Source organism: Ochotona princeps, chromosome 21, assembly GCF_030435755.1.
Source record: "Ochotona princeps isolate mOchPri1 chromosome 21, mOchPri1.hap1, whole genome shotgun sequence".
NCBI lineage: Eukaryota > Metazoa > Chordata > Mammalia > Lagomorpha > Ochotonidae > Ochotona > Ochotona princeps.
Genome location: NC_080852.1, coordinates 32,548,387 through 32,681,336, shown reverse-complemented (window position 1 = coordinate 32,681,336; position 132,950 = coordinate 32,548,387). Strand labels below are relative to the sequence as shown.

Sequence of the window (132,950 nt, the reverse complement as noted above, 5' to 3'; positions counted from 1 at the left end):
AGTTGCACTGCCTGATCTCAAGACTTTTTATAAAGCAAATGGTCCTGGTGGAAAGGGAGATATATAGATAAACAGAAGAGTCTTGAGAAGGGGCTCCATCAATAGCGAGGTCCACCCAAGTTTTAGTTTTTATGTATTTATTTGAGAAGCAGAGAGAGACTGTTCCCCTTTACTGGTTATTCCTCAAAGTCCTGCTGGGCTGGGTCAGGAGCTGAAGTTGTAAGCCAGGAACTCAGTCCAGGCCTTCTGCTGGATGCCAGGAATTCTGTCACCATCAGCCATCACTGCTGCCTGCCAGGGTTGGCACTACCAAGAAGCTGGAATCAGAGGGCAGAACTGGGTCCTGAGCCTGGCAGTCAGATGTGGGATGAGGGCATCTCAACACAAACCCAAAGGCCAACAGGTTTTTGACAAAGATGCCAAAGGAACTCAATGGGGTAAGGACAACCTTTCAGCAGATCCACAGGCAAAGGGAGGAGCCTCCATCCACACTTCACAGGAACTACAGAACTTGGATCACATCATATTATATTTAAACATAAGAGCTAAAGATTCAAAACATCCAAGAGAAAAAGAGAGAGAGAGAGAATCCTAAATGCTTTAACTTTGGCTAAGACACCAAAGGTATGTAATCTAAAGGACCAAAATCAAGACATCTGTCTTCATCAGGACAAATACCTTACTCTCCAAAAGATGTTGTCAAGGAAATAAACAATGAAGCCACTGACAGGAGGAAACACCTGCAAATGAGACACCTGACACAGGACTCACCTGGGAAACACAGAAAGAGCCCTCAGGGGCCGAGAGTAGCAGGACAAGCAACCCAGGCAAAAGCAGGCAGGAGGCTGGAACCGAAAGTTTCACAGATAGAGACACACAGATGGTAAAGATGCACACAAAAGTACGCCAGACACCGTCAACCACCAGGGACGTGTCAACTGAGACCACGGAGATCTCCATGTGCCACTAAAGGAAGGCAGGTAAACGGGGCTTGGTAAAAGGAGAATCGAAACTGACCTTGAGGGGAGCAGAAGCACTAATGACCACAGGATCTGACCAGAGTCGGGTTAGATCATGCAAAGGCCATTTGCAGCTCTGCAACCGAAGGGACTGATAACGCAACGTAAAAAAACGAGGAAATGGGGAGGTGGGCATTTCCCCTAGGCATTACGACATCTGCATCTTACATGGAAGTGCTATGGCTCCTGACTCCAGCTTCCTGCCAGGGCAGATTTCAGGCAACAGCAGCAGAAGCCCATGTCCTGCTACCGAGGTGAGTGGCCTGGGCTGAGTTACCAGCTTCCAGCTTCGGCCTTGCGCAGTCCTGGCCAAAGCAGACCACCGGGGGAGTGAACCAGCAGAGAGGGCGCTCATTTGCATTCCCCCTCTGCCCTATTTCTCTACCTCTCAAGTTACAAAAATAAAAAGGAAATTAAAAACATTATGATGGGGGAAAGGCTGGAAATCCACATTTTCTCCCAAGAGATTAAAAATAAGCTCATGGAAAGATGCTCTACATCACTAGCCAACAGGGAAATGCAAATGCAAACCACGAGATAACCGTGACACCCACTCGCTCAGCTAGGATCAAAATGGGGTGGACCAAAGGTGTCAGGGAAAGCTGGAGCCTCACACACTGCTGCGGACACTGGCCTGGCAGCCCCTCAATGTCAGGACGCTTAATCCACCTGATTCCACCTGCCCCTGGGTGTACCCAAGGAAAGCGAAAACTGGTTGAATCTTGTGAACATTATTCTCTACATAAGGAATTGCTCACAGAAAACCATACACCCTGTGAGTCTGTGTGTAGGAAATTTCCATAACATGCACGTGAATGAGCATAGCACCATGATGCCACAAAGGGAGTGGATGGAAGGAGAAGGCCCAGAGGATAGTGGGCAGCTTGGATGATACCTACCTGCTAAGACCTACCCTGGTCTGTGCCACTTCTCCCAAACACAGCCCTGGGACCCCTCCCTCAAAGCAAGGAGTGGGGTTTGGGGCAAGTCCTACAAATGAGAAGTTAAAGCACAGATGGGAGTGATTTGCCAGGGTCTCCTGGTGCTTTAAGGGCAGGATAGAGTCATGACCTTGGCTTCCAGGCCCTAAGAGTGTTAGTTTGCCTCCGACTGGCCCACACTATAGTGATGGCAAGTTTCCCAGGAGCTTTCTCTGCTGCTTTTCCAAGATGGCCTTCACCAGCTTGGTGGAGATGTGGAGCTGCGACAGGACAGCCAGCTCTGTCCTTGCTGTCATGACAGCTGGTGCAAGTTTCTTGTGGGTCGTCCGGGGCATCCTGACTTGGTTTCAGGTCCACCCACATTTTGCCCTGACAGTTCCAACTGGGGGAGTTTATGGCACGGAGAAGCCAGGGGATCCACCCAGTCTCTCGCGGAGACCTCCGCAGCCCTCTGTGACCTCTGTGGACTCGCGGGAGTGGTTCTCAGGATCAAGTGACAAGAACTAGACACAGGACAATGCAGGACACGGGATGTCTTCAGGCAGCAGAAACCGGAAGTAATCTTCAGAATCGCACACCAGAACGCCAAGAGAACAGAAGACAAACACTCCAGGCAATGCTGCCAGCAGGTGCCTCTGCTTTGTCTACGCCTTGTGTATACTGCACATGTTTACGGAATGACAACAGCCTGGTGGAGGGAGGGAGACCAACCCTAACCTTCTGCAAAGTTCAGATTTTGTTTTGCAGGCATGGGTGTCACCTTTTAAAATATAACTGCAATCATCAACAGGAAACTAGTGACCTCGGGGCATTGGGCTACACATGTTCCCTCCTCTCAGTTTATCCTGGAGTACAAGGGCAGAAACCAAGTGTGGTATATTCCTGTACCCCTTCTCTCCTCCTTCCTGTCACTGGGGAGGTTTCAGGACACTTTAGATGAATGGATGGATGAATGGATGGCTGGATGACTGAATGAGTAGGGGAATAGAATGACTGGTATTATCAGGCTATGCTGTCTGTGGGTTTCTCACTGAGTTCTGAGTTAGTAAAGGCTCCCCCAGAGTGTGCAGGTAGAACTGAGGTTCACCATGGCTCCCAGGACACACACTGACAGTCAGGACTGGCAGGCAACAGCTTAAGACTCCACCAGCCCCTAGCATACTCTTTTCTCTACCTCTGCCTTCCCTACCTCTGCTGTACTCTCGCCTTGTTTTCACCCTGTCTGGCTTACCTGACTGCTGAAAAAGTGCTAGACACTGTGGATTGGGGCTGGTGCAAAGAGTAGGGACTAGAACAGCCTGCTTGTGTACCAGTCTGCTGATCTGCCCCAGATACCGCTCCTCACTTTGAGCATCCCCACAACCACAGATGAACAGAAGTTTAATCCTCCATGCCATGATATTCTGGGCATAGAATAAGACCACTGTGAAACACCTGAGCACTATCTGGCACATGGCAGACACATGCCTGACCTCCGACCCAGGGACAAATCAGCACCCACAATGACCAGGTTTCAATGCAAGCACTTACCCTGTGAACATCAATAGGGAACAGAAGTGGCCACTAAAACAACAGATGGCATGATCCCTAAACCACTGGAAGGAAAGAAAAAAATAAAAGGAAAGATAAGTTGATCAATTTAAAACTGAAAATAGATCATGATTGATGGAAAAATATAAAGTCAGACAGCTGCCTTCACAAACTTGTGAGGCAGCCAGGGGAGTGAGAGCTGCCTACAGAGGGAGTGAGAGCTGCCTATGTCCAAACAAACCAACAGCTACAATAAAGGTTAATGTTTCCATCCCACCATGAAAAGGCAGAGACTCATCACGGCTATTCATGCAGTGTGTTGGTAAGAGGGGAAACATCTCAGGAACTTTGTCAGGATTGGCCTTTCCACCTCACCTTACACCTGTCCTGATCATCCTCTCTTTGTAGCAGCAGCTACAAAGTTGCTGCTTTCAGAGACTCTAGCTGCAGGGCATAAAGGGCTAGGGGAGGGGTCTGGGGATTAAGGGAGAGTATTGCAGCCCCTTTCAGCATCTCCTGGCCAGGACTGAGTGTTAATTAGTCCTGTCCTAAATACTGTTGGCCCATTTCCCATTGAACCTTCTATAGAAGACTCTGAACTACCCTTGCTAGAAGGCCAAGGGGACCAGAATAGTCATTAGCGCCAGTACACTAGTAGCCAAATAGGGAAATGAGGCCCAGAGGGGGCAAGTGTGAAGTCTAAGAGCACACCTCCCCAATGGAGGCCCCTGAAGGTCATCCTGACTGCAGACCCCCTAAATAGTCATTTTGTGCTTTCTTTGATGTCTTTTTTAAATGTAAGCTATTTATCTCCTGAAATTTTCTTACCATAAGGTTCCATAATGCAACTTTGTATCATTGGCTCCAAATTCAAGGTAAATAAACCCACTGAAAGAAACAGAGGGAAAGAAAGGTTCCATTTGGAAACGGTGGGTTCCAGGCCTGTACTTTATTTGTTAAAAAGAGAAAGAGCGTGTGCAAGTGAGTTGGGAGCCTGATGGGCCCCTGGCTGAGAGCTTTCCAGGAGCAGAGGATTGCCAGGCCAACGGGGGAAGGCACCTGTTCTCACTGTGGTTCCCAAGCATTCCATATATTTCTGACCACAGCTCCTCATTTAACCCAGGCACTTGCTCTCCACGGTCCAAGGGAGCTCAGGGCTTCATCCTAACTGTGCCACCTCAGATTCCTCAACTGTGAAGTAGGGACCAATGACACGTGGCTGAGGACTGACTGCCTATAACAGGGTGAGATTGGTGACCCAGGTGGGACATACATTCCCCCCTCCAAACTGTGGTCCCTCCCTCTGCAGAACCCCTAAAGGCATTCTGTCCACTCTTGCTGCTGTGATAAAAGGCCTCAGGCCACTGGCCAACTTAGAAATAACAGGGATGTGTTGCTTACAGTTCTAGGGGGCTGGAAAGGCCAAGGTGAAAGTGCCCATAAGGTTGGTGCCTGGCAGACTCCAGCCTTTGGTGTCAAGAGAGATAAAAAGACCGGGGGCTCCTCCAGAGCCCCATGTGTCAGACACTGGTCCCACTCTTGAGGGCAGGCTCAAGTTACTCCCAAAGATAATCCTCCCCCATCCAGCCTCCAATGGCCTTGGGTTTTTGTGAGCTATAGGTGGGGTATAGGGGATGGGTGGTATGGACACAGCACTGAGTGCAGACAGCCTCCAAACCTGCCTGCCCCGCTCCCTCACTAGACTCTGCTCCCGCAGCATGCTCTACCCTTGTCATTCACAGAGACAGAGCTGTGGGACCCCCTCACACCACCTTCTCCTTGAACAGATGGGAAGATGAAGGCCAAAGACAAGGCCCTGGGAGGGTCTTGCAGTGGGGAACTCCCCAGGCAGTGGGTGGCAGCAGGGAGGTCTATGAAGATAGTTGAGATGGGGAAAGGGGGAAGGAGGGAAGGAATTACAGTGACAGGCTAGAATGAATAACTGTGTAATTAAATATCCATGGAATACAGCGATCTTCAGCTAGTCAATTGCCATCTCAGCTCAATTCCTGCGCAGTTGCACATAAATTTCACTTAATGAGGCATGTGGGTGCCTTTGAATGCGTGTTGGTGATGCAGAATGGAAATGCCAAACCAGGACCTTGCACAGCCCTCACAACAGCCCTGCCCATGAAAAGGAAGGGGGTTTGCCCAAGAACCCACACTGTCTCACTCACTCATTCATTCATCCAGCACAGAAAAGGGGCCTCCGGTTCTGCCAGGGACAGCCTGGGTTGCCCCCTCCCTCTTTCCCTCCCTCCCACGTTCCTCTCTTCTTCCCTTCCTCCCATGTCCTGTGTCGGATTTGATCTCTTTGTCCACATCTTGGCAGGGGGGGTTCCTTCTCTGGGTGGAAATGAAGGCAGAGAGGGAGGGGGAAGCCTGGGGTCCCACTGAGATGTGTCCAGTTGCAGAGATGAGCGCCTAGACTGCTCCCTGGAAACAGATGGCTGGGATCTCCTCCAGGGATCCTCCCCAGCTCCTTGGGAAGATGTACAGGGCTGGCCCTGGCCTCCCCCTACCATGGAGGAGGCCCATGACAGTGGGCTGGGCCCTGAATGCATTGCTAATTAGGAGAACAAAGCTCTAATTTTAGCAACGTCTCCTACCTTGCCGCCCCCAGCCCTTCCCTGCCTTGTAGAAGGATGTTTTCCTAAGAACTCCCCTGCCTGTTGCCTGCAATGACTCATCCTTCAGAGGCAGCCGCAACTGGTGTGACTCAAACTGCCAGTCTTAGGGTCCCTGACAGGCACTTTCCCCATTAAGCTAGAGACGCCCACTGGGAGTTCACAGGCCAGGTTCAGAGCTTTGAGTTTCAGGCCCTTCCAACATCATCCAGCCACTTCCCTGGCCCAAACTGACTCATCTCCCTGCCTGCACCCTGTCCACTCAGCTCCAGTCAAATGAAATTCAGCCCCCTGGTAGCTTTGGACTTCAGACCCACAGAAGCAGTTATTCTTTGTACCAGTTTGCTCCCCAGAAAGCACAGGACACACATTTAAGGAATGCTCAGTGGAAGGAAGATCTGTTTTCCCCTTTCTGTCCCTCTGTTTCAAATAAATAGGAAGTCTTCAAAATATTGAGCTGAAATTCCAACATAACTGGGCATCGTATATTTTTCATTGAGAATCTTGGAAAAATTAGAGACTGGCATTGTGGCATAATGGGTTAAACAGTCACCTGCAGTGCTGGCATCCCATATGGATGCTGGCTGATGATTTACCAGCTCGCTGTGAATGTACCTGGGAAATCAATGGAAGATGGCCTGAGACCTTGAGCCCCTGCACTCATGTGGCAGACCTGAAACTCCTGGCTTCAGCCTGGCCCAGCCCACCTATTGTGGCTATTTGGAAAGTAAACATGTATATACAAGATTGAGCTCTCTCTGCCTTTGAAATAAATATTTTTTAAAAACAGGGAATATTAGATATTGAGCAGACTGTCCATGAATACGGTATTGGGGATGGTGGTAGCCATGGCAACAGTACCAGCAGCATCCACTGGAGTGATGTTGGGGCTTCTTGGCTAAGTGCCTGCCACCTGCTACAAGGCATTCTTGCAGGTGCTTCCCATGCATGATTGCACTGAATCCTCATACAATGATGGCCTCCATCCCCTGGGAGAAGAAACAGCAGCATAGAGACTTCATGGGGAAATGGAACTAGGATCATCACCCAAGTGTCCAACTCCAGAAAGCCAGATACAGAAATGAGGAGAAACAGAGAGATCTGTTCGTTGATTCACTCCCCAAGTGACTGCAAAGACTGGAGCTGCGCTGATCTGTAGCCAGGAGCCTGGAGCCTCTTCCAGGTCTCCCACGCGGGTGCAGGGTCCCAAGGCTTTGGGCCATCCTCAACTGCTTTCCCAGGGCACAAGCAGGGAGCTGGATGGGAAGCAGGGCCACTGGGCTACTACACTGGGCCCAGGGTGTATTTCTACTAACAGGAAATACAAACTATTTAATATCTACAGGAAGAAACACAATGAAGATTAAGCTATGACTAGAATATTTAATAACATGATTTGATAAAACAGATTTTAATGATCAAATTAAGTAACCCACTCAAGAGTCTGAAATTACATGAGATTGTATTGAGTGGCATTGTTTGTTTTATATCTCATAACATGAGAAACATGCCAACTTCACTGACTCCCACCCTACGTGGTCCTGGATTCAGAACATCAGGTCCTACCCAGCTCTCCCACGGGTACAGTGCCAAGACCAGGAGACACAGGAGGGCTGGTGCTTGAGTGCTGACATCAGCCACCTCTAGCAACCTGTGTCAGGACTTCGTGCCATCAAGTTTGGGAGCCCAGCACAAGGGGCAAGGGATTTGCCTCTCCACATCTCTGACCAGTCCCTCCAACTTCTAGGAAGCTAGGAAGCAAGGCATTCCTGACCCTGGCTTCCACCTGCCCCTACACAGATGCCCATGGTTCAGCTTCTCTCCCAGAATGCCCTCCCACTAAGCAGGTACGGTCTCTTCTGTGAGGCTCTAGAAACTTCTCTCCCACAGAAGTTTTTGTGATCTTGTTTGCCTCCCTCTCTGCTCTGGCCCCCGGCCTGCCAATCCCTTGGGAAGCTACCAGAACATGACTTGCACGAATTGATGCTCCAAGACCAGTAGCTGGGCGTGCAGAGGGCACCAACATGGTTTAGAGGGAGGCACGGCAGTTTTCTCTTGCACTCAGGCACAGAACTGGCAACTTAGTAGCCACCAGGAACAGCTCTTGCTCTGATGCTCTCAACACAGCTGCTCATCATTTCCCTTGGATGTAGATCATGGCCTCCACGTCCCCGTGCCTGGCCCCCAACTTGGGCTATTCCAGTGGTTGCTGAATCATTAACGCAATCATTGCACTTACTTGGTTAATGTCTTTCTGCGTCCACACTGGGCAAACTGCCAAAGAACTGACAACTTCAAATTCTTGTTCCAAGGAGCTACAGCCGCACCTTCCCCATGTGTAAAGTGAGGCCTCAGAGTAGACTAGGAGTCACCAAGGGGGCTCCTGACTCCTGCCTGTGCAAGCTGGCAGCAGCTGCTGGAAGGCTGGGCTGTGGAGGATTCTTCCTGCCTGGGCAGGAAAGAGTACTGGGAGCAATTAGTGATGTCTTCCCAGGCGGCAGGGGGTAGGTAGGCATAGAGATATGCATCCTGGGATTTACCACTTAAGTTGTCCAGAGACAGAAAAAAAGGTCATCTGAGGACCCACCCAGGTTGCTTATGTTGGTTTTCTAAATCTTGGGTTTGATGATCATTACTTATGCAGTTGAAAGCTGGCACATTCCCAAAGCTGGACTGTGGTGTCCTTAGGACCCTGGGCCTGTTCACACCTGGCCTGGCAGCTGCAGGTGACTGAGAGGCCACATCCCCCAGGTCACTGGCACTGGGCCAGCCCCATGTTTTAATGTGGTTGGTTTTAGCAGCCGAATGAGTGGCAGACCAGGATGAAGTTCCTGGTTCCAGCCTCCAGCCTGACTTGGCCCAGTCCCAGCTGCTGCAGTCATTTGGGGAGTGAACCAGCAGATTGAAGTTCTCTCTTTCTCCCTGTTACTTTGGAAAGGAAGAAAGGGAGGGAGGAAAGGGTGGATAGATGGATAAAGAAAGTTCACACTTACTGAGCACCAAGTGCTTGTTCACCACTTTGGAATCCTCAACACAGGAGATCCTGGATCTGCCCTGAGTGCCAGGTTGGCAGGTGGCTGCTCTGGCCCTGACCCATCAGGTGACAGAGCCTCTCCATCCTTAGGCCTCTGTATCCCACAGCAGGGAAGCCACAGGGCCCAGATTCCATCTCTTTGGGTCTTCTACATTGTCTTGATTTGTTGTTGGTCAGCACAGAACCAATCATCTCAGTCAATGAAGGCAGTCACCTGATGAGGCTGCTAATGAAATCCTCTGCAGAATCCCACTTGCTAATTACACACAACATAAAACTTAACGAAGTTGTACACAACCACCCAGCAGCCCGACTGGCTCCCTGGGAAGTAATCACGGGTAAAATATAGGCACAGAGGCTGCTTCAAGTGCCCAGTAGTACCAGGGCACAGGGATGTAATGGGCTCAGGGTCTCAGCTCCCTTGCCTGTGTAAAACTCAGTGTGTTCCAGAAAACTGTGAACCCACAGTTTGGGCAACCTCACAACCATGGATCCTTCATGGGCACTTGTCCATGTATTCACTCAACAAACCCTCCTGCAAACATCTTTCTCTGTGTGGTGTGCCCAAGATGGATGCAACTGAGGGTGAGGCTGCAGTGGGATGTAGGACCCACACTGATGGGACAGTGTCCCCAGGGAGCCACATCTCATCGGCTCCTGCCCGAGGACACCCAGGCCTCTGTGTCTCAGCCCAGAGGACGAGGGACAGAAGATTCACCTTTAGTGGATTCAGTCAGAAGGGAATACACACCCTGCTTTGTGCAAGTCCCTCAGCTGAGGCCAGGCTGCCCAGGAGCAAACCTTAGCCACTGTCAGAGGTCTAAGGCACATCTTATTTCTTTTTCTAGTCACGGGCATGTGGTGAGTACATCTAGGATGGGCACATTTGTCCAGGTCCCTTTAGCTGTCTTTTCTCCTCCTGTGACCACTGTGCAAGGCTGGCAGCAGAGGGACACTGAAAAAAGGAGATCCTTCTGCTTTCTGAGGTGACTGATGTCATGACATCCAGTGGATCCCCAAAGATTTCTGTGGCCTGAGTGTGACCTCTCTACTACTCCCACCAGGCATGGCACCCGTCACAGGATGGGACGGAGCTGTCTACACAGGAACCTCCTAGAAAGCTATCTTTGGTCCATAAAAGGAGACAGGAAGAGTTTGTCTCGCTGCTCCTCTGCAGGCACTGCCACACCTGACATGATATGATGCCTGGATTCTGGCAGCCACCTTGTGTTCCTGAGAGGGTCTTGCAAATGACAATCCAGTCACTGGGACAGTAGGCCGTACGTTGAGCATGTGACTTCTATTGGAAATGTTCTAGATCTTTCTGGATGTGTGTGTGTTACAGGAGGAGCCTAAGCAGAGTGGAGCCTGTGGGGAAGGTGGCACTCTGGTTAGGGAAGACAGGTCTGTGAGCAGAAAAAGCCAAGGGCAGGGAGATCATCAGGGGATAGTAGGTAAGGCTGCCTGGGCCAACAAGGGGGTCCCAGGGAGACGATTAGATGGATTATAGGGACATGGAAGCTGGATGTGAGGGTAGGGGAAGGGGACCTGCATGAGCTGGGCAGTACCCGGCCACTTCTGTGCTCACACTGCAGACACCAGCTGGCCTCCAGCAGCAGGAGCCTGGGGAACACCTATGAAAGCTGGCTGCTCCATGCCCAGGCCGAGCCAGGCTTCAGACGCCTCCAGGCAGAAGGGGGAATTGACATGAGACAACTTGGGACAGACGCATGGCTACCCTCCCTCCAGGTTGGCCAGGCTGGCACAGTTACCCATGCCCTCAGTACCCACTCCACCCAACACTCCCAAGACGAAAGGCAGAGAACAAAAAGGGGGCCTCAGGGTCCTGGGGGAGCTGCTGGGGGTGGGAAGGGAGGAGCCAGCTCAACAGTCATGGACTTAGGAGAGAGTGGGGAGGTCACAGTCAGAGGGCACAGAAGGAAGGAGGTGGCCGGGGTGACGCATGGGCAGGGTCTCTTCTCATCCTTGGGCATCTCCCAGGCTGGCTGGACCGGCTGTGGTGGGAGGGGAGCCGTGGAAGGCTTGGGTGCTCAGCAAGGCAGAAGCCATGCCCCTAAGGACACAGGAAATCCCAGCAATGACCACGCCCCTCTTAAGAAAAGACACGGAGCTTTATTAAACAACCAGGTAGAAAAGCTCCTCCTACATCCAGGGTGTCAGTGTGAGCTCAAGTAACAGGCAAGGCACAAGTCTTCCCCCTCCAGCTTCACCAGGAGCCACGGCCCAACCCAAGAACAGAAGCGAACTCGCACTGAACCCTGACCATGGTCTCTCTGAGAGCGTGGTGTGCAGACATGGTGGGCTTGAGTCATGGGACCCTGAGAGGTTCCCGAGGGCAATCCAACCTGGCTCAGATGAGCAGACTGCGCAGTCCAAGGGGCTCAGATCCTGGACAGGGCACTGGGGAGAGGAATTAACCTGCTGGGAGGGCAGGCCCCTGCTGTCCTCCCTGCTTAGCTGCCTAGGTCCCTGCGGGCTGGGGAGTGGCTCAGATCTGCGGATGCACAGAAATGAGGGAGGAACACTGGTTCTGAGAGCAGATGGGCACAGGGCGGGGTCGGGGAGGGCTTGAGGCAGAAAGAAGACCCCTACTGCCACACCAGGACATTGCCTATGGATGAGAAACTCTGGTGACGGAGGCCAGGCCAGGCACAGTGCAGGGCCCCCACTCAGGACACCAGACGTTTGTGAGACAAACATGGAAGATGGTCTTCTTGGCTGTAGCCCAAAGCCAGGGCAGCCCGTAGGACTTGACGGGTGCCCTGGGGCTAAGTGTGGAGGGACTTCATGGTGCAGAGTTCCTGAGGCTTCTTCCCATGCAGTGGGGGCAGTGGGGATACTCCAGGAGTCTGCCCTCCCTACCCTGCCCCAAGAGCCATAGCAGCCTAAAGAGAGAGGTTTTGTGAGGGAAAGCAATATAAAAAGCTCCTAAACTAACTAGAAAATCCTTTCCCTGAGAGCACAACAGAAGCGTCACCCAGAGGTGACATAAGATACAAACATGCGGCTTTTGATTAGCGCTTCACTGCCGCTAGGAAAGCAACACTAGGACTGCACGGCATCCAGAAATCCTGCTCCGCCATGCACAGTGCAGCTGGCCGGGGCGGGGGCGCGGCGTGGAAATCAATCATGTTCAGGCCCCTACATCTAAGCTCATCAGCACAACCTAACTACCAGCTCCACCAAGACATGGGCAGCTACGAAGCTGGCCTGGAGACCAGGACTAGGGTTTCCAGGGGCTCAACCTGTGGCAGTGGTGTCCCTGGCCTTGGGGCTGTCGGCGTGCAGCCCCTGGGCATTGGCTAGTGAGAGGCATAGGCTGGGCTCCAGAGCCCCGAGGGAGGGCTGGCTTTGCGACCAGGAGGCAGCGAGGTGACAGAGGTCATCGACGATGGTGTAGCAAGATCTAGGGAGGGAATTTCCAGAAAAGAAATGAGTGACAGGCAGGCACTTCTCAGACACATGGTGGGGTCCCAACCAAGGCGAGTGTGGGTGAACTACCAGCAGTCCACCCCAGCACTTGTTAGCACTGGCCCAAAGCTTAGTGGCCAGCAGAGGAAGGAAGATGCATTCACAGGGGGCTTCCCAAGCGTGCCCAACACATGAGAGACAATGGCTGGCCATGAGATAGACCGAGGGGATGACCCCTGAGCTTCCGGGTATGAGGTCTGGTTGTGGAGAACAAGCTGTCAGTTGTAAGACCCAGGAGGGAGGGAGGGTGGAGTCTGCACAAACAGACTCTAGCTGTCAGTGCTAAGTCCCTGGTGTGGCTCCACACAGGGCACAGCTGTCAGAGCCAGCAGAGAAGTGAGCCCAGGAACCTTCTACAGCATTCCCAGGCTCTGTTTCATGGGTGCAGGGAGGCGGGCGGGTGCCACAGAAGGGGCAGGTCTGGGATCCAGCTGGCCAGGAAAATATTCACATCAGTAAAATGGTGCCATGGACCCCTTGAGGACCCTGGCACAGAGGAGGGAGAGGGTGCATGCATGCGACCAGGGAAGGGGCTCAGTGACATCCAGGACTGCCCAATACAGTCATCTCAGCTGGGCACTGAGCAGTTTGAGGAACACAATTCCTGGAGAGAGGTGTCCCCTGGACTTGGGCAGGGTTACCAGGCCTGGGACCCCCCTGAGAAACAGCTGGGCTGCAGAGGGCAGCCCTGGGGACCAGGATTGCCTGGTCTCCCACTTCTGAGGCAGCTGGCCCTACTTGGTATGGAGCTCTCTTGCAGGGTCCCACAGTAGGCATCCAGTACCCAAGGGCAGTCTGCGTGGTGCTGCCTGCTGCCAGCCTGCCCACAACACAAAGCGTGGCATGGCTCTGCCCCTGGTGTCCCTCTGCCCAAGTCCAGGGACGTGCCCACTGGGGCTCAGGTGAGCAGCTGCTCTGCTTGGGGGCCTCTGCAGGGGGTGAGGGGCTACTTACAGTGAGGGCTGTGCTGTGGGCTGGTGCGGGGTGTGAGGGCTGATGACATGGCGAGTTCCCGGGGTGAGAAGACAGAGTGGTAGGCTGCAAGAGCACGCAGCTGTCAGTGCAGGGGGGCCAGGCACCCTGATTTAACTCCACCCTGAGACCTTGGTGCCCGCCTCACCTATGATCATGACAGCTGTCCCAGCCAGCAGAGCGAACAGTGTGAAGAACATGACTTGGTAGGAATCCAGAAAGTGTTGAAAGAGGCTGGCCCCATCTGCCATCAAAGGGAAAGATGTGTCCCCATAAGCCCAGGTCAGGGCAGGATCCCTGACTCATCAACTGGGCGCCCCAAGTCCCACATGCCTATGTGCATGCCTGTAAGTACCTGTCACTTTGAGGGACATTCTGCACTTCTTCCTGATCCCTCCAACACACCCAGGATGCTCCAGCTCAACCCCTCCCCACCAGAATTGTGCTAGCAGATGTCCCGCCTCCTGACTCACAAGGACCAGAGCCACGACGATCCAGCACATAAGCCACGGTGACTGGGATGGTGACAGCCTGGCTGGTGGCTGGGCTAGAGAAGGTCAAGGCAGTTGACAGAGGGCCCTGGCTGCCCGCCGTGGGGTCTGAGACGCCAACTGTGTATGTGATGAAGCTGGGCAGCCCGAAAGACTTCTCCTTGGCAAAGGCCAGCACAGCTGGGGACCCGGATTTCACCTGGAAGAGGGGTCAGGTTTGGAGGGACCATGTACCAGAGTTACGGACCCCAGTGGGGCTCGGGACTGACAGGCAGGACAGCAGCTGTGTCCAGCCCATCTGTGGATGCACCCTCATCAGCTGCACACACTGGGCTTCCCTCCTAGGACCTACAAGCACGGTGTGGGGGTCTGTCCAGGCGCATCTGCTCAGCAGGTGATGACCCGGGGGTCACATTTTAAGGACAATGTGCAGTCTGCACGTCAGAAGGCAATACTTACGGTCAGGGTATTTCTCAAGGAAAGGGTAACTTGGGATCACTGGACTCTAATCAAAGGTTATTCACCCAAAAATGTAAAGCAACGCCAGGCATCAGACACTGGTGTCCCTCTGTCATAGGCTCATCTCCAGCAGCTCTCTCCTGGCCCAGGAGAGCCCTGTCAGCAGCACTATACTGCTCTCTCTCTCTCGGGATGGTGAGCAAAACAAGGTAAGGTGCGGGCACAAAAGCCTTTATCCTTTCACACCAGCTCTCGCCCCAGCCTGGCCTGACACCAGCAGACGGCGTGGATGGGGCCTGGGGCAGGGGCAGGAGGGGGTGGCACTTGCTTCCAGTAGAGGTGAGGTCTTTGTTCCTCCCCCTTGTCACTGTGTGGTCACTGCCCAGCAGCAGACAGAGTGAGCACAAACTGCCCCACGTGCTGCCCTCATAGGCTGAACGACGCTCACCTCCAGGCTCTCCAGGACCTCCACAGCACCGAAGACCTTGACTTCAGAGCTAGTGTAGTGGTTGCTCAAGAAGATTTCAGCCTGGTCAGCATACAACCCCGGGCTGAAGGGTACCTCGGCCCCGACCTGCTCTGTGGAGGAGTGGCTGCCAGGGAGGGAGGCAGTGACCACCAAGGCTGTCTTCTTCAAGCTCAGGTGTCTCTGCTGCTTGTCCGTCAGCCTGTGCATGCTGACGGTGCACAGGTACTGGCCTGTGAAAATAAGAAGTCCCACCTTGTCCCCTTTACCGCCCATTCCACCCCCCTGTCTTGCTGACTGGGGAACTCCTATGCATCTCCAGAGGCCAAGTAAGATGTCACTTCCTCCAGGAGACCTGGGAATTCCTGTTCAGGATCCCAGACGAGCAACAATACCTTCCATGTACCCTCTGGCAGCTCCCTTCCACTCTCTCAGAATCTCCTAAACTCCAGATCCACCACTAGGAGGCACTTCTGAGGCAGGAAGCATAGCATGATAACTGGGCTGGTCTGGTCTGGCCAGAGTGATTATGAATTAATGGCAGATGGATACTGGGTCACAAGTCCAGCCACAGCTGACTCTAAGATAGCCGCAGTCCCAGATCCCACAGTGGTCCATGTGGCATGGACTGTCCCACTCAAGTTTCCCTAGAGCTCTGCAAACCTGGATGTGGGATGCCCGGCTGTAGTTCCTACCATGACCGCACCTGCAAGGCTCCCCTAGGTGAGTTAGCCACGGTGCTGGCCTTTAGCTCTGCTGTTTTGGCTTCTAGGCTAGGGAGCAGCCATGTTCAAACACACTGCACAGCAAAGAACCCCTCCAACTGCCTCTCTCGCCTGCACCATCTCCATTTCACAGAGGGCAAGGCAGAGGAGGGGCAGCAGCAGAGGACGCCAATCTGGGGTTCTCCAATCTGAATTCTGCACCTTCTCTGCTGGGTACGGTGGTGAGGAGGGGACAACTGGGACTCAGCCTGGTACACCAGCCTGGAGAGCCACACTAGCACAGAGCCACAAAACCCAAGGCCCTAGCTTTCATCCCCAGGCAGGGCTCCCAATGACCTCTGCCCTCTGGACAGATGCACAGCCAGCATGAAAGAAACGAACAGAAGACCCAAGGCCTGTCCGAATGCAAAGACTCTGTTGGGCTGCTTTGGCTTCCAGACCCTTGCAGCTTTACCCAGAGTAGTGTCAAAACCCGGCTCTGCAGTGAAAATGTCACGGGCTGGGAAATCGAAGACATCCTGCTTGAAGTGCAGCTGACAGCTGATGAGCGACTCGGGGTGCAAGGTCTCAATGACATCCAGCTGTGCAGGGGAGCAAGTACCTGGAGACAGAGAGTGGGGGAGAAGGGTGTGACGAGGTGCCCCGAGGCCCCAGGGAGGCTAGCTAGCTAGGAACACATCTGCACCCCACAGCACCTGCCCACAGCTGGGTGACAGTGCTGTCACTCAGAGAAGACAAGAATAAATGATATGGGGTGAGGAAAGGTCACTGAATCATGGATAATTTCTGCATTTGCTCTAGAGCTTGCATCCAGAGACATGGCTCATATGCCAGGCCCACTAATGTGAATCTTTCGCTCCTATCAGCAGGGGAAATGGGCAATTTATTTCCGGGTATTGGGATGGTCACCTCTGTCCTCTGACACCCTGAGCGCAGTCTGGACAGTAACAGGGCCCAGGTGGGAAAAGCATGTGACCCTGCTGTAATGAGTTTGTTCTGGTCGTCAGAATGAAACAGAGTTTCATTCCCCCTAGTAAGTGGTTCTGAAAAAGAACCAGCCCCATATTGATGTATTTATTTTTGCAGCTGCTGTTTGGGGTTGTGACAGGCAAGGAAGGAGGCTGAATGTTCTGTGCATGACTTGAGAGAGGTAATTATACAAGGCAAAACAGGCAGTTGGCCCTGCTTGGTTGTTGGCTTTTACCATTAATGGTGGCACACAGTACACAGTGGCCGGCAACTGAAATTCCACTTCCAACTCCAGAAGTTGCCTCTGGGCCCTCACAAGGTTCCTTCTACCAGCCTGGCTCAGGGAGGAACAGCCTATCTAAAACTGCAAGGAGCAGGTGGGTGTAGGTTCTATACTCCCCCCACGGTTAGTACGAGTGCGAATGACAAAACCAACCCAGGCCGGCAGAGACCACACACATGTGCTCACTGTACCTCTTAGGTTAGAGCTTCTGTCTCCCACGGTAATGGTCACTCTGGAGGCCGTGACCTCCTGGAAGTCAGTCTGGATGGGGTGCACACGATGGGCCACGATCTTTTGAGGGACCCCAATGACAATCTAGGTTGGAGGAGAAGGGGTATCATTAAGCATTTATTGTGTGTGCCATGCTGGGTGATTTTGTGACTTCATCTTGTAGCCTACGATACAGGCAGTATCCATTTCATAGGTGACAAAACTGAGGCACCAAACCCAAATGTCTCACTCTTCACCTTCAAAACAGCAACCACATTCCATAGGCAAGAGAATCAAGGCACAGAAGTGAAACAGCTTGCCCCAGGTCACACAGCCTCCCTGTGGTCAAGAAGGGACTAGAACCCAGACAGCCTGGCTCTAAAACCATACTCATAACCACTCAAGTAAGCCCATTATATCTCAGGATCTAATCAGAAAGCCAGACTCCTGTGCCCCCTAAGACTGAGTCCTCCCTGCAGGGCTCTGCTCTTGAACCCCACGTGCCATGGCCCAAGGCTCCTTCTCCAGGCCACTCTGGCTGTTTTTTGTTACTGGGGGCCTTGATCTGCATCAGATTTCCAGAGCCACCACAGTTCCCCACACAGCTACAGCACTCAATAAACAAACTGCTGGGTTATCCCAACTCATACTGCAGAGCTCAAGCTGCCTCTGGGGAAGGGGCCTATTTGGAACCCCAGTCTTGGCTGGAGACAGAGAGAAGGGAGACAGGTGTCGCTCACTTTCAGAAAGACTCAGAAAGTGATTTGTGGAGAAGTTTGGCTTTGCACAGGGAGCCCATCACTGGGTTGCTCCAGCTATGCCAGCAACTACAGCCAGGCTTAGCTGCTTGGCCTGAGGGCAGGGGAGCTGAATAGGCCACCTGACACTGTCACATAGAATTTTTTTTTTTAATTATTTATTATTTAACTTCAGTAATTACATTGTATTATGTCACATAGAATTTTAACCCGGGAGGCACAGGTCTGCAAGCAGAGGGAACCAGTCCCCATCCCAGAGCCAGGTTGCGGCTGTCCGGGTGTTCTATCCTTATGGAAAAGGGAGTCATAAGTTACAGGTTCAATCAACTCTGTCAAAATGCTATAAAAAAACCACAGTTGTGTTTGCCGTAAGTTTGTGCAGACACTGCCCCTTATTGTTGTTCCCTGAAGAACACAGCTAACAGCTCCCTCCCTCGCGGTTGCATCATTTCCGGTGATATACAGCATATGGCATATGGACAGCCAGGGCACACAGATCAAAGGTAAGTAACATCCTGAAGGTCTGCAATACCCACTCCCCCACCCCCAGGTCACCAAGGGCCACCGGGAGTACAGGAAGTAGAGCAGAAAGTCAAGGATCTCCCTAACAGTGCAGCCACTCCTGCCAGAAGCCCCACCTCCTTGTAGGTCCTCAGGTAGCCGGTAACCTCGTAGTAAACTGTCACAGTGCCCACATCCCGGGCCACAGCCACACCGGTCCTGGAGTCAACATCAAGGTTGCTGCTGGCTGAAGAGCTCCAGGTTCCTGAAAGACCTGGGAAAGGGGGCCAGGTGTCACCATCCCACCCACGTCGGGACACTCAGCCACAGACCATTTCGTCCACCTCCCACTGCCCAGGCTCGATGCCCGCTCTGCAGCTGGGCTCTGCTCACACTCCCACCACTGTGGCCACCTGCTGCTTCCCTACTGCACCTGCTCTCAGCCTGCCTGTGGTCGAGCACTGGCTCTCAACTCCCACCCCTTTCCCCTGTGTCCACACCTCCCTGTCTTTCTCCATTATCCTTCAGTGAAGTTCTACCAACCTCTGACCACAGGCCCAACCCCCTGCAGGCCCACCCGCCTCCACCCATCCCCCACCCTCTGCATGTCAGTAATCCATTTTTAGCAAGCAGAAAACGTTTCAAGCTTGGAGCTGTCGCTAGACCACATTTCCAAGTTCAAAGTCAATCTCATTATACCAAAAATACCATAAAAGAACTTAACAATAACCACCTTCTATTTATGGCAGATTACATTCATTTCTCTGTAAAGGTAGTGTTTAATTTTCTTTTAAAATGAATTTAATGAGTTTTTTTAAAAGAAAGGAACTAATTTTTTAAAACTCTAACAAAATAATTGTACATGGAGTAGACAGTCAGGTGGTTTGCCAGCAGCTGACGTTCGGGGAGCAATGGATGGCTTGGTATCTAGCTCCGGCTTAAGTTTCCCGCAGTGATGTTGTCCTTTATGGTGGCTCTGGCCACTGAACTCATTAAAATAATCAATTTGGTTCTCAAATCACATTAGCCACACACTGGAGGCCACTGCTTGACCATGGTGACAATGCAGGGCAGCTCCATAGAGTGGGCATTTTCTGAGCTGGTGCTGAAGTACAGCAGAGGAGATGAGAGCTGCTCTGTAGGCAGTCATGGGGTCATGGCATGGGAACCACATAGTCCAAGTGATCTCTGTGGCCACATCTCAACCTGGTCTCTGCAGGGCAAAGCAGCCAATAACAAGACACTGAGGAGTGGTGTGCCTGGGCCTTAGTAAGAGCTGCAAATGCCAGGCAGAAGGAGCCTCAGATTAGGGTGGGGGTGATGCAACCTTGCTGGCAAGGGGCAGTCCCCAGGCACTTGTCCCCATCCTCCCAGCCGAGTTCCCATACCCTACCTCAGGTCCCACTTACCTTCGAGGCTGGTGAGAATGGTGGAGAGGCAGAGGACATCCCCAACCACCACGCCTCCAGGCAGCTCGGGAGAGATGGCTTGCAGAACAGGCAGTGGCACGAAGTCAGAGAGGCCGGGCTGCTCAGAGTCCCACACACTGAGCAGCGTCAGGCCCACACTGACCGTGCGGATGACGCAGGTGTTGTTGGCGGCCCCCTTTCCAATTTGCACAAAGTCATCCCTGGCACAGGAGACAAACCAGGGCCCTCAGTCTCAGGGCAGCAGATACACAGCCAGAGTCCTCTGTGGGGCCGCGCTTCAGACTCCAGGCTCAGACACAGCCCACTTGGACTCCTACCTATGTGCAGGAGGCCAAGGGCAGGAGGGCCAGCTCCATTTCCTCCAGGGTGACCCTGTCCTAGGAGACTAAGGCTTATGCTGGGCAGACATTGTAGTAGTGGAGCCCTGTGGGCTACCAAAGGTCACCGTGCCACGTACCACATGTGACAGGTGTGATGCAAAGGCTCAGGAAGCTTACCTGCCTTAACTATGACCACAGACTCCTCTAAGGGCACAGCCTGGGCTAGAATGAGGCCTGATGCTAGTTTCCACCATGTGATATCCCTCACATCCTGCCCTTGGCCATGTGCAGCAGCAGAACATATCCGTGGCAGGGCCCTGCGAAGCCCAGGCTGGAACAGTCTGCAACACCTGCTCACCATAAGGTATTCAAGAGCAGTCCCTATAGCCTATGTTATGCTCAACTCCTCCCTCTGGGGCTGTCACTTGGGGGTCCTCCTTGGAGTTGGGGTGTATTGTGCCCTAGGAATGGGCCCTCTCTATGGGCTGTATGAAATGTGCATTTCTAAGACCCCTGCCCAGGGGATATCATCACTCCAGCAGCTCCGGTTGCTGCTCCCTGGACTCAGACGTTGGCAGGCCAGGCTGAGGACATGGATCTCTTCACCACTTTCTCTTCACAGCAGACCTGAGGCTGTCCTTGGTTCACCCAAGAGCCAGCCTGCAAGAGCTGCCCTCAGAGCTGGGATGCGATCAGGTATGCAAACCTCACATCTTGCTGTGCGGCCTTTGGCACATGGCTTGCCCTCTCTGGCCCTGTACAGTTGGGTGGCAATGAGAAGCCAGTGTGTTTTAACACGTGTGGAGTTGTACCCCCTCCAGGTTGAAGCCTGAGCAAAGCAGAGGCTCTACTCAGCCCACTTTTACAGCTTTCAGAAGTGCTTGAAGGTTGAAATCCATTGATGACAGGGCAGGATCCACAGACACGAATATCCCTCCCTAACTCCCCCACAGTCCACCCATCACGGGTGTATGAAAATCTTGTGAGTAACCCAGGCCTCCATGCTACTGCCCTATGAGGCATACTGTCCCCATTCAACGCACCCTTAACCCTGGTGCTTCTCCATGTGGCCCCATGGGGCATGGCACATCCCTCTCCTGGAAACGACACAGAACCAACAACCTTAAGCCATGGCATTTGCCTCTGTGTCAAGACGTGGCACCTGCGCCAGGTCTTGTCACTGAAACAGGAGCAGCACCCACAGCCTACCTGTTGGTGGCAAAGTTGAGGATGGAATTATGAGCGTGGAAGACGTCACCAGTGTTGTCATGAAAGTGGACAGTGAAGGTCACAGTCATTCCCAAAGGCAGGGCTGCTAGGGCCTCCTTGTTCTGGGTGTGCAGAGCAGGGCTCATGGAAATGCGCAGGTAAGACACAGGAGACACCTGGGGAACCAAGGGCAGATAAGGTGACAACTTGAGCTGGGGAAAGAGCTTTCCACAAACCTGCCTCCTGGAGAGAAGATATCTGTTCCAAAAGTTCCAGGAGGGACACTTCCTGAGATGTCCTGACACAGGGACAAGGGCCCCACCTCCCACACAGAGGGCCAATATCACTCAAAGTTGACAACTTTGGAAAAATGAGATGGTTTTTCCCATTGAAGTAGTACCACCCCCCCTCGGGCTACAAATGCTTTGGTTCTGCCTGGTCCTGGCTCCCCAGATGCCTGCACTGCCTGGGGTTGGAGCCAGCAGCTCGACCTTAGACGCCCATGTAAGTGGCAGGAACCCATCACCTGTGCCATCCCCCTGCCTCCCAGGGTCCATATGAACAGGAAGCTAGAGGCAGAAGCCAAAGGCAGGTATGGAACCCAGGCACTCTGTTCTGAGTTTGGCCCTTCCCTAACCCACTGCCTGATTCTTAAATAAATTCCCAACTCTAGTTTCACAGTTAGAGGTGAATATGGTCACACTGGCACCTGACAAGGGACCCACTGGATCCCACCTTTACAGCAATAACGACGGTCTGGTTGGTCCCAAAAGGCTCCTGGGCAACCACCTCCAGTGTGGACGTCCCAATGGCAGAGCCCGCTGCCAGGAAGCCCTTCTGGTCCACACGCACCACGGAAGCCTTCTCAGGGTCATCGAGAAGTCGGTAGCTCAGAAAGGCTGCGCCATCCCTTTGGGAGACACACATGTGTATTGACCATTGACAGCAGAAGAGGTGGGCACAGGCCCAAAGACAAGAAAAATGCCCCATCTAGGGGGTGCAGTGCATTGGAGTCCCCCGCTGCCAGCGCCTGCCGCCTTGGCTGTCACTGGCAAACCTGAGTCAGGATGGTGCGGCAGGCAGCTTGCAGTTCCTCCCTCTTCTCGGAGCAGCAAGCAGGGAGAGAGTCAGCAAGGCCTGTGCCTCCTCCATCAGCACCCACGGCTACTGATTCTGCCAGAAGGGTTCTGCAGGCCAACCCTTGTTATTTTGCAGAAATCAGGCAGCTGGGCCTGAGTGGGCTGGGACCTCGTGCCAGCCCTAACAGCCCCTGTTGGCAGCCATGTGCCCTTAATGTCCCCTCAGCTTTGACTTTCTCAATTGTGAACAGGACATACACCCCTGTCCCTTCTGATGTCCCAAGGGCTCCTAACAGGAAGAAAATGGGCTGCAGCTAGGAGAGGCTTGTGTAAACCACTGGTTTTGCCCTTGGGCAAACTACACTCTGACAGTCACAAATACAAAAGAAATGGAAGGTAACAGCCTCTGGATCCCAGGCTGGCTGCCTCTCACCTCTGCCTCAGCCCGGCAGCCTCCTACAGAAGACCCCAAGCAGGGCAAAGCCTCTGCCCTCGTGGCCATCTCCTTCCTCACGACCCGCGGAAACCCTGTTCCTACTGTGCCAAGCTCTACTTTGGACACTGGCTCTAACACTGCCCATGGCTGTCACACAGCCTTTCTTGGGCTCTTGTCCTCCAAGGCACTGTGCGTCTCAGTGTCCCCAGAGCTGGCATTTTGTTCCTTCTGACTGAACAAACCCCTGCATGGATGACTGTGTAGTCTATAATGGCTGTGTGGCTCACACAGTGTCCCATTTTGTAACTGTCACTCAAATGCGACTCACAGTGGGAAAGACGCCTGCCCTCTGGGAATCAGAAGTTTGAGCTAACCTTCGCCCCTGCTTTAAAGCAGTACTGCACAGAAGTTCCTGGGTGCTACACCCCTGCCTAGGCATCCCCTCAGAGCTCCAATTCTGCTTTGGTGGGGCTGGGCCATTTCCAAGGTTTGCATTTTGCTGTGGCCCCCAAAGCCACTATAGTTGCAGCCTCAGAGGCTGCTCTTTAAGTGGCAAGTCTTAGATACCTGATGTGGGGGTTCAGGGATTTGAAAAATTAAGCATTCTGTGTTGGCATACTGTCCCCGTTTTAAAGGACAGATTTCAGCAGCTACCAGGCAGGATGAGGTTTCTGGGTGGCAAGCAGAGGAAATGGGGAAGGCAGCAAGGGAAGCCAGCAGGCAGGCCAAGCAGGGACACAGAGGATTCATCTGGGCACAAAGCAAGGAAGGATCCACTGAGAGCACCCACAGCTCCTGACGACTGACAAACGAGTCGCGGGAAAACAAGGGGTGAATCACGCACCTGTTTGTCTGCAGCTTTAGAAGGGAATTGGGTGACATCAGTATTTGCTCTGCTTCTATTGCAGGGCTCAGCAGTCGCAGCTTTTCAAACACCTGGAGAAGGCAGACAGCGTCATTTCCTGTGGCTCTGGTGAGACATGCCTGGCACAGGGATCTGCTTATCTCCTAGCGGCAGGAGCCAAGGGGAGAGCAGAGATGAGGAAATCGGTGAGCAGCACCTGCCAGGTAGCTAGGGGTGAGTTGGGGAGGGCTGACCTGTAAGAGAGGCCCCAGCGAGAAGAGAAAACAGCAGGCAGGTGCAGTTTGTATTCCCTGATGGCAAAAGCCACACAGAGCCAGGAAACAGGGAACCCTGCCAGGGTGCACGCATGCGGGGCTCAGGGTCCTGCTTGGCTGTAGCTCTGCCTGAACTGAGCCTCTATGTCTCCCTGAGGTACATGCCCCTTGCTGCTGCCATCTCAGAACCTCCTCTCAGGGGGCTGATGTGGTGGTATAGTGGGTAGAACAACCATCTGACACAGCAGCAACCTACATGGGCACCAATCCAAGTCCCAGCTGCTCCACTCCTGATCCAGCTCCCTAATAATGGTCTGGGAAAGCGGTAGAAGATGGTGCTGGTCCTTAGGTCCCTGTATTCACATGGGAGACCTGGAAGAAGCTCCTGGCTGCTGACTTGCAGCTGGCCCAGTTATAGCTATAGCCATTGTGGTCTTATGGGGAGTGAATCAGCAGATGGAGGAGCTCTTTGTCTCTGTCTCTGACTCTCTGTAACCTAACCACCTGCTCCAATGAGCCATATTAGGTTATGCAGACTCCAGGCCCCACTGACCCTGGAATGTCACTGGGCCCCACAGCACCAGGCCCAACTCGCCACAGGAGATAGACTTCTTGGGGGTGGGAGATAGACTTCTTGGGGGCAGGACAGTCCTGCCTGACACCAGTGTCCCCCTTTCTGATCCCTGGTCCAGTTGAAGTGTGGCACTAGCGGAAAAAGGAGCCAGTCCCTCCCACACACAGCTCTGCCCCTTGTCTCTTACCTGGATCTGGATCTCATCAGAGAGTTCTTGGGCGAAGCCATGTAGCTGTCCAGCGGTGGGGTCCATGGCCTTGGCCACCACCCTTAGCCCTGTGCGGCCTTTCACCCGCCCGAGCACATTCATGGCAAAGTTGTACTGTGAGGGGAGCCGGATGGAGGCCTGGCAAAGACATGATCTATGGTTCCAGGGAAAAGCCTGGGGTACAGTGTCCTTAAGGCAGAGCTGAACGAGTGGGCCTGGACTCTTGGGTCCCACCTGAGAGTATCTTGCCCATCCTCAAAGGCAGCTGCCTTCCTGCCTAGCCCCAGGGTTGTGCTTCCTCTTGGTATGGAAGTGCCTGGGAAAGGCTGTCAGCTTTATGAGTGGCACCTCAACCTTGAGGTTCTCTGAGTGATGACCCACCCAGCTGGCTTTGACCTTGTAGCCTGGCCCACAGAGCCTGTCCTATTCATAGGCCATTGCTCAGAGATCATGGGAGCCCTGCAGAAGCCCAGGTACAAGGGGTAGGGAGCCAGCCCCAGCAGGCAAGGGAGCAGAAAGCATTCATGTCACACTAGAAGGTGACTTTGGGGGGGCCTTTAGAAAAACCCTAGACTGCTTAGTTCTCAGCCCAGGCCCCTAGACCAAGCACAGACAAGGCAGAAAATAATCTTTCAAGCCACCCCTTTAGGTGGGCATTTGGGAGAGTGTTGACCCATGGCAGGAAGTAGTAGAGGGCTCTGGAGTGGGGTGGATTACCTCCTGGTGCCGCCCTCGGAGGTCCAGAATATCCCGCTTGGTGACGGACCAGTGAAAGGTCAGTCCTGGCACGGCATTGCCGAAGGAGAAAGGGTTCTGGTTGTTGGTGATTCCGGTGATGTACACAGGCATCTGTGAGAAGAAGCGAGGCCCTATGACCCATGTCCCCTGAGTTAGGAATGTCCTCATGGTTTCTTTGCATCCCACATGCACTGGGAGCTGAGCCCAAGTCTTCCAAAACCACAGAAGGACATGGTACAGTACTGGAAAAGTCTGAGCAAACAGCAGAGCTAATGAGAGGTCAAACTAGCCCCTATCCAACTCCGTGCCTCCTGCTTAGGCTGTGCTCCTCACAGCCTAGACACCATCTTTGGAATGTTCCCCTGCACCTCTGCGATGCCTGGGCCCTCCAGCTACCCAAGGCCTGGAGGTCTCTGTGTGGGTCCATCCTAATCTAACAGGGGTCCCTGCTCACAGCAGGTGGGTCAGGTGGGACCCACCAAATTATCCAGCCTGTAACTGCCAAGTGTCTGACATGGGGCAGCAAATGCAGGTGCTGAGGAAGCTGGCCCATGGAGTCAGCCACACGAGCTCTGAGGGCACCGTCCAAGCCTTCTGTGAACTCACTGGCTCATCGGCAACACAGAGATGATTCTGACACCAAGCTCTGTGGAGCTCTGATGTTGCCCACCAGTCCCAGAAGGTGCTAGGGAAGTGTTCTGGTGGTCCTTGGCTGATGAGGGGCTTTCCCACCAGTGGGGTTACTACACACAGAGCTAAGCACAGGGTAAGTGCACTTTGGTTGTGTCTCGGGTGCCGGTGCTATGTGGGACATGGAGACAGCATCCTAGAAGAGCAGGGTAAAGATGTGCATGCAGAAGCTAATGGGACAAATGCTACCACAAAGGAACTGTGTGCTAAAGAGAGTAATGGATGTCCATCCCCCAGGATCAGGGCAGGCACTGAAGCTTGAGCAGGGCTCTATGGCACAGTGGGGGCAATAAGGGGCAAGTGCAGGGTTGTGCCAGCACAGGGGCTCATTTGGAGTCGGCATTGGAAGATCAAGGCCTACCAGCAGGTTTCCCACTCACCAGGGTCCCGGTCCTCATCCGTGTGATGGGGGCACGGATCCTCACGGCCCGAAGCTGCAGCACCTCCACCTCCACAAGGTCCTAGAGAGAGGGTTTGGGGACTCAGGCAGACTGGTAGTAGTTGGTTCAGTGAGGGTGGTTTCAGGAGGCTTTGCTAAGTCTCATGGCTAAAAAGCACCCAGAGGATGTCAGGGAGTCCATGCTCCTCTGCCCACAGCTCCCTTCCCAGGCATCAGGAGTTCCAGCCACTTCTTCTGGTCCCGGTGCTCCAGGTAAGCACTGAACATGGCAGCAGGACCCAGATTCCACTCTTGTCCAGGCTGGGCAGCATTCCCAGAACAGGTCTCCAGGCCTTCCCCATGACAAATCCAGTCCACTGTCTTTGACCAAGCAGCTATAGGGACAAATAGAGAAGCCTGGCAGAGACTTCTTAGAACCAATTCTGAATTCCATGCCCTATTTTCCCAGCCCAAGACCAACCTTCTTGGCTATTTCATGGTTCTGATGCCACGTTCAAATCAGACCTCTGAAACCCTCACGCGCTCAGGCTGAACCTATTTAAGGTGCTTGGAAAGAACCCCTCCTCCTTTCCTTTGTCCATCTTACCACTCAGTCTCTTCCTGCTAGGCCTGGGCCAGCTCTTGACCTTAGAACGCAGGTTCTGTGTGATCTGGACTGGAGCATCACCAGAGTCACACAGGCCCCAGCCAGGCCAGGCCTCTGCCTGTCTAGACTCCAGAAGGAACTTTCCAAGGGGGTGGGGTGAAGACTGTGAGTCAGTTCCTGAGGCTGCACTGCTTTCTTTAGAAGCAAGAGGAAGACTTTCCCTGCTTGTGCATCTTACTTTCTAGGCACTGCCCCTCCTGTGCTGTTGCTGTCTTCCTGCTGTTTTTACACAATTGAAGCACAGAACCAGGCCATCTACCTGTGAGTCAGACAGGCTCTGTGATTTAACCGGCACACTCGCAGAGGTGGCCTCGGAAACAGCTAGCAAAGGGAGTCAGTCAATGAACTCAATGTTGGATCAAACACAGCCTGGGGAGACAAGCACTGGATGGCTCCTGCTCAACCATAAGTGGTCTATGGTGTTCTGAGATTAGAGGTTCTGACAGACTTTTGCCAGGGGACCTGATGGGGTGAAGACTCAGGCAGTTAGTTCTGAGAAACTGTGTCCTTGTTCTAATTCTCGTAACATGATTAAACAAATGCTTCTCCTACAGCCCAGATGGCTGGGCAGCTGAGTGAGACCCCAGTAGATGAAGTGGGACAGGACAGAAACAAATACCTGTAGCTTTGGGCCCTGGGATTTTTCCAGGAGAAAATGATTTCCCTCCTCTGTTGCAAAGGACCAGAGTCCTTTGCACCCCTGGGAAAGGAAGGAAACTGTCAGGCTCCCCAGATGCTGACTTTCCCCTGCTTGGACTCAATGCCACTGACAGCAACAAAGCTGTTCCTAGGACAAGAGACCCCTGACTTGGCTTCCAGCTTCGTTGATCTGAAAAAGCAGCTGGGTATTCTTCCCACTCCACTAAGACAGATGCAAGCTAACTTAACCTCTGGCTGAATGAAAGATGCTAGTGGTAGCTCAGGTTTTCTTTTTCTCCCAGAATACAAATCCAGGTTTGAAATGCCATTGATTTTCAATTATCCACGCTCTAGCACAGCCATCTGAGGACACAGGCTGCACCTCTGAGCCACAGCACCCTCCCCTCCCACAGGCACCCCCTGGGGCCACTTCTCAGAACTGTCTCACAGCAGCCCTAAGCCACAAGGGTGTCCTTTGGGCTCCTTGTCTACAAACAGAGACAGCCACATACAAGGGCATAATGGCCTGACAAAGGCAAGTATCTGCCATCACAACAATCATCACTGCTCATTGGGATGTCCCTGGGTGTTCGAAACCTGTGTCCTGTAAGCAGGGGTTGGAAAGATGGGGAGATTCGGTCAGAGAGGAGTAGCCTCATGATGCATGATGCCCCCTGGTTGGCAGGGGCTGCTGAATCAGAGTCCTTACAGACAGCCAGTCCTTGGAGGCAGAGACCAAACCCAGGAAAGGACACTAGGCATCACCTATCTCAGCCACCAGGAAATGAGCCCAGTCCCAGAGTGTACTGTCCCAGGGCAAGGGAAGGTTCTAACAGTGCCATCTCTTACCTGAGAGACAACAATGACCTTGCCAGTCTCTGCATCCACAGCCTGGACGACCCCAGATACTGTGGCATTGCCAATGGCAAGGCCACGCACCAGCCCAGCATTGCTCACATTTGCGACACTTGCATTGCTGATGGAGAAGAGGATGTTGGACTGAGGCTGGGGGCCGCCCTCAGAGGTGATCTGAAGGACAAGAAACACAGGTTCCCATCAGCGCCTACGGGAGCTGCTGGGCTCGGCCCATCTGCACTCGGCTAAGGATGGAGCCCCTTGTGGGGGCACCGGGTTCCTACCTGCATGGTGGCTCCAATGATCAGTGTCACCTTTCTGGGTATCAGCATGAACGGAGGAAAGACCTGTGTATGGAGACACAAGACAGAGTCCAAGATGTTCCCAGCTTTCATGGCCACGCACGGTCTCACGGGACACTGTCATGAGATGACAATGTAAAGTCCGATGCACTCCCATGGGCCAGTTTGTGTCTCTCCTTGCAGCGAAAACTCAGGCTTGCTGGGATGTGCTCTGTTCGTGAGCATATGCCACCTCACCAGGCATCTAACCACAAGAGACAAGGACACCCCTCGCCACATGCCCCAGGGCACAGGGTTCTCAAGGCCAGACAACAGAGCCAGGGCCACAGACATGAGGTAGAGCAGTCCCGCAGGCTGGGACCTGATAACTCTGCACAGACCACTGGCTTCCAGAGCCTGACTCCTCTTTGGAAAGCTGTCTTTTCCCCTCAATTTCTCCAAATTTCTACTGTAAAACAAAAAAGCCTTAGGATAGTTCTCTCTCAATGCCCTCAGCATCTTCCAAAGAATAAATGGGACCCAGGGATAAGCCTGGATTGAGCAGGAGTGCAGGGGTGCCCACCTCTGTGGCAGAGCCCTGCCCCACCTCCTGCTTCGTCCCAAGCCCCTGCAGGGCAGGAGCATAACAAGGGATTGGAGGTGAGTGTGCATGCCAGCCGGCCAAGGCCTGCTTTGTGTGCAAGGATTAATCTCCGTAGGGCTATGCTATTTATAGACAGAGATGACTTCCTCCTCACCAGGAGCGCAGAGGTGTGCTTCCTTCTGCAGGCACATGCCGCCTCCCCCAGCCTTGGAGCAGGGATTAATGAAGGCCAGAGGCCCCTTCATGGCCAAGCCCCATGGAGGATGCAGGCAGGTGCCTTCAGTGTGGCAGGACACACTCAGGCAGTAGTCCTGGCCGTAGCTGCAGTGGCTCCTGACTACTGCAGGGCTGCCATCAAGCCTGACACCAGTCCCACACAGAGGCCAGGCAGGGACCACCTGCTCCAGGGATTGGTTCTACAGCTGTCACTGCATGCACAGCACACTGGCTCTGGGATGACTGTCTGACATATTAGTCTCGAACTGCTGCCAGACCATGCTTTCTGGGAGCAGGCCCTGCTTGTCCCCTTGCCCTGTGACAAGGCACACTCCCTTGAGCCTCTTGACTCCTAATGTGGAGTAAATTCCATCCTTCCCACTAGTTCTTTCAGCCTAATTGCTGCCTCCCAGATCGCCGGGCCTGCTGACAGCTGCCTTCTGAGAAAACATTTAAGGACACAGAATGCAACGTGGCCTCTCTGTGGTGTCCTCCTGAACTGTCCCTAGCACATCTGGCCTACTGCAGGAGACACCCCTCCTCCCCAGGTGGGCTGGCCATGCAGTGTGAGAAGTAGCTGCTTTACTTCTATCTGTTGAGGTGCAGAGTTGATTCTTTGTCCAGCTTTATCGATGACGCTGGCGGTCAGGCTGGTCTGTCCGATGGCTGTCCCATGGATGAGGAACGTAGCAGTGTACTGGTCCAGAGCTTCATCCAGGGCCCTGAAAACACAGGGAAGGGCTGGGACTTGTTTCTCAAGATGGGGGTGGTGGTTGGGGTCAGCACTGCCCTCTTTCCCCTGCTGAGTCCTCTGTTCCCTGGGAGGACTCACACCAGGGTGACAATCTGCGAGGCCGCTCGCAGCTTCAGGTCCATGAAGGTGAAGTATGTGGCCAGAAAAGGCTTCTTGTAGGAGTCCAGCACACGGACGTAGGCCTTAACTGCCTTCCCGATCTCCACCTGCAGTGTGGAGACTCATGTTTGAGGCTGACCTATGGATGACTGACTACCCCATCTGATACCCCATGCCTTTGAGATGGTCCACCCACCTCAAACCCACAGACCTGGGGATCCACAACCAAGTGAGAACTGCACACCAGGGGACTTGGGAATGCACAGAGACATGAACACTGCACTCCCTACTTTTATAAAGCTAACTAACCAGGGAGAAAAAGGAAAAACAGCCACACCTCAGAATAGCAGTAAGCATATATAATTGGGGCTTAATAAATGCTCACTAAGAGTGTCTAATACGTACAGTAAGAACATTAGGACACGGACCACCAGAAATGTTCAGTGAAGCAGCAGGAATCTGGCTATCAAATCAGCAATGGAAACAAGATTATCAGAAGATTTGGGGTAGGCAGGGAGACCTGAGCTTGTTAAATAGTCTAAGTTACCTGAAATTCCTCTTTTCAATTGCCAGCCATGCTGTATTCGAGGGGCAAGGCCTTGACAGCTGCTTCTGGAAGCCCAGTTTCAGGCCCCTCAGCTGTCTGCTCTCAGGCAGCTCCTCTGTGTCGGTTAAGGAGCCTCTAGCTAGTCATTATTCATTGTGTAGAAGTGTTTGGTATAAGCGGGTTTTGTTCATTTGCCACTAAAATCTCAGGAACTCTGAAACTACATTCTGCGGAGAAAAGTTCTGGTGTGGTGAGGCATGTGCCTGGCTGGGTAGCAGCCCACAAATGCCAGATGACACCAGGTGGATTTGGAGACAACCTATGACAGGATTTATAGCCAAGTTTTGCCCATGTCAACCTGGGAGGTGGCTCCACACCAGCTGCACGAGATGAGGCAAGCCAGTATTGTAAGCTCATGGCGACTCAGAATGGGTGGGAGGGATGCAGAAATCAGGAGCAGAAGCAAAAGGTACAGGGAGAAACACCTCCCACATCATTCTCCCGCTTTCTGGCATCTAAAGATGGGGTAGAGGGACCTGCATCAGGAAGCTCCCACTGACCTTGTCAACCACACGGACATACAGCTCATGAATGTCTGAGACATGAACGATGGCCTTGGCTGGGGCTGGGAAGGCAAGACACAAGTCGTGGATCATGATAGTCGATGAGCCTGGGAGCAGGGGGTGTACCTGCAAGACAGGGCAAGGGTTGAGCCACCCCGTTTTCTCACAGGGCCTGAAGCTGTACATTACCTCCGCATCCAAGAACCCAAAAGCCCATCTGGGGAAGTACTGAGCACAGAAAATTCTAAGTCAACCAGTGCTCTGCTCACTCTCTTAGCGATCCCATGGGCTATAGAGACACAGGCTGGAACTAAGAGGTTAGTGTCAGGATGGCTCTCAGAACATGCTGTTGTCAGCTTTGTGCACTGTACCCATATCAGCACCGGTCATTCCCATGATGGTGCTGGCAGAGGGTTTGGGGAGCCATACCCAGTCCTGACTCTGCACTGTGTGTGGCTCACCTCACCTTGTCTCTTTGGGTGTCTGTGACCCACATGATTCTTCGCAAGTGGGAGAACATGGGCATGATGAATTCCTTTTTTTATTACTATTTGAGAGGTAGATATGTAGGTAGACTGGTAGAACTCTCAGCTGCCATTTTCCCTTCCCAAATGTCTCCAACAGCTGAGGCCAGGCCAGAGCCAGAGCCAGGAGCCCGGAGCCCAACCCAAGCCTTCCACATGTGAGGCAAGAATTCTATGATCTGAGTCTCCTCCTAGGGTAGGCCACAGCAGGAACCTAGAGCCAGAGGCCAGAGCTGGGGGGTCTGGTGTGGGATGCAGATGTCTGGGCTGCTCTGCTGCACACCCACTCCCCGTGCATCCCAATTCCTGGGTGTGAAGGGGCCAGCTGAGGACATCAGCACAGCAAGCTGCAGGGAACATCCTGTCAGCAACGTGGAGGGGATGAACGCATTGCGGCTCATTAAGAAGCTGTGACACCTAGCACGGCTCGCCTGGGGCACTAGGGTTCTGTCCACATCACGTGAGCCCCACTCCCTAATCACACTTCAGACTTGTTCTCTGACAGCTGCTGTCTGAGTCCAGGATCCCTACCGATATCCCTGAACTCATGGGAACTATCAGCTTGTTAGCATCGGCTTCCCATGGCGCCCCCTTGCTTGTTGTCCTTGGGAAAAATCATAGGCCCCCCCAAAAGATACTGGGTTGGGCACCAAATAAGACCTCACAAGGGAACCCTTGACAGAGCAAGGGCTGGGGAGGTATCTCGCTGTCCACAGGTCAGGGTCATTCAAACCCTGCAGCTGCTGCCCCTGCCATGCCTCCACGTGTGCCCTGGCTGCTCTGTGAGCAGCCTCCGTCATGGAGGCTCCCAAAGGCACGGCATGGCTGCCCAGCTGCCTTTCTGTCCCCATCCAGCCCTGGGTGTCTAGCACCAGGCCCACCCCTTCCTCCATCAAGCTCCACTGAATGGATTAGTGGTATCAAGTGCTTCAAGCCCTTCCCTGCTCTGCTGGGAGGACTTATTTTGAAACTCAGAGTGCAGCTGGGAAGAAAAGAACCTTAAGTTTAAACTAGGTAAATGTTCCCACATGCAAACCAGCCAAAGACAAAACAAAAGCCCAGTCTTAGGGGGTGGGTGGGCAGAAGTAATCACAGCCTCACAGGGCAGGGCCCCCTGTGTATTGTGTGGGCCTTGGCGCCTCTCCCCAGAGCCTGCTGGGGGAGCTCCAGACTCTGCACCTCCCAGGATGCCCGGAAACCACACACAGCCAGGAGCCATTCTTGCAGCCAAGACACGCATCAGTAGGCAAGAACTCAACACTTCCTACCCGCTAATTGAAGAGCGGCTGCAGGCTTTCACATCTCTGTGATTAAGGCAAATGAGAATGTCGCTCATTAGCAGCTGGAAAATTCACAGAAATGTGTAAATGTCCTTGAGAAACTGCCACCAAAGGGGCGGCCAAGCTCCATAACCAATCCCCCCTTCAGGTACTGAGTGCGCCCAGGAGCTGGGATCCAATCTCCACTTGGGGTGGCAGTGGTGCCTGGCACTAACCTTGGAGAAGAAGCACAGGGTCTAATGGACAGGGTACCCCCTAGACCCTCCAGAGCATAAGTTTTCAAGGTCCCTGCCATATGGATGCCGCCTCCCCACGTGCCACACTGTGCTCGGGTCATGTCCCACACTGAGCCAAGAGCCCAGGGAGGGATGAGGTGTGGACAGGGCAGCAGGCAGCACACAACCCAGAGAACTGCTATGGCCCTGGTGTAGCTGCTGAGAACTGAGGACAGATACTTGTCTCAACCACAACTGCAGCATTCTCCTCAGGAAAACTCAGATCTAAGGCTGGAATCCCATCTTAAGTCATTCAGAGAAGTGACCCCGCTTGTGTTAAAGTTTTGAGTAATTCAGGTTTGCTGTTTGTGTGTGTGTTGCTTGAGCTGTGTTTTATGCATTCTGCAGGCCTTGATCTTGGCCTTCCCAGTGGAGAGGACATTTTCTCCTGGGGCAGCCCTCAGGGATGGGTGCTCCTACTTTTCTCAGAGGTGGAGTCTGAAGAAGGTTCCATTTCTCCCTGGCCTCCGGTTGTCTCTGGGTGTAAGAGCTGCAGGACCTACAGAGGCCGCCCAACCCAGGCCAGCTCTTAAATGCTCAGGTTCCTGAAGGGTAGGCCTTGCTCTGGTCACAGATCAGCCTCAGGACAGCCCTACAGATCTTTCCCTGACTTGAATGCCCCCCTGAGACTGAAGATGGAGAAGTTTTGAATTTCTGCAAGTAAAGCATAACAAGGCACATCTCAAGCAATCAGAACTACATACGGTTTAAGGTCTTTTAATTCAGAGAGTCTGACAAGGAATGCCTCCCTCCCATCTCCCGCGGCAGGAGGGTTGGCTGGGGAATTGTGCATTCTACACTTGATCTTAGCCAAAAAGCAGAGAAGCGATGGGGAATTATGCATTCTTTGATGAGCGCCTGCAGTCCCACACTTCCAGCTTCTTCCAACAGCACCCACGGGCTCTCAGGTGCCGGGGTTGGGTTCTCTAGCTCTGACACCAGAGACAACATGGGGCAAGGGGGTCTTGCCACCTCAGACTCCACCTCTGAAGAGGAACAAATGTCGTGAAGTCATCTCTTCCCTGAGGGCTGCCCCAGGAGAAAGGAATTCATGCACTTGGGCTATCTTTCACTGCTTCCTCAGGCACAGTAACCAGGTCTTGAACTGGCACCCATACTGGATGCCCATGTCACAGAAGTTTAAACTGACTGCCACAACACTGGCCCTGGAGTTGAAACTTTAAAACTCACAAATAAAAACATAAGGTAGATCACCACTTCAGATTCCCAACAGATGCTTAGATGTGACATAAGAAACATGAGCCAGGGAATAGGTGTTTAGAGATTATGAAGCCTAGGTTAAGAATGCCTGGGTTTGGGCTCGGCAGCGTGGCCTAGTGGCTAAGGTCCTCGCCTTGATCCCATATGGCCGCTGGTTCTAATCCCGGCAGCTCCACTTCCTCTCTTTCTCTCCTCCTCTCAGTATATCTGACTTTGTAATAAAAATAAAATAAATCTTTAAAAAAAAAAAAAAAAATAATGCCTGGGTTTGATTACCGTTTCAGCCTGACTCCAGCTTCCTGCTAATGCAGAGCCTGGAGCCAGTATAGACAGCCCACGTGATTGGGTTCCTGATACCCCAACAGGAGGAACTGGACTGTGTTCTGGATTCTTGATTCTGGCTTCAGCCCAGCCTTGGCTATTGCATGTATTTGGGGATAGCAACTGTCCTTCTGGCTGGCGAGCTCTCTCCTTATAACTAAAAAAAAAAAAAAAAAAAAAAAAAAACCCACAAGAAATAACAGAAAAGAGCAAAGCACTTCAGGGAAACTCAAAACTTGCGTGCTTCAAAGTATTCTATTGGGGCCCGGCATGATAGCGTAGCTTGTGGCTAAAGTCCTCGCCTTGCACGCACTGGGATCCCATATTGGTGCCAGTTCTAATCCTGGTGGCCCTGCTTCCCATCCAGCTCTCTGCTTGTGGCCTGGGAAAGCAGTCGAGGATGGTCCAAAGCCTTGGGACCCAGCACTTGCATGGGAGACCTGGAAGAAGCTCCTAGCTCCTGGCTTCGGATTGGCTCAGCTCCAGCCGTTGTGGTCATCTGGGGGAGTGAACCATCAGAGGGAAGATCTTCCTGTCTCTCCTCCTCTCTGTATATTTGACTTTGTAATAAAAATTGGCAAATCTTTTTTTTTTTTAAAAGAAAGCATTCTATTAAGAAAGTGAAAAAGAAAATCTGCAAAGAAAATATCTACAAACAACATAATAAAATGTTTATATCTAGAAAACAGAATAAACTGCTATAGTTTTATGAAACCACAAAAGTAACAGGCAAGGGATTTGAACAGGCATTTGTTCTAAGAAGACATACAAATGGCCAACAGGCACATGACAAGAGGCTTGACACCATTAGCTACTTGGGAAATACAAATGAGAACAAATGGCTGGAATTTAAGTCTGACAAGTGTTGGAATCCCCTACACTGCTGGCAGGAATGAGCAAAGCTACGGCCAGTTTAGAATACTCAGGACTAGACATTCAAAAAGTTAAGCACAGTGTCATAACAAGGACCCCAGTAATCCATGCCTGGGCACACATCCAACAGAAATGAGAACTTTCGTCTGCACAAATACTCAAAAGGCAGAAATAACCCAAATACCCCAATGAGCAAATGAATAAATCCATCTGGTGGATTATTTCTGGTCATAAAAAGAAATGAAGTGTCAATAGGTACCACAACATGATGGACCTTGGAAACCCCACGCTCAGTGACAGGCCAGTCACTAGACCTTCTGCTACCTGATTCCATTTATGTCCACAAAACCCAAACCTACCAAGATATTAGTGACTGCCTAATGCTGGGATGTAAGGTGGGTGGGTGAGTCTGAGTGTATGTGCATGTTTGTATACATACAGAAAGGACATGGTTAAACTGCCTGAATTCTTTCTGAGATAATAAAAACATTCTAAAATGGAATGTGGCACTGCTAAACAGATTTGTATCTGTGAATGCACAAAAACCCACTAAAGTGCAATGCTTTGATGACATGGTGTATGAATCACATCCCAGGACAGGTGCTTTTAAAGTCATACCAGAAACCTGCCAGAGGTGTGCAGTGGCTGCGCTGCACAGGAATTTCCTAGCAATCTCTCCCTAGTTTGCACAACCCCCACTTCTCCCTGCTACTCACCATGGAAACCAAACATTCTTGGTCATGTCATTATTTGGGATAATAGAGAAAGGGTCAAGAAAGAAACAGAAAAGAAGTGGCCAGAGCTGACACATTTCTCACTAGCAGTCTTCTTCCTGATTGGTACATGCTGCTCGTGAATTCATATTTTCCTCTTCATTAGGAGGTTGACAGCAAGGAACCCCTTAGGTAACTAACAGGGTGCAGAAGGTTGGCAGGTATCCATGACAGATCACAGAGCAGCACCTGGAATCAGGGAATGCAAAACCCTGGCCACTTATAGTTGTGATTAAGTGCCAGCTTAGAAGTAATTAACCTGTGAACCACACAGAGGCCCAGATGAGAGAGCAAAACCAACACAGGCTCACCGTGGCAAGGCCCCCTGCCTCCTGGTAGGCCACATCCATGACATCGGGGGTGCTTGTGTTGAGGAAGAAGTAGCCAGAGCCTTCTCGGACATGGAGTTCTGCCTGGAGAATGGAGATGGCGATAGGGGCTGGGTTGGGTATGGCAGAGTCAGTGAGCCCAGGTGAGTGGGGCCGGGGCAAGTGAGCACTGTACCTGGACTTGAGGATGGTTGTAGACAGTGATCTCTTCAGGGCTCACTCTCACATCCTCCACCAGAATAAGCTCAAGAGAAGCTGACACAGGCACAGGAGACTCATGCTGAGGGGACAAGGCCATCAGGTCTAGGAGGCGGACCATCTCCAAGGGGACACTGCTCCCGAGCCCAGCTGCAGAGCCACAACCCTGAGGCCTCCTCACCCCAAGCCAGGCATGGTGAACTGCAGCTTTTTGCAGTCCCAACACAGGGGGCGGTCATCATGTCCCCAAGTCACTTTCCATCTCTACCCCAGAAAGCCAGCTGTCGTGCCCACACCAGGTGCTACCAATGGGGACTTGGGAAGTGACATCAGGGAGCAAGGAGGGCCCCTGGGGAGAGTCTTCACCGCTGGCGCACAGAGGACAGGGCCGCTCTCATTCCCCTGGGTGACGCACATGGCAACCTGTCCCTGGTGAGAGACTCCTGGGCTCACCATATGTTCATGCTTTTCAGAACCTACTCTGCAGCAGGTACCATGTTGGGCACGAGCTTCTGGGGGGTGGAGTGGGATGGACACAAGGTTGCAAAGATGGAGCCAGTGAGGGAATGGTGGAGAGGGTGGGTCACCCAGGTGACAGGAACAGGACAGCATCTGAAGAGGAAAGCAGCTCTCTGATGAGTAGAGAACTCAGGGAAAGAATCCCTGAGTGGGCCTGGCACTGTAGCCTAGTAGCTAAAGTCCTTGCATTGCATACCCGGGATCCCATATGGCCACCAGTTCATATTCTGGCTGCTCTACTCCACGTCCCTTCTAGCTCCCTGCCTGTGGCATGGGAAAGTAGTAGAAGACGGTCCAAGTCCTTGTGACCCTGCACCCACATAGGAAACCCAGAAGAAGCTCCTGGCTTCAGATCAGCTCAGTTCTGGCCATTGCGGCTACTTGGGAAGTCAATCAGTGGATGGAAGATTTTTCTGTTTCTCCTTCTCTCTGTAAATCTGACTTTTCAATAAAATAAATAAATATTTAAAAAAAAGAATCCCTGAGCAATATCAAAATAGGAGAAGTCAGGGCACAGAAAGCCCCACAAGGCAAAGACCTTACATTCCTAGATCCTGTGGCCTGCAGGTACTTTAAGGCCCCATACCAAGGAGGCCAACAAAGCTACTTGTAAGCCAATAGGAACAGAGAGAGAGACAAAGCCACCAGGGCCAAGGGCAGGTGTACCCTCCTATGGCCATGTCCACCCTGTACTGCACTCACTGGCCATATGATCTAGAGAAGCTCCTGCCTAGGAGACAACTTAGGCCCTGACAGCTGGATGGACCACCCCACCATCCCCATACTCAGAACCTGCACTTGCTGGAGCCCTCAACTGCCATAGGGTGGTTGTCACCCAGCAAGGATTATACTGGAAAATTTTCCTTTTCCACATTGAATACACTTGCTTCCCCCTCACTCTGTTGGAGGGCCCTGTGGGACACTGCAGTGAAGTGGTCCAATGGGCAGTGATCTGTGTGCATAGTGGTAAGCACCTGTGTGTGTGCCAGTATCTTGAACACCACAAGCATGGAAGACAGAGGGGCTCTGAGATGGGGCAGGAGCAAAGTTGCTCCATGCCCAGGGCTCAAGGGTTTCTCCTGTAGAGGCTGGCACTGCAGCCTGAAAGTACAGCTGGAGACTAGATGGAGGATAGGAAAGGCTGGCATTCCAGGCAGTGGGCACTGTGTGTTGCCAGGTATGATGATGGGTGGAATGTGGGGAGAAGGGGGTGCACAGGAGTCCTGAGTGACAACGAGGTGACCTCTCCTGAGGGTCTGATGGCCACAAAGGTGTGAGCTGGAACCTGGAGGTGGCAGGGTCAGTAACACTTTCCAATGGCTCATCCTAGGAGGGTGTATGGGCAGAGGACATGGCAACCCAGAGGCCCACCCCCAGTGTATGGGGAAGTAGAGAGGTCTCAAAGGAAGCAGAAGATCTTCCCACCTGGCCAGCAGCCCTGCCACCCACTGGGGTCTGGGGAAGTACCGGCTGCTTTGCTCTGGCTGCACTGAGGTGGGACTGCTGGTAGCCAGCTGCAGTGGCTGTGATGGTAGTGGCCCCTGAAGCTTCATGAACCACAACAGTCTGCAAACCTGCTCAGAAGAAGAGGAAAAGAGAGGCTGAGAGTCGAATCAGGGCTGTCACTGGAGCCTTATCTCCTGGCGATCGGCAGTTTCCAGTCAGGAAATTGAGAACTGAGTTTGAGCAAATCAGGTACACCACAGGTATTCCCAGGCCCTGAGCAAACAGCCATGAGGTCAAGGAGAGGCATCCAGGCCCGGCTGTTGAGGGTCTGTGACCTGGTCTGGCAGCCGGCAGCCAGCAGCCACGTCTTAGAATCCCTGGGGCTGCACCTAGAGCCTCCATGCAGAAGGAAGCCAGAAAGTAAACTGGCTGTGCACTGGCAGAGTTACGTACACTTGTCTTGGAGAACTGAGTTCCCTCCAAGCATCCACCTACCTTGGCACACTCACCCACCAGGGGAGTCACTGATACCCACTCCTGCTCCAGACCCTCAGGCCCCCTTGCCTGGCTCACCTTGAAGCTTCTTCTGGCCACTCCCATCATCCTGGGACACCAGCTGCATGGGCAGGTCAAGCTCGATGCTGGCCAGCCATGGCCGCGTGGACTCCCATTGGATGCTCAGAGAACTGAAGTTGTCAAACTGGCGGCCCTGCTCATCATAGGCAGCCAGGTGCAGCAGGGGGTTGCGGTGGCTAGAGACAGGCACCTGTGAGAGGCAAAGGTCAGGCAGTAGGACTATGATCTGCACTGGGCATGCCCACTGTCAACCACACAGTGCATCCTAAGCAAGCCAGCTGACTTGTAGGCTCTCAGGGGTCCTGGTGAGGAAATGTTGACCATAGCCCTGTCCTTTCTGGCCTCTGGCTCTAGCCTGTGGTTCTCCATACATATGAGGACCCCAGCTACTTCCCAGTAGTGGTAGCAGGTATTTCTGTATATCACAGCAGAGGGGGTACAGCCGGCTCCTAGAAAGAGGTTTGGATGCTGCAACCCCCCTGCAACCAGGATAGTATCACCCACCTCCAGTGGCTGCCCACCCTCTTATCTTCGTCACCCTCTAACTTCAGTACACTCAAGGTCCCCAGAACACCAAATCACACGTAAGACCAGAGTGCAAACTGCACACAAGATCTCAGCTGTCCTGAGCCACAGGGTTCTCAAGAGTTCCAAGTTCTCACCTGACACTGAACCTGCAGTGAGATGGGAAAGGTCATTCTCATGCTAAGGAAAAGCCAGGAGAGGAATCAAGGGGCAGCTGGGAAGGGACACTCAAGACTTCGGATTCAACAAACCCTGATTCCACAAGCACAGCACTGGTTTCCAGTTCCCCGGAACAGAGTTCCCTTAGGCTCTGGCTTGAATGTGAGCTTCTTTACTCTTGTGTCCTTCCCTCTTCTCCCCAAGCAAGGGGCACAGAAGACAGGCGAGAGGACAGGATTCCACAGCTTGGAGTAGATCCCAGATCGATCTGATCTGTCCACCTGAGTTACCAAGTTCCCGGAGCCTAAGTCTCCAGCTGTGATCCAGAAGTGTAAGGGAATGCATCTCCTAGAATTTATTTAAGCATGTGTGTTGGCAGGGGTGGAGAAGTGTTATGTGAGGTCACTCAGAGAGGTTTGTCACAGCCAGTAGTAGAGGAGGGCAGGGGGCCAGATGCACAGCTCCCAGATGGGTCTGATCTTCAGACCAGCACACATTCAGCTGGGAGGATTGCCCTCCCATGACCACTGGGGTCAGGAGCAACTACATCTGATGCTCTGGCCAGGGAAATGTGACAAGCAGCCTGTAACCATTCCAGGCCTAGCCTAAAGGCAGGAACACGGTCTGCATACCCTTTCTCTTCATAGCTCCTGGAATTGGCTGCAATTTAAGCTGTGGAATGGAGGTGACAGTGACAGGGAGTAGGGTCCCTGGACCACATGTGGCCTACGCAGGAAAGGAACTTAAGTTATGTGGAGGTGCCTGGTATGGGGACAGTTTTGTCACTGCAGTGGGACCTGGCCTTGCCTCATTGACATGGCCACGAGACTTCCTGGGTGTGCAAGGGGTTTTATAATGATCATGGCTTGGCTAGGAGTTGGGAGTGGCGGCAGTGGCTGCAAGGGTTTGGATGGGCCATGGTGGTCCCTGGACACAACTCTGGGTTGGAAAACCAATGCTTTTCTGGGGAAGTACATTAGCAGGGGCCCAAGTCCACCTAAAGGCTAACCAGACCCTTCCACTGAGCAACATTATTCCAATCTCACAGACAGGGCTGCAGCTCACACATATTCAACAACTTGCCCAGGATCACACAGACTTATGGCCAAGACACACTGCTTTGATTTTAAAGCCCAGGGACCTCCCTCTGACGCTTGCTGCCCCACCTCCAGGCTTGAACCAGGGAATAGCTCCATCCTATCCCAGGTTGTTCAGGGTCCTGGTAAACACCCAGCCCAGCTGCAGCAAGCCAGATCCTGGATGATCTGCCCCGACTCCTAGGGTCAGACTGCAGTCTGGCTCTATTCTGTCCAGCTGGCTCAGTTCTGGCGTTGCACCTTCTCAATAAATTTACTGGGCAGACACGGCTCAGTTGGCCTCTGGATCTAGAGAGGTGCAAAATTAAATTGATGCTGCATCCAGCAAGCATCACTGTTTCCAAGATTCCCCGTGAGACTCTGAATCACAGGGATCTCTCCTGAACAGCTAGGCCAATAGTTTATGAATCCCACCTCCCCCAGTTGATGGAGTGATTGCACAACAATTCAGGATTTGAGATCCACGGTTTCCTGGTGACACCTAGAGCACAGTCAAGCCAATTCAAAGCACAGCTTTGCAAACCCTCATCTTTCAGAAAAAATCAACAACCCTGAACTCAACCAGAAGCACTGGCCAGGAGGCCAGCAGAGAGAATAGACACGGCCTGGCTCTAAACATGGCTTACTCGATCCACAGCCAAGTTTAAAGGCAGATCAGATGCATGAAGATCTGGATTACTTTGAAAAAGAGCTAGTTGAGCAGCAAGAGACATGTGCTTTACAGGTTAGCCCCATCTAATCCAGCCCCTGTTCTGCAGCAGCAGCCCTGCGTGGCCTCCCCAGATACGTGCACATGCAAGGATCAGGCCCGGCTCCTCATTCATGTACTGTGGCTTGATTCTGAAGACAAGCCTCACATGGAAGAAGCTAACCATGCAACCCTGCAGTGAGAAAGCACAGAGAGCTGGGACAGGAGACAGCAGCAAGCAAAGCATGCTCAGAAAGGGTGTAACTCCAGACAGGAAGTCAGGGCAGGGGAAGGCCCCACTGAGAAGGGAGTACTGCAATCAAGCATTGATGCCAGAGGGAAGTGTGGGCCAGTTAGGGGAGGATGCTCAAGCTATAGGGAGAAGCAGGTCCCACACCCATGGAGAGCAGCAGGCCACAAGCAACATGACATTCAGGCAGACAGGACAGGCAGGAACAAACGCAGGATGGGGCTGGGAACACAGCTCTGCAGGTAGAGAAGAAACTTGAATCTTTAACAGGGGGTGAGTGGAAGCCCCTAGGTTAAAAGCAGAAAACATGAAGAGTATCATGTGCTGCTCTCAACTCCTGCTGACCAGTCACATTTGTCCCCAGCTCCAACTAAGAGCCACCCGCCACCATCACCAATGCCCAAGGCAAGAATCTGCACCCCGAGGCGAGCCTTGGTCCCAGGTTGCCAGTCCCTATTGCCGGTCTGCAGCGCAAGATGCTCTCACAACCACCAGTTCCTGGCTTCGCACAGGTTGGACCTCCATAGCCCAATTTCCAGAAGGGACCAGATTTCCCAAAATGAATGATTTGCTAAGTAGGTCAACAGCATTAAGATGTAAAACGTGAGAATTTCATCTCAACAACCTCTCAGGCAGGAAGGAGAGAGGTTTCTTGAACATGCATTGACTTGTACCCTGGAAAAGATGACAGCTGCCCCTTTCCTACCCATACCCTGGCTTGAGCTGGGGTGAATGCCAGCCCCCTGCCCCAGGACACCAGACTCTGAGCTGGGTTCCCCTCACCTGCAGAGGAGGCATGTGTGGGGGTGTTCTGTACACAGTCCCACAAGGCTCAGAGGAAGAGTGCCTGGGGTTGTATGCCAGGCCATGGCAATTTCCTGTCTCAGGCCCAATGGACCACAAAAATCCGAGGAACGGCAGCGCTCAATCCATTAGTCCCTGGAAAAGCATTTCCCCTACCCCCGGAAACAGGAATCCCCCTCCACCACCCAAAGCCAGAGCCTGCCATTGTGCAGCTCCCTGCAGAGCCACAGGAGTGCTCAGATTAAACCCAATACAACTGAGGAGAAACCTCACTCTCAAAGCTCAGCATCTCAGCTGCAAAGGCCCACAGGGACAGCTTTGGAGAGGCTATCCAGTGCATACAAAACAAACCACAGCAATTACAACCCCAGAGGTGGCTCCAGAAAAACACAAGGCCCTTGGGAGCTACAGGAAGGCACTGCACTGGGGGTTGGGCAGGGCTAGTCCTATTTTTGACACTCTGCTCACTTCTAAGTGTTATGTGACAGCCCTGGTCTCACACACAGTCACGGTACAAGACAAATAAGGCACAGAGGGGTGCACACAACTGTGCTTGCCACTGTGTGACCAGCAAGGATGCTGCACTGGCCCCAGGGCCTTTGCATGTGCTGTGCTACAGTTCTTCTAGGCTGGTCTTGGACCTGAGCTTGCACAAGCTCTCATTCCCAGCTCCATCCCCAGCTGCTTCCCCCACTCAGTGCCTTGTACTCTCCCAGCATGTGCTTTTTCTGTTCTATCCTTTGGAACCTCTGTGGTCTTCCAGTTAGCTCTGGAACACAAGTCCCTCATGTATCCTGCTGACCTCACCTTCCAGGACTGAGATGGAGCCTGGAACAGCACATGTGCTCCATGGCTACCCTGCCCTCCTCTAAGACAGGACTGAGGGCTGGTGTAGGCTCAAAGGTATCCACATTCTTGAGCTTGAATGTGCCCTGAAGGCCCTAGGAACTAAAGATCGGATGGAGCTGAACTCCAACAGGGCCAGGCCCGGTGGTGCTGTGTCCTCCTTTCTAGGCGTTCAGATGACTGCCCTCCCCTTCCTAATACTTACTACAGAAACACAATCCTCACCCCAGCAACCCTCTGGAGAGACTACAGCTAATCGCTGCCCCTGGCAGTCCCATGTGCATACCCTCAAGCCCCGAAAAACAACCCCAAGATTTTTACAAATGCCCCAGTGCCCAGTGGAGCCATGTGACCAAGTCTGGAATCAGAAAAGATTCTAGGGACTAGGGGCTTGGCATGGTGGGTTAAGGCAGTGTTGGATCCCATATGGGCACTGGATCATGCCCAAGCTGCTCTACTTCATATTCAGCACCCTGCTAACAGTCTAGCATAAGCAGTGGAAGATGGCCTGTGTTTGGACCCTTGCCACCCACATGGGAGGTCCAGACGAAGCTCTTGCTTCCTAGCCTCAGTGTGGACCAGTCCTGGTCATTGTGGCCATTTGGAGAATTAGCAAGAAGATGAAGATGGTTCTCTCCTAAATAAATACATAAATATTTACCAAAAAGCTATACTCACTGGACACCTCCACTTGTGACTTGGGGAAAGTCACTGGGCTCCCAAGCCCTAAGTGCCCTCTCAATGCACAGCAGAAATCAAAGCAGTCCAGGTAAGGCTGGCTGCCGAGACCCAGAGGTATAGCCCAGAGCCGACATGGCTCTGGCTCAGTGGCCAGCAGCGATGCCTCTCTCCCCACCGGTTCCTGCACTTACCACCTGCTTATTCTGCTGTAAGAGTGGGCAGGACAGGTCCAGCTGTGGGCTGGCATACACGGGCATGAGGGTAAGCCTGGATGGAGGGGCGCACACAAACTTCACCACAGCTGGCTCCACGGCAGGGAAGGGGTTGGTGAGGCTGGGCTTGTTCCCCACAGACAGGGCGATGACCTGGTGGGCAAAAAGGTCCATCAGATTCCTCAAGTGTGGGCCCTGCTCCCTTTGGAGCTGAGCCTATTTTGTCTTCTGCAGGATGGTTGTAAGGATGACCCCTACCCCTGACCTCCAGGGGGTAGACAAAGACCACGTCAGGTGTGTGTAGGAGAGCATTTCCTCAGGGGGGAGCCCCAGGAGCTCATACCCTCACATGCCAGCCAGAACCTCCTGCTGCTGGTACTGCTGCTGCTACTGACATGGGAGAAGCAGATGGGACATTTCCCAGATCTGGAGGACAGCCCATGGCCGCATCAGCCAATTTTAGGCTCCTGGATGTTTAAATGAGATTTTCAGGCTGACTCAGCAGTTTGCATTAGAACCGGGTGCAAGTGGGAGAAGAGATGGGCAGAAAATGAGGCCGAACAGGGACCGAAGCCTGGGAGATACAGGTCAGAGGAACAGAGGCTGGGAGATCTGAAATCAAAGGGTATTGGCCAAGTTTTCAAGTGCCCTTGGCCTCCTCTAGGCCACGCACTTCTGGTGGAAATGAAGTCTGGCCCACAAATCCCTCAGGCTCCCCAGCCACGAGGCAGGGCAAACAGCAGTGTCCTCTTCAGGCAAATGTGCTCAGAGCAACTGAGTTGGGGAGGTCCCACAGGTGATCCTGCTTGGGTCAAACTTCCAGAGTCCAAGGGAAAGAGGAGCCAGGCCCTGGAGCCTGCGTAGCAGCTGCCACATCCATCCATCCTGTCCCATGAAGAGTCAGGTCACAGACACACATGTGCCCACTACTTGGCCTCCAAAATTTTTGTTTTTTAGCATTTAAAAAATATATAATACTTTCATATATATAAAATCCTGAGGTTTCAAGCTTCTCCTGAGACCCCCCTCAAAGATGATATGACAAAGGCTGGTTCTGTGGCACAGACACCACCTGGGAAGCCACATCTCATGTGGGAGGGTCAATTCCCAGCTGCTCCTCTTCTGAATCAACTGCCTGCTAATGTGCCTGGGAAGGCAAGGGAAGATGGCTCGAGTATTTGAGCCCCTGTATCCATACGGGAGACCCAGGTGGAGTTCTTGACTCCTGGTTTTAGACTAGTTCAATCCTGACTGTTGCAGCCATTTTGGGGAGTAAACCAGCAGATAGGATATTCTCCCTTTCTCTTCCTCCTTCCCAATCTCCCTCCCTCTCCTTATAACTCTTTCAAATAAATAAAATAAATCCTAAAAGAAAGTGTTAACCTTTCAGTCTACGATCTTACTCACACATGAAGGCCACCTGACACTGAAGGCTTTCAACTCTGTGATCCCTGAGCCTGAGCCCTGATTCCATATCATGCTGGGCGCTAGGACTATGAAAGCTGAAGAAGAGAAAAGGCTAGCCTGAGGCCAGCTCAAAGCTGCTGTGGATCCAGCTGCTGCACCTGCTCTGCCTGCCTGACTCAGTCACTCCTCCCTGAGCTTTGGTTTGCCTGCCTGTCACATGAGTACAGCTGGAGCAGCAAATGGCTCAGAATGAGACAAAATGGTACTTGGGAGCATGATGTTTCAGCCCTCTCTGGACAGGGTGGTCTATGGGCAGCTGCTCACTTACCTGTTCACCTAAAACCCGACAAGTTACAAGGATCCGATGATGTTGGTAATTGCGAGAAGCGGGGGGGCCAAAGAGAGCCAGGCTGATGCTGTTGGGGTCCTCAGACGTGATGTTCCTGAAGAACTTGGAAGGTTCCAGGACCCAGGGTCTGGGGCCTCCTTGGAACACCATCTCCTTTGAGGAACCCAGGGTCACCAAGGCAACAGAGGAGGGGTCCACAGCCTGTGGAGAGCAAAGGGAGGTGACTCAATCCTGACTCAGCATGGGCAGGGCTACGTTGGGCAGCCCGGTCTTCCTACCTGCAACACTAGGCACCAATGGCTGTCAGGGCACAACACCAGACCACACAGATACCACACCCATGCCACATAGACATATCTGTGACTGGGAGCAGACATTAAGCGACTCCAACAGCTCAACGCCCAGATTATGGAGAGGACTGACAGGTTCTAATGCCTGCACACCTGGGAGCACATGCCCAGGGCAGTCTGCCATCTCAGCCCCTCTGTGAGACCAGAAATGTCGTGCTAGTTTGTCTCACACGCAAATGGAGTTTGAAGCATCCTATACCCATCCAGTGGCAGCCTCCTTCTGTCCCTTCTGCTGGGGCACAATCTGTGGCTCCCACATGACTATAGCTACCCCATAGAGCTGGTGTCTATGCTGACACACTCCTCTGAGTCCCTGTGCCCTCGGTTCTACTCCTTCATCCTCAGATGGCCTGTGTCCCAATCCACCCAAATGCCAAGAACCTGAAATACCATGGGACCTTTGTCCCAATTCTATGGTCCCACAGGGACCCTGGAGGGCAACAAGGAAGGGGACCAGAAGCACCTCAGTACTGATCTCTGTTGAAAACCTCCCTTAAGCCTGCAAACTTGAAGTTCCTGCCTCTGACAGAATGAGGCCCTGCCAGCTGCCAGGTGTTGTTGCAAGTGACCACCTGGCATCAGCACCCACTGCCCTGCTTGGGAGGCTCTGCCCTCCCACAGGGATGGGGAGCTGTTCCCAAAGCTCTCCTTTCTCCCAAACACTTCTGGAGAGATGAACATATCAGTGCAGGCCTGGCTCACCTTGAGGGGCAGGTGGGCAGCGACTGTGATCTTGGCTCGCAGGTGCACATGGCCGTGTGTGTAGCTCACAAAGATCGTGCTGTGCCCCTGGGTCTCGGCTCGCACCCGGATGCCACTGCAGTGTTCTGGCCCTGGCGGCAGCCGCCCTGCAATGAGAATAGAGTGGTCCCTGGGAATTGGCCTTGCACAGTAGCTCTGACTCACACTGATTCTACCCTCATAGCGTTAAGTATAATTCACATACCACAGAGCACAAGCAGCACACAAGCACACAATCCATAGGGCTTTTTTTCCCCTCCACATACTGATGATACTTTGAACAAGAACCACAACAGGGGCCAGTGCTGTAGTGAGGTGAGGTAAGCCGCCACCTGTGATACCAGCCTTCCATATTGGAGTGCAGATTCGAGTTCTAGTTGCTCCACTTTTAATGCAGCTCCTAGCTAATGTTCCTGGCAAAGGTATTACAGTTCAGGGGCAGTGTAAGACATGCCCAAGGATCACTCTGCAGCCTCTTCCCGATATGTGACCCACCAGCAGGTCTTCTCCCTGCGGTGCTTCTAAGGTGGCAGCTGTAAGATCTAGGTGAGACCAGACACGCCAAGCGCTTATCCCAGGCCTACCCCAGTTGACAGCTGATAAAAGCACATGAAGGGGAAGCTTCAGAGCGGATGAAGGACAGGGCTCAAACGCCTTCCTCCAGGCTGTTGCACCTCTCCTGCCCTAAGCCCACTGCCTAGGAATCTGGCCTGGACCCCACTTCCCAGCATCCACTCAGCAGTACAGGTTTACCTGGCAGTGGCTGGAACACACCCTGGTTCTCCACCTCCACTGTCAAGTCCGAATGGGAGCAGTCGCTCAGGGTGACCATCTCGCTGGCCCCGCCAGGCACCAGGCCATTGATCCTCAGGGGCAGCTCCAGGGTCTGGCCTACTCGTGCCTCCACCTGGCATGGGACGAACTCCATGCTGCTGGGCTCAATCACGTACACCTGGAAAATGGGGGATGGCCTGGGCTCAGCAGCCACCCTAGCAAAGTTCTGGCCCATTGCTGAGATCCACTACAAAGTGGAGTGAGCACAGGAGGGGGAGAAGGCTGAGTCAGGAGGAGGTGATGTCAGGAATCTCCAGGTGAAGCTGACCTAGGAGCTCCGACCTGAGAGCTGCATCAGGGGGTACACACTGCCAGTCACAGACGATCTGTGCAAGTGACATGGGGCCCACACCTGCTCAGCACATGGCAGGACTATCAGGAAGCCCAGCATGGATGCAGTGTGGTGCTCATGATGGGGTGGAAGGGCATGGGACCTGGCAGGCAGTGGTCTGGGTCAGGCAGGGCCTGAGCTATGAGAGGAACTTGAGTTCTCACTGTGGCTGAGCTGGAGACTTTAGGGGTTTTCATCACTTTGCCCTCTACGTATAGATTAGCGGCCAGGGAACCAGTGGGGAGGCTGCAGGAAAATCACTGGGACCAGATGATGACAGCTTGGCATGTGAAAATATTTTGAATGGACAGCTGTCACGTGGACTGATAAAGTGGCAAGGGAGTATGAGAGAATTAGCAACATCTGCTAATGTTCGTGTAGACCAGATACCCCCAACAGTACCTGGTGATGCTTCAATATCAACCTTACACAGTGGGGCCTCTTCAGTATCAGAGCTCACTCCCTGTCCTTCCCTCTGACCTCCTTCTGGGCAGCACTACTGCACTTCAAGAATCTGGCCTTGGAAGGATAGAGATGCCAGGACTACAGTCAGAGGAGTCTGAGTGGGAACCAAGCAGTCAGGCCCAGAACTTGGATTCCAAGCACGACCCACATGCCACTTGAGAAACTGTCCTCAGACACAGGCTGAGCAATGGGTGACAGATGGCACTTTCACCAATAGGAGGAAGATGGGGACAGAGGACCAGCTGATCTCAATGTATCCAAATACTGGACAATTAAGTTTCACATAAATGACATCCATTGATACTTCTCTATATGAGAATTTTAAAAGATTGAACTAACAGCAATCCATGTCCCAAATTCTGGAAAAGAAGACTGAGACACTGTGGGATTCAATTTCTGCCCAAAATGAATGAGGGGGTGATGACAGAGCAGTGGATCAGATCTGGGGAGGGGAGAGGCTGGTAGAGGCTCGCCTGCAAGCTACCACCCCAACCAGCTGTCTGTCTTCCTCAGTGTCAACAGCCAGGAACAGTGTGTAGTGTATTAAACATCTGACTTGCACCTAAATAGGAGAGAAGGGAGAGGACTCGGGCTTGTCCATGAAAGCTGAGGGTCTCCTCTCCACGTGAACCCACCACTGTGCCACTTTCCTGTCTGTAGTTCATTTCTTCCTGGTCTGGGGAACTTTTTAGAATGACTGTTGATCGTGTGCTTTACTGTGGATGCTGACCCTCTGATTCCATTGCGGCCTAGATTGGGATGCTGTGTTCATTACGCTGACAAGGCGTGAATTCCTTAGGGATAGGTACTGACCTCCTCTTTCACCCCAACAACACCAACACCAAGGACAAAGGATTATTTCTGAATGATGCCTGAGAGCTGGTTAGGAGGGGGAGCTGGGGATCGCAATCCAAAGAACCCCCAAGGGTGGTCCTGGGCCTGGGCACTCACCTTCATCTCACCAAAATGTAGTGGGTTCTGGACATCATGTGCTTGGATTACACTAAGTCCGGTGTCACCACCTGTGGTCACCACACCCTTGACAGTGACCATGGCAACCTCAGAGGTAGATGAAGACCAGCTGAAGTTCCCACTGCCACCTTGAGCCTAGGGAGGCAAAGCATCATAGGATCAGCCACCTGCTCTACCCCTGCATAGGAAGCCAGAGGGAACCACTCCCCCAACACACTCACGACCCACTCATTCAAACTCACATGCACACCCAGTCACACAATCACTCATTCACCTGTTCACATTCACCTACTCATCCTCACATACATATATCCCTTCACACATGCTTATCTGCACACATTTACACTTACACTCATCTATCACCTACACACCCACTCATATGTTCACCTCACTCAACCATCCATACCTACATACTCACACGTGCTCACCCAGTCACAACCAAATGTTTACATCTCCACACATCTACTCATAGTCCCCCAGCCACATGCCCCCACACTCACATACACTGCAACATCCCCACTCATATTATTTATGCACACACTCACCCTCACTTATTCTCATATGCATACATGTACCCACTCCCACTTTCTCACATACAATCAACAAGGTCAGTGACCCCAAGTACAATGATGACAGCCAATATGTGGCTGAGGCTCCTTCCGCCTTGCTTTCTCTCTCTGTCTCATCTCTGGTCCTCACCCACAGGGGAACTTAATGGCTGACAAACACAAACACACATCCCATGGCAGTGGTCCCAGAACCCGATGGAAACGCCCAGAGCTGGGGCTGCAGTGGGAAGAAGTCCCTGGCAATGAGCCTCCTGTAGGGTGCTGCTGCCCTGCCAAGACGCAACTCGCATCACATGCCCTGCCCACCTCTAGTCATCTGTGAGGAGAGCAGTGCAACCCCTCCCTTCCCCTAGCCCTTGAGCCCTACAGTCAGAAAGGAGACACCCTGAGCAGGCAAGGCAGGGGTCTTAGTGCACAGGCAGGACATTCCTCACTAGTCCAGGAGAACTGTGGGCCTGATAGCGACTGTGCTGACCACAGGGCTTGACCCATCTGAAGTCAATCTCTGCCAGCTGACGCCAGATGCAAACACAAACTTGCATGACAGGGTAGGCCACATCTCCCCTTGTATTTAAATTTTTTCTGAGTACATTTATATTACTTTCTGAAAGCAATATTCTTTAGAAAAGTGAAGCTAAGTGGAACTCAAATCTGTAAACCAGTATTTACTGAGTTTTTTTCTTGTTCTATTCTACATCTGGGTTTTGTTGTTTTCCTAATTAACATATACTGTTGTGATAAAAACTTCAAGGAAAGATGGAAATCTCAATGCCTCTAATTCAAAACCCTCTCTAACCACTGGAGAATACTTAACAAGTGACAAAATGGGCAGAAAGTCACAGCCCATGGAGACATCCCAAACACTGCACCCAGGGTGGGGTCTCACGTACCTTGATTGTGTACTGATAGGCGCCTGCCTTTGGTTGCCAGGGAAACGTCAAGATGCTGGGGTAGAGGGTGATGGGGGTGTGAATGTCCACCTCCTGCTGGTTCCACACGGGCGCTCGTAGTGTGTGGACCCCTCCGTCCTACAAGGGGTGAGGGTGTAGCTTGTCACGACAACAACCAGCTCATTGGCATGGTGTGTTCTTCCATTAGGATAGGCCACAAAGGGTGTTAACTCTGCGTGTGTAGAAGCCAAACAGCTCACAGCCACTTGGGTCCCCAGGGGAGTTGGGCGGGGTTGGAGGCAGCCTTCCACAGCACTACAGTGGCCAACCACGTCAATGCTGTGTGACACAGTGCTCAAGGTAGGTGTGGTTCTCCCCACTTTCCAGAAGGGGAAACTGGGGCTTGGGGTACCAGTTACATACCCAATGTCCCCCTCACCTCAAGCTCTCTTCTGTAAAGTCTGCTGCTACAGCTGGAAAAATGGGGTGCTCCCACCCAGTATCACTCAAATGCTGCTCTACTGAACTGACCAGCCCTCAAAATACATTCAGAACACCCAAACAGACCAGGGCAATGGGGGCGGGGCGGATCTGGGGTGGGGAAGGCAGCTCTGGTCAGAGCACTGTCAGACACACAGGAACCACACTCCTCTTCCAAACAGCGGCTTCCACTCCAAGGAGGCACAGGGAGGAGGGCAAGAAGAGGGTGGCCTGGCCTCTGGGAACAAAACAGCCCCAAGGGCAGAGCAGCACAGCCAGGTGAGCTGGGGACTCTGGGGGCCTGCCCTTGGAGGAATACTCTGCAGGGCAAGGGCCAAGGGCATGGATGAGGGGAGACGCTCACTCACCTGGTCCACCACCGAAGTGAGAGCTGCGTTGATGGCTGTCTGGCCCCTGCTAATGGCCCTGATGTGATGGTGAGAGCCATTCTGGGATGACAAGAGCACCTCGAAGAACTCAGGAGGCAACACAGCTTCAATCCGGATGTTCTGGAAGGTGAGGCAGGAAGGGAGACAGGAGCTTCTGGGCAACTGAGGACGAAGAAACTTTGCAAGAAGCCAGGGGACCCAGAAACAGTGGCCCTCCTTGATTCCCAAAGGCAGACAGATAGCTGGGCGCTCTGGCCAGGCCCCAGTCCACCCTCTACAGGCACCCCTATTGAAGCTTCATGTGTGACTCTTGGGGTAGCTCCAAGCCTCCCTGTTGCCTTCCTAGGCCCAGAGGTCTCAACAAGGACTGGGGTCCAGTACATGGGAGGTCAGGAAAGGTGCCCTGGTTCTCTGTGGACTAGGAGGAGGACAATCTCAGCCTCAGAGACCCCCAGGCTTGGTGAGATAGGGACAGCAGGGAAAACCTCCATCTGTGGCCCCCTCTTCCCTGCAGAGACATCTGCCACAGGTTGAGGCAGGGTGCAGGCTTAGGCTCTGAAGACAAACAGGGCCCCATAGGAACCATCTGAGCAGACCTAGGGGCATCAGTAGCAGGCAGAGGTCTGGGGGTGGTGGGGGAGGGTAGAACTCTCAGGTGCTCTGGGGACTGCTATTCCATCCAGTAGCTGCTCCAGGAGACAGCCCCACCTCACCACCATCAGGGCCCAAGCCAGAACTCACATCCGACAAGTAGACCTTGTTGCTGGACTTATCAAACACTTCGATGGTGATTTCATACAAGCGGCCAGTCTCCAACACCCACCTGTCACCTGGATGCACTGTGAATCCTAAAGACGGGCAAATGGGGAGCCTGAGCATGCAGTCCTCGGGGGCCAAGGGGAAGAGGTAGAGGGTAAGATCAAGTGTCACAGGTACAGAGTCCCCATAAGCCCCACTGGTAGACTCCACAACCGCCCATCTGGAGATCTCTCAATTGCTCACCTGGAGACCTCACACTCGCCCTCCTGGAGGGCTCCATCATCTGGCCTCATTTCTGGAGAAGCAGTAGATGCTGTAAGGGCGACCTGATACTCACCACCTATCTAAGGCAGTCAGAACCTGAGCCCATGTCTGCCCATCTAACAGCCCCTGCTCTGCCTGTTCATTCACATCCTCGGCAGGTGTAGACTCCGACACCTGAAGCAAGTGCCCACCCCTCACACACTCCCACCCCTTTCTTCTGCACCCACACGTAGGAATGTGTCCCTTTCCCTGTTGCTGCCTGTTCACCACCCCACCCAAAAAAGACCCTGTCTTACTGTCACCCCACCCCCAGCTCAGTCCCCAGCATAAGCTATGTAGACAGAAGGTACTGAGCAAATCTTTCTGAACCAATAAAGCTCCTAAGACACCAGGGGCCAACACCTTGTCACCTTTGGTTTACACCAAACTATCCCCTAGGTGCTTAACAAGAGCAAATATAACACAGGGGTACATTCAACAGGAGAGTCCCCTCAGATAGAAGGAGGGTCACACACACACCCTGACCATCTTCCAAGCTGTCTTCCACTACAAGCTCCTCTGCTCCTCTTAAGTGTTTCTTCTACCACTCGGCCAAGGCACCTGCTGTCACATGACGCCAGGATTCTCTGAGGCTGAGCTACCCATGATGTTCCATCCTCCAAATATCTGTAGCAACAGTTAAGCCCAGGTGAAGCACTGACACATCCCTCTTCCTATCCCATTCCTCTTCTTGCTGTCTTCCTCCTGCCGGACTACTCTGGCCTTTGCTTGTTTCTGCACATCCAGGAGAGGACTGGAAAAAGTCCAGGCCAGGGGCATGTGGGCCTTGCAGGTGGATCACCATTGCTTTCCTCTTATGCTGTTAAACTCCCACGAGTACAAACGAAGGCCTAGGGGGCTTATACTCACCAAGGTATCCAGGTTCCACCACGTAGATAGTGCTGTTGGGTAACCGGGAAGCCCCCTGCATGCGGATACCTGAACGCTTAATTAAGGGACAAGACACAGACAGTGAAGGGACCAATGGGTAGACTGGAGCATGGCTCACATGACCCCAGTGTCATTAAGACATCACACATATATACACAAGGACATGCCAAGGCACTGCTCAGAATCATGGGCCACATGGCACTTCCCGTAGCAGAAGGGATGCTCTGTGAGAACAGTGAATGACCAATGACCATGAGACACATGCAGCCTGGAGGCTGGTGTGGGAATAGCCTCTGCTAGGGCCATGGAAGCTTCTGGAGGTAAGGGATGTCTCAATCCCTGGGGACCTTGCTAATGAGTCACCCTCAGGGAGAGTGATGCTGCTCCAAGATGCTCTCTCAGTGCTCCCCGGTTTTCAGACCGTGGAGGGGAAACAGGGCTATTTTTAGCCTTGCCTAGGTTGCAGGGAGAAAAACAACTTGAGTTGCAAAAGGCAGAGATAACAGGCTGTGGCACACACATGCGCACAAGGCCCCCCAAAAAGGATACTCCTGTGGCCAAGGACGAGGCTGCTCTGTCCCAGCTGCACCGCAGTGACCAGTGACGTGTCCTGAGACAACACAGCCACGGGCCGGGCAGGGTCTCCTTCGGGGCTGGGGATGCTGTTCTGAAGCTGCAGCTCATACTGATCAGAAGGCATGGCAAGTTCTAGAAGCCCGGAAACCCAAGAGAATAAGGACATGTTAGAAGCCCTAGACCTGGCTGTGGCACAACTGCTGGCCTTTTGTAGTTCATTTTTTTTTAATCTTTAACATGATTCTCTACACCTGTGGACAAAACTGACCTTCCATGAATTTTAAGAGGCAACTAAGTTTTGGTTACCCTCCCCTTAATAAGCTTCCTTAAAAAAAAAAAAGAAATAAATTATTTGTAACTTCTGGCCAAGGAATATATCACCTCCTTGAGAAGCACTGGGTCATTAACTGTGACTGCAGCAGTAAGTGGACCTGCTTCTGCATCTGGGGACCTGGGGCTGGGTCCCACTGGTCCCATCCACCCTCCTGGCATTCCCAAACAGGCTCTGGGTGGACATCTGCTGGGTCTATGCATTGGACCTATTGTCACCAAGAAGCAACCTAGACACCATCCTGACCATGCCCAGATTCTCCCAGCTCTGCACCACATTCAGAGCCTCGTGTGGGAAGAGGTTTTGCCCAACCTGGGCCAAGAGGCAGCAGCACTGCCCAAGACACAACAAGCTCCCCAAAAGCCACTCTCCTCTCCGCCTGTGAGCTGTGGCCCAGAGCACTGTGGATGGAAACGGTGGCTTCTGGCAAGGGCCTTGGGATGCCTCATGACCATGCTGGTGTCTCATGAGCATGTTTCTCACCTTGACCACTGACTCCCACCTTCAGCATGGCAGACAGAGGAAATCCAAGGGCAGGAAACTGCTAAGAGCTGGAATTTCACTGCCAGAAATTGGTCCTCTCCCCAACCCCCTCCTAGGTTCCCACATCCGAGCCCCCTCCACCTAAAGGGAAAGAGGACACAGGGAACTACAGGCAATGTCCCTGCCTGCCACTCTGCTCTGGGGCCCAGCTCAGGGCCTTGCCAGGCAGGGGGCCCAAACCAAGGCTGCTGGAGAAGGTTTCAGGTAAAACAAGTAAGTGGCCTGTCTCCCAGCCTCGGCTACCTTCCTGTGCTCCTATCAGGCCTGCAGCAAAGCCTGGCAACTGAAGCAAACCTGGGGCAGAACCCGTTAACATGTGTTACCCAATACAGGCTGGAACCAAGAGGCCATGGAGCATTAAAGCTGGTTTCCTCATCCCTAATTAGGGAAGCCCCACCTCACAGGGTGGTGATCCCTCCTGATAACACAACAGGTGTTCAGAAGGCAGTGGCCTGGTGGCATGTCCAGAACAAACATCATAAAACCACTAGGCTGCCCCATAAAACCACACAGCCTGGTGCAGCCCTAGGCTGTCTCTGTTTAAAATTCTTCAAATGAGTAGAAGACTTGTGGAGCCAACGCCAGGTGTCTCTTTCCAGGCTCTGGGACCCCATACCCCACCTTGTAGAGATCCTGGAGGGCAGGGACCACTGCACATCCCCCAGCCAAGTGTCACACAGGCAGGTGCATTAAATGTGTTTACAAGAAAGAAAGTGGCCTGAGCAAAGGAAAGAAAAGCAGACATGACCAGAATCAAAACACAGAAAGGAAAGCGGAGACCATCTTTATAAGGAAGGAAAATCAACAGAGAAGAAACCAGAAAGGACTGATTTGGGCGTAGTTATGGGGCACATTAAGTGTCACCCCACCTCCCCAAGCCTCCCACAAGATGCACTGAGATGCAGGTCCCTGGGCCGACATCAGCCCCCAATCCTCTGTCTGGAAAATGTCCTCAGCATGGCAGTGATGTGAATCTCATCTCAATTTCAGACAGTTGAGGGCAGGGAGCCTCCGTATGTGTGACTCTCGTCCATAACGAACCCCCTTGGGCTCATACCTTTGCTTCCCCAAAGTCTCCATCTGGGATCAGCTTAAGGACACAGCGACCAGGGCCATTAGTCACACAGGGAGTGTATATCATGCTACTGACTTGGACATTCCACATAATGATGGCCAGTTCTGCATTAACAATTATTATCATGAATGGCAAAGGGCACTTTGTCTAGTAAAAATGCCCGCATCCTACAGTAGGAGGCTTCCATTCCCAACTCCAGCTTCCTGTTAATGTAATCCTGAGAAGCAGCAGGGATTATTCAAGTGACCAAGTTCTTGCCATCTACACAGGAGTCCAGGATTTAGTTTCCAGCTAATGCCTCTGGCCCAGCTGCTACAAGCATTTGAGAGTAAACCAGTGGATGAGGCAGCCCTTTCTCTCTCTCAAATGTATAAATGTGTTGTTGTCTTTTCTATCTTAAAGGCGGGGGGTGGGGGTGGAACACCTGTCATGATTTCCAAGCCATGGACGCACCTGTAATCTTTCCTTGCCTGATCTTCTGCACTCTATAGCGTATGGAGGTCCCCACCATCAGGTAGACGTCGTAAGCTGGGTTCAGAAGGATGTTCTCCAGAATCAGCAGCCTGACTTCTGCCGGGTGCACATTCTTGATACAAAAGAGGGCAGAAATGGTGAGGAGGGATCAGAGTAGGAAGGGGTGCGGCAAGGGAATTTTAAACTTTCAGTGTGTTCACACAGGCACAGGGAAGCTAAAGGTGAAGAAAGAAGATGTGACTAACACCCCTACCCTTTCAGGCCCCAGTCTGCATGTATGGCAGATGTAATGGTCATTACTCAAAGCACATAAGTACCCCATGACATCCTGTGTGCAATATCTCCAGTTCAGACCATCACAACCAAGCCAAGAGGAGGGTGGAACCAGGCATGATTGCATTGGATGCTAGGGCCACTGGAAACTCAAGTTCTCTCCCTACAAAAACAAAAACAACAACAACAACAAAAAACAAAAAAACAAAAACAACCAAACCCAAGTCCATGTGGGGCTCCAGCCCTCCTGAACTGGAAAAGTACGGATAGGCAATGACCCTTGGCCCCTTTCCCATCCATTCTCTCCTGCATCAGGAAAAAGACCACTGGGCGTTCCATTTAGCAAGCCCCTCTAAGTTACTATCGGGGCCTATATCTTTCATTGTCCTTGGGCCACTTGGAAGCTCCATGAACTGCTGAAAACCAAGGCCGAGACAATGGTTTCTGTTCACACAAATACAAACACTGTCACTGTGGAGGCAATGGGTTATTGGGCAGCTCTGTATCCCTCTGCAAAATCATTCCAGCCTCTTCCATAGGCTCTGCAGGCATCTGTACTTTGGTTCTTTTGTAGAGCTGGTGGTAATATCTTAAAGGTTTCTGCACTTAAGTGCTACCTTTGACATGAAAAGTAGGGGGGCGGATGGGGGATGGCGGACCACCCCAATCACCTCTTGTGAACCAGGCCCTAAGGCAGGTACATTCCAGCACAGCTGCAGGAAGGACACCTGAAAGCTACCAGGTGTTCTGAGGGTTTCAGGTGCTTGGGTGCAGCTTCTTTTCATGACAAGGGAGACTTGGCAGACACAGCCAGTCCCCAAGAATCCTGCAGTCCCCTCAAAACTGGGACCGAGCAAATGTTCAATGACTCCAGAAACAATGCTCTCCAAAGTCACAATCTCCTCTCCCTAAGTCATGGCACAAACAGAGCAAACCCATGAAGATGCCCAAAAGCCTCCCAGGACTCACCACATCACAGGCGAAAGCAGCAAGCCCACCAGATTCCACCCGGGGCCCACCTTGTACACAGCCTCCTGGATACGAGCCTTAAGCTTGGAGCTCCCCGTCTTCATCCCAGCCACCAGGATGGTGTCGCCCTGCTTGGCTGCCTTCTCCATTTCCGAGATGTAGGAAGGGGGAATGTATGTGGACTCCAAGAATGTTAGGATTCTGGGAATGGAATGAATGGTCTAAGGTGCTTGTCAGACCTGAACCCACAACACAACATTTGTCAGCCACCCAACTGGGAACTGGTGCCTGCAACATCCTACACCAGAATCACCAGTACCTTTGTGAATGCAAATTCCACCCCATTGCACTCTTTGTCTACAAAAAGCCTTGGAATCTGTACTTACTCAACATGATGCTATATGATGGACTAGGAGGCCACTATCTTAGTCCAAATGGAAAAGCAGGCCTGCAGAAGTTAGGCAGCAGGTCCAGATCCCAGACCAGGCAAAACAGCATCAGCTTCCCATCAGTGCCCTGAGGGATGCAGTGGGCCCTGGCCTGTGTACACTATAATGAGAAGAACCCTTCCTAGTCTCTCCCCTTGGAATTCACAAACAAGCCCACATGAAAGCAATCTGTCGGACACACTTCTCTTCTCTCCAGGATCACTGGACACTGTGCTATTCTGTGATTTATTTCCTTGCCCAGTCGTAGCAGGCATCATATGCTGTCTTTAATAAAGATCCAGGACAATCCAGTTTATAACATGCCGTGGCATCTAGGACTGCAGCCAGCATTCAGCTCACGTAGCGAGCTGACAGCAAGCTGGAGGGGGTTGCTCGTCACAACCAGGAGCTAGCAACCCTGGAACATGCAGTGTGCACCAGGCTCAGAGAGGGGTCCTGAGTGTATCACCTGAAAGCTTGCCCAAGACCCCTAAGAAGGGAGCACAACCCTTACTTCTCTTCCTGCTTCATGGGTGGGCCGGGGGTGGGGAAGGAAGCCTGGATGCATCAGGTTACTTAAGCAAGTCCCCAGACAGGAAGCATCAAGGCTAGGACTAGAATCTGGGTCTATTCCTGGTTTTACAAAAACAGCAACTCCAGAGCTAGTCCAGGAGTTAGGTAGAAGATGACAATCCTAGCCCTCAGAGAGCTCTGAGCCAGCAGGGCAGTTCAGCTCACACAGCATCAGGCCATGGGGGATGACTGTCCTGGACCCAGCTATGAGTGTAAGCAGCAGTGCACGAGGCCCAGCTGTGCCCCCAGGGTCTCCTCCAGCCACACCAAGACTTGGGAAGGTGCAAATGAAAAAACTAGACTCCCAGCTCAAGCACTCCTAACTATAACAAGGTGAAAAAACAGCTTCAGTAGTAAAGCCCAAGTACATATCATCCCATCTAAATGATCAGAGACCAGCCTCAGCAGCAGGCCAAGTGGAACTGCGGTATGAGGCAGGAGGATAAACACTGTCATTTCAGTGACTCTTCCTGCCAGACACAACGATGAGTCCAGTCACCAGGGGACAGCAGATAAACCAAAGGGAGGAACGCTACCCAGAGACCACACATCACTTCCCCAAGTGACCAGGTCCTTGATGTCAATCAAAGACCTCTAGACTGATCCAGGGCAAGACCAGGCTAAGACTCCAAGCTGAGTCCCCAACACAGCCTCAGTGTCAGGCATCTGTCACAAACAGGAACCAGTGGCAAACCTTGGCTGAGGTCAGCCTACTGAATGCTCCTTGTGCTGTGGCCAGGCAGGACCTAGAACTCTTCTGGGCAGCTCAAAATGTTATAGAATTAAAAAAAACACTTTCTGTCATGCCCTGAAAGGAACCACACTCCTTAAAAAACTATTTAATGGGGGTGGATGTGTGGTGCACCTGTGAAGATGCAGCTGGGGACAGGCACATCCATTTTGCAGGGCCTGGACTCCAGTCTCAGCTCTGCTTTGAGCCCTGCTCCCTACCGATGAACATCCTAGGAAGCAGTGCTCACAGCTTAAGCACTGCCACCCACGTGTGTATGTGGATTACACTCTGGGCCAGCCCCAGCTGATGCAAGCACCCATCGTTTCTATCTTTTCATCTGACGCTGTCTTTCAAAGAAGTGAAAGTAAGTAAAATATTTTTTTAAAAGCTATTTAACAAGGCATGATAAGTTACAGGACAGCGGGATTAACACTTCTTCAGGTGCACCAGCCAAAGGAGCATACCATGGTGTCAACAAACCTCCACTCTGCCCAGACAGCCTATAGCAGCCACCACCTGCCCAGCTCCTAAGCACAGGGATGCCCACAACTAAACTTTCCACACAGCCTGGGCAACAGCTGTTCCTGCAGCCCTCCTGTGACTTGCTGCTGGAAGTGCTGCCTTTAGGGGCCACACACATGACCCTTATGCTCCAATACCACTCATGACTTGTGGCCATCTGCAGAGATGACATCTCTGCCTACTGCCCATGAGACAAATTACAGGTGCCCATGCAACCCAAGGAGATGAAACCTGCCCCAAAGTCACTAGAACCCTGGCAGACATCCTTGCTCTCAGGGACAAAAGCCCCCAGCCCTGTGAATGCACCCACAGACTGCCCTCTCCCGGTTTCCCCTCTTACCGCAGTGCATTGTGAGAGTCCGAGAACCCATTTGCCTCTGTGTCCTTCACGATCGTCCAGTCAAAGACCAGCCCTGCCAGGGTGCTGAAGGTGTTTCCTGGAGGAGCAGATTCAGCAGGGGGTGGGGGGAATGTGACAGAGTTAAGTCCCCAGGGTCATTGGCAGGGTAGTCGGGAGCGTCTGTCACTTGGCAGAATCTACCCTCAGTGCCAGACCCTGCAAACAGGTGCCCAGGCCTCCATCTCAGAAAGGACAGGCTATGTGCTTACCTGACTCAGAAATGACCCCAATCTAGGAACCAAAGTTCTAACTCCCACCCCCACCCCCGCAAAAAAAAAAAAAAAAAAAAAAAAAAAAACCAGATGGGCAGTAACATGTGTTGGAGAACACTCAGAGTAATCCACTGGAACATGTATTCATGACTGGTGGGATTTTAAAATGACAAACTGCTGTGACCAGCATGACAGCCCAGTGGCTAAATCCCCATCCTGCATTTGCCAGGATCCCATATGGGCGCCAGTTTTTGTCCCAGCTACACTACATTCAGCTGCATGCTTGTGGCCTGGCAAAGCAGTAGAGGACAGCCCAAAGCCTTGGGATTCTGCACTCACGTGGGAGACCTGGAAGAATCTCCTGGTTCCTAGCTTTGGATCAACTTATCTCCAGCTGCTGCAGCCACTTGGGGAGACAGAAGATCCTTCTCTGTATTTCCTTCTCTCTGTATATCTGCCTTTCCAATATAAATAAATAATTTCTTTAAAGATTCATTTTATTTTTATTGCAAAGTCAGATATACAAAAAGGATGAGAGACAGAGAAGATCTTCCATCCAATGATTCACTCCCCAAGCAGTTGCAATGGCTGGAGCTGCGCCAATCTGAAGCCAGGAGCTGGAGCCTCTCCCCAGTCTCCCATGCGAGTGCAGGGTCCCCAAGCTTTGGGCCGTGCTTGACTGCTTTCCCAGCCACAAGCAGGAAGCTGGACGGGAAGCAGGGTCACTGGAATACGAACCAGCCCCCACATGGGATCCCGGCGTGTGCAAGGTGAGGACTTTAGCCACTAGGCTACTGCGCTGGGTCCAAAAAATATTTTTTTAAAAAACGGTAAATTGCTTTGGAGACTGGTTGGGCTGGTGCTCATATGGGATGCTGGTGTTACAGGCAGCAGATTAACTGGTTGCACCACAGCACCATCTCTCCCTCTGAGCTCCTAACCAAGGTCAGACTACAACCATAACAATCTGCCCAATGCCAGAAAGAACTCTGGTGCAGTGAAGGGGACAGTGCACTCTTGTGTCATGGTCTACACATGTGCTCAGAAAGCCAAAACTAGCCTTGCAAGCTAAGCATGGCCCCCAGCCAGCCTCTCCCACTTCTTAAGGCCTGTCGTACATAGGGTCGGGTCAGCATGAGCTGGAGCTGGGCACACAGGCACCTGAGTAGCAGCAGAAGCAGTGGACCAGGTCTGCAACCACCAGGGGCCCAAGGCCCATCATAGGAACAGTTCTGCCTCTTCAGCTCCTCCCTGACAGAGAAACTACAGTTACTGGGAAGACCCCGACAGGCACTCACCTTCTGAATCCAGGGCCTGAATCTTCAGCTCCAGAGGGGAGTCTTCGAGGTAGAGCTCACGGGTGGTAGAGACGATCTGAATGCTGTGAATGAGATCCACGATGGCGTCGCAGCGCAGCACCTGCCCCGTGGCTGCAGGGACGGTAAGGGATGGTCAGTACTGTGGACAGCGCCTGCCCCACACCCACCTCTAGGACCCTGCAGCCAAGCAGCTGGTCTTACCCTGTGGTAAGGACCACAACAATCAAAAACACCAGCTTAAAGAATTCAATTCCCCCTGGACAAGCCAAGCCACTGCCTGGAAAAGCCCTTCTGGGAGTCAGCAGGGACAGGTCTGGGAAGGGAGGGCCTTAGGGACATTTTCCTGGTCCACCTGTTACTTTTGCAACTTGAGCTCCGGCAATGAAAGGAATGCGGGAAAGTAAAACAAAACAAAACAAAACCAATAAAACTACCCCCAGGAAAATTCTGGTTTGTTAATGGTGCAACCCTTAAGCCCAGCGACAAGGGGGACAGTCAATTAGTTAAGCCTTGTCCCTAAGCTGAGAGCACAAATGACGTTGTTGTGACATCACAGAAGACGCTCAGCTGTCTACAGACTGGGGTGTGTGGGCACACAGACTTTTTAGGCCTACTGCAGAAATAAAGGGCAAAGATGACATTTCCTGCAGAACTCGCAAGTGTAAGGATGGCAGCAAGTGATACAAAAACTACTCTAATCCTTCTACAGCCATTACATGAAAATGCTGGGCCCTGTTAATCCTGCACAGCCCCCGTGGATCAAAAGCCTGAAAAATACTCATCTGCTGGGATCCAGAAGAACCTCAAATTGTTCTCTGTATAAAAATATGCACTATATTTTTAAATTTTAATGTTCATCATATCTGAAAGGTAGAGAGACACACAGATCTTCTGGAATCTGCTGGCGCACTCCCCAACACAGTTAGGTAGGGCTGGATGCAGCCAAGCCAAGGGACCAGAACTCCATGCGAGTCTTCCACATGGGTATCAGAAATCCAAGCACTTGGGCTACCACTTGCCATCTCCAGGGTGCACATAAGCAAAAAACTGGACTGGGGGCAGAGCCAGGACTCAAACTCAGGCACTCCGATACAGAATGCCAGCGTCCCAAGCAACACCTTAACTTAACCCCCATTCACAAGCTATTTGAGATACAACCCAGATATAAGCAAGCAAAGATGGACTAACTCCCTAAGATACAGGAATGCTTATAGGACAATCTCCTGTGAGGAATGTTGTCAAACATTAAAAATAACTCCACAGTAGATTGGAAAACATCGTGCATGGCAGGTGAGGAAGCCACATGATAGGAAATCACATGGTTTTCAAATTATTTTATAACCAAGATACAACAAACTGAATATGGAGAAGGGAAAGGGTGACTGCCTTGACTGGGAAAGCTTTCCTCTTTTTGACCTTGTATGTATTAAGAGTTTTAGGGGAACAAATAACAATTTGAAAATGCAGAAAACCAGGCTGCCCAAAGGCAAACACCACACGAACAACTGACACCAAGCCCTTACTGACGTCCTCTGCGAAGATGATGCTGGTCAGGCGGGCAGGCTGGGTCAGGCGGGCCTGCACCACTGCCTTCCGGGAGCACCGGTGCTCGTCGGAGCCCAGCGGCTCTATGCTAGCCACCTCCGGCCGAGTGGATGACCTGCAGCAAGAAGACCAGAGCTCAATCTCTCGTAAGACATAGCTGGGTTCATGCCCGGCTCCCCACCCAGGGCTCTGTCCCAGACCCATGTGTGAAAGCCAGGTAAGAAAGCAGCCTCACTCCAGCTTTACGCCTGAGAAGAATCATGAGGCAGGGGTGGGCCCTCCGACATGAGCTCCACAGAGCAGGGGTCTGAGCATGTGGTCCCCACACGGCAAATTCCACAGTGGGCTGACATCAGCAAACGGCCCAGCTGCTCTGTACACAGGCATAGCCTGATGCCACTCTAAAATGCAGAAATAATGCATCCCCAGGGAATCCATTCCAAGATCCACAGTGGCTGCCTGAAACCGTGGATCACACCAAACCCTATATCTACCCTGTCTTTTCCTGGATGTATATACACCCCTCATGAAGTTTAGCTTATAAGCAGGCATACCAACAACTGATATTAAGATGAAACAGTGTAGCTATGTACTAGAATAGTTATTTAAACTCATCAGCTGACTATCCTTAGGTTTTCCATTGTCTGTTTCAGAGAGTGGTGACTACATGTCCCTAAAGCTGCAGAAAGTTAAGAGGCAGACAAGTGGACAATACTGTGATCCTCTGTCCTGGGAAAACTGCTTGTAGCAGCCAGCAGGGCAAGGCCTGTATAAGAAAGGATGTAGGCATCTTTGCTGACCTCCAGGCCAGGGCAGGCACAAGGATGTCTACTGGACAGGACTTCTCACCTCCAAGAGCTCCCACAATTCCTGGCTGTGACGATGACAGCAGACAAAGTCCCACAGAGCAGACACTGGGGCCCAGGAGGAGAGCAGGTGGGCAAAGGACTCAGCCAGACAACATAGCCATGTACCAAGAACGGGACTGAGGGGCAGGATGGTGACTGGAAGGGAGCTCCCTGTTGCCACTGCCTCAGTTTCTCTCTGTGACACCAGGCAACAATAGTGCTGGGTCCAGATGAGGCAAGGACAGGGCAAGGAGTCCAGGAGACATGGCACACAGGGTGCTGAGTAGGCATTGCTGTCCCTGCTCACTGGCATGGTTCAAAATCCTTACTAAGAAGCCAGTTCCACAAAGGAGTGGGTTGCTACAGTAATGCTGCTGTTGAACCTCACATGTCCCAAACACAGCACTGGACACACACACTCATAGTCACAGGGAGTCTTAGTGGCAAAGCACCACAAACATGTGCTCACAAACCACAGGTCCTCTCTCACAGCTGGAGACACTGGGAAATCCAAGTATAAGACACTGACAGCTTTGGGGACCACATGACATCTTTGGCTCCGTCCTTGCTGTGTCGGAAGAGCCAGGGAGCTCCCTGCATTCTCCCATCAGCACACTAAGGCCATGGGGAAGCTCTGCTCTGTCACAAGGCACCTCCTCACACCATCACCAGGGGGCACTAGGAAGACAGACACTTCAGTTCAGTCCGGGGACACCTGCTGCAAGGTCTGACTCCTGAGGCTACCTCCGAGCCCTAGCCAGGCTTTCCACTAGGGAGGAGCAGGGGCTGTATCCTCTAATCAACTTCTTAAGCACTCAGGGCTGATAACAGCAATAAACCGAGCCTGAAAACAAGATAAAGCTGCAGCCAGCTGCCACCCGCAAAAACACCAGGCACCAACCACGTGGGGGGAAAGAGGCAGGACTGGCATCCTGCATCTCAATTACTTCCCTCTCACCTCTGATAATGCAGTCACAGGACAGCAGCTCTGTCCCCCTGTCCTGCTACCCGCTGTGAGTCAGGACTCTGCATCTCCAGCAGGGGGCGCTCATGGCAGCTGTGTACATGAGCCTATGGTCCTGGTGGGCTCTTCCCAAACTTGGCCAAAGCATTCTCTTGGGTCACCTGACTTCCTTCTCAGACATGCACAGGGGAACCTCTAAGAGGCACAAAAGACAGTCTGGCACTGATCTGTCCTTAGGATAGAGCCATCATTGAGCCTGCCTTTCTCACAAGAGTGTGGAATATCAGATTTAAGAGTGCATGCAGAGGGCCCGGTACAGTGGCCTAGCAGCTAAAGTCCTCGCCTTGAATGTGCCAGGATCCCATATGCACGTCGGTTCTAATCCTGGCAGCCCCATTTCCCATCCAACTCCCTGTTTGTGGCCTGGGAAGGCAGTCAAGGACGGCTCAAAGCCTTGGGATCTTGCACCTGTGTGGGAAACCTGGAGGAAGTTATTGGCTCCTGGCTTATTGCTTCAACACTGGTCTTTGCGGTCACTTGGGGAGTGAATCTTCGGATGGAAGATCTTCCTCTCTGTATATCTGACTTTGCAATAAAAATAAAATAATTTTTTTTAAGAATGCATGAGGAAGTGCTTTTATAAAAGTAGAGGCATGCACCAAACTCAAATGGAGGCAGCCTGGGCCGTAGGGGTAGATGGAACCGGGGAGCGGGCAGCAAAGGGGAGTTCATCCTTTATCTATAAGCTTTTATTTAAGCACAGCCCAGAAGCACACAATTGTCACACAATGATTAATTCTGAGCTGGGAATCCAGCCATTCCTGCTACTAGCCGTTGTTTTTCTACCAACCTGGCTTCTTTATTTAGAAGACATCCCTGGCCCCTACCACTGGGCGCAAGCTCCCACTGCATGGAGAAGTCGAATGAGGCTCAAAAGAAGAGGATTTGATTTAGGGTCACATCGAGGGCCAGGCAGGAAAACAGGAGTACCAAACCCAGGAGCAGGACACCGCCTGCTCTCGGAGTCACCAGCTGGTCAGAGAACAGCCGTGGTTTGTGGTTTCCGCCAGCTACACCTGCAACTCACCATGCCCCAGGAGATCCCCCCAGGGGTGCGAGTTGGTTCCTCCAATTGGGCTGCAAACATGATTGTGAGCTTGAGCTCAGAACCATCTCTGCCTCCAGGATCCTGGAGAGAAGAGTCACCTCCCAGGCAGACCAGAAGGCCAAGTCATCTGCAGGAACGGTGGCTAATCAGCCAGCCAGGCAGGAGAGACAGCAAGTGCAGGCAGAGATAAGAGGCGATTGCTTCTAATGCTGCAGAGCACAGCAACATCCAGCAACAATAGCATTTCTTAAAAATAGAAGAGGGGGCAGGAGGTGTCGGTGAGGTGGCTCGATCGGCTAATCCTTCACCTGCAAGCACCAGCATCCCATATGGGTGCCAGTTCACGTCCTGGCTGTTCCACTTTCCATCCAGCTTCCTGCTTGTGGCCTGGGAAATCAGTCAAAGATGGCACTAAGCCTTGGGGTCCTGTACCCACATGGGAGACCCAGAGGGGACTCCTGGCTCTTGGCTTTGGAAATTGACTCAGTTCCAGTATTTGTAGCTATTTGGGAAGTAAACCAGCAGGCAGAAGATCTTTCTTTCCTTTCTCTGTAAATATGCCTTTCCAGTAAAAATAAAATAAATCTTTAAGAAAAGTCTAAAAAAAAAAAAAAAAAACAGAATTGGAGCCTGGCTCAGGGCTTAGTGAGTAAGACCGCTCCCTGCAACTCTGGCATCCCCTACGGGTGCTGGCTTCTGTCTGGCTGCTCCACTTCCAATACAGCTCCCTGGTAATGACCTAGGAAAGGCAGCAAAACATGGTCGAGGTATGTGGATTCCTGCACCCACACGGGAGACTCAAAGAAGCTCCTGTCTCCTGGCTTCTGCTGGGGTCAGCTCTGGCCAGTGCGGCAGGGAGCCAGTGGATGGAAGATATCTTTCTCCCTCTCTCTCATTCTCCATAACTCATATTATAAATAAATAAATAAATAACTTATAAATACTTTAATTAATGATAAATTTGATTATAAATTTCCCATAACTCACATTATAAATAAATGGCTTGATCCATAATAATTAATTTATAATTTAATCACTAATAATTGATAATAAATAATTTAATTATAAATAAATAAGTCTTTAAGACAATCAAATACAGAAGTGCGCCAGGTTACCTGCCTGTGTCTCCCTGGCTGGGCCCTGGGGTCCGCAAGTATCCTCTCTAGTGTTTCCCTGCGTTGTGACGTGAAGGAGCTCACGGAAGGACTCTGCACTGCGTATAGCCACTGCCCTCCCCTGCAACATGCGGGTCAGCCACAGAGGACAAGGCTGAGAAAGAAAGGCAGGAGTCACTCTCCCGACAGGGACGTTACCGCGCCCTGCCCCCACGCCCTTCGCTGTCAGTGGAAGCAACAACTCAGTTCGTCCACATCTCAGTGTCGCCTCCACAACCACGTGCACCAATCCCTTGGACTCACTCACTCAGCCGAGCTCTCCAACACATGTGGGAGAGACACAGGCTACCTACCAGGGGTCTTCAAAAAGTTCACGGAAAATGCGTATTACAAAAAAAAAAAAAAACCTTATACATGGATCTTTAAAAATATATATGTATATCCTGCCTGATTCAGCATGGGTTTACGTACCAAGACACCCCTCAAAAGTTGGAAATATCCTAGGGTGAAAATGCACTTTGTCCTGCCAAACCACACAGATGAGCCTAACTTCCCTTAAACGTCCTCAGACCCCAATACCAGCTCACAGTAGGGCCACGTCACCCACCACAAAGCCGTGAGCTCGGGAGCCTCCTGGGTACGCACTGAGCGCCGCCTTGCCAGTCAAGCCCGTAGTGGCAGCAGAGATGTGCTCTGGTGCCCCAGGAACGCAAAAAGCCTGAGTTAAGGCAGCCCAAGGCCAGCGGCACCCAGGAAGTCAAGTGGGACGGACGCGTCCTGCTCTCCTGTTGCTCTGACTCAGGGAGGGGCAGAAAGTGAGGAAAAGAGCAGAAAAGAGCACTCATGACGTAACGGGCCCAGAGTCAAGGCCTCCTTATTTTTACATTTATATTCATATTTGGATGACAGAGAAACAGGACTAGAGACAGAGAGATCTTCCATCCAGTAACTTACTCCCCAGTAAGTTGTTACTGAAACAGCCAGAGCTAGGTCAGGTTCAAGTCAAGACTCAGGAACCCCACCCAGGTCTCCCACATGGTGAAAGGGACCCACATACTCGAACCATCACCTGCCACCTCCCAGGGTGTGCATTAGCAGGAGTGCTGGAGCCAGAAGCAGCACCAGAACTGAAGCCGGAGCCTTCTGACATGGGATGCATGCTGGTGTCCTGAATGGCGTCTTCACTGCCACACCAAACGCCAGCCCCCAGAGACTTATTCCCATCAAATCACTTTATCCTCCAAGCAGCCCTGCATGAGAAAGCCAGGCGGAGGCTCAGAAAGGTTAACTGACTTGCCCAAAGCTAACTTCCCAGAGGGAGTGGGACAGTGGAAACCAGAAGTGTGGAGGTTAAGGGGGCAGGAGGGAGGGGCTGGTGTCTGAGTGGATCTACAATCACAGTAACATGGAGGGAGTGAGTTTCGTTCTTTTTTTTTTTTTTTTTAGATTTATTTTTTATTGGAAAGGCTGATTTACAGAGAGGAGAGATGGAGAAACCTCTCCCATCCACTGGTTCACTCCCCAAGCAGCTTCAATGGCCAGAGCCGAGCTGATCCGAGGAGCCAGGAACCAGGAGCTTCTTCCGTGTCTCCCACATCCTTGACTGCTTTCCCAGGCCACAAGCAGGGAGCTGGATGGGAAGTGGAGCAGCCGGGATATAAACCAGCACCCATATGAGATACTGGCACATGCAAGGCAAGGACTTTAGCCACCAGGCTACCACGCCGGGCCCAGGGAAGAGTATTTTTAAAAAGAGATTCTGAGTAGGCAAATACATCAACAGGAAGCAGAAAAGCAATGTGGGCATGGGGGTAGAGGCAGGCTGGGAGTGCAGAGGAAAAAGACAGCATGGCCACTAATGGCTAAGGCATTCCCCCTGCATGCGACAAAAATGTTCTGGGTTTTAGCGGGGTGCCATTGGTGCATACCTTGATAAAGTGAAACACACACATCGTGGATTCTAATGCGATGCAGTTGGGCTTATTTAAGCAAATGAAGGAAGTGTACATCCTTTACTAGTGTGGTATTTTGCACTCAAACCTGTCCCCCTCCTGCCGGAAGGAAGTCTCTACATGGGCCTCCACACTGCCGGACCACACACATCCTCTTTGGAGCCTCGAGCAAAGGTCAGATCCCAGGGCACAGCTTACCACTGGCCAGAGCCTGACCCCTCCCCTTTCTGCACAACCATCACAGTTCAGGGCAAACAACCCGCTCCTCCTTGACGTCCCCCACCTCGGGTCTCTGCTCCATGATCCTGTTCACTGAATCCACACTCACTTGGTGGCTGGTGACTTCCCAGAACCTGCTGTAAGTGCCAAGGACGAAACAAAGCACAAGGTTCCCATTCACGCCCACCCTTATGAAGCTGGCATGTCAGTATGGGCATAGCAAGAGTAACTTCAACAGCTGAGTGCCAGACACTCTTTGAGCAAGCATAGAGCAAGGAAAGCAAGGGTTGCAACTCTGAGCAGCACTGGCAGAGGACGATGGGTGAGGGGTGTTATGCCCCGGGACATGAGGGAAGCAGGTGGGAGCTGTTTTCCAAGGATGGGTGGTGGATGCTCTTTCCCTACAAAGACCAACGCATGGCTGCTGCTCTCCCCTGGCATGATGGTGAGCTACCCTGACTTAACCACACTTTGCTTTCGTAAGATACAACCCACTAGCCTCGCAAATATGTTTTCTGTATTTGATGTGCCAGTATTTCATTACAGAAATCTGTGCTTGGGGTCTACAGATTTCTTTTCCTAAAAATGTGTGCGTCTGGTTTGCACTCAGCCCTAACAGAGACCTTCCTAAAGGTGGGTTTGGAAGGGGTGGTTCCTTCCCCGGCTCCAGGCCTGGAGTTCTCTAGTTGAGGAGGGTTTTTTTAGGACAAGCTGGATTGTTCCAAACACACCGAGAGGGACAGAAGGCGCCGAGGACTACGTCTTTAGCAGTGTTCTCAGAGCCGTCCCAGCATGCTACCCGCGAACAGCCCAGGAGTGCCCACCTGACAGCCAGGAGGCTGAGCTCAGAGCCTTCACACAGCCTCGCTGCCTCCCTTCCTCTCAGCATGTCTCCTGACCGCACCAGTTCCCTGCAGCCAGGGCTCCTGCAGCCTCAATGGCCCAATGGCCCGCTGGTGACATGGGAGTGTGCTTCCCACAGAAAATTTGTATTAAGTCTGAGCTGCCCAGTGTTCTGCCACTTCTTTTAAGGACCACCCCAACTTCCCTATGAGCACTTGCCCCAGGAATAGTGCCATACCCTAAACTCCAATGCTGAAAAGGTGGGGAGAGGGCCCACAGGTACCCACTCTGGGCTTGTCCCTTTCCACCACGCACGGACACGGCCTGAATGTGCCAAGGTTACCTCCTCCCCACTGTCAGCCCGTGGGGCTCTAGAGGGCCTAGCATCTACTCTGAACACTGGAAGGCCCAGGATAGGGGCCTGGCCACAGAGAGCAATTCTAATTCAAGGATGTGCCCAACATGAATCAGCCACAACGGGTGCTGTGGCTGAGGCCCCGCTGAACTTGAACCTGGTAGGCAGTAGGGCAGCAACAATCCTGCTACCTAAAGAAGCACCTAGCCAAAGCCAAGATGCGAAGAGGGAGGAACTTGGAGGCGATGCAGCACAGCTGGCTTCAGGGGCTCCTCTGTTGAGCGGGAAGTCATTATCCACAACGGGGACTTCGTGTGCATTTTGTTTTCTGGATTAAGTGGGAAATGAGATGCAAAGGGGCAGCCGGAAACTGGCTCTGTGATTTGGGTTCCTCCGCTCCCCACTACCACACACACACTCTCTCTCTCTCTCTCTCTCTCTCTCCTTCTCTCTCTCATGAAACACGGGTGACACAGAAGCCTGTGCCTCTGCCATGGCCCTGACTTCCTTCAGTCCTTCCCTACTGTGGGCTCCTCTCTGCTACCTGCCCAGGGCCAGTCACCTCCAGGTACCACTTGTTTCCTTATCTTACCCTTGTAAATAAATTCTTTACTCAAACACTGCTTCCAAGGGAGAACTTACACAGCAATGCAAACAGAAAATTCCTGGGGGTAGCCACTGCTGCACGCCTGTCCGTCCTTGGAAGGACAAGCAGATCCTAAAATGTACAACTGTAAGTAGGGCTATGGTGCCAGGGCTCAGGGTGGGAGGAAATGGGGAGGGTTTGTCAAAAGGAGCCAGAGTTTTGGTTTCACAAGACAAACAGTCCTGCGTGGAGGACATGGAGGGCGGTAAGGGCCGCGCCATGCTGCAGATGTGCCTGTCACTGCTGAACCCTACGCCTAGCAACAGCAAGCAGGGTAAATTTTATGCTAAAAGCTATTGTCTGCAAACTTAAAAGAAAAACATGTAGACAGCATGTAGACATTGGCACCGGAAGAAAATCTATAGGTTGAGATAACTTAAAAGGACTGAGAGCAAACCTCGGGAGAGGGACAGAAAACCCGGGGGGAGCCTTTGAAGAGGAGCTGCTCCCCTCTCTCCGCAGCCTGGCAGCAGGAAGAGGGTCAAGGACAGGAAAAGCTGGGTCACTGCAGGGTCAGCCCAGAAAGGAAGAAAAGCAGAAGTGGGCACTATGCAAAGAACTGGGAGGTGGGGTAGGAGTGGGGATAAGGCAGTATCCCCTCCACATACCTGCAGGGCCCAGCCCCTCACACAGCACAGATATGGCCCGTATTACAAAAAGCACCCCAAGGGGCTGCAGAAACCCAGGCAGAGCAGGATACCCACAAAAGAATAGCAAATAAACACCCCAGGTCCCGGGCAGCAGCTCCCTCCCAAGGCAGCAGTGGAACAAGGTCCCATGCTGCCTTACGGGAGGCATGGCTACAGCAGCCTAGGGGTGGGGTGCATGAATGAACAGGGCCTATCCCACCCCCACTCCGCCCCACACTGCCTTGACTGAGATGGCCCCTGGCCATCCAAGAGCAGGCACCCACTTTCACAGAGCAGCAAGGATGTGCTGCAGCTCTTAGTTTATTACAACAGGGGCACTTCACCCATAGGCCAGAAGCTTGCACAATACCCAGTGCCTCCAAGGTCAGCCAATGGCTGGCTGGCCAGCAGTCGGGGAAAACCTTGAAAGCTGGGTTAGGAGACAGGATCCTGTTCCAGGCTCTACTTCTTGGCAACCAGCCTGCTGCAGAAGCCACAACAACCTGGGACTCCAACTGCAGGGCAAACAGGAAATGAAAGATGCCACCTCCCTCCAGCAGGATGGTGAAGACACCAAAGGTTTTGAAGTGGCACAGAGAAGTACGTGGGCTTTGACCTCTGACATCATCTGGAGGTTGGCAGAGGGCAGTGACCAAGAGGCCCAAATACCAGGTCTGAAGCAATGAGAGGACGCAACTACAAAGGGAAAAAATAAGGCAAAGGACCCCAAATGGGGACTGCTACAAAGGACCCCGGGAGGATCTTTTCCTATTCTCCAAGCTTTCTATTTAAACAGTATGTTGTAGAGAAAGAGAGACATTTCAAAGGAACCAATGAAATACACTTTAGGAAGCACTTTCAATGTCACAGAATCACCTGAAGGACCAGGAACTTGCGACACAACCTGCTGTGCCAGCTGGACAGATTCAACCAGTCTGCAGGCCAGGACCCAGAAGGGTCTAAGCCAGGCCTTATCCCTACCCCACACCACTGCAAGGCACTCACGTCCCCCTTTGCGGGTCAGACTACATGACCTTCAGGGCCTCCCTGGCCCTAAAGCTGTCCAATGAGTCCATGTTGTAAAAATCAAGAAATGGGGGACTGGCACCATGACACAGCATGTTATGCCTCTGCCTACGGAGCCAGCATCTGGTGGACACAAGTTTGAATCCCAGTTGCTGCACATCCAATCCAATTTCCTGCTAATGTTCCTGCTAATGGCTCCTGCACCCATGTGGAAGACCCAGGAGAAGCTTTGGCTTCAGATGAGCCCAGCTGTGACTGTACTGACCATTGCGGAGGGAACCAGCAGACAGAAAATACCCCTGTGCTTCTCTCTCTCTTGCTAGCTCTACCTTTCAAATAAACAATAAAATAAGCATTAACAGCAAGATCAAGAAACAGGAAGAATGTCCTTGAAGCTCAAGCCTGTCGTGATCTCAATGCACTTGGAGCTTGGCAACCAATTCAGAGGACAGGCGAAAAATGCCACCTCGGAGGCTGGACGTTGAGCTCCTTAGATGAAAAAGCTGTTTCCTCCCAGCTTTAGGCAGTGGATCTGTGGCTTGAGAACAGATGCCGACTCTAAGGCCTCCGGAGGAGAGCCCTTGAAACTAAAGCAATAAATGACTACGCCAGAAACAGAATGTCTAAAAATAAAGAAGGCATTTCAGTGCTTGACTGACAGAATGTTTTTCTCCTGGAGCGAGGGGAAAATCAGGACCAGCCGATACCTCCCAGAAGACGTTGAACAGTCATACGTTTGCAGTAAAGGTTCCAGATCAGACATTAAACAAGTTAGAAGGTACTTAGCACTTCCCTGGTGCATCAGAGATTAGGGTTGTTTTTTATTCCCTTCCTCCTACCAAGCAAATTCAAATCCACTAACATCCATCATCAACTCCTCTTAAGAAAAAAAAAATGCACTTAGAGGGGAAAAAAAGTGTTGTTAGTTTAGAAAAACAGAACAGCTACAGGATCTCAGAGGAAACAGCACACAATTCCGTCCAAAGGGATTCACTGGGGAGGCAGCTGTCTTTAACAAGCAGCTTCCTTTTTTGTGTTCATATATCAAGGCAACAGACAACTTCAACAAGAGAAATCAGCAATGTGCAGCCCCCAGGGTATTAACTAGCAGCTGATCCTCCTGCCTCACACAGGCCTGAGCGGGGAATGCAGATTGCCCAAGTTCAACCTGGGAAGTGAAAGCCCCAAATGCACGGGGCTTGGCCTGGCTCTGTTTCGGAACGTTGACTTTGACACACAAGGAACGCAAGTCAGAGAAAGCAGGTCTGGGCCAGGGGAACCTTTTTATGCGCATGCAGACTGATACTCCAGAAGACCGGGACTCTGGAATACATTCATATTTCCTTAGGACAGGAAGATACAGGAGGTAGCAAACAGATACGCTGAGGGTGGGGCTCAAACTGTGAAGTCTGGGCGCGGCCTAGTCACACCCACCACAGCCTCCACCCTGCTCTGAGCTCCACTCTACAGCAAAGGGCTGCACCGCATCTCCCCGCCCCCTCCAGGGGTCCAGCAGGGTCCCCAGGTAGTTGAAAGAGGAGGGGGGAAGAGAGGGTTCAAACTTGATTGGTCGCTGCCGTTCCACATGCTAAATTCACTGGGCTCCCAGCTCCCCTATGAGGCCTGGATGGAGCAGGGAGCTGACAAACGACTGAGCTGCATCAAGACAGGCCTCTCCCCTCTCTATTGTGCAATGGATCCCCGGAATTTCCAACCAAAACACCGTTCAGCAAAAGTGCATGTTCCTTTCAAGGCAGCTGAGCAGGTAGGATTCGTCCCCTTCCACACTCCACAGTCCCCTGCTGACAACAGACCCATGCCGGGTGAAAGAGTCCCGGGTCTCGGGACACTGCCGAAACAAAACCGGAGTCTCCGGTGTAAGGGATCGGCAAGGCCGTCACCACCTATTGCCTGCGTTCTGTACATAAGGGGAAGTAAGACCCCAGTGCGTTCCTCTTGCGCCAAGGCCATAAGTCTCCCTGCTCAAGATAGCCACAAACACGCGGGCCACGGCCGCCAGGCCTCCTCCCGCTGCAGGCCAGGCCCGGCAGCGCCATGCGCAGTGCTGGCGACCGGCGCGCACACTGCCAGGTCACGCGTGACCAGCGGGTCCTTCTCTAGCAGCGCCAGCCGCCGCCACCACTGCTGCCACCATCAGGCCCGCCCAGGCGCACGCTTTTCGCCGCGTACCTGCCGGCCCCGCTGCCTCCCCTCACAGCGCCAACACAGGCCTGAAGGCCGAGCGCCCAAAGACCACGCAGGATCTGCCCCTTGGCCGCCGTCGGCCTCCTCGCGCCGGCGCACCTGCCGCGAGCGCCTGCCAGGCCTCCCCGGTTTGAGGGCCGAGCCGGTCCGCGAGCGCCTCCCTCCCCCGCCTGCCGCCAGAGCGTCTCACCAGCGGTAGCAGCCTTCAGAGGCCTCCAGGGTGAAGTTCACGCGCGTGGCCCGCGTGAAGGGTAACAGCACTTTGGGTATGTTGAGCTTGGCCGCTGCCGCGATGGGGCCCAGCGCCAGCAGCAACGTGAGCGTGAGCAGTCGCGGCGGAAGCCCCTGTCCCGGCGCCGCCATCCTCCCAGCGCTTCACCTCCGGCGACCCGGCCGACCGCGCGCTCCCCCGTGCGCCCTCAGTCCCCGCCCGCGCCGGGCTGGCAGGTGCCGAGCGCTGGAGCGAGGGGGCGGGGCGTGGGCCCCCGCGAGGGCCACTTCCTGGACCCTGGCGAGCCGAGCGCGGGAACTGAGGGGGCCGAGCCTGCTGCGACCCCACCCCCGGACTCAAGGCCGCACGCCCCAGTACGTTCTCCCGGGGTTGGGGGTGGGGGTAGGGCGCCCGCCTGTGGTGGTGGGGAGGGCTGAGGGTGCGCGCCCAGGAGGCGCCCTCGGCCACGCGAGATGCCTGCTCAGATTTCCAGCCCCACGCCTATGCTGCGTGGTCATAGGCACATGGCCGGGACTGGACGCCACCATGGATGGGAGTTTTCCCATCCATGCAGCCCTCACTCATTGGCCCTGCTAGGAGCCTCTCGCGGTAGAAGGCATCTCCCACAGTGGAAGGGCCACCAGCTCCCAGACTGCATGCTGAAGGATGCCTGGCCCAGGACTGGAGAGCTGCTTGCTGCCTCCTCCGTGTCCACACTGCCAGGAGAGAAACCCCAGTTGTGCCCATGGAGCAGCTGGAGGACGCACTGAGGGGCAGGACCCTGCTATAGGCCTTGTTATGTTTGTGTTCCTGTCAGGTGAAGACTAGCAGAACAACCCTCAAAGTATACAGCCGGTCTAGCAACGCTGGGGGCTCCCGGAACTACCAACCCTGGTTCTTGGACACCCTCTGTCTTCCAGAAGGTGTGCCATAAGCATGTCACACAAGGGCCCCCTTGTGGGGCGCCACCACCACCACAGCCTGCCCTGTGTCTCCCTTGTCTCCCCACCAACTCCTGTGCACGCAGATGGGCACGCGGGCGTTGGTTTATTGTGCCTTGTGGCCGCTGATTTGTGGTTGTGGCCAGCAGGCACCGTGTGCCTGGAAGTGCCCCTGAAATGTGTGGTGTGGTGGAGGGCCCGCAAAGGTGCCATGTGCCCAAGCCTAGATTGAATAAGGAGCAAAGGAGTATGTAGGGCACGTGTGTGGCCAAAAGGCCCACTGAATGAACAAAAGTTCTTTAAAAAGAAAAAAAAAGTTATGTCAGTGAAAGAAAGAGGGAGAGACAGAGACCCTCAGTCTTCTGGTTCTCTCTCCAGATGGGCTCAAGGGCCAGGTTGAAGCCAGAAGTTTCATCGAGGTCTGCCACATGGGTTCAGGCGCAGGAACACTTGGGCCATCTGCTGCTGCTTTCCCAGACCATCTGCAGGGAGTTGGATGGGAAGAGGAGCGGCGTCCAGGAACCAGCACCCATATGGGACAACAAGGCTTTACTGGCCAACAGTGAGAAATTTTAATCAGGTTCAGGAAAGCTTTTCGGAGGAGGCATTCTCTGGGCTGAAGATGCTCCTGGGATGGGTCTGAGTGCCCCCATCGCTTCGGGGACCGTGGGCACCCACCCTGGGGTTGCCTTTAAAGCCTGGAGGCCCCAGAGGATGGAGGGATGTCTTCCCCAAGTGGAAGCAGGCATCCTAGGAGGGGAAATTTGGACAGGTTCTTTCTGAAGCAGCACAAGAGAGAGTTGTAAGAAGAAACGGAGCTCTAGAGGGCTTGTCTGTGAGGAGCCTTCCTATGGGTCCTTGTTTACAATGGTTTCCCAATTCATTTTGGAGTAGGCAAATACAGTCAGCAGGCATACATTTAAAAAGCTCAAAAGGGGCCCCAATGCAATAGCCTGATGGCTAAATCCTCACCTTGCAACTGCAGGGATCCCATATGGGTGCTGGTTTGTGTCCTGGCTGTTCCACTTCCCATCCAGCTCCCTGCTTGTGGCCTGGGAAAGCAGTCGAGGACGGCCCAAAGCCTTGGGACCAGAAACCCACGTGGGAGACCCAGAAGAAGCTCCTGGCTCCTGGCTACTGTTCGGCTTAGCTCCAGCTGTTGCAGCCACTTAAGGATTGGATAGGCGAATGGAGGCTCTTTCTCTATCCTTCTTTCTGTAAATCTGCTTTTCCAATAAAAATAAATAAATCTTTTTAAAAAAAAGGCTCAAAAGTATTCCTGGTCAGAGTGCTCCTGCTACATCACTCACAGGCACCAGCATTTTCTGCCAACTGTGTACTTGAATTCATTAGAGAGAAGGGTTTTTTTTTTTTTAAGATTTCTTGATTTTTATTAGAAAAGCAGATTTACACAGAGAAGGAAAAGCAGAGAGAAAGATCCTCCATCCACTGATTGACTCCCAAGTGGCTACAACAGCTACAGCTGAGCTGATCCGAAGCCAGGAGCTTCTTCCGGGTCCCCACGCCGGTGCAGGGTCCCAAAGCTTTGGGCCATCCTCGACTGCTTTCCCAGGCCACAAGCAGGGAGCTAGATGGGAAGCAGGGCTGCTAAGACATGAACCAGCGCCCATATGGGATCCCAGTGCGTGCAAGGTGAGGATTTTAGCCACTGGGCTACTGCACCAAGCCCAAATACAATATATATATATATTTTTAAGATTTATTTTATTACAAAGTCAGATATACAGAGAGGAGGAGAGACAGAGAGGAATATCTTCCGTCCGATGATTCACTCCCCAAGTGAGCCGCAACGGCCGGTGCTGCGCCGATCCGAAGCCAGGAACCAGGAACCTCTTCCAGGTCTTCCACGCAGGTGCAGGGTCCCAAAGCTTTGGGCCATCCTCAACTGCTTTCCCAGGCCACAAGCAGGGAGCTGGACGGGAAGTGGAACAGACGGGATTAGAACCGGCGCCAATATGGGATCCCGGCACGTTCAAGGCGAGGACTTTAGCCACTAGGCCACGCTGCCGGGCCCCACAATATATATTTTTAATGGTAATGCAGGGGAAGGCACTTAGCCCAATTGTTAAGATGACCACAGCCTAGACAGTATCTGGGCTACAGTCCCAGCTCTAGCTCCTAATTCCAGCTTCTTACTAATGCAAGCCCTGGGTGGCAGGGGTAGATCAAGTCCTTGTGGGCTCCTGCCACCCACATGGGAGACCTTCACTCCATTCCCTGCTCCTGACCCTGACCCCAATGCAGCCCCAACAGCAAATGAGACAGCTTGCTCTCTCTGCCTCTCAAATAAATAGAAATATTTGAAGAAAAAAAAAAACCTCAAAGGGCACAGCACAATAGCATAGTGGTTAAAGTCCTCTCCTTAAATGCACCGGAATCCCATACAGACACTGGTTCTAATCCCGGTGGCCCCACTTCCCACCCAGCTCCCTTGCTTATGGCCTGGGAAAAGCAACTGAGGACGGCCCAAAGCCTTGGGATCCTGTACCCGCGTGTGGGAGACCCGGAAGAGGCTCCTGGCTTTGGACTGGCTCAGATCCAGCCGTTATGGCCACTTGGGGAGTGAAACATAGGATGGAAGATTTTCCTCTCTGTCTCTCCTTCTCTCTGTAAATCTGCCTTTCCAATAAAAATAAATTAAAATGAATTAAAAGATAAGTTTATTTTGGTACATACACTTGAAAGCTATACATAGCTTTTTCATATTTTCCATGAACTTTTTTAAACTCTCTGTGAGTGTCCTTTCTGTCTGCCCCACCCCACCATCAGACAGGTAAATGAAATAAGTTAACAGAGCCAAGTGGCAGATTAGGGGACTGAACTGGAGGTTTCGACCTGGAACAGTATCGTGCATCCTTGTGGCCTCATCTTTCTGCATCGCCTGGTTAATAAGGAGAAACCATAATATGGATTTTCAAATGAAACATCTTGATTGTAAATGATGCCAACTAATTAAAAACAAACATGCATTCTTTGACATTCATCCAAGAGAAATAAAAACTAACATTCCCACAAGCCCAAGTACACGAAGTATTCACCACAGCTTCATTCATGGTAAGCCCAAACTGGCAGCAGCCCACAGGGCCCTCCGTGGATAGCTGATGAAGCTGCACCATGGGATGTCACTCAGCCACAGACAGGAGCTGGCTGTGGCTTTGTACAACACTTCTGATAAACCCCCAAAGCATTCTGTTGAGTGTAGAAAACAGAAACGGTAGACCCTCTCCTACACAAACCCCATGTAATTGCATTTATGCCACTTTCTTGAAATGCCAATATTACAGACATGGAAAACGATGAATAACTGGCAGGGGTGAAAGACAGAGTGGGAATGAGGGGATGTGGCCACAAAACCCAGCATGGGGAGCTCCTGGAGGAGTCTCTGTGGTGGTAAAAACATAGTGCATCTTGACTGTTACCAGTAGCAAGTCTGGCAATGCTATTTATTGGTTTCTGGACACCTGCCTGGACACCTGTTGTTATCTCAGCAAAGAGTCTTAGTACACACATAACAAGCGAGCATATCGACAGACCCCACAAACTCATGGCTGGACACAGCCTGCTGACCACCTGTGCCTGTCTGCTTAATTCAACAGCACTAGGATGTTTCCCGGAGAAAACCAACCCACGGAAAATGACACCGTGATGGGCACAGTCTTCACCCTTGAAACTTTCTCCCTTCAGCATGTCTCCTGCCCTACAGTTTAGCTGTTTACCAGCTGAGGCAAAGGTGGTGTCGAGCCCCGCCAGAGATCATTTTCTTTGCATGGTATTTCCACGCTATGTCATGAAGCCCCCTGCTCTGGGTGTCAGCCATACCTCAAATGGCCTAAACAGACCATTCCACCCTGAACACAGAGACCCTAGATCGATGTGACCCAATATTCTGTCTTACCAGTAAAAACAAGACAGGACAATGCTTTCTGGGGCTTGTTCCAATGCCTCCCAAACTGCGGCCATTTCCTAGCATCCTGAGGGGAGGGGAAAAAAAACCTCTGAAGTATGCCAGTACCACCCATACTGTTATCTCCTGATTATGTTTAAATCAAAGTGCTTATATACATTTATTTAAGGAGCAAACCTTGTTGCTTCTGTAAATAGAAGCAGGCATGAAATAAATACAAGGAAACAAAGGGATGCCATGAGGCACCGGGAGCTAGTGTTTCCTGCGGAAGGCTCCAGCCCAGGGCTCCCAGGGCTGTAAGGAAGAAAAAGCCAGAAGGGGAGCATATGCACACAACCACGCCAAGCCTGGCCCTTCTCCAGCATGGAGTGATCAAGAGTGACTCTTAGAGGCAATTAACTTTCCCTGTGGCCTGTTGTCATTTAACAGTTCATCCACCACTGTTTTTAACAGCTTAGTAATTAGAAAAAAAAGTCATTTCACAGTGGAAAGCCTCAAATAGTCACTGCAGGACACGAGTATGAGGGCCTTTAAAAATTCATGGAAAATGCATGTTATGAAAAAAAAAAACTATACATCGATTTTAAGATGCTTTTGCACCAAAACAAACAGCATTTTCATTCTCCATGAATGTTTGGAAGCATCTTTGAACAATGAACTCTAATGAGCATCCAGTCGGGTGGGTACCATCTATGGTCAGTTCTGCTTCTGCTGTGGCCAGCCCCTTCCCGTACTGCTCTAAAACAAATCCAAGATACCCTTCCTTCCACCTGTATTTCCACCTGTATTTCAGTGTATAGCACTAAGAAATAAGGACCTTGGGGCCCAGTGCAATGGCCTAGTAGCTAAAGTCCTCACCTTTAACACGCCAGGGTCTCATATGGGTGCCGGTTCTAATGCCTTTCCAATAAAAATAAATACATCTTTTAAAAAAAAAAGAAATAAGGACCTTTTACATTTACAATATACAGCAAATCTAGTGTCATGCTTTTTTTTTTAAAAAAAGATTTATTTATTTTTATTGGAAAGGCAGATATGCAGAGAGAAGGGGAGACAGAGATTTTCCATCCGATGATTCACGCCCCAATTGACCACAACGGCTGGTGCTGCGCCGATCCGAAGCCAGGAGCCAGGAACTTTTGGGTCTCCCACACAGGCGCAGGATCTCAAGGCTTTGGGCCGTCCTCGACTGCTTTCCCAGGTCACAAGCAGGGGACTGGATGGGAAGTGGAGCTGCCAGGATTAGAACCAGCGACCATATGGGATCCTGGCCTCCAAGGCGAGGACTTTAGCCACTAGGCCATTGCACCGGGCCCTAGTGTCATACTTTAAAGATTAGTGGCAATTCCTTCACCGTAGAGTATCCAGTTAGAGTTCAAATTTCCAACTGTCTTATAAATGCTGTTTTATTTAAGTTTGTGTTTTAAAAATTTAGATGCAAGTAAGGTTTGCACATAGTAATTGGTGAAAATGTCTTGTTTTATTATTTTTTATTGGAAAGTTAGATATACAGAGAGAGAAGGAGAGAGGACTATCTTCCGTCTGTTGATTCACTCCCCAAGTGGCCACAACAAATGGAGCTGAGCCGATCTGAAGCACCACGTGGGTGCAAAGCCCCAAGGCTTGGAGCCATCCTCAATTGCTTTCCCAGGCCACAAACAGGGAGCTGGATGGGAAGTGAGGCAGCTGGGATTAGAATTGGTGCCCATATGGGATCCCAGCGTGTTCAAGGAGAGGACTTTAGCTGCTAAGCTACTGCACCATGTCCCTGGAAATGTCTTTTAAGTTTCTTCAAACCCATAAATTCTCTTCTAGCTCTCCCCCATCTTGCAATTCATGTGCTTCGCCTATACCTATTTGATTTTTTTTTCAAAAAAAAAAAAAAAAGCCTTATTTATTTGAAAAGCAGTCTTATAGTGACAGAGTGAAAGAGAGAAATGAAAGTGTGCTGGTTCACTTCTCAATGGCTGCAATAGGCCAAAGCCAGACAGGGAACTTCTTCTGAGTCTCTCATGGGTGGCAGAGGGGCCCAAACATTTGAGTATCTTCCACTGTTTTCCCAGGTGCATTAGCAAGGAACTGGATCAGAAGTGGAACAGCCTGTACTTGAACTGGTACCCATACAGGTTGCCAGCATTACAGGCAGCAGTTAACTGGCTATGCCACAATGCCGGCCTCATCCCCTTTATCATAGAAAAGACATTTACACTATGCCTCCTAGCTGGGTCCTAGAAGGTAGCACGGGGGCTTAGAGCTGCAGCAGCATCAGAAATTTTCTCATCACAGGAGTCTACCTTTGAATTTATGGTGGTGGTTCATGGAAACAGGACAGGCAGCCCACTCCCACCCAGACTGTCAGTGTCCCCTCTTAGCTAGAGACCTCAGCTCTGTGGGGAAGCAGGAAGAAGACAATCGGGAGCTTTGGAATGGCTTCCACCTCAGCAAAATGCTTCCCCAAACCTCATGGTGCATAAGATAATGGCACCATTTAATTACAGAAATCGCTGCTTTTTGTGAGTGCCCAGACATGCCGTCTGCTCGTGTGGTGTGTTTACTAAGTGTATATTTCTCTTACTCAAGATGAAGTGTGCTGCTTGCCGCATCATCTTCGGCCAGGACCACAGGCCATTCCCTGCAGCCGGTGAGCTTCCCGGGAGCCACTGGACACACTCTCCTCACCTGCTCTCTCCTTTCTTTCCCACAGGTATCAGAAATACCCCAGCTTACATAGTCCCTTTCTGTGACTACTATTGTCTTGTGTCACCTGGATTAGTTTAAGGGGTGCCCAGAGGCGGTCAAACGTTGTTCCAGGGTGTGTCTGGGCATCAGTGGAGATTAGCACCAGAACGTGTGGACTTAGTCCTGAAGGCGGAATGAATAAGAGGTGGGGGAAGAGCAAACATGCTCCTTGCTGTACCTCAACTCCTACTCCTCCTCACCAGAGCGCCTGGTTCTGGAGCCTTCACACTCCAAGACATATGTGAGGCTCCCACTTCCAGCCACTGTTTCCAGGCCCTTGTCCTTGCCTGGGCGCTGTGCCATGGGCTGACTTGGCTCTCGGCCTTCTGACTCCAACTGAGTCTACACTGCCAGCTTCCCTGGTGCCCTCCGCTGACAATGGCAGACTCCACAATCATGGGTAAATTCCCATATAAGATAAAACAGAATCCGGGAGCTTCAATGTGTTCATGGAAAAAACAATCAAAAGGTAATATGGATGTGGGTGTTGGGTGTAATACCCACATAGCGTACTGGAGTGCTTGTGACTGAGCCTCACTTCCACTTGGATCCAGCTTCCTGCTAATGCGCCTCAAGGGCCACAGATGCCCACGAGCTTAGGGCCTCTGCCACTTATGTGGGGACACAGGGTTCCTGGTTCCCGGCTTTGGCCTGGTCCAGCTCCACTTGTTGCAGGTATCTGGGGAGTGAACAAACATATGGAAGCTCTCTCTCTCTCTTTCTCTCTCCCCACTTCTCTACTCCTGTTTTTCTGCTTTTCAACTCAAATACTTAAGTAAATAGATAAAATCAAGTAAAATAAAAAACTTACAGAAAGGCCCAAGGGCATCTGCTTCTGTATTAGTTGAGGGAGCTTTGCACAAGGCCTCTCCCTGCACTTGACAGGAGTGGAGTTATTTTACAGCCCTTTAATCTCCCTCAGCCCAAATTGCCTGGCAGGCCTCAGCATGCTGCATTTGGGAGTATGATTCTCTGGGCCCCAACAGTGGACAGCCAAGGACTGAAAAGATGGGTAACCGCCACATGAACAGACAGTTCGCACAAAAGGGAACCCAGATGGCCCAAACACACAGGAAAATCTGCTCTCCTTGTTAACCAGGAAAATGCAAATGAAAACAGCAGCAAGCTGTCTTCTGTCACTGATCACACTGGCAAAACTCCTCAAGTCTGACAATATCAAGTCTGGGCAGAGACTGTGGAGAAAAGAACTCTCTCCTACTGCTGGGGAAGTGTAAACTGGCTCAGCCAATTTATATGTCTGCAAGTGTTATTGAGAATCTTTGAAACCAGATGTATTTCGGAATGTATTTTTAGTTGGAAAGGTAAAAGGTACAGATACGTTAAAAAAAAAAAACTCCCAGTGGGTTTAGAATCATCAACATATTGATTTTTTTCTTGGTGAAACATGAATATTCACACCAACTAGGACACATGCAGACTTTACATAAACTGAGTTCACTCTAGGTCAGATTTCACCACCAAAGAACTTCATTGTAAACTTATAGGTAAAGTGGAATTAGAGTTTTTTTTTTTTTTTAATTTCAGAATTGAAGAGTGGGGTCTTGGATCTATATGCAGGGAAGTTGAACCAGAGATCCTTATAACCCAGGAATTCATTGCCTAGGTACAGCCCTTAACATGGTAGGATTTGGACTTCTTTCGTGTTTAATTTTTCATTTAACTTTTTCAAAGGCTATTGTTTTACAACTCAACAATTACAAGAAAAATAACAAAATTGGGAAAAAGATCTGCACAGACATTTTTCTAAGCATGCTACACAAATTGCTAATGAGTACGGGAACTTTATCCAACCTCCTTAATCACCAGGGGAATACAAATTAAAACCACAAGATACCACCTCAGTAGCATCACTAATAGACAACCACAAGGTTGGCAAGGAAATGGAGCGATTGGAACCCTCAGAAACTGCTGGTGAGCAAGCAAATGACAAGACCATTTTGGAAAGTTGATCAATACCTCTTCAAAAATTAAATTCACCATAGGTTCCATCAGTTCTATTCTTAGGTCTACACTGAAGGGAAAAGTGCCCATACAAAAGCTTGAACGTGACTGTTTATAATAGCCCAAGACAGAATAACTCAGTCATCCATCAGTGGACAGACACAGGGATAAACAGTTTTGCCGTAGCTCTGCTGTGGAATGTCAAAGGAAGTTCTGATGTTTGCTATAGCATGGGTCAACCCTGGAAACATTATATTCACTGAAAGAAAGCAGCCAAAAAGAGGCAAATCCTGGAGGATTCCATGTATCTGAGATTTACAGGAGTGGCAAATCCACTGGACAGAAGAACAGGAGTTGCCGCAGCTGGGGCCTGGGATGGGGAGCGGGAAGGGAGGGCAGCCAAGATGACGAGGGTTCACGAAGTAATGAGAATGCGCTGAAATTACACTACCAATGGCTGTACAACTCTGCAAATACACCCAGAGCCTGCTGACCTGGACACTGGAAATGATATTTTCTGATGTGTGAAATACCCCTTGGTGGAGCCCCAGTGGAGCCAAGCTTTGGCCTATGTCAGCCCTGGCCCTGGTGGGCATTTGAGGAATGAATCAGCAGTGGAAGACACTCCATGCCCCAAACCTCCTCTTTCCCTCCCGCCCTATTTCATCACTCTGCCTTTCAAATAAATTAGCAAATATTCCCTTTTTAGAAATATTTTAGGGGACCAGCATGATGGCTCAACTGACTAATCTTCTACTTGCCAGTGCTGGGATCCCATGTGGGTGCCAGTTCATGTCCCAGCTGCTCCACTTCCAATCTAACTCTCTACTAATGTGCCTGGGAAAAAGGCTGAGGATGGCCCACGGCCTTGGGACCCTATACCCATGTGGGAGACCCAGAAGAAGCTCCTAGCTTCTGGCTTTAGAACAGCTCAGATTCAGCTACTGTGGCCATCTGGAGAGTGAACCAGCAGATGGCAGATCTTTTCTCTGTCCTTCTCTCTATAGATCCGCCTTTCAAATAAAAACAAATCAAATAGTTGAGGTATAGTCATTAAAAAAAAATTAAACCCAACTCTGTCAACACACAAGCTAAGGAGATTTTTCTTTAGGAGATTTTTCAAAAGAATTGGGATTCCTTTCCTGTTTTCATTCTCACTCGAGTTAGGGATGTCACTTTCCATGAGTACAGGAACCTGACCCATCTGTCTTCTCTCTTCTCCACTATTTAGTTTCCATTTTACTCAATGAGGGTGAGTCGGGGACACAGCAGCACAGAATCTTGGTAGTTAAGGGGCCAGCGTTGTAGCACATTGAGTAAAGCCTCTGCCTGCATGTCAGCATCCTATCTAAGGGCCGGTTCAAATCCTGGCTGCTTCTCTCTGCTCTACTTCCAATCTATCTCCCTGCTAATGTTCCTGGGCAGGCAACAGAAGATGGCCCAAATGCCTGAAACCTGCCACCAATCTCGGAGACCCAGAAGAAGTTCCTGGCTTCAGCTGACTCAGCCCCAGTCACTGCAACCATTGTTTTGAGTGAACCAGTGGATGAAAGATTGGTCTCTTTCTATCTGTGTTTGTGTGTGTGTGTGTGTGTGTGTGTGTGTGTATTATTTTGCCTTCCAAAAAAGAATCTATTAAAAAAAAAGGGGACATGCATTTCCCAGGATGGGATTTGTGGTTCCCTGGCACCATTCTGATTCCCAAAGTGGGGGATGAGATGTGGGCCCATTACAGAACTGACTTCAGCAACCAAGAGCTATGTTTGGAAACTGAAGAGCTGACAGGCTCAAGAGTGTCACCTTTAAACATCAGCTTCTTTCCTCCCAGACAGAAGCGAGTCACACCCTCTGAGTGTGCATTCAGCTTTTGACTTCTCAGATGTTGCCAGCCTCTGTGATCTTTGTTGCTCATTAAAAACCAAAGCACCAAACATGGCTACTGAGAAAGGCTTTGAAGAGACAGCACATACACACTTTCGTAATTATTCCCGGAGTCCGGGCCAGCACATGGAGGCCTGTGCCCTGGCTCCCATCAGAGCCTGAGCCAGAACCTGAGCCCACTGTATTTTCCTGTCTGGGGGCTGGGACCGGGTTGAGCTTAGAGCTCCTTCTCCAGACTCCTGAAGACAAACAAGGGTTTTGCTTGTTAATTATTTCTTTTTCAGACAGGAAAATGGATCATGTTCTATTAAAGATACCTGCATGGTATTTTAGACAAACAACCAGAAAAGAATGGCATTTAAAAAGATGCAAAAGATGCATGATATATTGGGATAAACATTATAGCTTCTGCTCTGTTAAATGTCTGATTTGAACATAAGATGGATTGTAGGTTTTTTAAATGTTCTTGCTTATTTACCTGAAAAAGGGCTAGCGATAGATAGACACCAATCTTCTATCCACTGGTCCACTCCCTAAAGGTCTACAATAGCCAGGCCAGAGCCAAAAATGGAACTCAGAAATTCAGTCAGTGAGGGGCCCAACTAAAATCCTCGCCTTGCATATGCGGGGATCCCATATGGACACTGGTTCATATCCCGGTGGCCCCGCTTCCCATCCAGCTCCCTGCTTGCAGCCTGGAAAAGCAATTTAGGACAGCCTAAAACCTTAGGGCCCTGCACCCACGTGGGAGACCCAGAAGAAACTCCTAGCTCTTGGCTTCGGATTGGCTCGGCTCCAGCCATTGCAGCCACTTGGCGGGAGTGAGTCAGCAGACAGAAGATCTTTCTCTCTTTCTTCCTCCCTGTAAATCTGACTTTCCAATAAAAATAAATAAATCTTTTTAAAAAGTCAATTCATATTTCCCACATAGGTGACAGGAACGTAAGCAGCTGAACCATCACCTGCAGCCTTCCAAGGTAGGAACGTTAGCTGGAAGCTGGAATTGGGAACAGACAGGACTTGAATGGGACACTCCAATGTAGACTGCACGGGTCCCAAGTAGATCTTAACATCCTTCACAAGCCTGACAGAAGCACACAACCAAGAGCAGCTGCTACAACCTGGCACAGCCCGATCCACAGTGCAGCTGTCTGCACCCTCAACCTGCTGCTTACGCTATGAACTGTGAGACCCTGGCCAAACCATCTCAAATTCCTTCTCATCTTCCGAGTTCAGGCGCACCTTTAGTATTACTGGTCTAAGTGTTATTGTCCCCCAGGGAAACAGAACCTACATGAGATACATGAGGGTGCTGGTGATGACTGGCTTCTTCCATTCAGCATCATGTCATCAGGATTCATCTGTGGTACAGCGTGGGTCAGAATTTCCTTCCTCTGCAAGGCTGAGCAACACTCCATTGTATATCACATTTGGCTACCCACGGCTACTTGGATTGCTTCCACCTTTTGGCCACAGTGAATGACACTGCTACGAACATGGGTGTACAAACATCTCTTGGAGACACCTGCTCTCAATTCTTTGGGGTCCACACTCAGAAATATAACTGCTACATCACGTGGTGATTCTGTATTTACTTTTTGAGGACCCATTATCCTGTGTGTGTGTGTGTGTGTGTGTGTGTGTGTGTGTGTAGCGGCTGCACCATTTCACACTCCCAACAACAGAGCAAAAGGATTACAGCTTCTCTACATCCTTGTCATCACTTGGTATTTTCTGGTTTGATTTTAATTTTTTATTTTTGAAGGGGAGAGACGGAGAGGGCTGCTGTCCATCACTGATTCAAGCCTTCAGTGTTTGCAAGGCCTAGAGCTGGGCCAGGCAGAAGCCAGAAGCCAGGAGTAGTACAGAACTTTCCCATGTGGGTAGCAGAAATCAATGACTAAAGTCATCCTGCTGCTTCCCGGGGCCTGCATTAGCAGGAAGCTATCGGTGGTCATGAGCTGGACTGGGCACTAAAATCACGTATTCTGAAAAAAAAAAATCACATCATCTAACATGGGATGTGGGTGAAAGACAGTATTTTACCAATATCTAATTTCATAAGAATTTTGATATTTGTTTTACATACCAGCATATGGTCTATATGTGTGTACTCCATGACTATTTGAAAATGTTATTCTGTAACTATTTGGTATCATATTCTATGAATATGAACGAACATAAGTTTGTTGAGAATGTTGCTTAAATATTGTTATTACTGATGCTTCATTTGCTTTTTTTTTTAATCTACTAAAGGAAAGTGCTGAAGTCTGATATAAATGACTTTATGCTGATAAATTTGTAATCTAGATGAAATGAACAAATTCCTTGAAAAACGGTTTGCCCAAAAGGACACAAAATTAATTCTAAAATTTGAATAGTCCTGTATCTGTAAAAAATTAATATATTTATTTATTTTTATTGGAAAGGCAGATTTACAGAGAGAAGGAGAGACAGCAAGATCTTCCATCCACTGGTTCATTGCTCAAGTGGCCACACCTGAGCCAATCCAAAGCCAGGCGACAGGAGCGTCCTCCAGGTCTCCCACATGGGTGCAGGATCCCAAAGCATTGGGCCATCCTCTACTGCTTTCCCAGGGCACAAGCAGAGAGCTGGAAGGGAAGTGGAGCAGCTGTGACACGAACCAGCACCCATACAGGATCCTGGCGCATGCAAGGCAAGGACTTGAGCCACTAGGCTACGATGCTAGGCCCCAAAATGTTAAATTTTTAATAATACATTTTCCCAGAAAGAAAATTCCAGATCTAGACAGCTTCTCTGGTGAATTCTATCAACCTTTTAGAAAAATAATATGAATTTAAATAATCTCTTTCAGAACACAGATAAAGTGGAAATTATTTATATTTATTTTTATATATTTATATTTATAATGCTCATTTCCAACAGAGGAACTGTTCCCAGAATATATATATTTTTAAACTCAAAAAAAAAAAAGGAAAAAATCAAAATCTGATTTTAAAACTGGGTAAAAACCATGACACTTCACAACCGAAGACACACAAGTGGCCATGATGTATGTGGAACATTACCCATCATCATTAGTCATCAGAGAAATGCACAGTGACGTATCTCCCCCACCTCTAGCACAGCTCAAATGACAGAGCGACAATACCAAGTGCAGCCCGGATCTGCAACAGCTGGTAAGCATCTGAAACAAAACAACTGCTTTGCACAGCTGTTGGCAGCTTCCTATAAAGTTAAATAAAAGCTATAATCCAATGAACTTCTAGGTGCTTGAAGAAAATGGTAAATTTACACACACACACACACACATGTGCACAAATGTTCAAAGGATCATCCCATTCATAACAGCTCTAAGCTGGATGTAGTCCAAACGTCCCACAAAAGAACATGTGAACTGTGGTATACCCTTACTGTGGAATACTAGTCAACAATAAAGAAGAACAAGCTACTGACAAACCTGAAGGCAGGAATGAAAGAAGCCGGGAGGCAAAAGGAAGCAGGCTTAATGTGGTTGGATCCTCTTGAGGAGCTTCCAGAACAGATAGAAGAGTCTGTACGCTGGAAGTCAGAGCAGTGGTGGCCTCTAGTGGGGAGGGAGGGTAGCACGGGACAACTGACTCAGGAAGCCACCCAGATAGTCTGTACACACTTTCAAGGGGTGCGCATGCAGGGACTCCGAAAGGCTATGGGAGAAGTGGAATTAAAAGGCGTCAGCTTTGGTGAAATAATTTCGAAATCCATGCAGTTTTAACATTTTTATTTATGTATGTATTTATTAGAGAGGTAGCCAGAGAGAGAAAGAACAAGTGAGGCAGCAAGCTCCCAAATGCCGGCTCACTCCCCACATGCCAGCTCACTCTCCAAATACTGGCTCACTCCCCAGATGCCCACAGCAGCTGGGGCTGGGTCAGGTCAAAGCCAGCAGACAGGAACTGAGTGCAGTAACTGGCAAGCACACAGCTCCTCAAATCCTCACTGACGCCTCCCAGAGTCTGTGTCAGTGGGAAGAAGCAGTGAGGGACTGCAGCCAGGGATCAAACTCAGGCCCTGCATGTGGAATGAGGCATCCTAACAGCTAGACTAAAGGGCTGCTTCTGTAACTCATTATTAGCATGTTTCTCAACAGCTTCTTAAAATTTATAAAGATATTTCTACTTTGTCAAAAGGTAGAATTACAGAGAGAAACTGAGAGAAAGAGAGTGTGTCCTTTGGAGGCAGGTGCTTCTTCCAGGTCTCCCATGTGTGTGGCACGGGCCCAAGCATTTGGGCCACCCTCCGCTGCTTTTCCCAGGCCATTGGAAGGCAGCTGGATCGACAGCCAGCCAGGACATGAACTGGTACCCATGTGGGATGCTGTCATCACAGTGGGAGGCTTTTCTGGCTATGCCATAACACTGACCACTGAAAATGGTTTAGGTTGTACGCAAGGATTTTGAAAAATTTTGCACCAAAATAAACTTATCTTTTAATTCTACTTTCTATAAACATTTAAAAGTACCTTCAAACTTAATATTTTTACATTATCTCTTATATGAAATACAATTTTCTGCATTTCAACTTTCACTAATCTCTACATGTGGATACCCAATGCATTCTAAGTTACTGTGTCCTGTGTCTGGCTGTCCTGGAATCTTCCCAACACTTGGTGAAGCAGATGCTGTTATATTTCCATTTCACAGAGGTGAAAATCCAAATTGAAACAGTTGCAGGGTGGGAAGGCAAAGCCAGTGGTTTGTGGCCTTCATCATGACCTACTCATGTAGTGGTGCACTTCCACTACACTTGTTACACTGCAAGAGGCAGGACTTTTCAGGAGACACAGTCAAAGCCAGAAAGAGATACCAGCTCACGCCAACAGGACAGCTGCTATCCAAAACAGGGAACACCTTAAGTCTGTCCATGAGGATACAGAAGGTTGGACGTTGCTGCCGGGAATGCAAATGGTGCCACTTCTGCTCCCCTCCCCCACTAAACCAAGAGAATAACCATGAATTCCTGGAATTCTACCTTTGGGTAGCTGCCACAAGGAACTGCACAGAGCCTTGAAGTTATCTGCACACCCAGGGCCACAGCACCATCACTCACAACAGCCAAAACGGGGATGCAACCTAAATATCCATCAGCAGATACATGAATAAAGCAAATGCAGCCTACATGTGTGCCACGGAGTACTACTCAACTCAGTCTGAAAAAAAGAAGGAAATATGGATGTGGGATACCATATGGATGAACCACCAGAACGTCAAGTGACAAACCAGCCACCAAATGACAAGTACTCTGTGGTTCCATTTACGTGGACATTAAAATGCCCAGAGAAGTCCGGGGTCAGCCAGGGGCTGCAAAGTTGCTGTTTGATGAGGACATAACTGGGAGGATGAGAAAATTCTGGACAGTGGTGGTCAACAATGTGAATTGTGATGTGCAACAAAGTGAATGCCGCTCTCCTGCATGCTTCAAAATGAGGAGTGGGCATTTCCCCTAGCAGTGAGAAGGGCAGCTCAGATGCTCATCCCACACTTGCGTACCTGGGTTGGATACTCCAGCTGCCTGCTAATGCAGACACTCAGAAGCAACATGTGATGGGGCTAGTAACAGTCTACTGCCACCCACCTGAGGCCTGGATTGAGTGTTCAGCTCCAGGCTTCATGGCCCAGGCCATTTTGGGAGGAAAGCAGCACATGGGAGCTCTGTCTCTTAAATCAGTAAGTATAAAAATAAATGGTTAAGGGCCAGCATGGTGGCCCTTCAAGTGCCAGAATCCCATATGGGTGCTAGTTCATGTTCTGGTTGTTCTACTTCCCATCCAGCTTCCTGCTTGTGGCCTGGGGAAGCAGTCGAGGACAGCCCAAAGCCTTGGGACCCTGCACTGCGTGGGAGACCTGGAGGAAGTTCCTGGCTGCTGATTTTGGATCAACTCAGCCCTAGCCATCGCAGCCTTTTGGGGAGTGAACTAGTAGATGGAAGATCTCTCTGTCTCTCATTGTCTCAGTAAATCTTCCCTTCCAATAAAAATAAATAAACTTTAAAAAGAAAAGAAAATGCACTTCACGCTCCCAGTAGGATGTTCAGACTGGGAAGAGAATGGGATTCATGATCTTAGCTGTGTACCTGGCTAAGTGTACCCTTTCCATTTTAAGCAGATGTAATTAAACCTTACCCTACTAATCAAGATCACAGATTCACAGTCACACAAAGCTGAAAACAAACAAGCAAAGGAAAAGAGTTGTCAGGCAGGGGCTGTGCCTGAAGAAGTAAAACACCCTTCATTGGACAGATGATTTAGCAGAATGAGGGACAGCGTGTGCCTTGCGTAGCAGGTTGGGAACTAGGAGAGAACACCTCTCCTCTTCCTAATGAACACCGGCCTGGCTGCACAGGGAACAAGCAAGGTTTCTCTCTGTGAATTGTGCCTCAGTCTAATGCTGCAAGGGGACTCTGCAAACAGAAGTGAACCAGGTCTCTCTCAGGCCTTGTCTGGGCATGGCTGCCGTGAGGTGATTTGAAGTGGAATTTGAAGTGGTGTGGCAATGACACTCTTGCTGGCCTGGTCCTGCCCGTGCCCACGGTGCAGCCCGGCATGGCTTACGGCTTTGGTTTCTAACCTCCCGTGAAGTCACCGTCCCCAGAGCCTGCCCACCAAGCCATGCGGACTAGTTTCAGCACAACCTCTGCCTCCTCTCCCCTGACACAAGCCAGCGCAGGCATTGCATGGGCGTCTGTGCGCTCTCTCCCTCCACGCCCATGCCTCCAGTGTGTCTGACAGGTTTACCATGGTGGAATCTCAAAAGGGAACGAGCTGGGGTCTTGATTCCTTCATGCCTGAGAGGTCATTTGGTCTGAATGCAAAATGTCTCCTCTCTTCTCCAGACACCAGCATCGACTAATTAGTGCGTCGTGTTGCAACCTCCATCTGCCAAGGCAATCGAAACCTCTCCACATTTGATTTTTATTTGCTTAGAAGAGCCACTCAATGATTCCTCTCAAAATAGCAATGTGCTCTACTGTGACCAACAAGCAAAACATTGCTTCTCAAAAGCAGCTTAGTTTACTTAAATGCAAAACAAGGTGGGCACTTGGGCAGCAATTTACATGCCACTTGGTTCACTCATATCCCATATATGAGTGCCCTAGAGTCTTGGTTTGGGTTCTGATTCCAACTTCTTGCTAATGCCCTCCCTGGGAAGCAGTAAGTGATGGCTCAAGACTCGTGTTGAGTTTCTGGCTCCTGGGTTTGCCTTGGTTAGGTCCCTGGCTGATGTACGTTTTTGCAGTGGGGGGTGAGAGGATGAACCAGCAGATACATCTCTTTCAAATAAAATTTTAACAAAAATTGAAGCAAAAACCCGGAGTCACTCTAACACGACACACAAAATCAATGACTTCTTCATCATCACGACTTACAGTTGATGTGGATTTGTTCCCGGATGTCCTGGACCACCACTTACCAACTGCCAGGCTCCCAGCCTGGGGGTGACTTTGCAGGGAGCGTGTTCCACAGCGCCCCCTTGTGGCACAAGGTAGTAGACTGCACTTTCCAGAAAGTCTTAGCTTGCGCGGTGTTGGTAGCCAGGCCAGAGTCCTTTCCCTTCCCCGGGGTCCCAGGTCCGGTGGTTTGGAAGAAGTGGCCCCAGGAGGGTTAATGTTCTTTGTGGAGCTTAGATTCTTAAGTCTGTTGAAAGTCCAGCCAAGTTACCCGTCAATCACTATCAACTAGCAAATTTAGAGCCCTTAATTTTTGTTTCCTCTACAGCTTTGTCTTCCTTGGGCCACTGAAGACCAAGGTCTAATTTGAATCGGATGGAAGCCAAGGGCTAAGATGCAAAATCTTAACTAAAGCTCATTCTTTTTCCATCTCATCTGACTTGTTGCAAATTAAATGTGCATATAACTCCTTCAAGTAAAGACAATAAGGGGTCAAGGATATAATCTGAGGATGCTTTCAAAACTTCCTAGAGAAATGAATTAAAATATTCATTTTCGATTAACCTTTTGAAGCACTTTCATCCATCACGTGTCTCATGAGAGGAAACAGGAAAGCTGAAAGCCGGGCCTGGCTTGGGGCAGTGCCGCGCGGCTGGTGCTTGGGCTGCCTACAGCCCAGACCTGAGAGAAAAAAGGAGGCCGCGTTCGGGTACCATCATGTGGCAAACGGATCCCAAGTACAGGTGCAAATGGCCTTTTCTGGGGTGCACTGCCCCTCGCTGGGCCCCGCTTTTTTCGTACTCAAGGGGCTGCTGTGGGAGACCAAGGGCAGCCACAGGGTAGGGGGCTACGCACAGAGTGGGCGCTCAGACGTCACGTCGCGGCCAAAGCCCTTAGAAACTCCCGGCTGAGCCCGCAGAGGGCGGCCGCTTCGACTGAGGTCCTGTCGCCACACTTCTTGCCGCCGGTTCCTCTCAGACCAGCCAGGCCCACAAAACACGCCAGCTACGTCGTCAGTCAGGGGCCAGAGACAGAAACTCCAGCTCCGTGTCGTGGCAGTCAGTCCCATGAAAGGCCAGAGCAGGAGCTGAATGGCTCCAAGGCTGCCTCAAACTCTGGCAAGGACCTTGACTCCACATCTTCACACTCCACTGCACTCCCACCCCAATCCCAAACTCTGCCTCATACTCAACTACGCGCTTCCAAAGATGGCCGCTAGCGGCAGCAGCCCTGGATTCAGGAAGGATGTTCATTGGCCGGGCACAAGTCACATGTCGGTGGCTGCCCAATGGCAGTGGTCAGGCTGTGTTTAATAGCCATCCCTGGGCGCTCTGTGGGTGAGAACAGGGAGTGGGTTCCTCCCACCAGGGGCTGGGTTAGCAATTCCAGCTCCACCCTGTCTGTGCAGTCAGGTGAAGACTGCCCTGTCCTAACAGCAGAACCAGACTCAAAATGAGAAAGATTCCACTCAGATAAATTTCTTATCAGTTCATAACCGTCCAAATGCAGATTTTTAGTGGGGTTTTACTCTGTGGAAGGATGCTGTGAAAAAGTCTCAAACTTTTCCTTTTCTTGCAAATATATTTCTAATTGTACTGTTATCTCTGTCTCCCATGTTTCGTACAGCAAGTTAATATTCCTGTGTGAAACACTTGCCGTGTATGAAGAGATTTTAATTGAGTCCTCTCACTTGTTCTAAGAGAGAACTAACGTGGATTTACATACTCATTTTACAGCTCAAGCAAACTGAGGAGCAGAGGGGGTGAAATCACTGGTCCAAGATTACTCAGGGAAGAATGGGACACCCTCTGTTCTAAATTCTTTGTCAGACTGCCTCCACAGGGAAAAATGGGACAGAATTTTCCACTTGGGGGCAGGGTTGTCAGAAAATACACCATGTCTGGTTTAACCTGAGTTTCCTGTAAGTATTTGCATATCCCAATATCACATGGAACAGCGTAAAAATTACTTGCTGCTTACTGAAATGCAAATGTAGCTGAGCATCCTGCATTTTTATTTGCTAAGCCTGGTAACCTTTATTTGGGGGAGACTTTTCCTGGTCACTGAGACCCAGAGAGGGACAGACTTGGGTGACTTTTTCACACAAGGAGTTAATGGCAAATCCAGGCTTGAGCCTAGTCTGCCTGTCCCCAGTCCTGGTCCCCATGGGATGATGACGCATGCAGCAGTCCCTGGAGTGGGAGTGGGGTAGTGCTGCCTCTCCACCCCTCTATACTGCCCAAGACTGACTGTTCCCCTGCTTCCCCATCCTGCCACCGCCCCCTCCCAGGTCCCGCTGGACAAAACCAAATAGCGCATCTTGTGGGAGGAGGTGGGAAGAGAGGTCAGGCCAATTTAGAGAGATGGTATTGATGGAGATTTCCAGATAGGGAGCGTGAGCTGCTCAGGAAGCAGCTAATTAAGCAGGAGACTCCAATTAAGAAATAATTGGAGTCTTTACAGCAGCCAGGCAGCGTGGTGGCAGGGAGAGCCCTACGGTTCCTGGACTCCACATTAGCTTGCTGCGAGACCTCACATGAGTCATTCAGCTTGCTCGCCTTGTGTTTTCCAGTCTACAAAATGATGGGTTATGCTGGTTGGTGTTAAAGGCCCCTGCTGGTCTCAATGGGGGCAATGCCAGCGAGTGAGGTAATTCTATGCCTCCATCTTGGGATAAGTTCCCTGCAGCATCCTAGGGTCTTGGTGGCCTTTCCTGCTTCCCACCTAAGGCCAATTATTCTCTCAATCACAATGGATTTGCAGATTATGAATTTGTACCTTTCTTTTTCCTCTTTTTCTTTTTATTAACCTCAACTTCATTTCTCTTTCCAGATCTCAAGGGAGAGGGGGGTGTCAATTTAAGGATCCCAACTCCTTGTCTCCAGGAAGCACCTCCACTCTGGAGAGAGTGAATGTTGTGGTGGCAAGCAAATCACAGTGGGCAGAGGTCAGCAGCCCCACTGAGGCATCCTTGAGACCATCTGGGGCCTCAGGAGTGGTCCTTGCTGGTTGCCATGGAGATCACAGTCCCATCTGGGAGGATGCCACTTCCATCTGCTGTAGTGATGGCAGTATTTGGCAGTAATGGCCCTGGTGATTTGCGTTTCCTAATATTTATGTCCTTTGCTGGTGCCTTCCCTCCTACGCTGGCTGGAGACATGGCCAGGTGACTTGCTTTGGCAAGTGGAGTAGAATGAGCTGCAATATGAGCAGAAGCTCTTGAAAGAGACCACCATGAATGCTTTGGCTCTTGGAATCAGCCACTGCCATGAAGAATACCTGGACTCACTAGTTGGGACCAGGTAAGTTACTGGCAGTGACTCAGCAAGCTGTGTTCTTTTAGCCAAGGAACTCCAGACGAGTCCACTCAAGATTAGGTGGGTGCCGCCCAGATGTGCACAACCCACTGGCTGACCTACAGATTCACAAGAAACAGCAAATGATTTTGTTTAAATCCTTCAAATATTTTCATAAATATTTTTTAAATGATAATCAACTTTTTAAGATTTTTTTTTATTGGAACGTCAGATATACAGAGGAGAGATAGAAAGGTCTTCCATCCGTTGATTCACTCCCCAAGCGGCCACAACGGCTGGAGCTAAGCCAATCTGAAGCCAGGGGCCTGGAGATTCTTCCAGGTTTCCCATGTGGGTGCAGGGCCACTCTCAACTGCTTTCCCAGGCCACAAGCAGGAAGCTGGATGGGAAGTGGAGCACCTGGGTCACAAACCGGCACATGTAAAGCGAGGACTTTAGCCACTAGCCCACTGTGCCGCACCTCCCCCCCTTTTTTTTCATTTTAAGATACTTATTTAATTTAAAGTCAGAGTTACAGAGAGGGAAAGGGGAAGAGATCTCCCTCTGTTGCCTCACTTTCTGAAATGGCTGCAACAGCCAGTGCTTAGCCAGGCTGAAGCCAGAAACTTCATCCAGGACTCCCATGTGAGTGCAGGCATCCAAACCCTTGAGCCATCATCTGCTGCTTTCCTAAAGCATTATCAGAGCACTGGATATGAAGTGGAGCAGCCAGGAAATGAACTGGATCCCATATGGGATACTATCCTTGCAGGATTTATCCATCTTAATTTTCATTTCATATTTCTTTGGAACTGTCTGAGTTTTACAAATGTGTGCATTTATTAACTTTATCTTTAAAATGGCACTGGGGCTCCCTGCATGGTGACCTTATGTAGCATTTCCAATTTCTTTACACTTTCTCCTATCAAAAAAAAGAAACCTTTTAATACCTCCTGCTTTCCACAAAAGCATGAGCTGCTTCCCCAGGAGCATGTGACAATGCCCTGCTGTTCTCCATGAGGATCTGCCCAAAGCTCACGCCCTCCCACTCTGGGCCTCAGTCTCCCTCCTTGGGTAAAAAGCGGAAGGATGGGGTGGGAGGTATGAGTGTTCAGAGGGAGGAGCGTGGCAGCTTCTAAAAGAGATTGCTGGAGCTTCTGCTGTGGCTCCCCATCCTGGAGCTGGAGTGAGGAGGTCCAAGGCAGGAGCAGGGTGGGCTCCTCCCAAATAGCAAAGGGCTTCTCCCTGAAGGCTGGAGGAGGAGAGGAAGCAGGGAGAATGTGTGCCTGTGTACGCATGCATATGTGTGTGCACTGTGGGCATGTGTGTGCACTGTGGGCATGTGTGTGCACTGTGGGCATGCGTGTGCCTGTGAACATGTGTGTGCACCTGTGGGCATGTGTGTGCACTGTGGGCATGTATATGTGCTTGAACATGTACATGCACCTGTGCACAGATATGCATGTTTCTTAGCAAGCCTAGACCCATGTGTCTGTGATCCCACGTGTGTTTGTGGGCTCCTTTTTCTGTATTTGGTGCATGGGATGGAAGCATATTTCCCTGCTAAACTTCAGGGCTCCTATTTCACCTGGGCCACCTTCCAAGGTCACTCATTCTTATTCCTAGTTGTATTCTTCTCTGACAAGAGCACTGTCTCCCTCCCTGTACCAACATCAGGCCCATCAAACCTGGATGCTGGCACATCAGTTCCCTCAACTGTACCCACTTCTTGGGTACACCAGCCCTTCAAGGAACACTACTTTTTTTTTAATATGCTTATTTTGATGGAAAGGCAGATTTACAGAGAGAAGGAGAGACAGAGAGAAAGGTCTTCCATCTGCAGGTTCACTCCTTAAAAGGCTGCAAAGGCTGGTCACCCCACACAGATGCAGGGTCCCAGGGCTTTAGGCCATCCTCCACTGCTTTCCCAGGCTATAAGCAAGGAGCTGGATGGCAAGTGGAGCAGCCGGGACCCAAACTGGGGCCCATATAGGATGCTGGCACTTGCAGGGTGAGAATTTGGCCATGAAGCCATCACATCGGGTCCACTGACACTTTTCAGACCCTATGCAGTAGCCCTCTCTTTCCTGTTGGGATCTCCCAGCCATGGAATCTTTCCCCATGTCAAGAGTGCCCTCCCTTCTCTTCCCCAAGTGCAGTAGGCTCCGCTGGCTTCTGGCCTTTGCATTTGCTGTATCCTCAGCTTGTTTAAAAAATCATTCTTTCATCAATAAAATTAACACAGTTTACACATTCACAGAGTTTGACACTCCTTACGCAGCAAGCAAATACTACCTGACATCACTGCTCTGGCTGCAGTTGTGTTAAATTCACATAAAACCACAAGCTGCTGGGAGGCAAACAAGCTGCCGTGTTGGCTGTAAAGGCTCTAACTCTGTATGCATTGACCGACCTCAGATCGAGTGTGACTGATGTATTGGACACATTTCCATAGTCCATCTTATGATGCCTGCATTTTTTTTTTAAAGTAATGTTCTACTTTGGAGGTTTCTCATTCATTATAAGCTAAAATACATTCTGAGGTCTCATGAACGGGACAACATACATATGCCTTGCTTTTATCACATGATATTTTATAATAAGATGGGAGGTGGGTGTTTGGCTAGTTGTGAAGCAGTAGTTTGCCTGGGTTTGGGTCTGGCTCCACCCTCTAATCAAGTTTGTCACTAGGAAAGCATCAAGTGGGATGAGGATACTTGGGGAATGAACCAGCAGGCAGCAGCTGCCCCTCAAGCTCAGCCTTGGGGCTCCCACGACACTCAGCTTTGGCTTCCTAGTTTAAGGTCCATCTCTCTTACTCAACTGAGAGATTGGCAAACGCGTTCAGACCTGCTGTGTGCCAGGCTGGGTTTCCAGGACAGTGTGTTCCGGCTTCACATAGAGGCCCCTACAGACAAGCATGCACGCATGACAGCTTATTTCTCCCCCATGAGAGTGTGGCCAGGAAGTCCAGGCTGGCATTGTGATTGCCAGCTGTTCCCCAGCCCCTGGGCAAGCTCCACAGACCACCTCCTTCCTCAACCTCCAAGACACAGCCTAACACAACCTTTTAGTTAGACCCACTCTGGTCTCCTTGACCTTGGCTCTCAACCCAGCCTGCCCTCAACCTTCCTCCCCTCAACCACGGCCAGCTCCGTGTGCTTTCCCAAGCCACCAAACTAATCCTGAGATGAAGAGAACCTCTCACGCGGGACACAAGGCCCTAGCTAGGATGTCTTTGCTTGCGTGTTCGTCACATAGTCCCCCTTCCCACTGTGGCCATGGCTCATACCTATCCACACCCTGGATGTGAAGGCCAGCTACCTCACCCTTCTGTGTCTCCATGTTTTCATCCCAAATGTGGAGATAATCACAGTTTGGCCCCTAGGGTTGCTGCAAGAGTTCTTTAAGCAGGACTGGTGTGATGGCTCAATGGCTAAATCCTCATCTTGCAACTGCTGGGATCCCATATGGGTACTGGCTCTTGTCCTGGCTGCACCACTTTCCATCTAACTCCCTGCTCGTGGCCTAGGAAAACAGTCAAGGACGGCCCAAAGCCTTGGACTCTGCACCCATGTGAAAGACTTGGAAGAAGTTCCTGACTCCTGGCTTCAGATCAGCTCAGCTCCAGCTGTTGCGGCCATTTGGAGAATGAATCAGTGGTTGGAAGTTCTCTCTGTAAATCTAATCTGCCTTTCCAACTGAAGAAAAAAAATTATTTGAACATAGGCTGTCAGAATTAAGCCAAGCAGACAACCTCTTGATTCTCTCAACTTCCCTGTGGAGGCAAGGGGCAGTTGACATGGCTTGTTCAAAGTGCCAGGAGCCAAAGCCCAGAAAATGGAAACTAGTTGCCTGAGGCAGTTGCACCACAGGTGGCCAAGCCTGGATTCCTCCGGATAAAATCAGGACTGGGGCTGTGAGAAGCAAGTGAGGCACATGCAAGACAGTTTCAAATGTCTGTGCCTCACATCCTTGGCACAATCACACCCACGGGGCCACCAGGGATCCCAGCTGCCCTGCTCCTGGCAGCCCTCTGGTCAGCTGCCTCAGCATGGCCAGCAGGCACAGCTGGGCTGACAAGAGAGGCCCATTGTCTCTGGCCTCTGGGGCTCTATTGTTGGAGCCTCCTCCCAGGGTCCAGCCCCACGAACACCGCAGCGGAACCCAAGGGCTTGTCTCCAGGTTCTGGGGTGGTGGGGGTGGGGACACGTCACAGAGATCCGACTGTATCATGCAGATTGGACCACCAGGCGAGGGACATGAGGCTCCGAGTGGCCATCTCATGTCAGAGCGCTACAGATGGGGCAGGCGACATGCGTTCTCCTCAGAGTCTCCGTTCCCAATAGATTATAGATGTCAGGACCAAAGCAAGTAACCTCGCCACATTTTACTAGTGGAAACGAAGGGTTAGCACACGCTGACACAGGTATATACAGCGCGCCCAAGGCACAGTGTGGCAGGTAATTCGGTGTCCCCGACCCTCACTTGGCTGGTTTAGGGGAGCGCGGGAACACGTTGAGCGAGCGGGGCGGGGCTCGAATGGGCCACGCCCCCTGGGCGGAGCGACGCTCACGTCCTCCTTCTCCGAGACTACCTGCGGTCAAACTACAAGCAGCACCGCCCCCTAGGAGGCGTGGCTTTCCGGACCAGGCTCCTGCTGGGGCTTTCGTCAGAAGCAGGCGGGACTACGTTTGATGGGCGCTAGGGGCGTGGCCTTCCTTCTGCGGACCAGCTTCGCACGGGATTCCATCGCTCTGTGACGCAGCGCGGCCGACGAGGGGGCGGAACCGCATCTCCCCGAGCCCCGCCCCCAGCGGTGGGGGCCGAGGTCGGGGGCGTGTCCTGGGCGGGGGGCCCGCCCCACCCGCGTCCCGCCCCACCCGCGTCCTGCCCCGCCCCGCCCGGTCGCCGAGTGCCGGCCAGCGTGGGGAGGGCCTGGCCCCGGGATGTGAGTGCGGCGGGGCGGGGGGTACGGGGTGGGCGGCGAGCCCAGGCCCGCAGCTTCCCAGGGGTCCCCGTGGGCCTGGGTGCTGGTGCGCGGGCGTCCGGGCGGGACCGGTAGTGTGGGCCAGGTATGACGGGCTCAGGGACGCTGCTGCCAGGCGCTTCCAGGCCGGCGGGTGCGCGGGGCCCGCCTGGTGCTCCTTCCCACGGCTGGAGGGACGCAAGTCTGACGCCTGCCATACACCGGGCCCCGCCAGTTATGCGGACGCCCCATTAGTTATGTCGCCGCGGTCGGAGCGGTTTCAGGTTCCAGGGGTGGCGGCTGCGGGGCTGTGATTGAGGGAGGGACACAAAGTGAGCCCATACCTCTGGCTTGGGGCTGGGCCGCTGCCCCCCTCCGTGCCAGCTTGTGCGTTTTCCCCGATCCTTTAAGACCCAGGGCCGCACAGCTGTTGGGTAGCTGTGTAGACAGCAGGTGTCCCTGCGCGTGCACTATGACCTTCGGCACCTCCTCCCAGGGCTGCTGTGAGGGCTGGGTTACTGAGGAGTTCAGGAAGAGAGCAGGTGCTTGCTGTTGCCACGGTGAGCCCAGGGGGCCGGGCCTCTCTGCTTCCCACGCTGAGGCTGTCCCGCCCGCGTGTCTATTCTTGTGCACCCCGCAGGCCGCATTCCACCCAGCTCTACCAGCATGTGCCCGAGACTCGCTGGCCCATCGTATACTCGCCTCGTTATAACATCACCTTTATGGGCCTGGAGAAGCTGCACCCGTTTGATGCTGGGAAATGGGGCAAAGTCATCAATTTCCTGAAAGGTAGGGAAGGCCCCTCTGGGGATCCACGGCTCCCTTACTCCTGCCCACACCCCCAAGTCAGCATCTCCCGCCTTTTGTTGGGGCCCTCAGAGTTCTACTCCCCTCTTTCCCCCACGAGCTGTCCGGAGGGTCCTTACAGCACTGTTGTCCTTGCCTGTTATGCCCCTGCCAACCCCTCCCCTTGGCCTCTCACTGCCATGCACCCCGGTCCTGCCTCTGCTGCCCTGAGGGTGGCCTGGAAGAGAAGCTGTCGAATGGGGGAAGCTGAGGATTGGAGGAGGCCAGAGGCTGTCCCCTGAAGTTCACAGACTTGAGAAGGTGGAGAGCCTTCGTTAGGATTCTGTTGATTACTTGTGGGGCAGTTGGGGCCCAGAGTGGCCGAGGGGAACCCAGAATTGAGCTGCAGGCTTCTCATCTGGACGGCTGCTGCTCCAGAGAGCTCATTGCTGTAGTTGTGGCTTGCCACCAGGGATCTGGTTTAGGTGGGACCCTCGGGCATCACAGTAGTTCTAGTGGGAATGTTCTCTGTGTTTCTTCATGAAGGGAGGTGGGACATGCTGGCATAGGCAGAAACAGCAGATGTTGAAGATGTGCCCCTTCCAGAAAGTAGGCTCCAGTTACAGGTGGCTGATACTGCAGGCTTCCACTGGATTTGGTTTTGACTTTTGGTACACTGCTTCTGGCACATAGTACCAACTTTCCCTGTGCTGTTGTGACCACAGCGCGTGTTCAAAGAAAAGGAGGTGGGAGACTGTGTGTGGTGTGCAGACATGTGATGTTGAGAGCGCTGGCCAGGGCAGCGGGGCTGACCTGCCTCTCACCTGCAAGCTCTTGCCTTCCCCAGAGTGGGCCTCATTTCTGTCCAGCAGATGCAACCGAAGCCAGAGTCCCCATGGTCCCATCTTGGGCTCCCGAGTCAGTGCAGGGCTTGGTGTTGCGGCTCCTGGCCTGCCTCATGGCAGAGCCAACAGTTGCCTGAGCTTCTCCTTCCCTCCCCTGAGGATGAGGATGAGGCAGGGGCCACCTGGTGAAGGGACTCAGCTGGCATCCAGGGGCCACCTGGTGAAGGGACTCAGCTGGCATCCCAAGAAAGGAGCCAGCCCTTTGCCTGCAGGGAATGTTCTGGGAGAGCAGTACCTGCCTGAAGTCAGGTGGAGCTAGTCTGATTCTACCAGCATTGTTGGTTTCTAAATGTAACTCACTGAGATATCCCCTAGATCCTGGTTTCCCTGCGACCAGAGCCCCATGCACCTGCCTCCTAGGGCTCTTCCTCGTGGGAGTGAGTCTTGTCTGGCATGTGTAATGGGCACAGTGTTTCACTCATCAGGCTTGTGGACCTTGCCACGACCTCAGACAACCTGCTCCGTTGTTCACTGCTTGCTTTTCTTTTCTTTTCTTTTTTTTTTTTCTTTTTTTTTTAAGATTTATTTTTATGCAAAGTCAGATATACAGAGGAGGAGAGACAGAGAGGAAGATCTTCCATCTGATGATTCACTCCCCAAGTGAGCCGCAACGGGCCGGTGCGTGCCGATCCGATGCCGGGAACCAGGAACCTCTTCCGGGTCTCCCACACGGGTGCAGTGTCTCAATGCATTGGGCCGTCCTCAACTGCTTTCCCAGGCCACAAGCAGGGAGCTGGATGGGAAGTGGAGCTGCCGGGATTAGAACCGGTGCCCATATGGGATCCTGGGGCGTTCAAGGTGAGGACTTTAGCCGCTAGGCCACGCTGCCGGGCCCCACTGCTTGCTTTTCAATGTGGCCTTAAAAAATTTTTTTTTTGTTTAAAAGGAAACATGTCACCTAGTGGATAAAGAGTTTCACTTGTCCTAAAGAGGAGGTCATGGTTTTAAAAAAATGCAATACAAACAACAGTGTAACTTAATTCCAGCTGGTTTCCATTGGGGCTGAACGCTGTGCTGTTTTGGTTAAAGGCAGGAGGAGCATAAACCGGGCAGGGGTGGTAGGCAAGCCCCTGCACACTGAGCCTCCGGGCGTCTTCAGAAGGTGGAGGGAGAACTGCTGGGGAAGGCTGTTTCTCTCCTTGACGGTCAGCGTCACTGACTGCCGGGCCACTTGCCTCTGGAAGTTGTTCAGGCACACCTGACCTCACCCGGTGGCTACCAGTGACTTGGGAACATGAGGATCGCTGTGTACACCATGTCGAATGTTCCGTGCCTTCCAAGCACTCACCAGCCGACTGTGCCCACTCTTGTGGGGCAAAGGCTGTCAGCCACCAAGTCTGCAGGCCTGGGAGGGAGGGACAGGGAAGCAGGTGGTAACTTTGTGATTGCAGAGGACAAGTTGCTGACTGATGGCATGCTGGTGGAGGCGCAGGAGGCCTCAGATGAGGACCTGCTGGTGGTGCACACGAGGCGTTATCTCAACGAGCTCAAGGTACGTGTGGGTGGGCCTCGGCAAAGAGTCTGGGTTTCCTGGTCATGGTCATGGCTGTCACATTCCTTCCTCCCTGCCCTGACCTCAGCAGTGAGAGTTCCAGGTGGGCCTGTGACAGTGTAAGCTCATGAAAGATTACCTACCAGGAAGAGACTAGATCCTGGCTCTCAGGAGAGGAAGGTGTGAGAGGCTCTGGCAGGACGCCCAGTGCTTGCCTGTCCTGGTTTGCAAGGGTCCAGGTATGCGTGGTCTCAGTGCACAGCCAGGATGAACGGCCTGCGCACCAGAGGAGAGGGGCAGGCAGGGGTGGGAGGCGCTGAGGCCTGGCAGAGAAAACACAGAAGAGGGAGTGGGGCCGAGAGAGGGCTGGGGTGTGGGGATAGGCTCCAGGGACCTGCTGGTATTAAGGGATTTTCAGGGGATATGTTCAGCATGCCTGACAGTGGGTCCCAAAAGGCTGAAAGCAGCTTCCTCTCTGAGTATAAGTAGAAATTAAAAAAAAAAAAAACAAAAAAAAACCAAAAAGCAGGCGGAGTCCAAAGCAGAAAATGGAGGGCCAGGACCAGAGGATAATGTAGCTAATTCAACTGAACCGGTTCATCAGCATGCTAATCCAGCTGCTTGGAGCTCCCTAGCTGCCAGAGCAAGGGGAGAAACACAATCACTTCCTCGTCACCTGCTAAAATGGGGAAGTGGTTGATCAGTGCCTCTGTACCGAAAGGGGAGGGGAGGCCAGGAAAGCAGAGTTCCCTGCTCCTGCAAAGTTGTATTCTAGTGGTTGGTGAAGTGACCCCCGAAGCAGCATTTCACAGAGCACCAAGAGTTGCCGGGGAAATGAGCATTGGCGGGTAGCTGGGCAGAGGTGGGGTAGAGATGTGCTGGTCTAAAAGGAGGAGCAGTGACCTGACATGGAGCTTTGAGGGAACCTACTCTAGGATCAAGGGACAGAAGGAGGCTTGAGTGGCCAGATGCAAGACTGTGCTCAGCAAACCAGGCACCACAGGCCATGCAGGGACTTACAGGCTGTGGGAAGAGTGGGACTTGTCCAGGGACAGAGGCTTGGTTCTGTTTTTGCTGTCCAGGTAAGTGCCATGCCCCTCAGACATCTGGGGTATCTGGTATCTGGGGCTGCAACTCGATGCCCCATGCTTTGTGTGTGATGTTTGCAGGCCGCTGCTTGACCTGTGCCCTCTCCCCTGCCTCGCCCCCAGCCGTAGACTGGGATTCATGCCTGGCCCTGCCATGATATAGCCTCCATACCAGGCATGGAGGCCATACCATGGCAAGGCCAGGCATGGGAAGAGAAACCTTAACTGCATGTTTGCTGGGACAGGATGTTACCAGGGCCAGGGAAATGAATGTTTAGGAAGCCAGGCCCCAAGTTGGCTCTGTTGAGGGTGGCAGTTGGACTGGAACAGCACTGGTCTCTTATCTCTGACTCCCATAGAGACACTCCACCATGGGGTGCCCATTGGCATGGACAGCCCCTGAGGTCCTGTTCTCACACACTGTGGGATGGGCAGTACTTAAGACCTGTCTCCCAGCAACCCTAGCACTGTACACAGTGCCAGGGGGACAGTATAGAGTAAAAGACCAAACCCCTTCTCTCAGGAGGTGGGTCTCCACAGTCAGTCTGACCATGATGGAGCAGCTGGGGGCGCTTATTGATGCTAAGAACCACAAGGGCAGCAGGGTGGGGAGGATGACTGGTTCCCATCCGGGTCAGGAAAGGCCTACTTGAAGCGTGGTCAGAGCTGATATGGACGGGGTGAGGGAGTGGGTGGCTGGCAATGTGGGGAGGGAATGTGCAGGGGGTGAGGGAGTGGGCAGATGGCACGAGGGAAGGGGAAAGATGTGCCAAGCAGCTGGAACAGCAAGTCCAAAGGCCTCAAGGCAGAATGCAATTCCAGAACCTTCCAGTAACAGTGAGAGAGGGAGGCTTCCCCTCTGCCCTTGGGGTGCAGGTCCTGGGACCTCTGCCTCTTTTTCCTCTTCTCCACCCCCTCCTCTTCTTTTTTACTGTGGTATAATTTACATTTACATAGAAGTAACCATTGGCCACTTTAAAGTGTATAATCAGTGTTAAATCCATTCACAGTTGCAACTGTTGCCTCTAGTGCTGAGGCTTTGCCTGCCTCTTTCACAGGAAGCACACTCTTCCTAGTCTTCCTTCCCCACACCCCATCTCTGGGCGCCTGCACCTGCGCTGTTCCCAGAAGTGTGCCTCTTCTGGGCGGGTCTCCCAGGTACCTCCACTTTCAGCAGGGGTCAGTACTTCATTTCTTTTCTTAGTACTTCATTCTATTCGTGCTCAATATCCTGTTGACAGAGTCCCATGCTGTATGTGTATTTTCACTGGTTTCTGGATATTGGAGTCATTTCTGTTTCGTGTGTAGTGAACAGGTTTGCTCTGGCTATGATCACATTCCTTTGCATTAGCTGACCGTGTAGTCACGCTTTGTATATGTGCACTCTGCAACAATTCAACCAGGCAAACATTGCAAGTATCTGAAGAACAACTGAAAGTATTCCAGTAACACTTGGGTCTGTTCTGAGCCTGTACAGTTTGTTCCCTTGTCATTCCTTCCTAAACAATACCATAGATCAACTTGTTCCATAGCACTGGAATAGGGTAGGAAGTAGAGTTGGGTTGAAGCATACAGGAGAATGTGCCTCTGATGTCACTAAATAGTATCCCACTTTATAGAGAGGTACAATGAGGGTCGAACTCCCCCTTGGGTTTCCACATCCATGTCCTCATTCCAGGCCGTGCATCTTTCTGGAGGCACACAAAAGGAACCAGCTGTGCCCACATACCCTGTGGTAGATCCAGAGAGGAGGACCTATGTGGCTCCCCTGTAGCCTGCCCACAGCCTCACCAGGGAGGGAGGTTATCAGAGGGGCTCACCTGCCAGGCACGTCCCATGTATAGACCTGGACAGTGCCACGGCAGCTGGCCGCACCACCCAGATAAGGCGTTCCCTGCTTACCCCAGCCTCAGAGCTCTCTCCAGAGCCCTGCCCAGTGGTTCCTGGAATGGCCTTATGTGGCGTTCATTGCTGGTTTCTAGGAGTTCGCTCCAGGTGATCATCACTGAACTTCTAGATAGCCCCATGACAGGTACCATGCCTCTCCCACTGCAGATCCACAGAGGGTTAGCATGAGCTTTGGGTAAAGCCAGAGGTGGCCCAATCTGCCCTAGGCACTCAAAGCAACCCCCCATGCGACTGTGGCCTTCCAGACTGGGTGGCTTGCCTCCACTGTGACTGATCTGGGCCTCATCGGGCCTCTACCCTTTGTCAGCACCCAGAGCTTCGGGGTCTGCCTCTTCTTCCACCCTGGGACTGCTGCTTCTCTTCAGATTGGCTCTGTGTGCTGCAGCCTGAGCAGTCTGGTACAACAGTGTCTGTGGCTTCCTGTTACTGTGAGGACAGTGTGAGCCTGTCCTGGATGGGCAGGCCCTGTGTGACAAACCCACCCAACTCGTCCCGGCTGCACTAATCTCTCAAGTCCATGGACTCTGCACCTGCAGTTGCTTTTTTACCATGACTGCTGCCGTGTCGCCTCTCCCAGGAAGACACATGTATGCATACTCTCCCTCCCCCAGATCCTCCTGCTGTGCTGTTCCACCGCATATAAACACCTGCCACCTCCTCCACCTTCCCACCAGGTGGTGAATGTCTTAGTACAAGGGCAGGACATCCCTTCCCCATTTCTCACTCTGGGGAACCCTCAGGGCTTTTAGCAGACATTGACTAAAATACCTAGTGAGTGATCTGGTCCTGGCTGCTCCTGGCAGATGGTGCAGGGTTGGGTGCGGCTGGGCAGCTGGTGTCATGGATGTTTCCCTAGGGCACTCAAGTCACAGCAGTGTGCTGTGTCCTGGTCTTAGTGCACATGCCAGGATGGAGGGCAGGCTGTAGCTTTTTTAGGGAGTTCTGCTTTCCAGTGGTTGTTGGAACCATCTGTGGGATGAGGAAGGGGGGTGACTGAAAGATCCTTCCTGTCCAGACCTCTATCCTCTTGGGTACACTGGGTGCTCTGGCCAACTCCAGCAGAGCAACTTGGCAGCAGCTTGGGCCTGAGCAGCCTGGACTCCCAGCTCCATGCAACTCTCATTCTGGGCACCAGAGGGCAGCACAGAACTTCAGAATGCCGAAATCCCTGGGCAGACATTGCTTCAAGAAATGCTAGGTATGGTTGGTTCTCTGCTGACCCTGAAGTTTGGAAATTGTGTGAGGCTTGGAGGGTTCCTGAGAGCTCTGGTCTGTGTGTCTGTATTTCTTTTTCTTTCTTTCTTTCCTTCTTTCTTTCTTTCTTTCTTTCTTTCTTTCTTTCTTTCTTTCTTTCTTTCTCTCTTTCCTTCTCTTTCTCTTTTTCTTTTTTTTTAAAAGATTTATTTATTTTTATTGCAAAGTAAGATATACAGAGAGGAGGAGAGACAGAGAGGAAGATCTTCCATTCAATGATTTACTCCCCAAGTGACCGCAACGGCCAGTGCTGCACTGATCTGAAGCCAGGAGCCAGGAACTTACTCCAGGTCTCCCACGCGGGTGCTGGGTCCCAAGGCTTTGGGCCGTCCTCGACTGCTTTCCTAGGCCACAAGCAGGAAGCTGGATGGAAGCGGGGCTGCTGGGGTTAGAACTGGCGCCCATATGGGATCCCGGGGCGTTCAAGGTGAGGACTTTAGCTGCTAGGCCACCGCGCCTGGCCCCTCTCTCTCTTTCTTTCTCTGGCTCTCTCTTTCTCTCTTCCTTTTTTTCTTCTTCCTTCCCTCCCTCCCTTCTTCCCTCCTTCCTTCTATGTGTATTCATTTTACTTTTTTATTTTTAAAGGCTGTTTTATTTGAAAGGCAGAGTTACAGTGAGAGTGGGAGAGACAGAGAGCTTGTCCATCTGCAGGTTCACTCCCCAAATGACCACAGTGGCTAAGTCTATGCCGCATCAGAGCCAGGAGCTTCTTCCAATCCTCCCATGTGGATGGAGGGGCCCGATCACTTAAGCCATCTTCTGCTTTCCCAGGTGCATCAGCAGAGAACTGGATTGGAAGTGGAGCAGCTCAAACAAGTACCCATAAGGGATGCTGGCTTTGCAGGTGGTGGTTTTGACCTGCTTTTCCACAATGCTGGCGCCTATTCATTTTATTTAGGAAGCAGAGTTAGAGGGAGAGACAGGAAGAAAGATCTTGAAGACAGAAATCAGAAGCTTCATCTGGGTCTTGCATGTGGGTACAGGGGCCTAAACACTTGAGCCATCTTCCACTGCCTTCCCAGGCACATTGGCAAGGAACTGGATCAGAAGTAGAGCAGCAGGCACTGGATCAAGCATCCATAGAGCTGCTGGTGTTTCAGGTAGCGGCTTAATGTGCTGCAGCACAGTGCTGGCCCCAGGCTCTGGCTTCTTACCAGGAGATTGTGTTTGGCTGGGGAGCTCATCCAAGGCTCCCTGGACATTGCCCTCAGGCACTTAGGTGGCATCTGACGTACAGGACTGTGTCTTTTTCTACAGTGGTCTTTTGCTGTCGCCACCATCACCGAAATTCCTCCTCTCATCTTCCTCCCCAACTTCCTGGTGCAGAGAAAGGTGCTAAGGCCTCTCCGGACCCAGACAGGAGGAACCATAATGGTAGGTGGGGGGTGGGACAGGTGGGCTGGGGACTCCGGCTCCTTCCCATCTCCCCTGTCCTCCGATGCCCGCAAGGTCCAGCAGCCGTGACCCTACTTCCAAAAGCCCTTCCCACCTGGGGGGCATTCGAATTCCTTGTTTCCTTCCTCAGAGTAAATTCACTGATCTGTGAGCTACGCTTCCAGCTCTTGGCACTTCCTGCACCAAGCTATGGCAGTTGTGCTCCTGAATTTAAGATGGCAAGCCGAGCCCCTGTTCGGTGCCAGGGAGTGCTCCCCACCCCAAAAACCAACACCCGAAGCTAAATTCACTTTCCCATCCTGTGTGCAGACACATGGCAGCAGCCACTATGTCCCTCTCTGATTTCTCAAACAATCCCGGCTCACTCCCTGCAGTTGTTGTTTTACAAAGTTGTGTTTGTTTTTTTTCCCGGTTTCGTAGACATTGGCCACCCCCAAACTGTGATTTCCTACTGGAAGTTAATATTTATTCCCCCATACATCCAGGAGCACCTGTCACTTTGAAAACCATCTTAAAGTCTTAGCTCTCATGGGATGATAATGACTTCCCTTTGATTTTTTTCTATTCCCTGAAAAGTTGCAAAGGGTGTCTTGTCTGTGCAGCTGCTACGCTGGCTAGTCTGATACTCGCTCCCTGGACTTTCTGTTTGGTTTCCAGTGGCAGGTGGAGGTGCCTCCTGTGCCGCCAACTCAGAGCTTGTCTTCCCCCACCCCCCAGAAATGGCAGGCTGCTGTATGGGTGTGAGCGAGGGAGGGGCTCAGCGAGCAAGTGAAGGATTTGGCCACCCTGTTCCCTCATCTCTGCCTCTCCCTCCCCACAGGCGGGGAAGCTGGCTGTGGACCGAGGCTGGGCCATCAATATTGGTGAGTCCCCATGCTCAGGACTGGCTAGCCTGGGGGAGCTGGCCTGGGGCAGGGAGGGTGGGGCTGCAGGATACTGGGAAGCTATCCTGAGCCTCCTCACTGTCTGGAGGGCGCATCCTGGGCTCTGCAAGGGATGCCGGGTGCTGCCTCTGTTTCATGTGGTTCCCAGTCCGTCTCTGTCACACTTCCTATGATGGGCAGCCCCCAGCCCCCTGAGAAGCCTGGCTTTGGACTGAACCCCACCGCCATTAGTCTCAGCCAGAACCCACCAGTCTCTCCAGCCACACAGCTGGCAGGGTCTTGCTCATGGTCCACCCAGCTGGCCTCACCTCTGGGTTCCTCAAAGCCCGGCACTCCCTTGCAAGGCTGCTCAGAGAGGACTGCCTGCCTCATTCTTATCCTTGTCAGGTCCATGAGCACGGAGTCCCTTCCAGGCAGGCTCTCCTCAGGGCTGGCTGTAGTTGTCAGGGACCTGTTTCATTGACCAGGAGAGAAGCTAGAGGCTTGCTCTACCCTCTCTTTCCTTCAGCCTTTGACTGCAAGCTCTGTAAGGCAGGGCTGGCTCCTTGGCCTGCAGTTCCTCCAGGAGACCAGCCCGAGGCCCTGTGTGTCTGCACTGTTAGAGGAACTCCTGTGGACAGAGGAGGTCCCTGTCCCGGGGCCTGATGGAGCTGGAGAGCCTGGGCCTTTATCTAGCCTGGATGGGAATCCCGGTCCCTATACCTCAGTCTCCTCATCTGTAAAATGGGCATGGGGATGAGCGTGCACCTCCAGGGCTGTAGAAGCTCAGCGTGGAGCTCAGGTTACCCAGTGTGTCCTGAAACCCAAGGGGGCACTAGGGGGGATAAAGGTACATGGGGCCAAGCCCTGGAGCCCTTCTCTGAGTGACCCCGCGTGTCTGTCTTCCCACAGGGGGCGGCTTCCACCATTGCTCTAGCGATCGGGGCGGCGGCTTCTGTGCCTACGCAGACATCACGCTGGCCATTAAGGTATGTCCATGGCCTTGGGAGAGCTGGTCTCCCCACCCCCTGGCTTGAAGAGATTTCCTCAGGACTTCCCACTGCCCTGCACTAGCTGCCCTCACCTCACCTTCCTGAGCAGGTCGGAGGCCAGAACCAGCTCTGACGCTTTCTCTCCTTCTGGGCTGCTTACGGCCCATGGGAGCTATGGCAGCCCTCCACAGTGCTGACGGCTAGAGGGCACAGGGGGCCATGGCAGCAGGGTTCAGTTAGGGGAGGGAGGGTAGGATGATGACAGCTGTGGTAGCAGCTGGTCGGGGAGGCTTGTGGAATCAGCAAATCTGTTAGGAGAGAAGCACAGGAGGCCTTCCTGGAGGAGGAGGCGGCCTTGGGGCTGGGCCTGGTAGATGGAGACAGACTGGGGGATGGAGTTGCAGGGCTTGACCCCCACATGCTTCCTAGGGAAATCTGGGATCTCACTACCCGGCTTCTTCTTGACCTGTAGCCCCTCAGAGCAGAGCACATGTGCCATCCTCCACGGAGCCCGCCCTGCCCCCTCCTCACGCACGCATACTTCACTTGAGCCCCATATCTCTGCCCTGGATGGATGATGCCTTTGGCTGGCAGCCTGATGCCCCATAAGCGTGTGTGCCCTCCACACACTCCGTCACACTCGGGGCCACGCAGGGGCAGCGCTTCTGGCCTGTCCTAGTCGTTACTTGTCCTCTTTCCTCCCCGGCAGTTCCTGTTTGAGCGAGTGGAGGGTGTCTCCAAGGTCACCATCATTGACCTTGATGCCCATCAGGTGAGTGTCCTGCGGAGTGGAGCCCAGAACCTCCCCATGGCCCTGGGGGTCTCTGGGTATCCCACCCATCATGCACCGTAGTTCTCCCCTCCCCCCTGCCAGTCCACCCGCATCCCCCACCTTCATTGCTGCCGGGCCCACAGCTCCATCGGCTGATGACAGGTGTGTCTGTGCCTCTAAGCCCAGCCAGAGAGATGGGGCCCTTCATGGCTCCTGCTTGTAAACCTGAGACCCTTCCCCCCTGCTGCTGCCTCACCCGCTGCCCAGACAGGTGGCTGATCCCAACACCCGGCCTGCAGCTACTGCTGTGGTATGCTAGCCCCTGCTGAGGCTCCCTCCCCATTGCTCTGAAGTCCCCACTGCAGCCAATGAGCTCTCAGGCAGTCTGACATGTCTCAGGTCCCCAGAGGTCACTGCACCCTAGTGGATGGGCCCCTCTGTCTCAGGACTCCGAGGGCAGGCTAACCTCAGACACAGGAGGAGGCTCCCTGTGCTCACCCTGCCTCTGCCATGGCTTGGTGCTGGTGGGCGTCCTGCTGCAGGTTCCAAGGGCAGGGAGATCCTGAGCCAGCTCACACAGCACTACCCCTTATAGGCGACTCCCACCCCCGACGGTGAAGGAAGCGGGCCGAAGCTTGCTGAGGGTCACAGTGACAGGATTGAGGTGGGACCTCAGCTGTGAGATCCTCTGCAACTTGGACATGTGCGGAGTGGTGGGCTTGGGACACCTGGCTACGAGCAACTCCGTGTCCTCTCCACAGGGCAATGGACACGAGCGGGACTTCATGGGGGACAAGCGTGTGTACATCATGGATGTTTACAACCGCCACATCTACCCCGGGGACCGCTTTGCCAAGCGTAAGCTGCTACCCTGCACCTGGCCAGACGTTCCCCTTGCCTGCCTAATCGCATCCCACCCCCACGCCCCAGTCTTGCCCACATGCTAGGCCTGGCAGAGGCTACTCCATTTGTCCTGCATCCCCAAGGTGTAGCGATCATTCCCATTTCACAGAGGAGGACGCCACAACCTTCCCTGGATCCCAGCCACCTGCCCAGTGGACCTGCATGTGGGTCCTTAGGGGAAGGGTGACCGCCAGCAGAATAAAACTACAATCTTCTGGGCTTGCATCTGTCAAGTGGACAACAGGAAGGGACACAACACACACAGAGACAGACAAATAGGAAACATGAAGTAAGATGGCAGAAATAAGTTTAAACTGCATGATTGGCAAAACTCATGAACATGCCAATCAAAAAAGTAGGGCTACTCAGCTGGGATTGGAAAGCCGACACCTGCCACGTGGAGGTCGGGATGCTGGGGCAGCAGGTGCTGGTGAATGACAGGTGGATTAGGGACCGGTGAGTGCACTCTTTCTTGAAGTTTTACTTTTATGTTTAATTGAAAGGCAGTGTTGAAGAGAGAGAGAGTCTTCCACCCTCTGGTTCACGCCCTCAATGGTCACAATGTCCAGGACTGGGTCAAGCCAGAGTCAGGAGCTTCTTCCAGTTCTCACACATGGATGATAGACCTAAATACTTGGGTCATTTCCAGGCACATTAACAGGGAACTGGATCAGAGGTGGAGCAGCTGGGGCTTGAACCAGTGTCGACATGGGATGCTCATTGTTGCAGGTGGTGACTTAACTTGCTATGCCACAGCACTGGTCCATGAACTGACTGTTGACTGTACTGCACTTAAACTTGGAAGCTGGGCAGGGTGTCCCATGTCTGGGCAAGGGCAAGCCTCCCAGTGTTCAACCCCAACTCCCCTTCTCTTTGGAGGCTCCCATTCTGGGATCTTCTGTGCTCTTTTCAGCTTGGTTTTGGGTGGACTGAGAGGCCAAGTGAGGCAGTGTCTGAAGGCCTGGTTTTGGAAACATGCGCTGTAGTGTTGCCATCATCCCAACAGGTGCTTATTGTCTCCCCCTCAGAGGCCATCAGGCGCAAGGTGGAGCTGGAGTGGGGCACAGAAGATGAGGAATACCTGGATAAAGTGGAGCGGCACATGGAGAAGGCGCTGCAGGAGTACATGCCCGATGTCGTGGTGTACAACGCCGGCACTGACATCCTTGAGGGCGACCGCCTTGGCGGGCTCTCCATCAGCCCAGGGGTACAGGCGGGTCCCTGGAGGCAGGGTGGGAGGACTCGGCAGGGAGGTACCGAGCTGGAGCACCAGCTGCTCAGAGCTGAGCTAGGACTGCTGTAGCACTTGCTGGCAGCACAGGACCCAGGCCTGCCTGACCAAGCTTCCCTATCCCCCTCCCAGGGCATCGTGAAGCGAGATGAGCTTGTGTTCCGGGTGGTTCGCGGCCACCAGGTGCCCATCCTTATGGTGACCTCGGGCGGCTACCAGAAGCGCACAGCCCGCATCATTGCCGACTCCATCCTTAACCTGCACAGCCTTGGGCTCATCGGGCCCGTATCTCGTGACGTCTCAGCTCAGAGCTCAGACACACCACTGCTTCCGCCCACAGTGCCCTGACCCCTGCTGCCCTCCTAGCGGCTCTGGCCTCCCTCCTGCCCTGCTCCCCTGCTGCTTTTCGTCTTCTAACTTAGGTGGGCGGGTGCGGGTGGCAGCCTCCAGCGAGCTGGGAAGGGCAAGGTGAGATAGGGACAGTCCCTTGCTGGGCCACCTGAGGGACCTCGCGCTGGCAGCCCAGGGTCTTGGCTACCCTGGGTGGGAACAGAAGACGGAGTCTGAGCCCTAGAATGGCCCCCATGGGGTCGCTGGTGTGGCTTGGCCTGGAGACGACAGGCCAAGGTGTGGAGAGCAGAAAGGAATAGATGCATCCCAACAGGCCCCTGGGGTTGGGGTGTCCTGGATGGGGGATGTGGCAGATGTGGCTCTCAGCTCCTCCCTCCAGCCTTTCTGTCACTGGCGTCTACCCTGCTTTCCTGAAGGACTGGGGGAGTCATGGGTGCTGCGGGAGCTAGACCTCCTGGACTCTGACCACTCCCTACCTGGGGGGGGGGTGTAAAGACTTGCAGGGAAGGGATGTAGGTAGCGGGGAGGGTCTCCCATCTGGAGGGGGTCTGGACCTGCTTTTCCCAAGCCCCCTGAGCCCCAAGGGAACTGTGCAGGCCCGGACCCCCTGGAGCCATCCTTGGGCAGGTTTGGGGACAATGTCTGATTTGGAGCCTGCAGAAGGGAAGAAGGAGACAGGATTAGCACAGAAGGTGAGACTCAGTAGGTGGAATTCAGGGCACGGGTGACCAAGCTGGGCTCCTGCCTCTCTCTGGGTTTTCATGGCCAGGAGGGCCTAGACACTCCAGCTCTGCTTGGAAAGACGTTGGAGGGCAGGGCTGGGGCTGCAGACTCCTGAGGCCTCGCCCTGAGTACCTGGGACTCATTTGTCTCCCACTGCATGGACCCCAGGCTGCCTTCTGGAAGGGAGCTAACCAAGGAGCAGGGACTGTCACCAGGGGTGGAGAGGAGGAAGTATGGGTCAGCTGGGATGTCCCCTGCCCTGCCCAGCCCCACCTGCTGGAGAGAGTCCCAAGGTCACAGAGGGTCAGGAATACTGGCTTTAGGGCCCCCCCCCCCGACTCCCAGGCACTAACAATGCACTTTGAGCAACCCCTGCCCCCCTCCAGCGCCCTTGGTCTCCAATCATCCTCAGCGGGGTGCAGCCTTAGGGGGTCCTGGATGGGAGCTGTCCGTTATTGCGGCTTCTGTTCCTAAGAATCATAAAGGCTCTGACGGGACCTGGCTGCCGTGTGTTCTTGCTTGAGGGACTCCCTGTTGCCCAGGGATGGGAAGAAATAGGTGCAGCAGGAAGCCTGTACCCCAAATCTCACAGCATGGGTTTGAGGCCTGACCCCCTTTGTGATCCAGCTTCCCACTGATGCACACCCCGGGAGGCAGGAGATGATGGCTGAAGTACTTGGGCCCCTGCCACGCTCATCCTGGCAGATCCAGGAGTTGGTGTATCTGGGGCAGTTATAGGCATTTGGGGAGTGGAGCATTGGAAGATCTCTTTCCACTTGTCTGCCTTCCAAATAAAATGAAACAGTTGCCCCAGTACAAGCCCTGACACATCCCCACAGGGCCCAGTGTTTCTGTCTGTCCCTGAGGCCTATCACAAATGGGGAGACTGAGGCTAGGCATTGAAGACCCGGATCTGCCTTAAATGTTGTGTGTGGGGAGGAGGTTCTAGGGTCCCTGGTGACTGGGAAAGGGGTTAAGAAAGGGATGGGGGCAGCAGAGGAGGCCCTGGCAGGGCAGTGGGCAGAAGAGGGAGATTCTTCCAGCCCTGGCTGGTCGGGGAGCCAGAACCTTGGCCCCGACTTGGTGGAGTGAGCAAGGCACCTGCCGTAGCCTGGGCAGGTGGGGAGCAGATAGACTCTCGGGTCCATGCAGTGTCAGGATGGGGACCATCAGGAGTTTGGGGTGGGGAGAGCAGAGGGCCGCCGGCCAGTGCTGGGTGTCGGGGGGTTGACGGAGGCCGACAGGGGCCGAGCCACCCAGGGCTGGGCCCTGTTCCCCACCATTGCTCCTCACGGTGCTCTGAGGCAAGGGCCAGTGTAACTCATGGTACAGATGCAGAAAGTGACACATGCGGACTTTAGTTAGTTCCTTGTGGAAAGCCCACAGCACCTGGGTGGAGGTGTGAGGGTTGCAGCACGACCTGGGCAGCAGACTGCCAGCTCCTCCTCTGTAGGATGGGGCCTGGGAAGACACCTGTGGAAGGGGAAGCCCTTAGGATCTGGGAGCTGCCCCAGGTGCCCTGCTGCCCGCAGCTGCACGCAGGCCACTAAGCTGGCACAGGGGAGTTCTCCTGCAGTTAGGCAGAGACCCAGAGGCAAGCCAAGGGGTGGCAGTGTTGGTTCTCAGGTCGGTGATTTTGCTGTGGGTGTCATTGATCAACTGTGCGGGCACGCAAGTCCTAGGGGAGCTGGGTGAAGTGGCTGACGAGCTGACCTGAGGGCTCTGGCTCTCCTAGCAGGTGCTGGCATCAGGGTGAGGGTACCCCTCATACATGTGACCCCAGAAGAACTTGGGGAGATCACCTGCTGGGCAAGCCTGAGAGATCCCAGCAGATGCGAGCCCTCCCCTCAGCACTGGAGCTCTCGGCTCAGCCAGCCACTGGAGCCCTGAGACTGGCTTTGAGACTTGCTGGGTGGAGGTTGGGGGCTAGAACAGCCCAAAGCACAAACCTCCAAGCTGGGGGTGGAGCCTGCCTGGGCCCAGCTGTGGGACAGGGTGGTGGTGTGTGGCTGACAAGTGACTCAGCCTCTTGGAGACCGCCTCTACTCAGCCCTCCTGGTGAGTCGGCATCCTGAGCAGGGGGGAGTGGGAGGTTGGAGCAGGTGCGTGTGGGGTGATTCAGGCCGCGACTCTGAGCCTGGCATCAAAACAACTGCTCTGTGGGTGCGGCCACCTCCCAGCAGGCCATGCCTGGCAGGCAGGGAAAGGGTTTGGTGTCCTTAAACAGCTGTGGGGCCACAGCTGGGGTTCAGCAGGTTTGGCCAGCAGAGTGGCACACTGCTCCCCCTGACCACCCCATGCCATGGGGACTCCCTGTCAGCTACGCTAGCAGGGCCCTTGTGGATGGCAGATACAGAGGCACAAACAAAGGCTGTGTGGGCCCAGCCCCTCCCAGCGAGGAGGACTCCCGGGCAGATCTAAGGGAAATTTTTACGATGTCTGCCTCCTTCCGGGCTCCTCAGCCACATGTTTGGGGTTTAGGGCCAGGAACTCCTCAGCCCTTGAGTTGGTTTCATTCAGCGGAGCCAGTGCTGGCAGGAGACACCCTGCTCGAGGCCCTGGGCTGCCTCCGGGAGTCTCCGTACCACCCTGGGAGGGAGGTGGCAGCGTGCAATGTAGTGGTGACCATGGGGGCTCCAGCCCTCTCCTAGCCCTCCCCTCACTAGTTAGGTAACTTTGCAGTTCCCTGTCTTAGTTTACTGACCTGTGAAATGGGGATGAAGAGTGAGTTAACACTGGCAAAGTGCTTAGAGCACAAAGAAAGCAGTCAAGTTCTGCAGTGTCACCATGGAGCAGAAGCAGGTGAGGGAGCACGCAGGGGGTGAGGCAACTTGCACAAGGCCACACACGGGCAAAAGACCCCAGGCCTCCTGCCTGTCCCTCCCCGCGTGGTGCCCGCTCTGGCCAGTTGGTGTCCCTGTGTCACATATGTCCCATGCCCCTCCAGGTCTAGGCAGACCTTTCTGAGCTTTCAGCTCACCTGCAGCCCTGGGTGAGCAGGTGACAGTGCTGCTGCTGTGCACAGGAGAAAATTGTCCACAGCAGTGGCAGAGTCAGGTGGAAAGAATGTGGTCCTAGGACCCAGCACAATAGTCTAGCGGCTAAAGACCTTGCCTTGAATGTGCCAGGATCCCATACGGGCACCAGTTCTAATCCCGGTGGCACCACTTCCCATCCAGCTCCCTGCTTGTGGCCTGGGAAAGCAGTTGAGGATGGCCCAAAGCTTGGGACCCTGCACCTGCATGAGAGACCTGGAGGAGGTTCCTGGCTCCTGGCTTCAGATCAGCGCAGTTGCGGCCACTTGAGGAGTGAATTATCAGATGGAAGTTCTTCCTCTCTGTCTCTCCTCCTCACTGTGTATCTGGTGGGCATTTCCTTCTGCATCTTCTTACCCTCAGCAGGGCTAAGCCACAGTTGGATGGGATAGGATGAGCAGGACTCATGAGCAGACCTGGGTGGTCTGCAGGAAGAAAGCCTGGGTAGTTTGGATCCTGCCCCTGCCATAGGCTTTCTGTGTGACCCCAGGCAGCTGGCATCCCCTTTCTGGGCTGTCTCACTTCCTTCTCTAGCGCACTGGTGAGGTGGGAGGGATGCTGACACCCAACAGGTGCACAGTACTTGTAACCTTGGCCTTGGCTGTACTCATTGCTTCTCCTATCCAGAAACAGGATTCCCAGGTTGGGGATGGGGTGGGCCTTTCTAAGAAAGTTCTCCAGGCAAGGCCTGTTGTAGTCCCTGGTACCTACTAAACTCAGGCTTGTGTTTTACCCAAGTAACTCCTGGCTTTCAAGATGCTGGCTGGGGGCCCAGGAGTCCACAGGATCTGCTGCCTCAGGCCTGCAGCCCGCTGTGTTTGGATTCAGGTTCTCGGGGACTGTGACCAATGACCTCATTGCTTTGTGCCTCAGTTTCCCCTCTGCAGATGCAGCCCTTCCCTCTCCGGGCTGGCTTGAGAGTAAAGGAGGCTGGATAGTTAAGCATGAGCCTGGATTGCCTGCACAGCCTGGCCCTGCTGGGATTCCTGCCTGGAACTCCCTGGTCCTGAGACGCCAAACCCCTTGGTAAGCAAACTGGTGTCATGGGAGTGGGTACAGGACTAAGAGCCTGAGCAGCAAACTCAAGTCCAACTCCACCCCTGGCCATGGCACCTGGGGCAATCAATAGTTCTGAGTACCTGTGTATCCATATGTCACATGGGAACCACACCCACGCTGGGCTGCCTTTGGGGAGGTGGGTCTGTGTGAGCCCATTTCCGTACAGGAAGTGGATGTGATGAAGTATAGCTCCTGGGAACACGGGGGCCCAGGTTGTCAGTGTCAGTCATGGTGTCCACACAGCCTGAGAGATGGTATTCAGTGATTTCCTCATCCCGTGCCTTCTGGGTGCCAGGTCCTGTGCTGAGTGCTGGGCACAGACCTCATGGCCCTCTTGCTGGGCTCCATGTCTTCTTTGGGTGGGACCCAGTCCTCTTACTTCTTGGGCTCATCTGAGAACACAATCAGGGTCCACAGAGTCCACAGCTTAGCCAAGGAAACTTAGGCGTAGGGAGACAGGGCTCTTGTTCCAGGCAGGAGCTAGGGTCTGCAGGGAGGTGGACTGGGGAGACAGTGTTCATAGGGGTTGGAGCCTGAGTCTGCACTCACCACCCTGCACCGAGTTGGGTCACATGTGGCATGTGGCACGTGCTTCAGATCAGGTTGCGTGGCGACACTCTCACACCAGAGCTCTCCCGAGGTCCCATGACGGCAGCCAAGGCAAAGCGAGTTGTGCTTTGGGGTCATTCACATCTGCTCTGAGCACCAGTCTAGATCCCCCCTGTGCTTTGCTGATGAGGAACAGGCATGAGGAGGGGCTCCCCAACAGTGTAGAAGAGCCCCGAGTGCCTCCCAGACCTGCTCTTGCCAGCTGTACTCACTGCACCTCTGGGGTCCGCCCTTATAGAACATGATTAACTCAGGGTTTGACATCAGGGAAGGCTCCACCTGCTTCCCACTCTGACAGTCTAAAAGTCTCAACATGTCACCTGGCCTTGGGACCCTGGGGAAGCAGTTGTGTATGATGCAGGGACACAGGCTGGGCAGGGCCTCAGCCAGAGGCCCACTCCCTTCTCGAACCCTCCATCATTGCTCAGAGCCCGTGGTTGTCTCGGTAACCGATACCCAGGCGGCAGACACAGTTACAGGGGCGTGTGTCTGGAAGGCTATTTTGTCTAATGCGCCAGAGGCCTTTGGAGATCCCGGCAGCCCATCTGGCCCTGGTTACACCAGAATCCTGACGGCTGCTCAGCTTGCAGACAAGGGAACACTTTTATTTCTCCTTCAGAGCTCAGGAATGTGCTCTGACAGCCGCTGCCACTGGCAGGGGCAGTAGACATCCATTTGCTTCATTGAGTCTCTCTCACGTGTTGCGCCATCATCCCTGTGAAGGACCGCTGGTCTTTCTGCTGGCTCCCCCAGCCCCACACATCCTGAGAGGGTTCCGGGGTGGGGCAGATGCCTGGGGAAGCAAGTCCACCAGCCTGTGTCCCGGGGCCAGGAGCTCCTGAGAGAGGGACACAGCCTGGCAAATAGTCAATGCATGGGGGATGGGGTGGGGGTGCAAGTTTCCCAGGTGGCTGTGGGAGTGCCAGCAGCCTGTGCCATAGCACGCAGTTGGGAAGTTGTGAGGTTGGAAGTGAGGCACCTCTGAGGGACTCAGTGCTGGTGCAGGACACGTGAGCCCCAGCAGGAGACAAGGAAAACAGGGGCAGCGTGTCTCAAAACATCACTGATGGAGTCCACGAGGGGCCACACCTATGATTTCTCCTGGGCTGGAGGAAATCTTGGTCCTTCTCCTGGACATGGTGTCCCTTTGAGCCCCCAGGGGTTGTGCCGGCTGGGTGTGGCTATTGTGTGTGGTCTGGCTCACACGGAGGTGCCCCCTTCCCCTCCAGGATGGCTGATTCTTGGACGGTTGTTTGGGGTCAGCTGTCACCCTTAAGGAGTTCCCACGCCTAAGTCCCAGTTGCAGAAGTCACAGGGCTCTGCCCCCTGCAGCCCAGCCCCTGCTGCCCAGAAGGAGCAGTACAATTGGGACACTCAATCCAATTTCCTTCTAGGGGGACAGGACTGTATCTAGCCCCGCCAAAGGTAAATGTGGCCATGCCTTTTTTTTTCTTTTAATGAACTGTGAGTGTCTTTGTTTGCCACTGAGGGAAACCTTTTAGAGTCACTGTGCATGAAAGCATAGAGGGTAAAGCCACATCATGTGACACTGGCATCCCATATGGGCGCCACATGGAGTCTCGTCTGCTCCACTTCTCACCTAGCTTCCTGCTAACATGCTAGGAAAGCAGCAGAGAATGGCCCAGTGCTTGGGCTCTTGCTCCCACTTGGGAGACCAAAATGAAGCTCCTGGTTGCTGGTTTCAGCCTGGCCCAGCCACAACTGTTGTAACCATCTGCAGAGTGATCAGCGGATAGAAGGTATCTCTGTCTTTCCCACCCACTTTGTAACTCTGTTTTTCAAGCACATAAAATCTTAAAAATGTCAGGGAATGCAGGTAGGTGTTATGGCCCTGCTAGTTAAACTGCCACACATTCCAAATCTGATGATGGTTTGAGTCCCAGCTGCTGCACTTCAGTTTTCCTGCAAATGCGCCTGGGAGACAACAAACTGGCCAAGCACTTGAGTTCCTGCCACCCGTGTACTAACTGGGACATTTTTCTCCAGACAACAGTAAAGTGTGTTGCAGAACCAGTCTGTAACTTGCACACATTTTCAGTGCAAGCAAGGAGCCATGCCATGGGAAACCCCTGACCTTCTTGGGATCCTAGCTCCCCACCCCAGGCCACATCTCCTCCTGTGGTGGCCTTGTTGTCATGCTTGGCTCGCAGCACAGTCACTGCCGGTTCAGTCACCCAGAGGATGTCAGGCTGGCTTGCTGTTTTCCAGAGGGAGCTCTAGATGCTTCCAGAAATAATAGCTCAGCAGTGGAAAAGGCAACAAAATCACTGCCGTAGGGGTGAGCACAATGAGAAGGGACCAGTTTAGGACTGCTACAGTTTGGCATGGTCTGTCCCCAAACACGGGATTGAGGCATGGCATCTAGGGATAGAGAGAGACAAGACAGGCGCTCTCACCCTGGGGACCCTCAGAGAGCCTGTCCATAAGGCCCCCACCACTAGTCTATAGAACCAACCTTGGGTCATGAATCTCAAGAACCAACAGCCGAAACAAACCACTCTTTTTCTTCCTTTCCCCTCCCCCCAAGGATTTATTTATTTATTTGAACAAGAGTTACAGAGAGGAAGAGGCCGAGGCAGAGAGAGAGAGATTTTTTTTTTAAAGATTTATTTATTTTTATTGGAAAGGCAGATTATAGAGAGAGGAGGAGAGACAGAGAGGAAGATGTTCCATGCGATGATTAACTCCTTAAGTGACCGCAAAGGTTGGAGCTGTGCTGATCTGAAGCCAGGAGTCAGGAACCAGGAGCCAGGAGCTCTTCTGTGTCTCCCACGCGGGTGCAGGGTCCCAAAGGTTTGGGCCATCCTCGATTGCTTTCCCAGGCCACAAGCAGAGAGCTGGATGGGAAGTGGGGCCACCGGGATTAGAACCAGTGCCTGTACAGGATTCCAGTGCGTTCAAGGTGAGGACTTGAGTCGCTAGGCCATGGTGCCTGACCCGAGAGAGATCTTTCATCTGCTGGCTTACTCCCAATTGGCCTCAACAGCCAGGGCTAAGTCAGGCCAAAGCCAGGAGCTAGGAGCTTCATCCCGGTCTCCCAACATGTATGCAGCAGCCCAAGCATTTGGGCCATCTATTGCTGCTTTCCCAGGCATGTTAGCAGAGAGCTGGACTGCAAATAGAGCAGCTGAGACTCAAACCAGCAGCACCCATATGGGATGCCACCCTTGCAGGTGGTGGCTTAACCTGCTACACCATAACATCAGTCTCCAAACCTCTCTTCTTCATGAAGTTAGTGCCTCAGGCATTTTGTTCTAGTGACAAAAAGATGACCATTATGAGATTTCCAAAAGCTTATGAAAAATGTAATTTAAAATGAGTTTACTTTGTGAACTTCTCTATATGTGAAAATCACTTCTTGTGAAAAATCCATGCTTGGAATTCAAAAGTATTTGGGATCAAAATTAACTAATGCTTTAAATTCCACTTTTTCATAAGCCTTATTGACTTATGTTTATGCTAGGTCAAGTCATCTTTCCTGCCTGTGAAGTTCAAGGTCACAGTTGTGCTCTAAAAATTGCTCAGCCTTTTTTTTTTTAGAATCACAGAAAAGACATTGTGTAGGTTTCATTTCCTTTTACCATAGTGAAATTATAACTGTGCTGTTGCTTGTAAAGAAAACCCAAAATTATCCAGAGAGTTCACCTATGTGTGGCTTAAGCTGAATAAATAATGTATCATTGTAAAAACAAGGATGGGATCAGGTGAGCTCGAGCCCCCAGCGCTGCCTGGTGATCAAGAGGAGATGACACTGCTTGTAGGACACTGGCCTCACTGCTCTGCCCAGGGCATCCCTACCATGATTTCAAATGCTAGAGAAGTTTCTAGAAAAGGTTTGGAAGAAGATTCTGGGCTCTGGGATTAGACAGTTGGGGCCAGGGCCTGGGCCTTCTCAGTGTGTGACTCCCCAACTTGCAGCCTTTCATTGCTCCTGTATAATGGGGATGCTGCTGTGTCAGGGACCTGGAAATGGCTCTGGACACAGTAGGTGCTCTGACACAAGGTTGAGCACCAGGGTGCCTCACCAGGTGCCTGCTGCAGGTCCCTTTGCCTCCTCTGGGAGCTTCAGTTTCCCTGTATGTCCCAGGCTGTTGGAAACTCAACACTTTGTTTTTGTTTTCATTCTCGTTGCATTGCTTGCTCTTGGGAGAATAAGGGGGCAGGGATGGAGTCTGTTCACTCCAGAACAGGGCCTGTTGGCATTCAGTAGGTATCTTGTGAATATGCTGTCACACTCTGGCTTTGGGACGGAGGCTGGCTGCTGCTCCTTGGGGCTGTTCCCACCCTCCAGGCTTTGGTGGAGATCTGCTCCCCTCTCCCCACTTTGAACCTGTGGACATTCCATCGGACTCCTGCACACCCACAGCCCCCCACCTCCCCACCCCTGGTTTCTCAGTTGGGCTGTCTGGCATGGAGAAGGGACTCCTAGGCCACCCCAGCTGACTGGGGCCAAGACCACAATTGATTTTCCACCTGGAGTTTCCAGGGAGCTGTTGCTATAGCCAGACTGAGGTCAGGGAAGAGGCCTGGGGCAAAGGAGGAGACACCCCGGGCCTCTCTTCCTCCACAGGGGCTCAAATCAGAAGCCACTTTCCCTTGGTCCTGGGTGAGCAACTCAGTCTCCCTGGTCTCGACATCTTTATCAGTGAAATGGACACATCGACACCTTTCAGGGTTGTTGTGGGAATATGTTAGGAGGCTCAGGGAAAGTACCGAGGGACAACGCTGGCCTGTAAGCAAAAGGGGTGTGGCCCTGGTTTAATGTCTTGGCTACTCATAACTGCACTACTCAAGCTGGCCCATCTCTGAGCTCCTGCATATCCATGTGACCTGGGCCTGAGACCTCACAGAAGCAACAGTCCCACACAGAAGCCAGCAGGAAGGAGAGGCAGAGCAGGTGTGCATACCCTCTTTCCTTTCTTCTAGCCCAGGAGGTATGGCAGAAGCAGGGCTTGGGCCCCCCAGGCCCTTGGGAGGACTCCCTGATTCCATCAGGCATAGACACGGTGGCCCACAGACCTGGGGTATTGCCACGGCCCATTAACAACTGCACAGGAGGAAAGTAAGCTGGGCTGGCCACGGTCCCTGGATGCAGCTGGACAGATGTCAGGCCCAGCTAGCTGAGGTAAGACCAGGACAGGTTCCCCTGGGCCCAGCTAGGGAACAAGCTGTCCTGATGCTTTGGCTACTGGCCCTGGGCCTTGTTTGGAACACAGGACATCTGCCCCACCCTCCCTTCCGCAGCCCTTGGGCCTGACATGGCCCTGGCTGACCGAGCTCATATGCTGGGAGACCTAGGAGCCTGGGCTGCAAGGGCCTCCCTCCTTTATCTGCAACGTGGAGGAAGCCACTGCACGGACAGTCAAGCTGCAGGGTCATGGCAAGCCCAGGACCCAGGCCTGCCAGCCTCCAGCCCTACCTGCAGACAGGAGGGAAGCTGCTGGCTGATCAGTGAGGCCCACACAGGGAGAGGCCATGGCTTCAGCAGCACTAGAGACCACCTCCGGGTTCCAATCCTGCCTATGTCAGTTCCTGCCTGGGTGACCGTGGGGAAGCCCATTGTCACCTCCAGTTCTCCATTCACCATCAACAGGCTCCAGTAGCTGTAAAGCTGGGCCAGCATGAGGGAGCTTCTACCTCCCTCTACATGCCCTTCTTTGTGGCATTTTCTAGGACAGTCCTCAGAAACCTCTAGGGCAGCCCTCAGTGCCCCTGCCATATGATACCAGTCCTGGGCACACACCATCTGCCTAAGGGAATTTGAGTTCTTTGTGGGACTGCAGGCCAGTGGGTGGGAAGGAGAAAGGGAAGCCCAGTTGGCTTTGCCAACGTCTCTCAGGCACCACCTGCAGGGGTCAAAGCCAGGCCCGGAGTAAACAGTGCTGCTGTCCCCCTTCCCCACCCACCAAGGCTTGGCCATGGAAGCCTGGGGAAGCTCGTGGGAGGCGACTGAGTAAATATTTTCCTGAAGGATACTTGGCACAAAGTCAGCTCTGGTGGTTCCTGGTGGTGGCTGCACATAAGGGGAGCCTGGACCAGTGGACAGTTCAATGGGGGTATCCATCCGGATTGGCAGTGAGAATCTGGAGCCAAGGTACTATGCCAGGTACCCAGAGCCTAGGGCCATGGCTGTCAGGGGTCAGAGTTCCATTCTGGGAAGCTCTCCACAGGGTTGGTCCTGCCGTTGGCCTGGGCAGGGGAAGTGGCAGCATCCAGAGCTGGGAAAGCTGGGGTCCAGTGCCTCGACTGGCCTTTCCTCCAGTGTCCATCCTTCTCTCCCAGTGACTTCAGGCTTCCAACGGAAGCTGTGGTGACCTTTCTCAGACTACAGAAACTCAAGCATGGCTGCAGAGCCTGCCCAAAGTCCTGTCTGTGTTACAGAAACTCGGGGAACTAACTAAACTGTGGTGTGAGAGAGTGGAGCCCTGGTCCCTGGGTACAGCGTCCTGGCCTGCATACTACCTGATACTCCCCTTCCCCCACCCTCCAAAACTCCATCTTGGCTTTCCCTGCCTCTCACTCTGGGGAGGCCCCCCCCCACCTGGCTGCTGTCTCCTCTTCTGCCATTCAGGCTAAGACAGGTGCACTGCCCACCGGTCCTTGAGGTCTCTAAGCAGCTCTGGGAAGGCATGGCAGAGAGGGTGGGTGGGGCTAGGAACAGAGAGCGCTCCTGCAGGGCCTCAGGGAGCTGCATCTCTCTCTCTCACAGGCAGGAAAATCAGCAGTTGGGGTGCTACTGAGAGCGCTGCAGGGAATGTGTTCAGTCTGATCATGTGCAAACCCTCCAACTCTGATGGGGCAGAGCCACAGGCTTCCCTCCTCCCAGAAGGCCAGTGATGCTGAAGCCTCCTAGCACCCGGCCCCGGAAACCTCTGGAGCCACCCTGCACTGTCTGAGCCAAGGGAAACTACACAGAGGACTCTCAGGTGCAACAGAGACAGTTCCAGTCGAGGAGAACTTCCTGGATGAAGGGGCATTTGCATTAAGCCTGAGAGGGTAAAGTCTCTGCAGGGAGAAGGACATTCTAGCTGAAGCCCAGGGACAAAAAAAAAAAAAATGTCCAGTGGCATGATAGAGTGTGGTATGTGCCAGGGACGGCAGGTGGACAGTGTCAGAAACCTAGGCACTGAGAACAGGGCTGAGCACCCCAAGTTTCTAATGACTTTTCCCTACTTGCGTTTCTTTCCTTTCCCTCCTATAGCCTCAAAGCCACCACCTGTCATGGGTTAGGCCCTGAGGTCCTTGCTGGCTCTGCAAGCGCATGGTTGGAGCAGTTTTGGGCCATTCACTTTGCAGCCAAGGCCTCAGATTCCCAATCCGTAAAGTGGGCTTGGTGCAGGCCTCATGTGGACCCAGGGTAGGGGGGAGAGAGTTAGGACCACATTCTCACAGGTGCCAGGAAGCAGGGCATCTCCAGGCTCAGTGGGGGACTTGCAGAGTGGCAGGCAGGAGCCCAGGAATTTGCAGCTGGCACGTGGCACCAGCAGCTGCCCTTGGGCACACCAGTTTTGTCTCTTCTCAACTGCGGGACAAGGGCTGGCTGGAGGAGCAGTGGATGCTCCACAGGAAACTTCCTTCCTTCCTCCTCCCCAGCTGGCAGGTGGCAGGACAGGGGGCAGTAGAACAAAGGCCTTTTGTGAGCAGGAGGCTTCGGGGGCCCCAGCTGGTCTGCACACGGGATTAGGGCCATCCGTGTGCTGAGCAGGCATGGGCTAGTCCAGGCTGCCCGCTGGGCTCAGCGTCCCTGCAGGGCGGAGCTTAGCTGCTGGGACACATCTCTGGTGGGAGTGAAGGAGGAGCCCAGTCATCGGACTGAAAGGGAGCCCTTTTAAGTAATAGGACAGAGCCAGAGACTACACCCTCCCCACTTCTGGCCACTTTTCAGACTGGGCTGGTGGTTACCCCAAGGTGGGCCCTAGGTCCCAGTGAGGACCAAGTTGGCCCTGAGCCTGCAGGTACACACTGGCCATGGGACAAAGTCACTGGCCGTGAGACAAAGTCTCTGGCCAATGGGTCTGTGTGGTCACCACAGGGCCAGGCCTGAGGCGGCAGGTGGGGCCCTTCCTCCCCCACATGATGAGATGCCATGGACCTGAGGATGGAGGTGGCAAGGGTTTGTCCCAGGGCTCACAGGCTGTAAGTGATTGAAGTGTGGATACGAACAAAAACCAGGCTGCGGGCCCGGCGGCATGGCCTAGCGGCAAAAGTCCTTGCCTTGAACGCCCCGGGGTCCCATATGGGCGCCGGTTCTAATCCCGGCAGCTCCACTTCCCATCCAGCTCCCTGCTTGTGGCCTGGGAAAAGCAGGAGAGGACGGCCCAATGCATTGGGACCCTGCACCCACGTGGGAGACCCGGAGAAGGTTCCAGGTTCCCAGCTTCGGATCAGCGCAGCACCGGCGGTTGCGGCTCACTTGGGGAGTGAATCATCAGACGGAAGATCTTCTTCTCTGTCTCTCCTCCTCTCTGTATATCTGACTTTGTAATAAAATAAATAAATCTTTAAAAAAAAAACAAAACCAGGCTGCTTTGTAGTATCATTGTGCTTTCCAGAAGCCAGAGAAAGGCCAAGGGTAAAATGCCTGTCCCTGAGTGGAACGAGCACCGGGGTTAAATTTTAGTGGCACATGCGCATGCTTCACGTTAGCATCTTCTGAGGGCATATAAACAAGCAGTTGGACTGGAGAAAACCCTGTTATGCAATGGGACCACACATTTCATGCATGCAGGTGCAACTATAAGCTCATGGTCAGAGAAGGTAAGACACTTTAAAAAGTCAGCCTAACAGCTAAAACGACTAGGTCTCTTAGTGGAGTAACTGTGTTCGAGTCTCAGCTCCGGCTCCAGACTCCAGTTTCCTGCTGCTAGAGACCCTGGGAGGCAGCAGTGATGGTTCAAGTAGTTGGGCTCCTGCCTCGCTTCATGGAAGATGGCTGGACTGAGTTTGCAACTCTTGCTCTGGCCTAGCTCAGCCCTACCAGTTGCGTATACATTTAGAGAGAAAACAATGGCTAGACACTCTCTACTGTCCCTCAAATACATTTTTTTTCCCACAAGCCATGGCAAATAAGAGGAAAGCTTATGCTGCTGCCCAAATTTTTGGAATGTATACATAGGAAGGGGTTTTCAGGAAGTTCTA

General features: G+C 52.4%; 2 protein-coding genes across 5 annotated transcripts; one reads left to right on the top strand and one right to left on the bottom strand.

Annotated features, from left to right (window-relative positions):
• Positions 1 to 11,264: 11,264 nt before the first annotated feature.
• On the bottom strand, positions 11,265 to 77,513 carry NUP210 (nucleoporin 210). Its single transcript, XM_004581365.4, has 40 exons — positions 77,285 to 77,513; positions 65,163 to 65,299; positions 63,619 to 63,750; positions 62,049 to 62,145; positions 59,503 to 59,653; positions 58,190 to 58,322; positions 55,761 to 55,919; positions 55,191 to 55,259; positions 54,000 to 54,106; positions 53,238 to 53,378; positions 52,390 to 52,527; positions 50,910 to 51,065; positions 49,082 to 49,280; positions 48,290 to 48,435; positions 47,217 to 47,438; positions 45,461 to 45,634; positions 40,217 to 40,409; positions 39,665 to 39,771; positions 37,656 to 37,760; positions 37,463 to 37,564; positions 31,882 to 32,010; positions 30,754 to 30,881; positions 30,508 to 30,643; positions 29,105 to 29,167; positions 28,815 to 28,994; positions 26,661 to 26,741; positions 25,570 to 25,701; positions 24,832 to 24,990; positions 23,796 to 23,887; positions 22,172 to 22,346; positions 21,437 to 21,612; positions 19,887 to 20,107; positions 18,615 to 18,751; positions 17,200 to 17,323; positions 16,211 to 16,357; positions 15,014 to 15,264; positions 14,089 to 14,305; positions 13,764 to 13,859; positions 13,598 to 13,681; positions 11,265 to 12,578 (listed from the first exon to the last, which is right to left on the bottom strand). The coding sequence occupies exons 1-40, from the start codon at positions 77,455 to 77,457 to the stop codon at positions 12,475 to 12,477; spliced, it is 5,673 nt and encodes a 1,890-aa protein (XP_004581422.2). The 5' UTR covers positions 77,458 to 77,513; the 3' UTR covers positions 11,265 to 12,474.
• Positions 77,514 to 103,688: 26,175 nt separating this feature from the next.
• On the top strand, positions 103,689 to 118,843 carry HDAC11 (histone deacetylase 11). 4 transcript variants are annotated; one of them, XM_058678527.1, is made up of 10 exons: positions 103,693 to 103,919; positions 105,066 to 105,214; positions 107,508 to 107,608; positions 113,116 to 113,232; positions 114,074 to 114,116; positions 115,029 to 115,105; positions 115,818 to 115,880; positions 116,642 to 116,738; positions 117,812 to 117,990; positions 118,147 to 118,843. In XM_058678527.1, exons 1-10 carry the CDS (start codon positions 103,813 to 103,815, stop codon positions 118,360 to 118,362), a joined length of 1,149 nt encoding a protein of 382 aa, XP_058534510.1. In that variant the 5' UTR covers positions 103,693 to 103,812; the 3' UTR covers positions 118,363 to 118,843. The 4 variants fall into 4 exon arrangements, with proteins under 4 accessions (XP_058534511.1, XP_058534513.1, XP_058534510.1 ...); XM_004581366.2 differs by lacking the exon at positions 103,693 to 103,919 and adding an exon at positions 104,261 to 104,407; XM_058678530.1 differs by lacking the exon at positions 114,074 to 114,116 and having other exon boundaries at positions 103,690 to 103,919; positions 118,147 to 118,283.
• The last annotated feature ends 14,107 nt before the right edge of the window (positions 118,844 to 132,950 follow it).

Bases quoted from the DNA above. Each gene is read 5' to 3' on its own strand.
- NUP210 (XM_004581365.4), bottom strand. From the start codon at position 77,457: ATGGCGGCGCCGGGACAGGGGCTTCCGCCGCGACTGCTCACGCTCACG. The intron at 54,107-55,190 runs GTGAGTATAAGC...GCCCGTCTTTAG, and splicing joins GGTGGAACCTGGATACCTTG to GATTCACAGTGCATCCAGGT. The intron at 39,772-40,216 runs GTGAGCCAGGCA...TCTTCTGAGCAG, and splicing joins TGGCCAGAAGAAGCTTCAAG to GTTTGCAGACTGTTGTGGTT.
- HDAC11 (XM_058678527.1), top strand. From the start codon at position 103,813: ATGTCAGGACCAAAGCAAGTAACCTCGCCACATTTTACTAGTGGAAAC. The intron at 107,609-113,115 runs GTACGTGTGGGT...CTTTTTCTACAG, and splicing joins GTTATCTCAACGAGCTCAAG to TGGTCTTTTGCTGTCGCCAC. The intron at 114,117-115,028 runs GTGAGTCCCCAT...GTCTTCCCACAG, and splicing joins AGGCTGGGCCATCAATATTG to GGGGCGGCTTCCACCATTGC.